This window comes from Equus quagga, chromosome 1, assembly GCF_021613505.1.
Source record: "Equus quagga isolate Etosha38 chromosome 1, UCLA_HA_Equagga_1.0, whole genome shotgun sequence".
Taxonomy (NCBI): domain Eukaryota; kingdom Metazoa; phylum Chordata; class Mammalia; order Perissodactyla; family Equidae; genus Equus; species Equus quagga.
Genome location: NC_060267.1, coordinates 29,532,319 through 29,667,498, shown reverse-complemented (window position 1 = coordinate 29,667,498; position 135,180 = coordinate 29,532,319). Strand labels below are relative to the sequence as shown.

The 135,180-nt window shown below is 39.5% G+C and overlaps 1 long non-coding RNA gene across 2 annotated transcripts; it reads right to left on the bottom strand.

Moving 5' to 3' along the window:
* Positions 1–40,240: 40,240 nt before the first annotated feature.
* On the bottom strand, positions 40,241–115,206 carry LOC124251702 (uncharacterized). Of its 2 annotated transcripts, XR_006891841.1 has the most exons (6): positions 114,897–115,206; positions 97,833–97,885; positions 92,519–92,633; positions 42,507–42,600; positions 40,898–41,004; positions 40,241–40,502 (listed from the first exon to the last, which is right to left on the bottom strand). It is a non-coding gene; the product is annotated as an uncharacterized LOC124251702 (long non-coding RNA). The 2 variants fall into 2 exon arrangements; XR_006891842.1 differs by lacking the exon at positions 40,898–41,004.
* Positions 115,207–135,180: the final 19,974 nt, after the last annotated feature.

Here is a 135,180-nt window from a genome sequence, read left to right as displayed (position 1 = left end):
CCCCCCCCCCCCCCCCCCGCAAAAAAAAAGAAAGAAAAAAGAAGAGAAGTGACAGAGAACTAGTCAAACCAGAGATTAAAGCCTATTTTAAAGCTGTAATTATAACTGTGTGGAGATAGTGCCTAAAGAGACAAACATGTCAATAGGGCAATAGAGCAGGGTGAGTCTGGAAATAGACCCAACTATGTGAATGAATTAGTATATAATAAAGTGATATTTTAAAGCACTAGGGTAAAAATGAACTGTTCAATGAAAGTCTGAGACAGCTGGGTAGCCATCTGAAGAAAAGAAAAAAAAAAAAAAAGACGACGTTGGATCCATATCTCAACCTAACCAAGATGGATCTCAAGTAATCAAAGATTAAAACAGAAAAAAAAAGCAATTATCAAAATAACAGAATAAATCACTAGAGAAATTTAAAAATAATTTCCTAGAAGCTCAAAAGCTGCTTAAAAAAAAGCCTGAGAAATGCAATCCCATATTTTAAAAAGTCCTGCAAGGAAAAACTACCATAAATTGAGTCAAAAGGTCGTGGCAACTTGAGGAAAATCATTTGATACTAGTATCACAAAGGGCTAATTTTCCTAATATAAAGAGCACCTAAAATAACTAAAGAAAAAAACAACCCAATAGAAAAGTGGGCAAATCAGATGACCAGACAATTCATAGAAAAGCTAATGCCAGTTCCTCGAACATGTGGGAAAAATGCTAACTTCACTCACGATAGCATACAAGTTAATGGCCCACTGAGAGATCACTTTTGAACTGATTAGCAAAGAAAACATATTTAACAATGTAATGTGTGGCTGAGCCTATGGGGAATGAGGCACTCTAATTTCCATGAATGGCAATTTTGGCAGTAACTTTAAAAGTTACAAATTCACATGCGTTTTGACCCAGCAATTCTGTTTCTAGGAATTTGTCCTACACAAAGATTCAAATGCGTATGAACTAACATTTGTACAAAGTGATTTATTAAGACCTTCTTTGTAATTTGAAAACTATCTTTGTGTCCGTTCAAGAATTCTCTGCAGCTGTAAAAAAGAATGAGGCTGCTCTTTGTGTCCTGATATGGAAAGTTGTCCTAGACATATTGTTGCGTGTAACCAGTAAGGTGCAGAAGAGTGTATAGCCTAAACTTTCTACTTGTGTAAAAAGAGGGTAAGCGTGTGTGTGTGTGTGTATTTTCTTGTCTTGTAAAATATCTCTGGAAGGATGCATAACAAACTGATCAGTATCGGCTAGGGGAGGTGGTTAGAGGGAGAGCCTTTACTGTTTGACCTTTTTCAATTTTGAGTCCTGTGAAAAATCGTATCTATTTTTAAAATAACAAACCAAGAATATACGAGGGTTTCTGTAAAAGTAGTGATCTTCATTTCACTTTTATAAACTGTGAGTGAGCAAGTCACTTCTTTGCTTTTTCCTCTAAAATGGCCAAAATCTTTGGATTACCTGATAGACAGCCAATTGACAAGTTTTTGAGCAATATTGTCCTAGAACTTTAAACAATCAGATCCCAAAATGCCTACCACGGTTGGACCTAGTATCTGTATCTGTATTCCTTTATGAGGAAGTATTAAATTCTTATACCAGAGATTAAATGGGATCTTATTAGAGAAATTTAGATCTTAATTCCATAAATATTTGTTGAAACCCTATTATGTGACATAACCTGTAATGCAGAGATAAATGCATCATGGCCCCTATTCTCAAGAAGCTCCCAACCATGCTAAAATACTAAACTATATCCAACTATATAAAATGTGTTCCAAAGACTCCAGTAACACTATGGCGATTGGTTAAAAGAGGCTTATTGTAACACCTGTGTAGTCAAGCTTACATCTGAAAAGATACACCTAAAATTGCTATTAGTAATTACCTCTGTTGGGTGGGATTCATAGGAAGGAGATCCAGGAAGACTTTTACTTCTTTAAATGCTTCAAAAATGAAGATGGAGGGACCATGAGTGATTTTATTTATTTTTAGGGTTATTTTAGGGTTTTATTTTGTTTTTCAAATAAAAACCTAGGAACAAATCAAGAGTTTTAAACAAACACATAGTAATTTCTTTACATAATTAAAACAAATTCTCATATACTGCTTTCCCACCTCCCTTGACCTAATAGTTCATATCAAAACCTGGTACTTTGTGTTTTCCTTGACCCTCGTTAAGAACGAATCTCTTTTTTCTTAAGAAGAATGTACAATATAACAAAGGATGAGGACCATGACCCCAAATCTGAAACCTACAAACTGAATTTACTACTTACTTAAGAAAGGGAAACCTATGCTGGTCAGACAAAATCTCGTTGCGCGAAGCAAATATAGGATTTATGGGAAGGGTTTGTCTTTGGAAATATTGGTTACTGAGGCAGGAGGGGTTGAAAATCGGCTGTAGAAGCATGGGTTACAGAAGCTCGTTTCCTGCTACTGAGACATGTTTACTGAAGCAAGTTGTCACTGATCAATTAAACAGGTTTAAAATGAGCAGGGGTGTTTATTTGTTACCATGGCTATAAAGATGTCAGTCTTTTGCTAGGTTTGTGGGGACTTTTTTTTTTTTGAGGAAGATTAGACCTGAGCTAACTACTGCCAATCCTCCTCTTTTTGTTGAGGAAGCCTGGCCCTGAGCTCACATCTATGCCCATCTTCCTCTACTTTATATGTAGGATGCCTACCACAGCATGGCTTTTGCCAAGCAGTGCCAAGTCCGCACCTGGGATCCAAACTGGTGAACCTTGGGCAGCCAAGAATCAGAACGTGCGCACTTAACTGCTGTGCCCCCGGCCAGCCCCTGTGGGGACTTTTTTATTCTTAAAAAGTAAGGTATGTCTCTTTTCGCCTGTCCTTGGTTTAAAAACTAGAGGTGACTTGCACTGAGAAGAAGCAATTTCCTTGGACTTAGAATCTTTTATTAAAATGCCTTAATATAATGTATTAGTTTTCTATTGCTGCTGTAACAGATTACAAGTTTAGTGGCTTAAACAACAAATTATTATCTCATGGTTCGTAGGCTAGAAGTCTGACACAGGGCTTACTAGACTAAAATCAGGGGATTGGAAGGGCTGTGTTCCTCCTAGAGGCTCTGGGGAAGAATCTGTTCCTTTCTTTTTCCAGCTATTAGAGGTTGCCCACATCCCTTGGCTCATGGCCCCCTTCATCCTTCTTCAAAGCCAACAACACAGCATTCCTCTGACCCTGCTTCTGTTGTCACATCTCTTTCTCCAGTCCTCCCTTCTTCCTCCCTCTTTTACTTATAAGGACCTTCGTGATTATACTGGGTCTACCTAGATAATCCAGGATGCTCTCCCCACCTGGAGGTCCTTAACTTAATCCTGTCTGCAAAGTCCCTTTTGCCGTGTGAGGTAAGGTATTCGCAGGGTCCAGGGATTAAGACACGGGTATCTTCAGGGGGCTGTTATTCTGCCTACCACACATGGAAATGGAATTGACAAATATATTAGTTAGGATTACACTTGACTGCTTGAAGAAGTAAAAGATCTCTCTGTCTCGTGTGCCAGAAAGTCTGGGAATTGATGGGAAACCAAACACTGGTATGGTAGCTCAACAATGCCATCAAGGAAACTGACTCCTTCTGTCTTGCTCTCTGCCATACTCAGCAATGACTGCTAAGCCTCAGGCATCGCACATGTCTGAGCCAGAAGAATGATGCGGAAGAGGCAGAGGCAGTACCAGAAAATTCCAGTTTACATTTCATTAACCAGAATTGAGTCATGGGGCCACCCCTAACTGCAAAGAAATCTGAGAGGGTAACTTTTGGTTTTCCTGCTTCTCTAAAAAAGGAAGGAAAATTGAAATAAGCGTTGGAATGAGTGATAGATGCACTAACCTACAGATGACTGCAACAAGTAGGTGAACTTAACAAAGAACTTCAATTATCCGGTTATTGAAGAGCAGGTACCAAGTGCGGGAATTTTAGTGGACTACTTGCTGTGTGTGTTACTCACTATCTGTTGGCCGTAGGTTCAGTATTGATAAAAAGATTCATAAGTCACAGTGTGTTTCCCCACACCAGTTTACTTAGCTTTAAAAGATACACAGTCAACAATGCACACGGCCCAATAGTAAAGACCTGGCAACAGGTTAGGTGCAGCTTCCACTGTCCTCCACTCCTCAAAGCTCAGTTGCAAGGGATGAGGTTGAACCTGGTGCAGACTACTTCACCTTAAGGCAGGTGCCCTTTCTATTCCTTATCTGTGTGTATCCTAGGCTTGTCTCACAGTCTCTCTAGGAGTAAGGGCCAAGTCGCATGCCTCCCAGCACAGCTGCAACCCATCAGTCAGAGATTTCACAATGAAAGCTTCTGTAAACCAGGTGCAATCTGACCTAACTAACATTCCACACTTATCTTACTTTGCTATATTCTGGAGAGCAGAGTGGCAAGAAAGCAAAACTAAGGTCATATCCCTAGGGTCCCTGGGGTAAAAGTTCAGATCAGCTGAAATCCCTTTTCTTTCAGGTACCAGGTACCTAATAAATGTTGTCCCTCTGTCCCTCTTAATTCAGAGTCACTTGAGAGATACAGAAGTCAGACAGATGAAGGTCAAAATATCCCCTTAATAAAGCTGACTGGAAGACGTGGCCAAGTGGGCATGCTCACGCCTTCCCCAGACTTATCCACTAGTCACTGGCACAGTTGAACAGCACAGACTTCCCAGGAGAACACCCGCCCGTGGAGGAGAGCAGACTCACTCGCTGCAAGACACGGGTCTAGAAAGGTCAGGGGAAGGGCTGAGCTGTTTATTCTCCCCAATTCACGTGTCCAACCAGTCACTCCTATTCCCCTGGGGAGGAGTCAGTGAGGGGTGGGGAGAGGCTCAGTGATTCTCAGCCCTCTTGGCAGTTGGAGGTCACCCAGGGAACAAATGTGTAGCGAGGGTAGAGAACCAGGGGTCCAGCTGAAGTTACTGTGTGTGGAAACACAGGGATGGAGACAACTGTTCTTCCCTAGAACTAGAAAAGTTCATAGCATGTGTGCACGCGTGTGTGTGTGTTGTTTTCTTTCTTAATTAAACTTTTTATTTTGAGATAATTATAGATTCACATGGAGTTGTAAGAAATAATACAGAGATAGCTCCTGTAGCCTTTATTTAGTTTTCCCCAGTGCTAACATGTTGCAAAACTCTAGTACAATATCCCAGCTAGGATATTGACATTGATACAGTCAAGATACAGAATATTTCCATCCCCACAAAGATCCTTCATGTTGCCCTTTGATAGCCACTCTCATTTGTCTCCCGCCCCTACCCTTTCTAGGAAAGTTCATTTTAACTTTGCTCTGCTCTTTTCATAAATGGCATATTTCCTCTGATATATTTTCCTTCCTTTTAATGGAAAGCAAATAAAGATGCTCGTTTTCAATTTCTTTTACCGGTAAGACTATCTTTAGGCACCTAAAACCTGTTGCCTCTAGGCTTGTGTTAACACTCTTGTTGTTTGAGATAACTATCTAGAGTCATTAAACAGTTCTTTGGGGAAGAGGATGAATAGAAAAATAAGTTCATTCATAAAATATTCTTCAGATATTCTTCACTTAGTTTGTAAATACCATGATCAATATAGTTTCATTTTTTCTTTGCTCTGGAGCAGCTTTTTTTTAAAGATGGCTGTGGCAATTAACTGTCTCCTTCCTGATTGTTTTCAACAAACCAAATAATTAGTGTGTTTCTGACTGTATCAGAAACTAAAACACAGTTGGAACTTTTTGTCTTTGATGATCCTTCATGACATACTTCAGTGTCTCAGGACCTGCCTCTCACTTGGTTTATATCATAGCATTTCTGGCATCATGTCAGAAGAGTCTCAGAAATGTCCTCATCTCGCGTCTTACCACCTTGTCCCTCCAGTTCTCGTTTTCACGTTCCTTCTGGCCTCACTTTCTTCCCTACCTGGTAGGCTCCATCATCTACCATTATTGCCAGAATTCTCAGCTCTCTCACGTTCTTATTCTTCTGTTTCACATGTGCTACAACCCCCCAAACAACAATCTACCTTCTCCATTCCTCAAGAAGGCAACTTGGTAAAGAACATACCTCATTAGGTTTTACATCTGATAAATATAGATTCAGATCTTGATTCTGCTGTTTTGCCTGCTGTGGACGTTTACTAGTTTGTGCTCACCATCATCCAACCGCTTTTCTGTTGCAATAGCATCCCAATTCTTCTTTGGTGAATCAGCTCTGCAACACTGTACTCAAGTCTTGTAGGCAGCTCCCCTAACTAAGCATATAACTCTTACTAGGGAAAAGAGTTTCCTCTCTCTGGATTTGACTTTGGAGTGGAATGATCCAAAGACATTAAGTGAGTTACACAGGCAGCTATGTCCTAAAGAATCAGTCTGTTGGTTTCTACTAGTGAGACCTGTGAAAATGCTTTGGTTTTGTCCTCTACAAATTGGTTCATTAGCCTCCCCTTTGTTTTGTCAACTTTTACATATCCTTTCAATGAAATTCCTTCTGTCTTATATTAGCCACAAAATATAAGTAATTTTCTGTTGTTTGCAACCACAAAACCCTAAATAACTAACTGTGGGAGCTTATATTAGTGACAAATTGTGTATAATCAAGAAAACTATATTTACGTATGTGGATGTCATAAGGATTAAATGTGGAAACAAAGTTAAGGGGGCTGGCATGCAATAGCCACAGTAAATCTGTGACTCTAAACTCAGGTGAACCTCCAGCAGAAGTTAGCAATATTTTTATTTGTTCTTGGCCATCTGTTTCTCCAAAATTCCCTCAGCAGATTTTACAAACATTTACAATTTTCTTTAGGCTGCTCATTCAACCTCCCCCTCAATGTCAACAGCCTGTCTCAAGCGTAACAGGAGAATGTCAAGGAGACTGAGGTACCAAGTTTGCAGAATCTAGGAAGGTTTTATTGATCTTGTGATTCATGCCTGCACTATGGTGTCTCAAACTCAGCTTGTAAGGGTAAACTTATGAAGAAACATATATAATCAAAGCCATCCCAAATTTGCAACTTTCATCAGAGTCTCCTTACCATTATCTACATCCTATAAGAAGTGTTTGTAATACTTAGAGTGATTCAGTGGTCCCTTTGCACATGTGTACCACTCTGTGATATGCCTGTTAGACTGAGTAGATTGATGGAGTGAGGTTGTAATCTGCTCTGCTGCTAACATTCTTCCTCCTAATTTGATGATGTTGGGCTTAAAGTTCTTATCTTTAAGTAGCTTATCTTCTCACTGTGGGCTTCTGGAATGCTGTGAAAATCAGTAGTATTCCATCTTTGAACAACTGTCAGGATCAGAATGATCTTAGTGTGTTCTGGTCCCAGAGACACTATTTGAAATTTTTTTGTGCCTTCTTCCAAGTTGATCATCAGAACGTCAAGATTATATATGGCTACAAAAAATTTATGTAGTAAAGGATGCAAATTATGTCTTAATTACCAAAGAGTCTATAAAGCATTCTCAACATAACAAAAATACAAACATATTGGTATAAAACACCACCAGCCATAAATTTAAGCAATCCCAATAATAAATAAAAAGCAGCAGTATGAGATGAAGGAACACTGAATAACTTGAAAAGGTAGTGTCAGAGTATCTAGAACAAAGCCTTGTACCTTTCTCATTGATTTCTGGATAAAGAGGCTCCCCTCGTATATTTTTTTTATCTCTCTCCCTCCCTCCCTCTCTCTCTTCCTTCCTTCCTTCCTTCCTTCCTTCTCCCCCTTTTTAAAGCTCCATGCACAACCTAGGACTAGAATTAAGTTTGTCAAACATTGCATTTTCTCAGTACACGCATTTGAAATTTTCTTTCTACTTAAAATTTCATTATATTTTGTAATTTCCCCCTGCACTACTGAAGTTTTTCAATGTTTAGATATTTTTCCTTGGATGGTACATGAATTTCTTCTTGTGGTTCCTGACAAGCTTGAGACCTTAGAAGAGCCGTAGCACTGCTGCCTGGTTCTCGGCAGTCTGTTGACCGGATGGACTTGAAGTACAGCGATGGTTTCATCAGTCTGAGAATGGAGGCTCTGGAGGGTCAAATGCGGAGAAGTTCTGAGTGCTCAGACTCAATGCCAGTGATTTCACTGGCAAAAATAAGGGTCATGGCTCAAATAAGAAGAAACACTTGTCCACCTGACATCTAGTTTTGCTCTTGAGAAAGCGCACATACCAAGATGGCAATGTTAAAATTAAAATGATCTTCTATGTATATGAACAGCAGGCTGCTGCCCGGTAGCCTGTGATTGGGCATTATGATGTTATTGAGCATGATGACCTCTTGCTCACAGCGCATTCATGTGGTAGAAATGTGGGGACAGCAGGAGTAGCTGTAGTAGGAACAGCTGCAGAATGTGGACCCCGTGTCTCTGCTAACAACACATGTCGGACGTGACTCTTAGCACTTGGTCTCATGACAGTGGCTTAGGAGAGGTTTAGGTCTGAAACTCTGAGCATTCCAGAGGGTGAAGTTGGTCTCAGTTGAGCAATTTTGTCGAGGAGGACAGAATGTGACTGTCTGGGAGTTCTGGAAGTCTTAGGAGAACCACCACGAAGTATCTGAAGGAGGTGCTGGCAAATAGAAGTTGATTATATGGCTGGGCGCAGCTCTTACTTTTACCATTCCCTGCATAAACTGATTACTAGGGTGAGCCTTCTGCTCTTCTTTATGTTGAATTAACTATAAAAGCTTGGTGGGCATACTGGCGTCTTCTTCTACAAAGAGAGGGAAACCCTTTGCTGGGCCGACATTCCATCATGCCTTTGCCCCAGGGGTTGGACCAAACAGATGAAACTCTTTTTGGACGTAAGGTTCCCTTTAGAATACTTTCTTTTAAAAAAATTTCCCTTCCCCATCATAAGTTCTCAGAAGTAATTGAGCTCCTCAAATTGAGCCAACACATCTATCAGTTGAGAAACCTGTGGGGCTTTCACACTCTTAAGCAAGGAGTTGGTTATCATGGTGTGGAACTCAAGGAAGAGAACTAATCTGGGGATTTAGATTTGGCAGTTACCAACATACAGATGGTAGCTAAAGCCACTGCTATAGAAGAAGTTATAAAGGGAGAGTGTTTAGGATAACAGGAAGAAAGAGGTGAGGGTTGAATTGTGGAGGATACCAATATTTATAGAGAGGTAAAGGAAGAGGATCAGCAGTGGAGGCTGAGAAATGGTCATGAAAGGATTAGGACAAAGCCAGAGAAGAATGGTGTCACAGCAGCCAAGGGAAAAGAGATTCATGGAAAACAAATGCTACAGAGATTAAGTAAGGACTGAAAAGTGTATTGGAATTTTCAACCAAGAAGTCCTTGCCATGTCCCAGTGTCCGGGAGATGGCAGTTCCTTTGGAGAGGCTGGAGTACAGGTCACATTGCTGTAGACCAAAGAAATGGGAAATTAGGAAGTGGAGGTGTGTATGGACTTCTCTTTCAGGAGCTCAGCCTTGGAGATACAGTGGTAACCAGAGCAGAATCTATAGTCTAGGAAGGGTGTCTTTTTTCTGTTTTCCCCAAGAAGGTAGGAGAAGATAATACAGGATACAAGGGAAGTGTGGTAGCCAGACTCCAAGATGGCCCCCAATGATCCCTGCTTTCTGTTGTGTCATCCTCTCCCATTTGTACCAGGGATGGTCTGCGTGACTGATTGAATATGGCAGAAGTAATGCTAGGTCACTTCTGAAATAAGGCTGTAAAAGACGCTGTAGCTTCCATCTTGGTGGCGCTCTCTCTCTCCCTCATCATTCACTCTGGGAGAAGCCAGCTGCCATTCCATAAGCAGCGCTCTAGAGAGGGACACATGGTGAGGAACTGAGGCTTCTGGCCAACAACCATGTGAATGAACTTGCAATGGATCCTCCAGCTCAGTTCTGTCTGCAGGTGGCTGCAGCACTGGCTGACATTCTCGCTATAACCACATGAGATACTGTGAGCCAGAACCCCTCAGCTGAGCTGCTCCCAGATTCCTCACCATCTGAAAGGGTGTGAGATAATAAATGTTTATTGTTTTAAGCTGCTAAGTCTCAAGGAATTTGTTATGCGGTGTAAGGGAGGAAAAGTTTTCCTTGACCCTCTTAAGGTCCCTGGCTGGGTCTGAAAATTAAACGGACAGAGACAAATTAACAGGAGAAAAGCATACAAATTGATGCAATATGTTTTATGTGACACAGGAAACTTCATAAGGAAATGAAGACCCGGAGCGACATTTAAACCTGAGTATTTTTCTGCTAGATTTGATGAAGAGCGGACTGTTGTGGAGGAAAGTGATAGGTCAAGAAGTGCGCGGTAATTGTAGTAAACTGGGGGACACTTAGCAAGGCCTGTTTGTTAGGATTCCTCTTGGTGTTTCCTTGTCTTTGGAGATAAGGATGTTCATTTTCTCCGGGTAAAGGGAGGGCACGGGAGGGTTTTACGATCTGTTTCAAGGGAGAGCAGGGGGAAGGTCAGAGTGACCTTCTTGCTTCTGCTGTCTTCTCAGGCTCCTCCGGTGTAAAATATTCAATATGCCACGGTGCCATATTTTTGCAGAGTGAGTCCTGAACCCCATCAGCAGTAATAGATAAATAATACAGGAGGGACTGGTTTGGGGCAGGAGGAGGGACCCTGCTTCCTCTGAGAACCTATCAAATCTGGTCGTTTTTACAAATTCTTGTTCTCTAAGCTTACCCTTTATTGCTTAGGCTTTGTATCTTACAATATTTCAAATTCTAACTTAAACGAGACTTCAAACTATTTTCACTGCTCATCAAAAAATATTTGAAACATGAGAATCTCCTACTTTTTGTAACATCCCACTCAAAGTTGGCTATAATACCTCTTTTCTTAGCTGATATTCATTTTAATCATTCGCTTGATACGTATTTATTGTGTGGAATTTTATAGCCTTTAGAGAAAGCAATGTTGCTTTTAAAGTGACTAGTAGAGTGATAGGTGAGCTATTTGCTAGTAGATCCAAATTATTCGGCAATAAGGCTTTACTGAAGAAAGCATTATGGGTATTCGCCTAAAATCATAAACTAATATCCAAATAGTATCCTCGAGAAGTTAATAATCCAGGCAGAAAAAAAGATGCCTACGAAAAACCCATGCATGCCTGAAGAACAATCTGAAAATGTATCAAATCAAAATTGTGTTCAAAGCCAAAATCATGTTTGCATGACGAGCAGTTGAGTATCGGTTAAGACAAATGACTACCCTTGATCACAGAACAATGAGAAATTCTTCCAGCCAGTGGGCGTAACTGCCAAATGGGATCATATAAAAGACGTATGAAGGGAAAACTAATTTTGATGCTATAACCACGTGGAACCGAAGCTGATTCTTGAAGTTCTGCTTCAGGTTACCCAAGAGAATCATGCTCCCCTTTTAACCATTTGTGATAAATATAAGATTCATGCGTAAAAAATCATTCTGCTGGTGGATGTGACATCGCAGTAATAAACTTGTAACTTTTTCAACCATTTCCATTATTTATCTGACTGTCACTCTTGTACTCTTTTTAGGAAGGACTGATGTGCAAAGTTGGAAATGCCAAAGGTGTTTTAAAGAAATTAAAGAAAGTGGGTTTTTTCCTTCATGCAAGAGTTTTTGACCACTTTCTATTCTGCCTTGTATTTTGGGTTTCGCTGCATTGGAACAGGCTGGACCACAGTGAGAGTCTGGAGCTTGACCACATCACGGGGCTAATCAAAGGTGGCCAGATTAACAGACCCCGCTGTCAGTACGGAGAAAGGTCTAACCCCGTGGGCAAAGCGTGATTTTCATGGTCTCCCATCCAGAATCTGTAGGAAAAGTGACAGTACCTGGAGAAGGAAGACCTTGATTTGAATTCTGGTTTTACTATTTAGTAGCTGTGTGATACTGAGCAAGAAATATTACCTCTCTGATTCTCAATGTCTCCTCCACAAAACAGAGTCAAAAAACCCTGCTGTTTTTAACTTCTGGTTTTTTCTTAAAGGTCAAATGGGCCTTGCATCAAATATTTGTGAAGCTATTTTTTTTTAAGTTTAAAGTATTATAAACATATCACTATTTTTATTGTTGATACTATTATTATTCCTTCTTATCTTGAATCTTTATGTTCTTGGCAAAAGCTGAAATAGGCTTTAAGTCTTGAACAAAACTTGAGAAAGGCTAATAGCTAACGCTGAGAAAAAAGCCTGTCTTTTTTTAAAAACATCATAAACACATTTGAAATTAATTTTTGAATCAGAAAATAATGCCTAAAACAAATCTACATGGCCGGAAAACATTAATATTTATCTCCTTGAGATTGCAAGGACTTTGTATCTAGCACCCTAGAAAAGGACCTATTTTCCCAGCACCAAAAAAAAGGCCAACCTATTAGCATTTGCTATTGCAAATGGTTGTCACAAAAACAAACTAATAGAGATATAATCTATGGATGATGTAAAAGGCAAGTCTCAGGATATTTGAAAATATCTTTTCTGATTATAAATATAACACATTCATTGTAGAAATTTTGGAAACTCCATATAAGTATAAAGAAGAGAATTATTATAACTCTTAATCACATTACTCATAGATAGTCACTATTAACATTTTTGCATAGTTTTTCCAATTTCCTTCTCCCTCTAGTCTGCTTTTTTTGTACATATTTTTAATTATAAGCAGTATCATACCGTTACATAAGCTTTCAAAACATGATTTTTACTCACTTATTCTAAAATTGTTTTTTGCGTGTAAAATCTAACTTTTTTTTTTTAATCTAAAAATCCTTTTAAAAAATCTGAATTTGTTTCAAAGGTAAATATTTTCCTCCAAGTATTTTCCTAAGGACCCAAGTTCAAAACCTTGTATCACTCTGGACTCTTCTCTTTTTTTCTTATGGAAAATTGTCGGAATTGACTTGATTGTGAATCAAATCTGAGTTCTATCACTGAGTCCTATTAATTCTTTCCTTTCTCTTCCTATCACCATGGCCCTGGGCCAAGACCCTTTTCCCTCAACTCTAGATTATTGAAGTAGTTTCTGACTGGTCTCCTTCTCTGTAGTCTCTTTTCCCATAATCTATTTTATACTTCTGAATGAAGTATAAAATTCCTTAAATCCTAATTCCAGGCTCTTTGCAATGTGGATCCTATGTCCCCAACGTTTTCTCCTTTGCATAAATATTACACGTGAGACAAACTGACTTATTTATTTCCCTCTTAACATAAATTTCACGATTCTTTGTTGCACTTCTCCCTCCTTTTCCTCTCCTCTCAACCTGCATCGCTTCCATTCTTCAAGGCCCTTTTCAATCCCATCTCTTTCACGAAGCATTCTGTAGCCTCCTTAGTTTTCATCCTTTTTTCTCTGAATTCTTTCTGCCCTTGTTGTCTACCTTATCATTTATTTGACACGATGTAAATCCTGCGTATATATTTTTCTTATTTTTATCTTTTTTTCTTGTTATAAAAGTAAAACTTGTTCAATTTAAAACACAGAAAATACAGAGGAGCAAAATGAAATGTTGAAACACCTGTAATAAAGCAATAAATACAAAAGGAAAAAAACCTAGTTGAATATTTGTATAATCGCGGGGTGGGGAAGGACCATCTATCTAGTCTGATGCCAGAAATATAAACCTTAAATGTAGAAACAATAATTTGACTTTGTAAAAGTGTTACAATTCTGTATGATATTTGTTCCATGGAGTAAAACTTGGAGGATCTTTTTAGCTAGGTGAGTTTTTAACTTTTAAAGATGTGCCCTGAAGTCCTCTTGGTTTCATGACGCTGATTTCCTTGAACGCAGGAAAAAAAGGCCAGCCTTTCCAGACCCTGATTAATTGCAGCACATATTTCCACGAAGCTTTTTGCTGTTGTAAAGATAGTGTTAAAACGTGTAGAACATTGACACTTACAATAGAAACTGTCGGTATTACCAGAGCCTTTGGTTCTAGACAGAATCTGAACAGTTCCAGCAAGAAAATAATGGAAAACTTATGAATGCTAGGAATGAGACTACTAAACAGTAGCTGGGAGTTCATCACTATTCTTTTGGTCTTAGGGCTAAAGAAAAGCTGTTGGACTGGTCATTAATATTTTTGACGTCTAAAGAAATCTACCTTATTTTCAAGAAGCCAAAAAAGGAAGATTTTTGTTTCCGGGGAATATATAATAAAATCTCTGAATAACGCATAATAAACAAAGCACCTTCAAACTACCATGAGTCGCCACTCTGTGTTCCAATCTGCTGAGTGGGTGAGGTCCCAGTACGGCTCCATAATCTCTCTGTACACGCCCTGTCCCTCATCCTAGAGGCCTTTTGGAGTTTTGATCCTTTATTATAAACAACTGATAGTTTCTCAAACTTATATAAAGTGAAAAGCAAAGCTCCTTTAGTAAATTCTGTTGTATTTATTGATCTATAGTATGTAATCTAAGAGGAATGCAAATACAAGAAAGCCTTGAGAAAGGCCCTTCGCTTTCCCTTACAGATCCAGGATGTTGGCGCTTAGGGATGGCATCTTGGTTGGGGTGAGAGAGGTGGCGAATGGTACAGCATGATAGGGATTTGTGTTGGGCTAGCTCTTTGAGAAAAAGTCATCTGCCCACATCAAAGGATGTATGTGGGAGAGTTTTAAAATTATGAAGGTCCTAATGCCAATCCAAGCCCCCCTTGTGACTGTCCCCTTTCCAAACAAATTTAACCCCAAGCCCAATTACATAGAAATTCTGGAGATGGCACTGCCCTAAACCTTTCTGGCAAATAGTGTCTTCACCCTCATTTCCATTTCACCCTCCTTTAGAAGACAGAGGCAAGTGAAGAAAGAACATAATGATAACAGCATTTATTAAGCACTCAATATGTGGCAGAGACTATTAAATCTGCTTTATATTTAAGAACACATTTACTCTTCTCAACAACTTAGGAGGTATGTACTATAATTGGTCTTATTTTACAGATGAGGAAACTGAGGCACAGACAGGCTAATTATCCTGCTCAAGGTCACAAAGCTAATAAATGGTAGAGTCAGGATTCTGACCCAGGAAGCTAGGCTTCAGAATCCACACCCTTAGCTACCACGCTAGCAGCATGGAGGAGGGGTGAGTGGGTGGGGAGAGAGACTCAAAGAAATAATAATTGCTACCATTTATTGAGCACTTATATACTGAGTGCCACTTTCAGGATCTTTAGAACCGCCTTATAAACCATTATCCTCCTCATTTTACAGATGAGGAAATTGAGGCTTGGAGAGGTTATTTAATGCAAGAGACCCTGAAGTTCTAGAATTTTCCGTGTGGCCCCGGTGTGTCTACTTTGCCTGAAGTTGTTCCTCCTGTTCCTTCTTGTGTAAGATCTTCGCCCCTCACTGCTCCTCCCATCCATGTTGATAAATCCAAATAGCCCAAACAATGGCAGCTGATCTGCAATGATTCCTTCCTCTTCCAAGAAGATTTTCTGACCAACTATTCCCAAAACTAGCTGAATTTCGGCTGACAAGCCCCTCTGCTCCCCCAGCTAAAATTCTATAAAATCCTCGTCCTTTCCTTCTCCAAGATAGACAGTTCCTTACCTCCTTCAGGAGCCTTCTCAGGCTGGACATTTTTTAAATAAAGTCTTATGCGAATGGTGCTCTGATTGATTTTTTCCACATTAATTTTCCCAAAGTCACACAACTAGAACGTAGTACAGCTGGGGCGCAGACCCTGATCGCTTAACTCCTATCCCAGACTGGTAATTTTCAATTTTAAAAGTTACTGGTTGAGTTGTTTGTTTGCAAATTGAAATGCCCTTTCTCCTAGAAGTGATTTCATGGTCTGAAGACAGCCCTTTAGGCTGTTATAACCTCCCTGAGCTGCCATAAGTGGAGGAAGCCAACCAATACTGAAATAAAAGATTGGAATTGACTGAATGAAAGAAGTAGGTTTTGGTAGAGTGACCCTAAAATTTAAGGTCCAACTAGGAGATTTTGGAGAGTGGAAGAGGTGCTATTAATAATTACCCCAGGACAATAGGCATAAACTGGGACTATCCTGGACACTCCAGGAGGCATCTTCACTCTAGGTTTAGAGCACAACTGAATGACTTTGAGCCAGTCACTTGAACCTGAGTGAGCCTCAGTTTCTTCATTGTAAAATGGAGGTGTTGACACCTAGCTCATGGGGCGGTTGTGAGAATGAAATAAAAGTCTATAGTGCACTTGAATTTGTAAAATATCATAGAAAGATAACTTTTTAATCATAATTATTACTGATATACTGACCTCAGGTCTTTGGTACATCAGAACACCGTCACACTGTACATATATATGTATATATATTTTAACTGAAGCAAATTGACATATAACATTGTATTAGTTTTAGGGCCAGCCCCATGGCTGAGTGGTTAGAGTTCTGCATGCTTTGCTCTGGCGGCCCAGAGTTCATGGGTTCGGATCCCGGATGAGGACATACTCTACTCATCAGCCATGCTGTGGAGGCATCCCGCATACAAAGGAGAGGAAGATTGGCACAGACGTTTACTCAAGGCTAATCTTCCCCAAACCAAAAAAAAAAAAAAAAAAAAAAGAGGAAGACTGACAATGGATCTTAGCTCAGGGCGAATCTTTCTCACCTAAAAAACCCACAAAAACCAAAACCATTATATTAGTTTCAGATAAACAACATAATGATTCGATATTTGTATATATTGCAAAATGATCACCACAATAAGCCTAGTTAACATCCTCACACTGTATATGAATCCATGATTTGTGTTGCTCTCTGCTTTGACATGCACCCTGTCTAGATAGTTATCTTCTTAACTGCAGGAAGAGGCAGAGAAAGCAAATAAGAGGCCATAGGCATTCCATTCCCTCGCCAGGGCACACCAACTACCTAGAGAGTAAATTCTCTTTCCCTCTAGAAAAAAAATACTTGGTTTTTATTGAAGGATAAAGTGAATCAGTGTTGGTGAATGAAACACCAAATTTATAAACACCAACCCCAATCATCAAGCCTGTTGGAGAAAGGTTCGTGGATATTCAGTCCCCACAAAGTCCCTGAGCCCCAGTCTCAGTTTACTTTTTCTTTACAATCTGAAATCTGTGCTCAGGTTATCTTCTCCTTTGTCTGCTGCTCAGATATCTCCCCCAGATCTTCCTCCAGGCTGGCACTACTTAGACCAACGTGCTTGTCAGCTCTTGTTGACTATTTACCTCATTTCTCATTGTGATATGATCTTGAGGGGGAGCCCATTTCTACAATAGCCAGTACATGCCTGGGGAGTCCCATTCTGTGGAGCCCTTTACTCACTCTCTTAGCCAGCTTCCAATGAGTTCTTGGCCTCCTTGGTAAGTAAGATCTGGAAGTCTCAAGTCTGAAACATACTTTGGCTTCATTCTCTTATCTCATGTCTGAGAGCCAGCTGTTCAGCTTCTTTCTTCTTTATTGCTGACCAGGTAGTTTGCCTGGAGAACTCAAAATCCTCCAAATACCCACATCTACATGACCTTGTTCTCTATTTTGTCCAAGGCTTTTAACCAAATACAACTATTATTTACAATTCTATGTAAATTCTAAGGTGTTTTCTACAAAGCATTATGATTCATTTATTCATACATTTGACAAATGGTATTTTTTTTTTTTAAGGTTGGCACCTGGGCTAACAACTGTTGCCAATCTTTTTTTTTTTTCTGCTTTATCTCCCCAAACCCCCCCTGTACATAGTTGTATATCTTAGTTGCAGGTGGTTCTAGTTGTGAGATGTGGCCTGACGAGTGGTGCCATGTCCGTGCCCAGGATCCGAACCCTGGGCTGCCGCAGCGGAGCACGTGAACTTAACCACTTGGTCACAGAGCCGGCCCCTTGACAAATGTTTATTGAGCATCTAGTATACGGTAGGCATTGGTCTAGGTCTAGGGATAAAATAGTGAAGAAAACTAAGTTTTTGCTCTCAGGGAGTTTATATTTAATTAGGGAACACGAAAAACTACAAGTAAATAGATAATATTTCAAATGGTAATCAGTGCTATGAAGAAAAAATAAGATAGAGCAAGGGGGCATCTGCAGTCCTAGAGGCAGGGGCAAAAATACAAATAGTATAAAGGGTGGTCAGGGAAAGCTTCACCGTGAAGGTGACATCTGAATCGAGATCTGAAGGAAATGAGGAAGGAAGCCATATGGTTATATGATGAAAGAGTGTTCCAAATAGAAGGAAGAGTAAGTGCAAAGGTCCTGAAGTGGAAGCCTGCTTGCATTCTGGAAACAGAAAGGAAGCCAGTGTGGCTGGAGCTGAGGGACCAAGGGGAAGAGTATAAGGAGATGTGGTCAGAGAGGTGGGCTGAGTGTCAGTTATCAAATCATGAGTGAGGTAGAATGTCACTGGAGGTTTTGAGCCAAAGTGTGACATGATCTGGTCTGCATTTTAGCAGCATAAAGAATAGATACAGAGAACTATAGAGATTAATTAGGAAGTTACTGCAATAATCTGGGCAAGAAATGAGGATGGTTTGGAACAGAGAGGTAGCAGTGAAGTGGTCAAAGGTGGTCAGATTACGGATATGTTATACTTTGAATTTAAAGCCAATAACATTTGTTAAAGGATTCATGTAGAGTTTGAGAGAAAGAGATGTCAAAGATGACTCCAAGCTTTTTACCCTAAACATGTAAGAGAAAAGTTTTTCTTCAGTGAGATGGGTAATGCTGGGAAAGAGTAGATTTGAAAGGGAATCAGGAGGTTGTTTTTTGGTAAGTTGAGTTTTTGATGCCTATCTGACATCAAAGGGGAGATACTGAATAGGCGGGAGTTCAGAGGAGAGGCCCAAGCTGGTTATATCAATTGGGGAGTTATCAGCTTGTAGATAATCTTTAAAGCCATACAACTAGTTAAGTCCACCTAAGGAGCAAGAGTAGACAGAAAAAGGAAGAGGTGCAAGAGCGAGTTCTGTGGCACCCCAGAATTTAGAGTTTGGGGAGACAGAGAGGAATTAGCAAAGGATACCGAGAAGGAACAGCCAGGGACATGGGAGGAGAATCAAGAGAGATGTCGTATAAGCCAAGTGAAGAAAATGATCACAATCATCTCTAAAATAACATACTTTTCAATCTTTCTCTGATGAGATCAATTTGCTTGTTTATCTCCTACAGCAGACAGTTGAGTTTTTGAGGCCGGGGCGTCTATCTCGTCCGTGAGTCTATCTCTAGGGCTACAGTTAGCTCAGTGCCTGCCACATATTAGACTTCCTCTTGATGGGAATATCGTTCCTTTTTTTATTTTGAGAAAAACATTTTAGTCAGAGAAAAATTGCCAGAATCGTACCATGAACTCTGTAACCCCTTCACCCACACCACTGATGTACAGCCAACATTTCGCCACATTTGCTTTTTTCGCTCTCTCCCTTTGAAACTAACTTACAGATATCATGACCTGTCACACCAAAATAAGTTAGCATCTATCTTCTAAGAAAAAGATTTTCTCTTACAAAACCATGGTCTAATCACCAAATTCGGGAAGTTTAACAAGGGATACCCTGTTATCAATAGATAGTCCATATGCAAATTTTGCCAGTTGTTCCCCTAACGCACTCTGTAACAATCCTTCCCCCTTCACACCCTTCATTCAGTTCCTCTTGTAGACTTCTTTAATCTGGAACAGTTCCTCAGCCTTTGTCTTCTATGACACTGACATTTGTGATGCACACAGACCAATAGGTTTTTCAATTGTTTGTCAATTTGGATTTTCTCAATGTTTCCTCCTGTTTCAATTTCCTTCATTTTAGGCAGGAAAACACATAAGTGATATTGTATACATATTAGAAACCTAATGTTGGTTGAATCATTATTAAAGAGAGTAATTCACTAATTTCTTAAAGGAAGATTATGCCAAGTCAGAAACTGTGCTGGGTCTGAGATGTTACCTACTTGCATAGAGATAGATAAGTAGGTAGGTAGCTGGATTCATAGATAGATAGATAGATAGATACTAGCAAAAACACAAGGTCTCTGGATGAGAGATCAGAGCTTTATTTACTCACAGCAGGACCACCAGGCGGAGTAACATTGCTGCGGTGTTCCTCAGGCCTGGCACCCCACACAGTGAGAGCTGGGTGGTAAACCTCCGTGTCTGGAGGGATCACGCTGTAGGAAAGGGACTCTGAAATATGGATCTGGACGTTTATATAGGGAGGGATAACCATTCCTCTTTCCCCTCCTCGGAGGGAGAAAAGTCTTTGCTCCTAATGTAAACTAATCTTCCTTAGGAAAAGAAGGGGAAGAACTTTGGATTCTCATCCTTTAGAAGCTAAATTATCTTTGGAATCTAAATTGCCTCTAGGGGAAGATAACGTCAGTTTCTTTGAAATTACCAACAGGGCTTGCTCTTCTTTTGACGAGTAAACACACAGGGTGATAGTTCTCTCAATCCTTCCCGAGGTCTCTCTAGGGAGGAGGAAAAGCAATTCCCTATCCTGGCATGTTAGGCTTTGACTCCAGGTAAGATAAGAGAAGTTTTATTGCCCTTTCAATGGCAGCAAATGGCTTTGCAATCAAGGCTGTAAAGAGCAAATGTTTCTGGGGGTCATATAAGCAAACGTTCCAGTCTTTCAGGGTAGATCGATATCCACGGCGCCAGAGGCTGGGATTTATAGGAACACTGAATTACAGGGAAAATCTATTTTCCTGCAAACTACAGTGCAGAATTTCAGCATGGGTACAATTTGTCTTTGGTAACGCATGGACATCCTTTCTGCACTCCCTCCCTCCCATTTACTGCAGCTTATCTTTGACCTCGGTGCTCCTGTGGGACTCTACCCTGTCCCTTCAACCGGGGGTGTGGGCCCCTCCCCGAAACACTCTATGCTATAGGATTCCTTCCGTCCCATGTCCCCAAATTAAAAAGTCCCCTACTTTTAGGGTAGCAGATCTTGGCTAGTTGTTAGAAGGAAAGCAAACTAACTCAAAATTAGCCATCAATGAATTATGTGCTCTTAATGTTGCAGGAGATTATTTTCTCAAGAGTACCGATGCCTATCACAAGAGGTGGAAGGATTGAAAGAGTTAAGTGAGGTAAATTTTGTGAAAGCCCACTTGTAATTTGTAAAATACCATTTAAATGAATGTCAATTTGTATAATTATTACTAATACTACTACACTGAGGCTTGAGCACGAGAGGGCACTGTATTTTAATTCTTGGCTTGTGTTGACTTCCCCGATTTTAGTGCACAGGTCTTCATTTCCAACTTTCTGTTTCATGGTCACAAGATAGCTGCTGCATCTCATCTACAGTCTCACCTTTACATACATTCCTGGTAGAAAGAAGGATGTGAAGTAAAGGGTGAAAGAGCAAAATAAGTTTTGTCTTTTTATTCAGAAAGTGACCCTATCGAAAAGTTACCAGCATATGGGTTCTTATGGTCCCCAGGATAGAAATCAAGAGAGACAATAAAGGGGAATAGAAAAGTAAAAGTTTATTAGCTTGTGCACAGGAGAGGCACAAGGAAGGTGGTGAGGGAAGGAAAGCGGCAGGTGGCTGGCTCGTTAGGGAGCTGGATTGTGGGGCTTTCCTCAGGCAAAGGCTGGGGAGAAGGGCCTTGTCATGGCATGTGGAGGTGGGGCTGTGCTTGCGCCTGCGCTGTCATGTAGCATGCTACTATATGCCATGCGTGGATTGTTAGCATGCTAGCTCTCCACCCCTGGATGTGATTTTTACTATGATAATAGGGCTAGGGTCACCTTCAGACAACTCCTCTGTGCTAGGGCGCCCGGGTAAACCCAGGAACGTCCCACAGCTGCGGAATGTGGATCTTGGCAGTCTCTATCTGATTCTCCTAGCTTGCTGATTGGTTAGGGGCATTATCTTGTTAGGCCAGGGGCCTTGCAGATGGTCCTGTCTTAGGCTGGTTCCTGTCCCACCCAGAAACTTACCTTCATCTTATTGTGCAAAACTGTGTCACGTGACCAGCCCAGACGCCAAGGAGGATGGGGAAGTGTTTTTTAATTGGGCACACAGGTACCTCAAATAAAATCAGGGCTCTATTAGGAAGGAGGATTGGGCATGGGTGGGGGTGGATATTGTTTGAGTGGGCAACCAGCAATGTTAGCCCCCTTCAGCAATTTTACTTCTGGGAATATATCCTACAGTTATACTCACTGTCACAGAATCTGTTGGTGCTCCACCCAGATCCCTGGGGATCCCTGCTACCATTTTGGTGTGCCCATCCCCCCAGCAGCTGCGGATGCTGCTGGGAATGGCTCCCGCCTACAACCCAAGAGGATTGCTTGGATGATTACAGCCACCTGGACCTGAAGTGCCTGGAGTTGTGTGCTGATCCCCTACCCTGGAGTGGCCCATGGCCAATGACTATCTATGTGAAGGTAGATGTTCTGGTCCCTAGCCCAAGGGCAGACAGATTCTACTTGCAGTCTGTGCTTCAGGGCTCGCTGTAAGAACAGGCTGCATCCAGACTTCTGAAACCACATTCTTGCTTTCCTTCTTCCCCTTCCCTGTCCTGTTTCCCTCACTCGCTTAGGTTTCTCCTGAGAGTTCTAATAAATCACCTGCACAAGAACCTTCACCAGAACCTCTGCTTCTAGAAGACAGACCTAAGGCACTCACACCTATATGAAATGACACATACAAGATCATCCAACGCTTCATTATTTGTAATAGAAAAAGACTGTTAACAAGCTAAATGTCCATTAGTAGCATACTGGTTAAATAAAGTAGGGTAATACATATAATTGAATGCTTGCCATGTAGCTCTTAAGAGGATTGAGGTAGCTAAATTCATAACATTGGTTCCCCTGGGACAGAGACTGGGGGTGGAAGGGTAGGGTGGGAAGTAAACGTTTCACGTACCTTTTGTTTCTTTTGAATTTGGAACCATCTGGATGTATTGCATATTTTAAAAAATTAAATTAACATTAAAAGTTAATGTGATTAATCAAGTAAATTTGATACTTAAGTGAAAATTTCCAAATACCTATAAAATTTATTAAATAACTATAAAATAGTCATAACAAAAACTATAATTCTTTGAGAGATTACTCTGTGGCCTGTCTCCTTTTATATCTACATTTCTCAAAGTCATCTGTACTCCCTGTCATCCTGTACTTATGCCTCTGCCACTGCAATCTGGCTTTGTCTCTCCCCGAAAATGACTCTTACCAAGGTTATCAATGACCTCCTTGGTTTTAAACCTGGTTTTAAATCCTAGTTTTCCTTGTCTGTTAGCAGCATTTTGTGACATTATGCTCTCCCGGTTTTCTTTAAAAAAAATCTGTTTTTCAGGTGTACATCATTATATTTTGGCTTCTGTATAGACTGCATCATGTTTACCACCGATAGTCTAGTTTTTATCCGTCACCATCCGTCACCATACATATGTGCCCCTTTACCCCTTTCATACCCCCATCCCCTCTGGTAACCACCAATCTGTTCTCCTTATCTATGTTTATCTTCCAGATATGAGTGAAATACAGTATTTGTCTTTCTCTCTGATTTATTTTGCTTAGCATAACACCCTCAAGGTCCATCCATGTTATCCCAAATGGCACAATTTTGTCCTTTTTTATGGCTGAGTAGTATTCCAGTGTGTGTTTTTGTGTGTGTGTGTGTGTGTATACCACATCTCTTTATCCATTCATCTGTTGATGGGCACCTGGGTTGCTTCCAAGTCTTGGCTATTGTGAATAATGCTGCAATGAACGTAGGGGTGCATATATCTTTTTGAATTAGTGTTTTCATCTTCTTCAGATAAATGCACAGAATTGGAATAGCTGGATCATATGGTAGTTCTATTTTTAATTTTTTGAGAAATCTTCATACTGTTTTCCACAGTGGCTGCACCAGTTTACATTCCCACTAACAGTGTATGAAGGTTGCCTTTTCTCTACGTCCTCTCCAACACTGGTTATTTCTTGTCTTATTAATAATAGCTATTCTGATGGGCGTGAGGTGGTATCTTGTAGTTTTGATTTGCATTTCCCTAATAATTAGTGATGTTGAACATCTTTTCATGTGCCTGTTGGCCATCTGCGTATCTTCTTTGGAAAAATAGTTCAGATTCTCTACTCATTTTTTGATCAGGTTATTCATTTTGTTGTTGTTGAGCTGTATGACTTCTTTATATATTTTGGATATTAACCTCTTTTCGGATAAATGATTTGCAAATATTTTCATCCAGTTGGTGGATTGTCTTTTCATTTTGTTGATGGTTTCCTTTGCTGTACAGAAGCTTTTTAGTTTGATGTAGTCCCATTTGTTTATTTTTTTCTTTTGTTTCCCTTCCTCGAGGAGACACAGTGTTCAAAAACATACTGCTAAGACTGAAGTCAAAGAGTGTACTGTTAATGTTTTCTTCTAGGAGTTTTATGGTTTCAGGTCTTAATTCAAGTCTCCTGGTTTTCTGCCTGTATCTATACTCATTTCTTCTTAGTCTCCTCGATCAGTTTATGTCCTTCTGCCAGTCTTTAAATGTCTGAGTTTCTCAAGACTCAGACTTAGGCTGGCTTCCCTTCTTGCTTCAAGCTTTCTTCCTGGCCATTATTACCCACATCCACAGCTTCAGCGACCATCTATGGACAAATACATCCCCAGTTTTATGAAATCTCCTCTGAGCTTCTATTTTCAACTGCATATTTATATTTCCACTTGGATATCCCAGTGAGTGGCACCACCATTTGCTCAATTTCTCCTTTTAGGATCCTGGGGATGGTCTTATTCCTTTAATGCTCATATCTAATCAATCACCAACTCCAATCAATTTTGACTTTTAAATGTCTCTCCAATCTGTTCATTCCCTTCTGTCTATACTGTTGCCACCCTCTTTTAGCTGCTTCACAGTCTCTCACCTGAATTAATGCAAAAGACTTTCAAATGTCTTTCTGCTTTCAGTCTTGTTTTCCTCTACTGCATTCATCACACTGTGCCCAGAATAACGTTTTCAACACATAAATGTAATGTCACTGCCTGCAATAAAACTTCATAATGGATTTTCAATGCATTTCAAATAGAATCCAAATTTCCCATCGAGGACTTTAAGGCTACGTGATCGGGCCTTTGCCTCCATCTCCAATCTTGCTTCAAAGGATTCTCCCTCTGGTTCCCTCTAGGTTCCTTCCTCAGTACTGGCTCTGTATTGTCTCAGGGTATCTACTTTTATTATTTCACAGTTTGTAACATTCCTCTTCCTGCTTTCATGTGTTTAGACTTTTCTCAGTGTTCAAGTCCCAGATCAAATGTCACTTCTTCAAAAAGCCTTCTCTGACCACGCCATCTAAAAGGCCCTCATGCTGCTTTATATCACAGAAGAAAATATTTATTTTCTTCTCAGCACTTAGCACAATATGTAAGCATACTCATTTACACATGCGTATATATACATACAATTACCTGTCAAATATGTAACTATTTATCTATGAGTTTGCTTATCATCCATCTCCAACACCCACCTCCACCCCAAAGGTCAGCCCCATCAGGACAGCAGCCTTGTTAGTCTTATTTATCAGTGTATTCCTTTTAGCTAGAATAGTGCCTAGCACATAGTAAGGAATCAATAAATATCTGTTAAAAGACTTTCACGTCACTTTTTATGTTTTTCCCTTCAGTCTCATTGACTTTATTTGAACTCTTAAAAAGTGCTCTTCAAATTTCTCCCTTGATGCCTTACCATATCCTATTTGCCCTGCTTGGAAAGCTCCTTGCCACCACATATTTAGTTAACAGCTACCTATTTGTCAGGTCTTAGTACAAATATTACTTCTTCAGCTTTATTATCCCTGACAGTCTAGACAAGACGAGGTCACTGTTACCTAATCTCCTAATACCTAGGTTTTCCTTCATGGCACTTATGAAAACTTGTGGTTATATTTATTTGTTGGTCCATTTCCTCTAGACTAGGGCTCAGCAAATTATGACCCCTGGGCCAAGTCTATCCCACAATCAATTCTGTAAATAAAGTTCTATTAGAATGCAGCAACACTCACTCATTTATGCATTTCTTCTGTGGCTCCTAAAATATTTACCTTCTGGCCCTTTACAGAACAGTTTGCTGACATCTGCCCTAGACTAGACCATAATCTCTATTAGGACAAGGATACTATCTGGTTTGCTTATGTCTTCCTAGCACACTACTAAAAATTAAAGGATGCCAATAAAAACTAGTTAATTAAATGAATGATAATAACTCTGCTAAAGTACTTTACTTATATTATCTTATTTTAATATTCACAACAACTTTATGAGATAAGGTAGTGTTATCTACAGTTCACAAATAGGGCAACTGAGCCTCAGAATCATCCATGAGTTGCCCTAAGGTCACATAGCTGATAAGTAGCAAACCGATATCTGAACCTAAATTGTAAAAAATTTTTCTTCTACGGGCCAGCCTGGTAGGGTAGTGGTTAAGTTCATGCATTCCACTTTGGCAGCCTGGGGTTCACGGGTTCAGAACCTGGGTGCAGACCTACACACCGCTCATCAAGCCATGCTGTGGCGGCATCCTACACACAAAAAAGTAGAGGAGGATTGACACAGGAGTTAGCTCAGTGACAATCTTCCTCAAGCAAAAAGAGGAAGATTGGCAACAGATGTTAGCTCAGGGCCAATCTTCCTCCTGTAGAAAAATAAGTAAATAAAATAAAAATAAAAATTTCTTCTATAAGAAGATGAGGCTATGAACCGAGAAGCACAAGTGGACAGCCAGCACAAGTGCCAGGTGTGTGAATGAATGAGACAGTCTTGGTAATATTGCTATTACCCTGTGTGTGATTCTAGGCAAGCCTAGCAGAGGAACCACCCATCTGATTCCGGACCAAATTGTGATCCACAGACTTATGAAAAATAAATGGATGCTGTTTGAGGCTACTAATTTTGGGAGTGGTTCGTTATGCAACAAAAGCTAACTGAAACAGGCATATCTGAGATCAATTGGCTGCTTGGGCAAAGGCTCGAAAAATGAAATCATTAACTAGAATCATCAATGTATACAGTCTGGTCCTCAGCCTACAGAGGTAGAAATTTAAAATTGTTAACAAATCCAGAATTGATCAGACTCCATAAATATCATGATAACCAAACTCACAAGAAACTATTTATAAACCAGGACATCTATCAGAAAAATTTATAGTGAGAATTATGTATTTTTTCATGACCCCTGTTTAGGTAACTGGGAAGCATTTATACAATCGGAAGTTTACTTAGGGGAGAATGGAATTAGAGCAATGGAAATATACAGTTTATTCAAACTAAGAAATACTTGATCTAACCTATAACGAGGTAAAGTAAACCATCCTTAACTTACAATAGTATATAAGTATGGCACAACCAGAGTATTTGTGTCTGCCATAGTCAGTTTCTCTGGCTAGGTAATCAGTGCCAAAAATCCTGCTCTCTTGTTGTCCTTTACTTATCTCCTCTGACCTTTGTTTTTATTGAAAAATTTCTTTGGATGGTGTAAAATTGATATTTTAGCAATATTTGACAGCATTATATTATAGTCTTTTCTCACTGATATTACACCCCAATCTCCTTAATGGATCTTGGGTGTTCCCAAATATTCTTATTTCATAGGTGTTTCCTTTGTCTTTTGACTTTATTAATAAGTTCTTGACTTATGCAATGCATAATATTTTTTTTTGAGGAAGATTAGCCCTGAGCTAACATCTGCTGCCAATCCTCCTCTTTTTTGCTGAGGAAGCCTGGCCCTGAGCTCACATCCGTGCCCATCTTCCTCTACTTTATATGTGGGATGCCTACCACAGCATGGCTTGACAAGCGGCGCCATGTCCGCACCCGGGATCTGAACCAGAGAACCCTGGGCTGCCAAGGCAGAATGTGCGCACTTAACCGCTGCGCCACCGGGCCAGCCCCCGAAATACATAATTTTTTTAGTTGTCAAATTCATCATTTAAAAAGATCTCTTCTGGGCTTTGTATCATACTTAGAAGGCCAATGACCTCAGAGATATACCTCTGGCTATTAGAAATAGACTTTCAAAGAGAAACTTTCATCCTGGGATCAACACTGCAGGAGTAGGCTAGTTGTACTGGTAACAAAACACACGACCTCAACATAAATAGGAAGAACCCCTGTCAATTATGTCTCAATAAAGCTGGAAAAGAAACAAATAAATAGGAAGAACTCCTGGAGACAATAAGAGGCAAGAACTTGGAACTGAAGAAAAGCAATCTTCCTCATTCCTGATCTGTGAAACAATTTCCTGGCTCTTAACAGAGGATTGTCTCGCAGGTTTTTGTTTTGTTTTACTTGGCAGAATCAGGGAGTCATTACTCTGTTTTGTGTAATAAGGTTCCAGATACACCCCCAGTATATTTATTAGAGAGATTATTGTCTTCAGAAAGGTTTATTTTTATACATAAAGCAAAAGAAAACAACATAGGAATCTTCTCAGTTTACTTGTCTGCCACTTATTTTAATTTATGAGTGTTTATTTGTGTTTAGCCATGAACAAAGGCCTTTTGTGAATAGCAAATTATTTATATTTTGGACAGGATTGAGATTAACGCTATGCATTCTGGTGAACAACCTCAAATTTTCACCCTGTTGTTATAAATATACATAAATCAACCTAAGTTTATATTCCCTGGCTATGACACAAATCTTTGGCCTCGTGATCGATTATCTCTTGTCACATCAAGGTAAAATGTGTCTGACCTTAGAGAAAAGCATATACAATGTGTATAAAAGAATAAAGCAGGTTTTATCGTATATTTGTGCATATTGCTGTATATTTGTATAGAGTGACAATCTGGTGATATTTCCTTTATTATCATACTTATAAATATGTTATCATACAGTGTGGACAAGAAATGCCATATGCTCCTTGTTTTACTGTTAATACAAGATCTTATTCACTCTTTATTGCCAGTTTATGCCAGTAAAGTTGGTCTCCACAGGTCTGCTTTTTGCTTATCATGCTAACTAGTGAAAATCCAGAGCTTGGCTTTATCAATGCACGCCTTTCTAATTAACAAAAGAAGTCTCAGAAAGAGAAAGGATGTGCCCTTCTCCTCTATAGCACGGAGGAAGACATATCTTTGTGTGACACAAAATTGGTCCAAAATATCTCATTCTGTAAAACGTTAAATGGTGGCTATTCACAAATATATTGATTTTTTTCCTAGGCAATATGGAGATGGTGTGAGTATTCACAATTATTTACAGCATGTTCTGTTTCTTGTTATTATGTCTGTCCTTGGAAGTATAATTTTAAAAAAGAATTTTATAAAATTACTAAGCCTTAGAAATTTAGTTGCTATATCCTTGAAAATAACTTGGGGACATGCTTGTGCTTCGTGGTCCCAAGAATACGTTAGTTTGGAAATTTGTTAGAAGGACTCATTTGACTAATAACAGGTTATAATCATGGCTAAAGTTTATTATAGCAAAGGATTCAGTATCAGATAAGCAGAAAAAAGGCCTTGGTGAAGTCCAGAAAGATTAGGCGCAGACTTCTAGACCCTCCCTCGGTGCGGGTCACATTGAAGCACCTTCAGTCTAATAGTGAATTACAGGAATGTCTACGAGATGTCTCTTCTGCCCAAGTAAGCCTGCTTAGGTCTCAGGGCCTGGAGTTCTCACCGGAATCTGGTCATGGAGGCACATTCCTTCTCTGTGACCACTCATAATGCAGACCTCAAACCAGGAGGCAGATACACATGATAAATCTTGATGTTTGATTAAGCAAGACTGACAATCTGATATATCATGTCTCAATGCCTCAGAAGCACAAGACAACCTCATTAACCAGTGACTATGTTAATTCCCAGGGTTTAGCTCCTAGAGTTTAGCTAAGGGTTGGTACCACGACTCCAGATACATCCGGAAATAGGCAGATGTGCTTTGCGAACTACTATCTTGAAGCTGTGAAACTGAATAAAGGAAATTCATTTTAAAAGGAGTAGGGAGGCCAAAAAGAGGACCTCTCACGTGCTACCACTCTGCATCAATGACAGGAAGAATCTTCAATTACAGGCCCCAACAGAAAGAACCATCAACGAGAAGAATCCTCAATTATAGACCCCAACAGGAAAAGATGTACATTGCATTTAAAATGTGAAATCGACTACCCTAGCAACTCAGCCAATGAGAAATCATCACCACCCTGAGCTCTCATTTTCCACCAATGGACTTTGTACAAAACAACCCCTCCCAACTTCCTCCTTTTTGTCTATGAAATAATGTTCCTCTTCTTTGCTTGCTGGACTTGCCTATGGCTTTTGCTATAGTTTTCTTGTCCTGAATTGGAATTCCTCTGCTATTCCCAAATAAACCCATTTGCCTGGTAAAATAACTGGCCATTTTTTTTTTTTTTTTTTTTAGGACAACAAAGCTTATAATTCTGATTGGTTGCCCTACCCAATAATGTGTTGTGATGTTAGTCATGTAGTAATTGACATCTCTGCATGTGTAAATAATATAAATTCTTCTAAGATTGCCCTGCAAACCAGAAGAAAATAATTTGTTCCTCTTCTTTTTCATGCATGATGGGGGGATAAAAAGCCTGTGACTTTGCTAAATTTCTTATTTTAACAAAAAACCTGTGAGTCTTATTTAGTTAAGATTAACAAGTAGCAAAGGATTCTAGCAGCATATAATTTTAAAATATTTTATTATGAGAGTAATTTATGCTTTTAAGCTATTCATAATATATAGTCCAATATAATAATAACATGCTTTTTGCTAGTCTAGGAGTAATGAATTGAAGGTTCCAGTGATTGCCTTTTTAAAAATAACATCTTTATTGAGTTGTAATTCACATGCCATAGAACTCACACATTTAAAGTGTGAAATTCAGTGGTTTTTAGTATATATTCCAAAATTGTGTCAATATCGCTACAGTCAAGTTTAGAGCATTTTCTTCACCCCAAAGAGATCTATTATACCCATTAGCAGTCACTCCCATTTCCCTCTAAACCCTAAGCCTTAAGCAACCACTAATCTGCTTTCTGTTTCTACGGGTTTACCTATTCTGGATGTTTCATATAAATGGAATCACATAATATATAATCTTTTGTGACTGGCCTTTTTTGCTTAGCATGTTTTCAAGGTTCATCATGTCATAACATGTATCAGTATTTCACTTCTTTTTATTGCCTCATAATATTTCATTGTATAGCTATATTACATTTTATTTATCTATTCATGAGTTGATGGATATTTGGGTTGTTTCTGCTTTTTAGCTATGATGACTAGTGCTGCTATGAACATTCTTGTAGTTTTTTGTTTGGACATATGTTTTCCTTTCTCTTGGGTATATACCTAGGAGTGGAATTGCAGAGTCATATGATAACTCCATGTTTAACATTTTGAGGAACACCAAACTGTTTTCCACAATGACTACACCATTTTACAGTCTTACCAGCACTGTATGAGGGCTCCTGTTTGTCCACATGCTCCTCAACACTTGTTAGTATTTGTCTTTTCATGATTGCCGTTTGAGATGGATTTTTTCTTTCATACTTCCAGATGTAGTTTGTTGAAAAATCATAATTACTGGGACTGGCCTGGTGACATAGTGGTTAAGTTTGTGCATTCCACTTCGGTGGGCTGGAGTTCATTGGTTTGGATCTGAGGTGCAGGCCTACACACTGCTCATCAACCCACACTGTGGCGGTGTCCTATGTACAAAAGAGAGGAAGACTGGCACAGATGTTAGCTCATGGACAATCTTCCTCACAAAAAAAAAATCTTAATTACCAACTTGAGGCTGTTCCAAATTCTAGAAAAGGATAACGCTCTGAGAGAATGTTTTCTTGCTTATCACTGAACTTCTCTGTTCAGTTGTTAGTTGGGAATATTGCGTTGTATAGTTATTTAAGTCAAATGATTTTTAAATTCATGTGCCACCAAGAAGTCGTGATTCACCATTACCTGGATATATTTAAATAAAGATCAAATGGCTAGCTAGCAGAGACACTGCAAAGGCAATATGTATGTGGGTTGGAATAGAGGGTGTTTGGGAGATCCCAAGACAACTCCAAGTTTAGTGATTTGCCAGAAGACTCACAAGACTCAATAGCAGCTTATATTCACAGCTAAAGTTTACTCCAGCATAGGCTACAGAGCAAAAGCAACAAGGAAAAGACATCCATCAGATGGTGTCTAGAGAGGTCCAGCATGTATTCTGAGTCCCACCTCATCTGAAGTCACACGGGATATGCTTTCTCTCTAGAAGAAAACTACAGGGTCATAAGTGGAATGTGATGAGGATTATTTTAGGCTGGTTACTTTTAAAAATTGCAGATGAGAAGGAGGCTCTGAGGAGTGGAATTTGCTTGCCCTTTGATGAGAGACATTTGCATTTGTGAAGGAAGCCTCCATCTGTGGGGGGTGTCTCCCTGTCTGCACCAGGAGGAAGCAGGGATGACCTTATCTCTAGAAACTCTTAATGGGGATGGCAAGGACTTTAAGTCTTGTTTATTGTGCTTGTCTGGTAACCTCATGTAGCTGACTTCCCCCACAACCAACATCCTCCTTTGTCTTTATCTGAAGATAATATTTAAGGTGGTGTCTACTGGCATTTACTTAATCAGGTTTGATTCTTATCTAAAAGTTATAAGACCACCCAATAACCAGACCGCACAGGCACTGATACCATTTTAACAACTCTTTTTACATATTCTTTTCTTTGTCTTGTAAAGAGATAATTCACATACCTATGCCTTAAATCTAGCGCTACCCTCAACCAATGTTTGCAGCAGCAGCTCTGACTGCCCGTGGGTCCTGTCCCCATGCTATTCCACACTATTCTCTAAATAAAAGAGCACTACTGCCAGACCTTGAGAGTCCAAGAAATCTTTCTTTCAACTCCTCGGCTCACCGACCCTGCATCAGAATGCCTCTGCTCAGAGAAGCCCATTCAGGATTCAGAATATAAGGCTTTTCTGGGGCACTGGTCACATACGCGTATCCTGCTATGCTACCAGTGATAGCAAGCAAAAGTCAGGACCTCAACAATGAAACCAGGTGTACATCATCAATCTGGATTTTGTGCAAAGTAAATTGACAAGCTGATATGGCACTGTACATTTCTCCAGGTGTACACAATGAAATCAATCAGTTAGTTCCATAAAGGCTATTCTGAGGACCACATTTTACAGACTGGCCAAGGGTCAGTCATGGTTCCAGGCTGCCTTGGAGATGTGAGGACTGAGCAACTAGACCTGCTGTATTGACTAACCTTACAGATGGCCTCTGAAAGAGAGTTTTCATCATTCTAGAATCTTATTTGTCAACAAGATTTATAGACTAAAATCCAAAATTCCCAAAGAATTGGGAACAAAGTTATTGAGGAGACAACTCAGATTGCAAAGAAAATAATAAGGAAGTGAATGGAATCAGTCAAGGAAAGGACCACATAAATGTTAGAGGTTACAGAGCAGTTTTAACCTATTTGCTTTGGAAAAAGAGTGGTCTGCAGAACTTAGATATTAATACTGTGGCATTTCTTTTTAATTTGGGATAACATAGCAAGTCTATTCTAGCTTTTAGAGCAGGAAATCTGACTACTATCTTGGGATGCCCTGAGAGATGACCTAATAGGAGGCCAGCAGGAATAGGAAACATGAGCATATGATCAGTGTCAAAAGGGGAAACGAAGACTGTAGATATCAGAAAGTTAAGTTTGGACCAGAAGTTAAACAGCTGAGAGTGGAACTACAATCCAGATGGGGAAGTAAAAATGCTTAGTAGAGGAAAAGAGGAGAAGCAGAAAGGGAAATGGAGCCCACAAGGATTGCTTTTTATGTTTCTTCCTCTTTCTTCTTTCCTCTTCTCCCTCAACAAATACAGAATACTTACGTAATAAGACTAAGAGCATTTAACAGATGTCATGAATGAGTGATTTCCAAGTAAGCCTGAGTCACATGTGTCTAGATGTTGTCCTAATGTGTGTAAAACCCCTCAGCTGGTTGAATTTGCACCAAGGGCTCTTAAAGGCAAGGTCATTTATTGGGAATCTGTGGATGGACAATAGGTTGATTTATAGCTTTGGGGAGACCCGGAGGTTTGGGTTTTGACTCTTGGCCAACATAAGGTCAGTGGAATTTATGATGTACTGTTTAAAGTCTGAATCTCCCCTGGCAAACCCCAAGGTCATTTTTTTTACTCTTGGTTTTCAACTAGCCTAACCAGTTGGAACACCTGACTTGATTACGTGACTAGAGGGACAAAAACCCTGCTGGAAACATCTGCTTTAGCCTTTCCTGAAGCCTAGATTCCCTGCACGTATCTCGATGGTTCAATCTGGTCATGAAGCCCCATCCCACCATAAGTGAATAAGGACCCTGGGGAGTTTGTGTTTATTGTTGTTTTAAGCTACAAAGTTTTGGGGTAATTTTCTATGCAGTAATAGATAGTTAATTAGTCAAGGCATGAGTTGCTCATTTGGGTATCTTGTGAGAGAGAAAGCTCCAGTAAAAACATGGAGAGAGACTTGGGGGCCTGCAACAAGGGGACTAGCAATTTCTCCCCTAATTGAACCTTTTGCTTAGAGATGTCAGTGCAAGAATGAGGGACTGCCTTGGAGTGTCACAACCTGCTGTTTGGCATGGCAGAGATACGCATGTTTTCCTGGGCCATAGCTGGCCCCAAAACACTGTTGGTCAGGTGAGAGGACCCCAGCAATAAAAACCTGGAGGACAGGCAGAGTGGGAATTGGTTGGAGTGGAAGAGGTAAATGAAAGCCAGATCTCATCTCAGTGTGGTAGAGGAAAGAATGAAGCTGACTATAGCCCCACCTCCCCCACTGCTGACAATTTTGGTTCCTCAAGCCATAAGTCTAGCAAGAAATGAAGGATAGGGAAATTTTGAATTAGATGTATGATTACAGCTTCAATTGGACTGGACCGTTTTCGTAACTGAAAGTGCGGAATCCAAATGGAAAACCATGGAATTTGTCCATGATGTTGTCTAAGGACAGGAAAAGGGGATTCAACAGAGCATGACTGAAAGCACTGATTTAAAGAAAAAAAGTGTTTTTCATATATGCATCCCACTGAGTTGAGAACTCATATAGGCCGGTTACTGGCTGAGGACTCTAAAATGTACATTTCTAGCTCCAGATCCATGTCTCAATGGCCTCCTGGGCATCCCCACTGGGATGCCATGCCTGATGCTATACAAAGACCCTATGTATAGTCGTTGTGAATAGGGGCCCAGGAGCCAGACAGACTGGGTGCATTCCTGCCTCTACACTTAGCCAGCTCCATAACCTTTGGTAAGTTGTTTACCCTCTCTCTGCCTCAGTTTCTTCATTTGTGAAGTGTGGATCATAATATATGCCTCATAGGGTAGTTGTAAGGACTAAATTATTTATATTGGCTGGCACTTGATAAAACATAGCGAGTGGTATAGCAAGGATTTGAACCCAGTTTTATTAGATTCTAGAGTCCATGCCATCAGTCACTGAGTTACACTCATTTTTTTAAATTGATCATATGTTGAAATTACAATATTTTGGACATATATAATAGTAAAATATATTATTAAAATTAATTTCAATTACTCTCATCACTTTCTTTTTACATTTTTTTTAAACGTGGCCACCAGAAGATTGAAAATTGCATATGGGCTCACATTCTATTTCTGCTGCACTGTGGTGCTCTGGAGCCCGTCATCGCCTGAAATTTCCTCACCTCCAAAATCTCAAATATCTCACTCCCCAAACACAATTTCTTTCCTTGCATTTTGCCTAAAAAGGTCTCAATTAGCTCCTCAACTCAGGCACAAATACATAGTCCGTCATTTTGCTTACTAAACTCCTATTGATCCTTTAGGGGCAAATCAATTGTCACTTCCTCAGAGAAGCCTTCCTTGACTTCTTTGATTGAGTTAGATGATCTATTAGAGCATTCCTTAAATGTCGTATTCTCCATCCTTTCTGTCCTATTCCTTATTACAGTTGCAATTTTCTGTTTATTTCTGTGACTATTTGATTACTCTCTGGCTTCTCCACTGGAATATAAATTCCATAAGGGGGCGAACTGTGTCTGTTTTGACTCAACACCGATTCCCCAGTGTTTACCACAGCACCTAGCCCTTAGTAAGCACTCAAAAAGATAAATATTCAGTACATAAATGTTCTCACTCAATCTTTTTCTAACTCCCTGGCATCTAGACTCTACTGACACCCATACTCGACATTTTGCCCCTGTTCATCAGTCCTCTTCTAATGGTACTGACCCCCATCTGGATTAGGTTCCATGATTAGTCACTCCTAGGGTTTCTTGCAAGTATCAAACTCCTCATGCTTCTGTCCTCTTATTTCATCTTGCTGGTCCAACTCTAGAGGAACCCATTGCTCTGCTTTCTCTTTTCTTATACCTGGGTGGCCCTTTTATCCAAGCCCTGGTGGAGAAAATAAAACCAGCCGTGTTGGTACCATTCTAAAGTCATAAACTCTAAACCTGACTGTTTGTTAAACTCTAAGGATCTTCATACTTCCTGGTGATTCTACTTTATTTTGGTGCAGAACTTCTGTCCCACTGTTGTTTGTTTTAATTTTTTTCTTGTGAAATAGTCATACAAAACAGTGAGAATAACATATGCATGCAGTTTACTAGCAATAAGCACTCACATATTCAGAATTCTGCTTAAGAAATAGAACATTACCGGTCCCTTTAAGGATGACCGAATACTTTTTTTCTCTAAACTGGGACACTTTTGAGAGTGAAAGGGTGTGCTAAATGGACAGGACTTCCCCAGGCAAATCAGGACACATGGCCACCCTTTTTAAGGCCCTCTGTGTCTCTCACTCTTCTACCCTGAATTTTGTGTTTCTTTTTTTTTGTTTCTTTATAGTATGTATGTATTCCTAAATAATATGTTGTTTCATTTTGCCTGTTTTTAACCATAATATAAATCATATATATGATCACATTATATAAATCATATACAATCATATACCAGGCATAATATAAATCATTGAATCATACCACATATATTATTCTGAGATGTTTCTTTCATGCAACAATGTTTTTGAGATTTATCCATTTACCCACGATATGAATACCTGTAGTTCATTCACAAATTTTTCTGCTTTATTCCTTTGATGAATACACCACAATTTAACAATTCTACTGTTGACTGACATAAGGCAATTTTTAGTTGGGGGCTATCACAAACAATGTTGCTAAGAATATTCTTATATTGTCTCCTGACGCTCATGTTCAGAATTTTTGGGTTATGATCTAGGTGTGGAATTACTGGGCTTTAGGTTATGCAGATGTTCAACTTTATTGTAACGTAAAACTATTTTACGAAGTGGTTGTACCGGTTTTCCGCAGCGTGGTATGAAAGTTCTCATTATTCCACATCCTCACCGACGCTTGGTATCATCAGATTAAAAAAATTTTGCAAATCCAGTGCCTAAGAAAGGCTATCTCATTGCGTTTTTAATTCACCTTTCTTTATTTCTAATGAGGTTGAACATTTTTTCGTATGTTCATGGTTTCTATTCTATGAAAGCCTTTCGCCCATTTTCCTGTGTATTTATTTTCTTTTTATGTGTAGAAATTCTTTATATATTCCAGATATTTGTCCTTTCAGTTCTATGATTTGCAGATGTTTTCTTTCTGTTTATGGATTCTTTCACTTACTTTATAGTGTCTTGCAATAAATAGATGTTCTTAATTTTAATGTGGTTCAATTTGTTAGTCTTTTCCTTTGTCAAGTGTTTTTTATGCATGGTTTAAGGAACACTTGCCTACTTTAAAGACAAAATATTTTCATATTTTGCCTTTCAAAAGTTTTATAATTTTGTCTCCCACGTTTAAACCTTTAATTTACTTAGAACTCTTTTTTTTATCTCAGCACCATTTACTTAGGAGCCATCCTTTCCCCACAGATGTGTAGTATTGTTCCATCATATGTCATGTTTCTATATATGCAAGGGACTTTTTTCTGGGCTTTCATTTCTGTTCCATTGATGCATTTTTTAAAAATCTCATAGTTAATAATACATTTTTTAAAACAGTATTTGACTGAGGTTGGCTCTTGGTTCTTCAATAATAATTTTATAATCAGTTTGTCAAGTCATAAATTAATCTTAGGAAATTTTAGAGATATTGATCCTTCTTATCCAAAAACATGGTATGTCTCTACTTATTTAGGCTTTCTTTAATGTATCTCATACGTTTTTATAATTTTCTCCAAAAGGAGTTTGTATACCTTCTGTTAGATTTATTCCTAAGCACTTGAAATTTCTTATAAAATATGTCTTTTTTGGGTGTATTTCTCCCAACTTTTACTATGAAAGACTTTCAAATACACAGGAAAGTTGAAATAATGCAATGAATATCTATGTGCCCTTCACGTAGAATCAATCACTGTTAATTTTGTCGTATTTGTTTTAACGTCTGTGTGTAATTTCTTTTTGTTGTGCCATTTTCACCAACTTTGCATGTTCATCGAACATTGCATGTTTGCATCATCATCGAAAACTAGGAAATCTCACGTTAGGGTCCCATCAAGACATTCTAAGCTAATTTTGTATTTTCTGACCAGGTGTTCACCATTGCCCATTTCTTACCCTCTGCTCTGTCTTGACCACACTTTAGTCAGGCTTTTTCCTACAGACCCCTGAACACTGCCTGCCCCCAAGCCTGAGCAAGCACACCAGGAGAGTGGCATGTGCTGCCCCTCCTCCCCAGCCCTTATCAGTTTCTCCTGGGAATCAACCTTTCCTGTCAGACCCCTCTGGTCTTTCCTCCTTCTTCTCTAGCTTCCCCTTAAGATTCTGCTTATCTCTGCTTCCTTTCCTTTATCCTATCAAAGGAAAACATTTCCTGTTTGATTTTCAAATACTTGCAGATATCTGAGATCACAGCGTTCTCCCTATTGCAATAGTCTTTCCTTCTGATTAAGTCTCCCCCTATGTAAGTCCGGATTTATTTTTATTTGACATTTCCATGCCCCATACTTCCATGGAATCAGCCAATTTTCCAATTAAAAGGAAATTATTCCATTTAATGTATACTTTCTTGTTGTCTGTGTGTGTGTGTGTATGCTTCTTCATCTAACCATTTTAAAGTCAGTTGCAGATATTGTGACACGTCACCTCTAAATGTCTCAGCAAGCATCTCTTAGGAATAAGGAGAGTCCACCTCATAACTGCAATCTGTTATCCCACCCAAGAAAATTAACTATAATTCTATACCATCTAATATCTAGTCGATATTCAGTTTTCCCCAAGTGTTCCCAAAGCCTTTTTTTTGCTGTTTTTCCTTTTTTTCTCTCCTAACTAGAATCCAATCAAGGTTCATAAACTATATTTGGTTCTCCGGTCTTTTAAGTCACTTTTATCTAGAACATTTGCCCCATCGTTTTGTTTGTTCTTTGTGACATTGACTTTTGAAGACTATACATAATTATTTTATTTATATAATAGGGTAAAGCAAATAAGAAAATACATTAATAGTAAAGTTTAAGGGAACTAAGATACAAAAATAAAATGAGAAAACAGTAATGTTAAATTTGAACTGGCAATATTAATATCTACTCACGATTTAAAACTATATCATTTCCTAATTTTGTTCACTAAAGTGGTCTAGCAGCCATGACACTCCAGTGTCATCGAGCATAGCTGGTGCCTAGATCGTAGTTTCTAAACACCATTCCCCACTAAAAGGAGTCATTGCCTTTTAACTGGAAAAATGAGTGATTGCAGCTCTGAGGTGGTAAAATACAATGCAAGCATAGAATATCTTGTTATGACCCTGCAATTATATTTCCTAGTTTTAAATCACGGCTCTACTACTTGCAAATTTTGTGAAAAATGAGCAAAAAACATTAACTTTTCCATGTTTGAATGTCTTTATCTGTAAAGTAGGAGACAATAATAATACCTAGTTTCTAGAGTTTCTGCAGAGAATTAAATGACAATACTTGTAAAGTTCTTAGAATGGTAACTGGAACATAAGTGTTCGGAGGTATTAGGTATGATCGCCATTTTTATTAACACGATTTAGACTTCCTATTGTTCTTAGCATAAAAACCCCAAACCTTTAACAAGGCTGGCAAAACCCTGCCTGATCTTCCCGTTTCTACCTTGCTGTGTTCACGATAAGACCATTCTTCCCTTCCCTTTCAAAATTTGGACCACAATTACGAATGTGCCACATGCTCATCCACCGAGAGCCTTAGCACATAAACTTCTCTCTCCTTGAAACGTTCTTCCTTGTCTTTCTGACTGGCCCTTCAGAGCTCAGCTCAGACACAAGTTCCCCAGGGAATCTTCTCAGACCAGCCCCCTCTTTACATAAACCACACACCCTGTACTTCTTAGCAGCACTTTATTAGTTATGATCCACTAGGTTATGTTACACGGCAAACAATCCCAAAATCTCAGTGGCTTAAAACTGCAAGGGTTTTCCCATTCTAATGACATGTCCCTCAAGGTGAGACTTTGTTCATCTTAGACACTCAATCATTCAGTCACCCAGGCTGATGGAGCACTCACGATCTTGAACGTTCAGTTGCCATGTTAGGGAGGAAAGCTCTTTAATTTCTCGCATTGGGCAACTAAAAGCTTATCCTGGATATGATGCATGTCACTTTTCTAAAAAATTGAGGTAAAATTCACATAAATAAAGTTAACCATTTTAAAGTGAACAATTCAATGGCATTTAGTATAATCACAATATTATCCCACCACAGGCCCTATCTAGTTCCAAAACATTTTCGTCACCTCAAAACAAAACCCTGTACCCATTAAGCAGTTGCTCTGCACTCCCTTCACCTCCCAGTCTTTGGTAACCCCCAATCTGCTTCCTGTGTCTATGGATTTACCTCTTCTGGATGTTTCATAGAAATGGAATCATGCAATACATGACATTTTGTGTGTGGCTTCTTTCACTTAGCATAATGTTTTCAAGGTTCAATCATATTGTAGCATGTAATAGTAGTACTTCATTCCTTTTTATGGCTGAGTAATATTCCATTGTATGTACATACCACAATTTTTTTCTTATTTATTCATCTTATTCTTCATCTTATTATTCATCATAGTGCTTCCATGAACATGAGTTTGCAAGTATTTATTTGAGTCTCTGTCTTCAATTCTGTTGGGTATATATGCGGAAATGAATTTCTGGGTCATATGGTAATTCTATGTTCAATTATTTGAAGAACTGCCAAACTGTTTTCCACAGTGGCTAAACTGTTTTACATTCCCACAAACAATGTATGAGAGAGGCAATTTCTCTACATCCTCACCAACACTTATTTTCTTATATTTTAAATTATAGCCATCCTAGTAGGTATGATGTGGTATCTCTCTGTGGTTTTGATTTGCATTTCCCTAATGACTAATGACGTTGAGCATCTTTCCCTGTGCTTGCTTGCCATTTGTATATTTTCTCAAGAGAAATGTCTGTTCAACTCCTTTGCTATTTTTAAATTGGGTTGTCTTTTTGTACCTGAGCTATAAGAGTTCTTTATATATTTTGGGAATAAGGCCTTTGCCAGATATAGGATTTGCAAATATTTTCTCTAACTCTATAGGTTGTTTTTTCACTGTCTTGATAATGTCTTTTGATGGACAAAAGTTTTTAATTTTGATGAAGTCCAATTTATTTATTTTTTCTTTTGTTGCTTGTACGTTTTGTATCACATCTAAGAATCCACTGCCAAATTTGAGGTCATGAAGCTTTACCCCTGTTTTCTTCTAAATTTTATGGTTTTAGCTCATATTTAGGTTACTAATTCATTTTAAGTTAATTTTGGAATATGGTATGAGGTAGGGGTCCAACTTCATTCTTTTGTAAATGGGTATCCAGTCATCCCAGCACCATTTGTTGAAGAGACTATTTTCCCATTGAATGGCCTTGGCACCCTTGTTGAACATCAATTGGCTATAAATGCATGGTTTGTTTCTGGATTCTCAATTCTATTCCATTGGTCTATATGTCTATCTTTATGCCAGTATCATACTGTTTTGATTACTATGGTTTTGTAGTAAGTTTTGAAATTGGGAAGCATGAGTCCTCAACTTTGTTCTTTCTGGATACTGTAGTAAGTCTTCAGGGCCTCTTGCAATTCTGTACGAATTTTAGGATTGGCTTTTCTGTATCTGCAAAAAAGGGACATGTGTCCCTTTTTTTCATAACTCATTGGCCAGAGTTATTAACTTGGTCCAACCCAACCCCAATTCAACCCTATGTGTCAGGAAGAAGAGGAGAATCATATATTACTGAGCAGCACTAATACTTAACATGAGCATTATTACAACTGTAAATTAACACTTAGTTTTATCATTCATTGTTTAACACCCATCACTCTTACTATAATATTTCCTAAAGGAGAGTAATTATATCTGGCTTCTTTACTACTTTATCTCCAGTATCTTGAACATAGTAGGTACTCAATCAACATTTATTGAATACATTATTCTTTCATTTAAGACATGGCATTGCCTCAAGTCCATGTGAAGATAATTTAGTCTCTGAGAATTGTTTCCTCATAGTCATTTTTGTAGGGATAATTCACAAACAAAACAGAAAATTTCTAGTCAACATTTATATACAAGCATTAACTAACATTTTTGTATAGTAGACATACCTACCAGACATATATATCAGAGCTGGCATGGAAATCAGTCTCTTGGAGTTGGGATGATATGAAGATGATAGGGGATGTTTCCCCATAAAAAAGTTCATCTGTAGTGAGAGAGAACATCACCAAATTACAGAGGAAAGCAAGTTAGAGAAATGGAAGGAAAAAGAAATAGAACGGATGTTTGCAAGAGCAATTGCAAACTGTAATACTGGTTGAGTTCTTAGATTATGAAGTATCTGAAGCTAGATCTACTCATGGAATTTCCAGTTAATAAACCAATACCTGTGCCCTCTTAATTAAACTAGCTTGACTTGTATTTCTGTCATTTTCCTGAAAGAATCCCAATAAATATAGATTCATATCACGTGTGGGAAGTTCTTTGAAATGGGCTTGAATGTATTTTAGCAACATACAAGTTAAATAAGACATTTGCATTCTGAAAAAGGTTTGTAATACTGAGCAAAACATAAGGGTTTATGTTTGTCCACAAATGTGGCTAATTACCAACGGGAACAAGGGAGATAATCTTGTAGAAGAATAAGTGTTTTACTGAGACAGTCTTTTGGAACAAACATCCTCTTATCTTACTTTCCAGATGTTCAAGAAGAAAAATTTAAATTATCTCTGGCATGCAGAAAACTTGGACAGCTTCAGAAGTTGGCCTTATCTCTTTATAAATGTTAGTGAAAATGCCTACAATATTGTTTTAAATTTCACAGTGGTTTTTACAACAATTTGCAGAGCACATAGTATAATCCATAGAGCTTAATCCATGTTAAATTAAGTATTTTAAAATGTTAAAATTCATTTTAAAATATTGAAAATTAATTTTGGGTCCTACTTAAAACCTATCTTTTCATTCCCTGGATCACTGGTTAAGGATTACCCTTTATAATCCAAATTATGTAAAGCATTTAACTTTCTTTTAACAAGTACATTTCTGACTAGCAGGACCTGATTCTTTCTCAGGTGAAAATTATTGAAACACGGTATATTTCTGTCAGAAGAAAATATGATTCTGATATGAAAGCCCCTTTTTTTCTGAAATCATCTTTTGACAATGGCTTACAGTTTTCGGTGTATAGGTCTTTCATTTCCTTGGTTAAATTTATTCCTAGATATTTTATACTTTTTGTTGTGATAATAAATGAGATTATTTTCTTAATTTCTCTTTCTGCTAGTTTGCTGTTAGTTTATTTTCTATAACAGATTTTTGTGTATTGATTTTATACCCTGCAATTCTACTGTATTTGTTTATTATTTCTAACAGTTTTTTGGTAGTCTTTAGGGTTTTCCAGATGTAAAATCATGTTATTCACAAATAGTGACAGTTTTATTTTTTTCCTTTCCAATTTGGATGCCTTTTATTTCTTTTTCTTGCGTAATTGCTCTGGCTAGCACTTCCAGTAATATGTTGAATTAGAGTAGCGAGAGTGGGCATCCTTGTTCCTGTTCCTGTTCCTGTTCTCAGAGGGATGGCTTACAGTTTTTTACCATTGAGTATGATGTTAGCTGTGGGTTTATCATATAAGGCCTTTATTATGTTGAGGTACGTTCCTTCTATACTCATTTTATTGAGAGTTTTTATCATAAATGGATGTTGAATCTTGTCAAATGCTTTTTCTGCATCTATCGAGATGATTGTATGATTTTTATCCCTTATTTTGTTAATGTGGTGTATCACCTTGATTGATTTACAGTTGTTGAATCATCCTTGCATCCTTGGAATAAATCCCACTTGATCATGGTGTATGATTCTTTTAACGTATTATATTTGATTTCCTAATATTTTGTTGAGGATTTTTGCATCTGTGTTCATCAGAAACACTGGACTGTAATTTTCTTTTTTTGTGTTGTCCTTGTCTGGTTTTGGTATCAGGGTAATGTTGGCCTCATAAAATGTGTTAGGATGCATTCCCTCCTCTTCAATTTTTTGGAAGGGTTTGAGAAGGGTAGGATTAAATCTCTTTGAATGTTTGGTAGAATTCACCAGGGAAGCCATCTGGTCCTGGACTTTGGTTTTTGGGGGAGATTTTTGATTACTGTTTCAATCTCCTTATTAGTGATCTGTCTATTCAGATTATCTCTTTTTTCATGGTTCCATCTTAGAAGGTTGTATGATTCTAAAAATTATCCATTTCTTCTAGATTTTCTAATTTGTTGGCAGATAGCTGTTTGCAGTAGTCTTTTGTAATCCTTTGTATTTCTGTGGTATTCATTGTAACTTCTCTTTTGTTACTGAGTTTATTTATTTGAGCCTTCTCTCTTATTTTCGTAGTGAGTCTAGCTAAAAGTTTGTCAATTTTATCTTTTCAAAGAACCAGCTCTTAGTTTCATTGATCTTTTCTATTGTCTTTTTAGTCTCTAATTCATTTATTTCTGCCCTGATTTTTATTATTTCCTTCCTTCTGCTGACTTTGAGCTCCATTTGTTCTTTTTCTGGTTCTTTTATGTGTGATGTCAGATTGTTTATTTGAGATTTTTCTTATTTCTTGAAGTAGCCCTGTATTGCTATAAACTTCCGTCTTAGTACTGTTCTTGCTGCATCCCATAGATTTTGGTATGTTGAATTTTCATTTTCATTTGTCTTCAGGTATTATTTTATTCCTCTTTTGATTTGTTCCTTGACCCAATAGTTGTTAGTAGCATGTTGTTTAGTCTCCACACATTTGTGACTTTTCCAGCTTTTTTACTGTAGTTGATTTCTCCTCTTCACCCTCCTCCTCCTCATGTAAGTTTTCTTTCTCTTGCTAGCACCTCCCCCATGTTTTCTTGCTCTCTTCCACCAGCTCTTGACATCAGATTTAAGATACCCCAATGGTGTATCTAGAGGTCTTCTGAGCACCCAGAAGGAAAGGATTCTATCTTCTCCTGGATATTGCATTGTAGGATATGAAGAGGAGGAGATTAAAATAGTCCACACTGTTAAACCTATGCATATTACCTACAATGCAGATTATGAAAACTCTTGGCTACTCAGCCCTTAGTAGATACCTGGCACATGGCTGATTTCTAACCATCTGAGAATCATGAATCTCTGCCTCCCTTCCCTTAACTCTCTACACTGCTTGTCCCTTAGTTCTTATTACTACCACTGCCATCCCTGAGCAAGCCCCCTGTCTCTACAAACCTCCTAACTCTTCAGATCTCCAGTGAGTCTTTCTCCAATTAACTCATGGAGGTGCTGCCTTTCAAGCTCCCCAGGAGACCCACAATCATTTTCCAAGGGCTGCGTGTGTGCAGGACTCTTTTAGGGTTGCTTGGATGGGACAGACCACATTACGTGATCACGTGGCCTTCAGTCTTCACCCCCTCCTCAACTGCCAACACCCACAGCTGCAAATTCATGTTCCAATTGAAATAAACATTAAGAGCAGCCTTGGAAATGAAAAATTCTGGTTGCAGGAAAGGTTTTGTCCACTGAGGGTATGTGTTCATGCTTCAGTGATTTTTAGTGGCAGCTGACTTCATCTCATTGTTTCCTTCTCCCAGCACCAGAATGGCACTCTAGTCACTACCTCTCTGGATGTTTAAAAAGGCCTATTTTCTTTTTCTTCGATAAGTGTTTACCGTTTGCATTCATGGAATAGTGCACACCCTGTGGGCAAAGACCATACTTTACATTTTTACTTCTTATGTCACCTTATAAGAACACAGCAGGCTATCATTCTCCCACATTTCCACCTTCAATTACATGAATCCTATTATTCTTAAACCAAAAGAGTCACCCTGTCACTTTAGGAGGGGACAGACACCTCAGTTTATTCAAATGATACTCAGATATTTACCCTTTTCTGACTCTTCTTTTTTCTAATCTCTTCTTGTTAAGTCAAAAACTGTGAAAGGTATGAGATTTTAAGCTGCTTGCAAGCTAACGAGTTACCCTGCCACAGGTTTTCATATACACACTGGCAGAAAACTGGAGACCTCTGTGTCAGAGACAAAGATGGTGTACTCACAGCAAAGGGAGCAGCCAAGGCAACATCATAGCTCTGGTTCCGAGTCCCAATCCTTGCAGGGTGACATGGGGGCCCAGATGATACCTACACACACTTTCAGAGTGCAATATAGGAGATGAAGTCCGAGTTTAGGAGACTCTGATCTTATATACTCTGCTGGTAAGTCTGCCCATCCTCCCTTCTAGAGAGAGACGTTATTTTGTTATCCTGGAATGTAAGTCAATGTTTCTGGGGAAAGATATCTGTAAATCTCTTGGAGGGAGTCACCATTTTGATCTTTACTTACCCAGGAATGCAAACACATTTGTTCCAGGGGGAGTCCTTGTCTCTATCTTTCCAGGGCCACCTGCTTGCACAAGGACAGATAGTCCAGAAGCACATGGGCTGAACACGTGGGAGAGAGCACTGCAGATTCATGGAAAATTACCTTTTTATAGTCCTTAAATTGTCTTGCCCTAAAGTTCTGTCTTTGAACATTCCACTGCACTTCCCTTTAAAAAATCTCATCCTTTCCAACGATTTTGATTGTGAAGGCTCCCCAGTCAAGTGCTGCTAATTTCCTCAATATCAAACCACTATGGGCAGCAAACTTAAAGTGTTCATTAGAATATTTTAGCAGAAAGCACAATGATAGATGGTGTTTCGGACGATAATCTCTAGCTAAATGAGGAGGTAGGAAAGTTCCAAATTTCTCACGATTTATTGTAAAGATGGCCTATTATATTGGATATTAAGAATTTGTATTAAATGTTAGCATTTGTGTAAAAACAGGAATAAAGAAAGATTCTATATGTAATTTCGTGTGTATGGATATCAATGTAAGCATAACAAAAACACCAATAACAGTTATCTATGGAAAGGCTATTGAGCAATTGATGGGTTGGTACAATAGTTTGGATTATCATGCAGTTAGTATTCACTCCCTTCTTCTACTGTGGATAGATTATATTTCTTGGGCTTGGCCACATGACTTGCGTTGGCCAATGGAATACTACCAGATGGACCTTAGCAGAGTCCTTAAATATGTTTGGCTTGGCTCTTGTAGTGCTACCATTTGTCTTAAGAAGACAGCCCAAAATGATTCAGGATATAGATAAGGGTAATCTTCATAATGTTAAATGGTTTCTTTGTGTCCATATCTTTCCATTTCCTTGTCTTGGACTCAAGATAACTGTAGTGATGAAACAAGAATGAAAAGGATATTCTTAAAGTGTCCTGGCAAAGTCTTCAAAATTCTGAGGATATTTCTTTTCCAGCATAAAATTCTGTACCCAACTGAATGATCAATCCAGTGTGAAGGTAGAACAAAGTCATTGTCGCTAATTGCCCCAGTTAGTGCTAGAGGATGAGTTTAAGACTATTTTTTTGTATTTAAAATGACGTTCATGACTTCACACTTGCTAGGATGGCTATAATTAAAAGAAAAGTGAAAAATAACAACTGTTGGTGAAAATGCAGAGAAATTGCTATGAGTCGCGGATGGGCATGTAAAATAGTACAGCCAATACAAAAAACAGTTTGGCAGTTCCTCAAAAAGCTAAATATAGAATTACCATATGACTCAGTAATTCCGCTAATAAGCATATACCCAAAGGAACTGAAAGCAGGGACTTAGCTAGATACTTGTAAGCAAGTATTCATTGCAGCATTATTGACATTAACCAAATGATGAAAACAACCCAAATGTCCATCAACAGATAAACGGATAAACAAAATATGGTATATACACATACAATGGAATATTATCAAACCATAAAAAAGAATGAAGTTCTGATACATGCTACAATATGGATGAAACTTGAAAACATTATGCTAAGTGAAATAAGCCAGACACAAAGAGATAAATTTTATATGATTCCACTTACATGAAATATCTAGATGGGCAAATTCCCAGAGAAAAAAGTAGATTAGAAGTTACCAGAAGCTAGAGGGAGAGGGATGGGGAGTTATTGCTTAATGGTTACAGAGTTTCTGTTTGAGGTGATGAAATAGTTACGGAAATAGATAGTGGTAATAGTGGTGCAACATTGTGAATGTAATTAACGCCTCTGAATTGCATACTTAAAAATGGTTAAAATGGCGGCAGGCCTGGTGGCATAGTGATTAAGTTTGTGCACTCCACTTTGGCAGCCCGGGGTTCACAGGTTTGGATACCAGGCGTGGACCTACACACTGCTCATCAAGCCATGCTATGGCAGGAGTTCTGCATACAAAATAGAGGAAGATTGGCACAGATGTTAGCTCAGGGACAAACTTCCTCACACACGCCAAAAAAGGTTAAAATGGCAAATTTTATGTTATAAATATTTTAACTATCATTTTTAAAAATGAATAATGTAATATTCCAAAAACCATTGAACTGTATACTTTAAATAGGTGAATTGTACAGTATATGAATTATATCTCAACAAAGCTGCTTAAAAAACAAAGGACATTCACAAACCAATATGACCTCAATAAAATAATTTTTTTACAAAAGGACATTCACAATTTCAACCTTGCTGACAAAGAGACAACTCTGCATGTGCTAGTAAGAACAGTTAGGATACAGGATAAGATCAAAATAGAATTATTTAGTAAGTACATGTAAGCTAGCCCATTTTGAAATCCAAAAACCAATCAAGAAAAAACAAAAGCAGAAATTGAAGATAGAGGATATTCCTCAGGTCAACCGTCAAGTCTTGCAAAAGACTACTCGAAAAAAACCTGTTAATCAGGCAAAACTTTACTTATTTATTATTATTATTTTTTTTAGGAAGATTGGCCCTGAGCTAACATCCGTGCCCATCTCCCTCTATTTTCTATGTGGGACACCTGCCACAGCATGGCTTGATAAGCAGTGGGTAGGTCTGCACCCGGGATCCAAACTGGCAAACCCTGGGCTGCTGAAGTGGAGTGCGCAAACTTGACTGCCGTGCCACCAGGCCGGCCCCCAAAGCTTTATTTATTAGCTAAAGAATTAGGTAAGGAAGAATACCGCTTTGATAGAGTCTCAGTAATGTTTCAGAAGAGTGAAGTCAAAGAAAGATATTTACAGGGTTGTGGAGTCTTGAGTTCAAGTGTTTCAGATGGGTCTTTAAAGAAGGGAAATTGGCTGGGATCGGACATCATAGTTTAGGTTTGGTGGACACAGTGAGGTGAGGGTCTTGAAACGAGTCATGGTATGTAAATTATTACTTGATAAAATTTTTCCCAGGTGGGCCATCTGTTGTCCTAAGAGAAGAGCTGTTTGCCTTGATGAACAAATTGCCTACCTACATAAAATTAGCTTTGCAAAAATTCCCCAGATGAATGGTGAAGTTATTTACTGATTATCATCATATCTTTCCGGGGAAGAATTTCCTGAGACAAATATTTCAGTTCTCTGTCCCAATAGTTAAGCTATGTTGATGCAGGTGGTCTCAATTATCACTCAAGAAGAGAGGACAATCCTAACAGAGAGAGGCCTCAGCACTCAAGTTACCCTGTTATTTTCTTAGTCTAAATCAGTGATTGGCAAACTATGACCTGTGAACCAAATCTGAACCCCTGCCTGTTTTTGTACAGCCCACAAGTTAACAGTGGTTTTTAAATTTTTAAATAGCTGGAAAAAAACTCAAAGGAGAATAATACTCTGTGACACATGAAAACTATAAGAAAATCAAATTTTGATGTCCATAAATAAAGATTTTTTGGGGTATGGCCACACTCATTCATTTACATATTGTCTATGGCTGCAATCATGCTACAAGGATGGAGCTAAGTAGTTGCAACAGAGACTGTAATGGGCTGCCAAGCCTAAAATATTTACTGTCTGGCTCTTCATAGAAAAAGCTTGCTGACCCCTTCTCCAGATGGGAGAACAGGAAGCATATTACCGAAGAGTGGACAAGCTATTTGAGAACAAAAGGAGGAGAGAAATGTACAGGGTGAAAAGTAGGAAGAAAAAGAGTGAAAGAAATTCTTCTATGTCTGGTTGGGTAACTAAATCAAAGGCAAGTGGACCAAAGATATTCTACTCATATATGAGCACAAAGCTGAAAGTAGACACCTTATAGAAAAAAGTTTTTTCGAATACAAGGGTTAACACAGCAAATTAAAACCAAGTCTTGAATGTCTTTAAATTCAAAACACAAGGCACCTACTTTTCAGTCATTGTCTGCATTGTCAGGCAAAAACATACAAATAGGAACATTTGTTTTAACTGGAGAAGGAGGAGAATCAATGGGATTATTCTCCAATTTACTATTTATTGCACATATGCACATACTTGCACAAACTCACATTCACCAAAAAACATACTCCCTCCCCAAATTAAAACAACAACAACAACAAAATAATCCCTCAAGCCACATGTGCACTTTGTATTTAAGCAAATAAACAAAGCTCCTGGGAGTGAGTGCAAAATGTAAAGTTAATTGAAGGAAAACTGATGACTAAACAGCATTATTAGTATACAAAATATTCCTGCTACATAAGTATTAATAGATGACATTCTCTGCTTCTCTTCAACTTTGGAACCACGGAGCTGATTTGTTAGATCTACTCCATCTGAGCTCCAAGAACCAGAGGAGACTTTACTGTCATTCTTGGATGTCACACATCAAAAATTCCAAGGGCATCTAGACTTTTAGACAGAACATACAAACAGACAACAGCTAGACTACACATAAAAATAGAATTCCGATCCACAGTCTACAGCAACCAGCCCAGGAAATTAACCCATCACCTACAATATAGCTCAGGAAGTCAACCTACTATCTACAAATCAGACTTGTAGGAAGTCAGACCACTATCTCTAGAAAACAGTCCAGGAAGTGAAACAATAACTCCTGTAATAATCAGCCCAAAATGTCTAGGACTTGATCAATATCTGATAGCTTTCCTAGGTTTTCCAACTTAGGACCAAGTAGAGAAAGCCAAATATGCACCCCTAACCAATCACGTAGCATGCTCCACTTCTAGTTAGTCCACCTACAGCTCCCCCATGCCAATATCTCCAGTCAGGACACACCCGAAGCCTTCTTTTTTTCCCACTAGAAAGCTTTCCCACTCCTCTGTCTGCCTTTGAGTTTCTACCAAACACAAGTGATGGTGGCTGAGTTGATATAGCGAGCTCAGATTAAATAGCCTTTGCTTGTTCTCATTCGGGTAGTCTTTGTTTACTTCCACAAGGCCATTATTATCTTCATCACCAGTGTCTTCTATTCAAGTCTTTGCTAGTCAACACTTGCCGTGGGAATGACTGTTTGGCCAGCCTCCTAGAACGTTAACTTTGTCAGCGCCCAGCTGTCTTCATATTCCAGGGAGCATTTCTGAGACCACTTTGGCCTTTGCATGATGAGTCATTACAAAGGCGTCAGAGAGGAAAGCCTGGGTCCTGAGATTCTCCCTTCGCTTTTAATTAGGTTTATCTCCTCCACTCCAGTAATATTACTTATAGCTATTTTTAAAAAGAAAACTCTGGGGCTGATAATGTGGCACAGCAGTTAAATTCATGTGCTCTGCTTCAGTGGCCCAGGGATTCGCCAGTTCAGATCCCGGGTGCAGACATGGCACTGCTCATCAGGCCATGCTCAGACAGCGTCCCACATAGCACAACCTGAGGGACCACAACTAGAATATATAACTGTGTACTGGGGGGCTTTGGGGAGAAGAAGAAGAAGAAAAAATAAAAGGAAGAGATTGGCAACAGATGTTCACTCAGGAGCCAATCTTTAAAAAATAAAAAAAAAAGAAAAAGAAAACCTTGAAGCTTTTTGTCGTGAGTTGTTATTGTTCTACACACCACCTTGTTTCTGCAGGGTAAAGTGTGTCCTGTCTCCATTCCAGATCTGAGCTTGAAATCTGGCTACATTTTCTTTTCTTTCTTTCTTTTCTCTTTTTTTTGAGGAAGATCAGCCCTGAGCTGACATCTGCTGCCAATCCTCCTCTTTTTGCTGGGGAAGATTGGCCCTGAGCTAACATCTTTGCCCATCTTCCTCTACTTTATATGTGGGACGCCTACCACAGCATAGCTTGCCAAGTGTTGCCATGTCTGCACCTGGGATCTGAACTGGCGAACCCTGGGCCACTGAAGCAGAACATGCGCACTTAACCACTACACTACTGCTGGCCCACCTTTTCCTGATTCATGTTGCTGGTCAATCTGAAGCGGAAACCTCTTTCAACACCAGCAGGTGACAACAGCAAAATGGTTACTCTGCTGAAGATAGAAAAAGGAGGCAGCTAGTTTTAAGAAAACAAGCTTCCAGAGCCTCAATTTCTTATTTATTTATTTATTTTTATTGAGGTCACTTTGGTTGAAAGCCTCAACTTCCATATATACTTTTTCTTAAACTAGATCTGCCTGAGAACTTGGCTGGAGTCAAGGCATCATGCTGGTGCTTGGATGTTATTCAGGTCCTACCTTTCAAGCTCCCCTTTGCATCTGCTCTCCTCCCACTTTTATGAAAATACCATTGTGTATTGCTTGGGGGAGAGAAAGGCTCCAGGACCCTGGGAAGGATGCACTTCCAAACACAGTGTCGACTATTGAGGAAGTTGATACCAGCCCTGATATCAGTTTCCCTACATTAAACCCATCACATATGGGGTTAAAATCAAAGCACTCATTCCCTCCTTACTCCCTGGCTTCCTGGCTCCAGAATCCACTATTCTCCATGGAGACAGACATGGCCAAGGACAAGCACCTGGATTCATTATCTCCTCCCCACAAAGAGATATAGGCGGGTGGGAAAGCTATTGACCAGCAAGGTCACGGGCTCTGTCCTCTCTGCAAGTAGTCTCAAGGCCAAAGACAGGCTGGTCAGAAAGCTCTGACCAGCAAGGCCATAAGCTCCCCCTCCCCTACCTAAAACCCCAAATAAAAGCCCTTCCTTTTAGCTTTTCAGGGAGTTTGGGATTTCAGCATTAGCTGCCCTCTCTCCTTGCTCAGTGCTGTGCAGTAATAAAGTCCTACTTTCTTCCACTACCCCCGGTGTCAGACATTGGCTTGCTGCGCAATGGGTGAGCAAACTCACTTCAGGTTCGATATCAAAGTGAATGACTCAGATGATAGAGGAACACATCCTTTGCAAGTCAGATGTATCCAATTTCTTTGCTCTCAACAAAATTGAAGGAAGATCTAAAGAAGTCAACAGCCAAAATTGCATTAAAAATCAACATTTGATGATTGATAACTATGTAATTTGGGGCATGTATCTCAAAAAGAGTTCAAATAATTGAATGATATCACTATAACAAAACCTTTTCCATTCTCATCCATTTATTTATGTTACTAGGTGTCAAATAAAACCAAGTCCAGACTTAGGTAAGCAGAGACTTTTTTCGAAAAGACTCTTGTGATAGGGGAGGAAGATATTGCAAGAGAGACCATGCCACATAGTAAACAAGGTCAGAAGGAACAATGTCGGGGAATGGGATTGGCAGATGTCACACTGAGCAGGGGGCACAGTTGGACAGCCAACTCTGGAAGGGCCATCAAGGAAGTTGTTCCATGTTCCAGTGCTTGTTTAAGCTCAGGTACACCAAAGTTCAGGCCCCTGGGGGAAGGAGGGAAGCTAACTAAAATTTGGTGAAATCAGATTGGTGGCATTTTCTTCAGATTAGTTGTGCAAACAGTTCAGCTAAACATTTATGAAAGGTAGAATGGGGATTGGAGGGTCTGTGTCTGGCTTTGTCATAGGTAAACAAGGGGGTCATCCATAAGTCTTATCTACTTCATTGGGGAAGAGTGGCTTTTGGCAGTAAGCCATTTCCTGGAACACAAAAGAGTGGGGGGATTTTTTTTAACTATGCCGTTTTCTAAGACAGGGCTCAGGTAAAGTTCAACATTACCAAAAGTTCACACAGAATTGACGCTGAACTCAAAGCCATTTTCTTCTTCTTCTTTTTTTTTTTTTGCTGATGAAGATTTGCCCTGAGCTGACACCTGTTGCCAATCTTCCTTTTTGAATGAAGAAGATTCACCCTGAGCTAACATCTGTGCCAACCTTCCTTTATTTTGTATGTGGGTTGCTACTACAGCATGGCTGCTGACAAGTGGTGTATGTCCACGCCCAGGAACTGAACCCAAGCCACCGAAACAGAGCATGCTGAACTTAACCACTAGGCCATGGAGCTGGCCCCAGCCATTTTCCTAATAAGTCATAATTATTCATAGATACCTGAACTAAAAAACCAAAGAGCACCCTTCTCACTAAGATATGTATTTCCTATAAAATTTTACTTCCATTTTGGAGTGACCACCAGCTCATTTATTGGTTAGTGTTAGGTTCAGGACCAATAGAAAGACTCCCTAAATATAATGTATTCCCATGCTATAGATGCAACTGCTCCATTCTGCAGTATCCATAATTAAATTGTTGGCATCTGATGGTTTTAGCTAAGGATCCAAGATGGCAAGGATTCCTTAGGCAGCTGCTGGTATTTTCTCAATAAAACAGCCCAGTTTCTTCATACTGTAATGCTGGACTTCTGTGATAACTTGCAAACTCCCATTGGGACCTTGGATAGTTTGATTAGTGAGGGATCTCAGTGGGGTGGCAACACAAATAACTATAGTGTCCTCCCATGTCCCCAGCTGGGCATTAGGGAAGCTGTGAGGATCAGCCTTTGTTTCAAACACTGGTCTCAGAGTTCTTGGCTCTTCCTTTTCCTTCTCTCTCTGAGTGGTCTCTTCTCCAACAATGCTGTAAGCAGCAACCATGAGATGATATTTTTAGCCTGTCCTCCTCAGCTGCTTCTCTTTGTCAACACTAGGAGGTGTCATTTAATCAGTTCTTAGTGAATCAGATCAATGCTTTTTAAATGCTACTGATCAGATCCATTCTTGGATGGGACTCTAAAATGTTAGCCATATCAAACAACATGATGAGTTGGCAACTTTTCAGTCATCCAATTTCTCTTTTTATCCTTTTATTACCCTTTGACTAAGACTTCCCTGTTTTTCTCTCCCCTTAGCCCTTGGAAACCACTATTCCATTCCGTGTTTCCACGAGTTTGACTATTTAGATTCCTCACATAAGTCCGGTCATGTAGTATTTGTCCTTCTGTGTCTGGCTTATTTTACTTCACATAATGTCCTCCAGGTTCATCCATGTTGTTGCAAATGGCAGAGTTTCCCTCTTTTTTAAGGCTGAATACTATTTCAGTGTATGTATATACCACATTTTCTTTATCCATCAGTCAATGGATATTTAGGTTTCCTCCATGTCTTGACTATTGTGAATAACACTGCAGTGAACATGGAGTGTAGATATTTCTTTGAGATCCTGATTTCAATTCCTTTGGATATATATCCAGAAGTGAGATTGCTGGATCCTATGATAGTTCTATTTTTAGTTTTTGGAGGAAACTCCATGCTGTTTTCCATAATGGCTGTACCAATTTACACTTCCACTGACAGTGTACAAGGGTTCCAATTTCTCTACATCCTCTCCAAAATTTATCTTTTTTCTTTTTTTTTGGGGAAGATTAGCCCTGAGCTAACATCTGCTGCCAATCCTCCTCTTTTTGCTCAGGAAGATTGGCCCTGAGCTAACATCCATGCCCATCTTCCTCTACTTTATATGTGGGACACCTACCACAGCATGGCTTGCCAAGCAGTGCCATGTCTGCACCCGGGATCCGAACTGGCGAACCCGGGGCTGCCAAAGCGGAACAGGCAAACTTAACCGCTGAGCCACCCGGTCGGCCCTGAGTTTTGTTTTGTTTGATAAAGCCATTCTAACAATTATGAGATGATATCTCATTGTGATTTTGATTTGCATTTCCCTAAGGATTAATGATGAGAGCACATTTTTGTATATCTGTTGGCTATTTGTACGTCTCCTTTGGAGAATTGTCTATTCAATTCCTTTGCCTATTTTTAAAAATTAGGTTATCTTTTATTTTAAATTGTAAGAGTTTATTTATATTTTGGACATTCACCCTTTATCAGATATATAGTTTGAAAATATTTTCTCCCATTCTGTAGATTTCCTTTTCATTTTGTTGATTGTTTCCTTTGCTGTGCAGAAGCCTTTTACTTTGACATAATCAAAATTCTTTATTCCCGGGCCTGGCCCCGGGGCCGAGTGGTTAAGTTCGCGTGCTCTGTTTCAGCGGCCCAGGGTTTCACCGGTTCGAATCCTGAGCACGGATATGGCACCCCTTGTCAGGCCACGCTGAGGCGGCGTCCCACATGCCACAACTAGAAGCACGCACATCTAAAAAAACACACAACTATGTTCTGGGGGACTTTGGGGGAAAAAGGAAAAACAAAATCTTTATAAAACAAAATTCTTTATTCCCTTCTGTTTTCTTATTGCATGAGTTTTGCCAAATGGAGTTAGGGATCTTCACATCAATTGCCACTTCCAGTACAAATCTGGATTGATGGAAGGGTTAACAAAATGTAATGTGTTTCCACACCAGTTTACTTATTTTATTCAAAGCATGTAGGACAGGTAAATTCAGCATGCAAGCAAGCATCACTCTTAGCAAAAGTGATGGCCTTGCTATATCCCAGACACAACTTCCAAGACCTCCCATTTCATGGGTCATGCTCAGTTACAAGAGATGAAGGTAAAGCAGGGTGGACCACCTTGGTTTTGGGAAGCTATTCCACTTTCTGCTCCTCAATTTTTCATACCCTACTGGTCATACTGTTCCTCAGGGTGTTTGTAACTTACTAACATTCTTTGGGCCAGCTGAATCATATCAGTGAAAGGTCATAAAAGAAATAATCTGGCCAACCAGATACATCTCATGCAGAAAAAGCACAATCTGCACCCCATTCCACATTTATCTTAACATTCCAGGAATTAATGTTGCAAGAAAGTAAATTCAAGGTCAGTTTCCCAGTGTCCCTTGGCCTGGAACAAGAGTTTCAATTCACTGAAAAATTTTTTCTTGCAATGTTTAATAGTTATTTCTTAAAAAGCATAATCTATTTGCTTTCTTTGATCAATGATTTACTACTCATAACTCTAGTTATAATTTAATTCAGAAGAAAATTTAACACTTAGAACTTTAAGACATAGGAAATAATAAGCTTAAAATAATTTCAATGTATATACATATTTTTGCTCAGAGAAATATGACAGAATGACGAACAAAATACTCTTAAACATATATTACATATATAATATATGTAAATATATCTAACATATATTATTAGAATAAAATTTTGTGGGGAAAAGGAATGGAAATATGTGTTCAAGGAGAAAAGAGAAATTATACAAAATGTATGCCTATTGAAGAAGAGTTTCTTTTTTTTGACTTTTGATCAATATGGTGTTTATCAAAATCATATATTAGATAACATCAGATACATTTTAAAAAGTGATACACATTTTCATTGAGAAAGATCAAGATTTACACTATGTCCCAAATTATGTTTTTTGAAACAGGTTAGAAGTAGATGAGGAAGTATGTACATTTTCAACATTATTTTAGGCACATATAAGAAAAAGTAAGAAGTTTCTCAAGTTAAAATTAATCATCTTGGAGCAGTGGGGAGAAGGGAAAGGATGGGATGGCTGAATTATGCACACACTATTTAACTATCTGAGGGGTTTTTGGTAGTCTTTCAATCTAGCGAGAGCCCTTTTGTCCAATCTTTGACTGTAGGACATGCACATTTTCTCTAATTATTTTACAGGCTAATATTGTGTGTTGAACATCGTGTCACTTTTTTTAAAAAGAAAACATACAGTCAATGAGGTAGATGAGATCGTCATTCTCAGTTCTTTGTACCCTCCCTGTATTTGAATTTTACCTTTACACCCTTTGCTATATGACTTTGCAATTCCTCCAACTAAAGATGGATTGTATTTCCCGCAAGTTACTTTGGCTAATAAAATGTGAGTTGAAGGGACAGTGTGACAGCTTTTGCTCCAAGAGACAATGCTATCCCAATATGTTCCTGTGATCTCTTGCAAGAAGGACATACCCCCAGGTAGCTGCTGGTCCCAAGAGACTGAGGAAACATGTAAAACAGACCTGAACCCAAGTAGAAGGGCAGAGCCAAACCCAGACAAACTCCAGCCTAAAGCAAAGTGGCTCCAGCCCATGCGAAGACCCATGAGCTTGCGATAAGTCTTTGAGTTTTAGGGAGGTGTGTCACGCAGCATTAATGTGGCAATAACTGACTAATACAATGGAGTTTAAATATCTTTTCTTTAACATGTGTCTGTATGTGTGTGTACACACAGATGCATATCTGTGTGTCTAGGTATTTTGATCCAGCACTTCTTGATTGGTGCATTAGAGTGACAGTCAAGCATCTTTTGTAATTTATGAGTTTTTGAGAATAAAAAAAGGGAGACTTGAAAAGGGGATGAATTGATAGATACCACCTTAATCAAGTGATCAAAGTTAACATCACCAGTAATAAGACATACTAATTAATATAGTCCCTTATATAATGCACCAAGAAGAGCATGATATAGCTTTTGTGGTGTTCTTGCCAGAAATGCATAACCTCAATCTAATTATGAGAAGATGTCAGACACACCAAACTGAGTGACTTTCTACAAAATAACTGATCAGTATTCCTCAAAAGTATAACAGTCATGAAAGACAAAGAAAGACTGAGGAAACATCACTGATGAATGACTAAGAAGACATGACAGCTAAACGAAATGCAGGATCCTGGATTGGGTCCTGGATCAAAGAAGACATTAGTGGGAAAACTGGTGATATTCGAATAAGAGCTGTAGAATAGTTCATAGTATTCTATGCAATGGGGAGCAGAGTTTTCTACCCCAAAAGGTATCTCTTTGGCTTCATTATTTTTAAGAACAAAAGACTCCAGAAGAAACTTTGGCCTTCTGCCCAACTGCCTAAAAGGATTTAAGATGGAAGGCCTGTTCCAGGAAGGAGCTATCATCGTAGGTAACTCTAGTATAATATGAACTAGGTGTGGTAGACAGGCAGGAACCTAGCAAGGCTCACGATCAAAGTCCTCTCCATGTTCCATTGTCTCTGCAAGGCCTGGTTTGTTTACCAAACATTGGCTTTTCCATCTGCATGTGAATTGCCTTCCTCCTCTTTGAAGTCCCAAACCACTAACCCCAACATCTTCTTTTGTCTTTAGCCGAAGATGGTGGTGGTTTTGGCCATTTTGGTGAGTTACTCAGGTTTCCTGGGTTTCTCTCATGTATGCATGTTTTTAAACTTGTTTGCTTTTCTCCTGTTATTCTGTCTCACATCTATTTAATTCTAAGATGAGCCAGAAGAACCTAGAAGGGTAGAGGAAAATGTCTTCCTCCTTTACAGTATCAATGTTAATTTCCTGCATTTGATAATTATGCTATAGTTATATAAGATGTTAACATTAGAGGAAGCTGGGTGAAAGATATATGGGAACTTTGTACTATTTTTGCAACTTTAGCATGTCTAAAATTATTTCAAAATAAAAAGTTTGTAAAAAAATCATGAATGAGGCCAACTATGTTTAGAGTGACACATTTTTAGAAAAAAATTAGCATAATCTTTGCCAGATCTCATAACAATTAAATCAGAATTTCTGAGGTGAAATTAGGCATCAGTATTTTTAAAAGCTCCATTGGTGATTCCAGTGTGCAGCTGAGTTTAGGAACCAGTGATATTGAAAATAACAATCAAAGGAACACTAATACCACCCACCACCCAGTTTGAGAAATACTCAGTTTTGAGAAATAGCCAGTGGGCACCTTCTTGAAACCATCCAATCTTGCCTGAAAGTATTTCCATCCTGGTTTTGATCTTCCTCATTCTCTTGATTGTCTTCATAGTTTAACCAAATATGCATGCATCCTTAAAACATATAGTTTTATTTTTACATTTTTAACTTAAGTGGAATCATACTACACATGTTTGCTGACAGCCTGCTTTTTTCGCTCAATATTGTGTCTATGAAATGTATAGATTTTTAGCTGATGTAACTATTGTTTATTTTCTCTACTGTCAGTATTTTATTATATTCTCTCAGACTTTATTTGTCCATTCTACTTGAGGATATATGGACAATTTTCAGCATTTTGCTATTATCAACCATCCAGCTATGAATATTTTTGTATTCCTTCTCATGCCCGATACAAGTGTTTCTCCAGGTACACAGCCAGGAAGTGGAATTGCTGAGTCATAGGGCACATCCATTTCAGCTTTTCCAGATAGTGCCAAATTGGTTTCAAAATTGAACACACCACTTAGACTCCCGTCAGCCGTGTATAAGATTGCCTCTTGCTCTTCATCCTTGGCAGTACTTACTTTCTTTTTTTGGCAATATGGTAGGTATAAAATTATATCTCCTTATGGTTTTAATTTACCTTTCCCAGATTACCAGTGAGTTTGTGCTTATTTTCATTTTTTTATTGTTTGTTCATTTGTGAAATGTCTGTATAAGCCTTTGAAGATGATCAGGATATGGCACCGCAAAATATGCCACTTTGGCATAAGGATTATTTTGAGCTAAAGGCAATAAAAAATCAACAAATTCAGAAACCGTTCTCTGCCTTCCCCTTTACTGCCTAAAAGTATGGCATAAATTTCCCTTGTGAAGGTGTCCCCCTTCTCCTGTACCAGGAAGAGGAGAGTAGCTCATCAGCGGAGATGGAGAGCCAGCACCAAAAAGGTTTTGCATAAACAAACCTTACTGAAATAACCCTTATCTTCCATTAGTTTCCCCCGCGTATTTTCTAATCACTTCCCCACAATTTATTGTCCCTCGAAATCCAAACATCCCCAATACCTTCCCCCCATTTTCCTTATAAGTTGTTCGGTATTTCTTACTTACTTGTAAAAGTTATTTACATTTTCTGGATTCTGATCCTTCTAATCCTTTGTCAGGATTATATATGTGTGCCAAATCTCTTCCCATCTGAAGCTTGTGTCTTCACTTTCATTATGGGGTCTTTTGGTGAACAGAGTTTTTCATTTCAGTGTAATGAAATTTATCAGTCTTTTCCTTTATATTATTTCTGTCTTTTTCTTATTTTAAATGGTGCAATATTAAAATTTGAAGCTAGATAGGGATGCCATCCATAACTATAATTTTTACTATCTTAAATCTTCTGGTAAATTCACTCAGATTAAAAAAAGTGAAATAACTGGCATACATATTAAAAAAGAAAAGATAAATGATCCCTTTTGGCTGATTATTAGATTATGCCTGGAAATCCCAAAGACTTTAGTAAAAAGGAAAAAAGCTACTGGGATCAATCAAAGCAATGATATGGTAGTTGCATTCAAGATAAATATATCAAAGGTATAAAAATCAATATGTTTTCATAATTCCAGAAGTAATCATCCAGAAATTGAAATGGGAAAATAGTCTAGTCACAATAGTTGACAAAGACTGTAAAATACTTAGGAATGCATTTAGTAATAAGTAGCGTTAGTTGAGCATGTGCGTTGTGTCAGGGACTGTTCCAGATGCACAGCAGGTGCCGGAGCCCAGGATTCAAACATAGACAGTCTGGCTCCAGCATCACGCTCGCAGCTCCCTTACTTCCTCCTCATCCCGCTACCACAATCTCATTCTCCCTGCTCATTTCCACCCTTTCCCATTCATTCCCTGTAACAAAGCTGTTTAGGTTCCAGCTTATCTTTCCTGTATTTATTTTGCCCATAGAGCCTGTGTATGTGTGTTTTCTTATATATCCTTCTTTCTTACATTAAGTGAAGCATACTATAGATATTCTTTTGGACTTTTTCCCACTTAACTACATGTTCTGGAAATCACTTCATATTGGTTTGTAGAGATCTTCCTTATTCTTTGGTAAAGTTGCATAGTCCTCCCTTGTGTGGATGTGCCACAGTTGGTTCAACTAATCTCCTATTTATGGACATTTAGATTGCTGCAATATTTCGGGTTTTTTTTTTTTTTGAGTAAGATTAGCCCTGAGCTAACACCTGCCACCAATCCTCTTTTTGCTGAGGAAGACTGGTCCTGAGCTAACATCAGTGCCCATCTTCCTCTACTTTAGATGTGGGACGCCTGCCACAGCATGGCTTGTTAAGCGGTGTGTAGGTCACACCTGGGATCTGAATGGGCAAACCCCGGGCCGCCAAAGTGGAATGTACAAACTTTACCACTGTGCCACTGGGCCTGCCCCAATATTCTGTAATTACAATCAAACCTGCAATAACCTTGTGGATATGTATTTTTATATTGCTGGAGGTGTATCTCCAGGGTAAATTCCTAGAAATGGGATTGCTGGGTTGAAAGATAAGTGCATCTGTAGTTTTGTTAGGTGTTACCAAATTGCCGTCCAGAAGGGTCCTACCAAATTGCATTCCCATCACTAATGTAGGAAACCGTGTACTTCCTATGGCCTCAGCAACAGAATGTATTGTCAGAATGTTTCTAAATTTTTGCAAGTCTAAATTTTGCCAGGTGAGAAATGGTATCTCAGTGTGATTTTAATCTGCATTTCTCCAATAATGAGTGAGTTTGACATTTTTTCCTATGTTTGAGTCCCATTTTTCTATCTTTTTTTTGATTTGTGTGACTTGTCCATGTCTTTTTCCTATTTTCCTATTGAGTTTTTGGTCTTTTTTCCTTTAATTTTTGAGGGTTCTTTGCGTGTTAAGGATATAAGCCCCTTGTCTACAGTATATGTTGTGAACATTTTCCCTCAACTTGTCAATTGTCTTTTGACTTTGTTCATGGTGTTTTTTTGTCATCACATTTAAACATTTTCATGTAGTCAAATTTATCAGTCTTTCTTTTTTTTTTAGTCTACAACATTATATAAATTTCAGGCATACATCATTATACTTTGATTTCTGTGTAGACTACCTCATGTTCACCACCCAAAGACTAATTATAACCCATCACTGCACACATGTGCACTTTAACTCCCGTGTCCCTCTTCCCACCCCACCTTTCCCTCTAGAAATCACTGATATAATCTCTATATCTATGAGTTTGTTTGTTATTGTTGTTTTTTATCTTCCACATATGAGTGAAATCATATGGTATTTGGCTTTCTCCATCTGACTTATTTCGCTTAGCCTGCTACCTTCAAGGTCTATCCATGTTGTCACAAATGGCAAGATTTCATCTTTCTTTATAGCTGAGTAGTATTCCATTATATATGTATGCCACATCACCTTTATCCATCCATCTGTTGGTGGGCATCCTTGGGTTGTTTCCAAGTCTTGGCTATCGTGAATAATGCTGTGATGAACATAGGGGTGGAAAATATCTTTTTCAATTAGTATTTTCATATTCTTTGGAAAAATACCCAGAAGTGGAATAGCTAGATCATATGGTAGTTCTAGTCTTAATTTTTTGAGGAATCTCCACACTGTTTTCCACAGTAGCTATATCAGTTTAAGTTCCCACTAGCAGAGTATGAGAGTTCCTTTTTCTCCATGTCCTCTCCAACACTTGTTACTTCTTGTCTCATTAATTATAGCCATTCTGATGGGCGTGAGGTGATATCTGATTGTAGTTTTGATTTGCATTTCCCTAATAATTAGTGATGTTGAACATCTTTTCATACGCCTGTTGGCCATCTGTTTATCTTCTTTGGAAAAGCGTCTGTTCAGATCCTCGCCCATTTTTTCATTAGGTTTTTTTTGTTGTTGAATAGTATGAGTTCTTTATATATTCTGGATATTAACCTCTTATCAGACATATGATTTGCAAAAATCTTTTCCCAATTGTTAGGCTGTGTTTTCATCTTGTTGATGGTTTCCTTTGCTGTGCAGAAGCTTTTTAGTTTGACGTGGTCCCATTTGCTTATTTTTTCTTTTGTTTCCCTTGCCGAGTAGCCATGATATACGAAAAGAGACTGCTAAGACTGATGTTAAAGAGCATACTGCCTACGTTTTCTTTTCGGAGTTTTATGGTATCAGGTCTTACATTCAAGTCTTTAATCCATTTTGAGTTAATTTTTGTGTATAGCGTAAGATAATGGTCTACTTTCATTCTTTCACATGTGGTTGTCTGGTTTTCCCAACACTATTTATTGAAGAGACTTTCCTTTCTCCATTTTATGTTCTTGGCTCCCTTGTTGAAAATTAGCTGTCCATAGATGTGTGGGTTTATTTCTGGACTCTGGACTCTGTTCCGTTGATCTGTGTGTTTGTTTTTGTGCCAGTACCATGCTGTTTTGATTACTATAGCTTTGTAGTATATTTTGGAATCAGCGAGTGTGGTACCTCCAGGTTTTTCTTTTTTCTCACGATTGCTATTCAGGGTTTTTTGTTGTGCCATATGTATTTTAGGATTCTTTGTTCTATTTCTGTGAAAAATGTTGTTGGAACTTTGATAGGGATTGCATTGAATCTATAGATTGCTTTAGGATGTTTGGACACTTTTAACTATGTTAATTCTTCCAAAACATGAGCATGGAAAATTTTCCCATTCCTTTGTGTCTTCTCAGATTTCTTTCAAAAACATTTTTTAGTTTTCAGTGTACAAATCTTTCACCTCTTTGGTTCAATTTATTCCTAGGTATTTTATTCTTTTTGTTCATTCTGGTAAATGGGATTGTATTTTTGGTTTCTCTTTCTGTTACTACATTGTTAGTGTATAGAAATGCAACTGATTTTTGTATGTGGATTTTGTACCCAGCAACTTTACTGTATTCGTTTATTATTTCTAATAGTTTTTTGGTGGATTCTTTGGGGTTTTCTATGTATAAAAATATGTCATCTGCAAATAGTGACAATTTTACTTCTTCCTTTCCAATTTTTGTCCCTTTTATTTATTTTCTTGACTAATTGCTCTGGCTAGGACTTTCAATACTATGTTAAACAAGAGTGGTGAAAGTGGGCATCCTTGTCTTGTTCCTAATCTTAGAGGGATGGCTTTCAGTTTTTCACAGTTGAGTATGATGTTGGCTGTTGGTTTGTCATAAATGGCCTTTATTGTGTTGAGGTATTTTCCTTCTATACCCATTTTATTCAGAGTTTTTATCATAAAGGGATGCTATATCTTATTGAATGCTTTCTCTGCATCTTTTGAGATGGTCATGTGATTTTAAAATCTTTTCTTTTCTTACCTCTTAATTTTGAGTTAGAGTTAGAAAGCCATTACCTACACTGAAGTTAAAGAGGAATCTACTCACATTTGTTTCTAGTACTTGAATGGTTTCATTTTTTTTACATCTAGATCCCTAATCCATTTGAATTTATTATTTTTCCAAGTGGCTACCCAGTTGTCCCAGAACCATTTATTTAAAAGTCTTCTACTTCATTGATTTGAGATGCCACCTTTGTCAGATACCTATTGATGTTTGATGAAGAGAGTTTCTTACTTTTAATGGCTAAGCTCTTGTAGAATATTACCTTAAAATATTTTTAGAATTTAAAAACATTTCTCTCTCTTTCTTTTTTCCTCAGAGTGAAGAGCCCCAAAGCAGCTTTAGGGAGGGAAAAAGTTCACAGTGGAACCCCAGACTGGTTTTAACTGTAGACATCAAGGGCTGAAGAGCGGCAGTTGCAAAGAGTTGTCTTGGGACTGTGCCAGGATGCTTTTAGTGTTATTTTTATCTCTATGAAAGCAATGCATGGGCTTAATTTTATACATCAAATGTGAAGCATGAACAGTAAAAAATATAAGTCCTTGGTCCTTCCCTTCCCCAGCCTTGATCTCCAACTAGAGTTTAAGCCTTCAGAGGGGAGACTAGAACTAATTAACTAGTTTAGCAAGGTTGCAGGATAACAGATCATCACACAAAAATTAATTGTGTTTCTGTATACTTCCAGTAACAATCCAGAAATGAAATTAAGAAAACAATTCCATTTACAATAGCATCAAAAGAATACAATGTTAGGAATAAAATTAATAAGAGAAATGTAAAACTTATACTCTGAAAACTACAAAAAATTATTGAAAGAAATTGAAGAAAACCTAAAGAAAGGGAAAAACATCCCATGTCCATGGATTGGAAGATATAATATTGTTGAGATGACAATACTCCCCAAGTTGATCTATAAATTTAATCAGACTCCCAGCTGATTTCTTTGAAGAAATTGACAAGCTGATTCTAAAATTGATATGGAATTGCAAAGACCTAGAATAGCTAGAACAATCTTGGAAAGAAGAATAAAGCTGGAAGACTCACATTTTCTGATTTCAAAACTTAATACAAAGCTGTAGTACTGGCTTAAGGATACACATATAGATCAACTGAATAGAATTAAAAGTCCAGAAGTAAGCCTATGTGCCTATGGTAAACCGATTTTAAACAAGAGTGCCAAAATCATTCAATTTGGAAAGAATAGTTTTTTTCAATAAATGATGCTGAAACAACTGGACAGCCACATGGAAGAGAATGAAGTTGGACCATTACCTCACATCATATACAAAGTTAACTCAAAATTTATGAAATACCTAAATGCAAGAGCTAAAACTACAAAAATCTTAGAAGAAAAAGGGGTAAATCTTACATAACCTTGTTTTGACAATGGATTTTTGGAGATTACACCAAAAGCATGAACAACAAAGAAAAAATGGACTTCATCAAAATTAAAAACTTTTGTATATCAAAGGGCACTGTTGTGGAAATGAAAAACAACCCAGGGAATGGGAGAAAATCTTTGCAAATCACATATATGATAAGGGACTTGTGTTTAGAATATAAAGAACTCTTACAGTTCAGTAATAACAAGACAACCCAATTAAAAATGGGTAAAGGATCTGAATAGACACTTCTTCAAAGAAGATATACCAATGGCTAATAAACACATGAAAATACGCTCCATATCATTAGTCATTAGGAACATGCAAATCAAAACCACTGCACACCCACTTGGATGGATAGAATAAAAAAATCAGGTACTAACAAGTTTTGACAATGTGGAGCCATCAGAATACTCATATACTGCTGGAGGGAATGTTAAATGGTTCCATCACTTTGGAAAACAGTGTGGCAGCTCCTCAAAAAGTTAGACATAGAATTACTATACGACCCAGCAATTCCATTGCTAGGAATAAACCCAAGAAAAGTGAAAACATATGTCTACACAAAAATTCGTACATGAATATTTATAGAAGCAATACTATAAGAGCCAAAAGGTAGAAACAACCCAAATGTCCATCAACTAATGAATGGATAACTAAAATGTGGTGTATCCATACAACACCATAGAATATTTATTCAGCTATAAAAAACAATGAATAACTGGTCCATGCTACAACGTGCATGAACCTTGAAAACATTATGCTAAGTGAAGGAAGCCAGACACAAACGACCACATATTGTATGATTCTATTTATATGAAATGTCCAGAATAGGGAAATTTATAGAGACAGAAAGTAGATTAGTTGTTGCTTAAGGCTAGGCAATCTGAGGGGATAAGGGAGTGATAGCTAAAGAGTACAGGCTTTCTTTCTGAGGTGATAAAAATGCTCTAAAATCAATTAAGATGATTGTTCCACAATTCTGTGAATATACTAAAAACCAGTGAATTATACACGTTAAATGAATGAATGGTATGGTATATGGATCATATTTTGCAAAGCTGTTAAAAGAAAAAAGAAGGAAGAAGCTTTATTGTTTCCAATACTACATCCCCATTGCCTTAAGTAGTCCTGGCGTCCGTAGGCACTCAGAAAATAATTGTTGAATAAATGAATGGAGCACTCGACATTTTCTTTCCTTTTCAAATAGAAGTTTTGAGAGTATATTTGTATACTTCATTTAACTGTTACCAAAAAAGAAAGAAAGAAAAGAGCATGGTTTTATGTGCTTTTCATTTGTTCGTGTTATTCTTATGCTTTAACCAAGGAGGGTTTTGTTTCTATATACTTGTAGATGATCTTCCACAGAGCCACCGGAATGATATTTTTTAAAAGCAAATTTGAAAATGTTTGTCCCCTGCTTAATAGCTTTCAATGACCTCCTACTCCCTGCAGTATTCAGTTCAAATCCTTTCACAGAGCACACGTCTCTTAACTTGTAGAGTACCCCACATGCTCTGTGTCTGATTGTATCGCGTTGTCATTTAAAGTTGTTTTTTCAACACATATATCTGTGTGTGCCCCAAAATATATTGTTTAATTTTCATAATTTCTGAATTTCTGTCAAATGGATATCATGTTATATATAATATTATCAGTCTTGGCTTTTTCACTCAATGTAAGATTACATTGAGTGTAACATTTCACTCAAGGTAAGATTACCAGGATTCTTCCATATTGATATACCCAATTTTATTTATTCATTTTCACTGCTATATAATATTTTCGATCTATTCACTCTCCCGTTGAAGGGCATTTAGCTGTTTTGTTTGTTTGTTTTTACTATTATAAACAGTGGTATAGCAAACATTCCTGCATTTGGGTCCTGGTGTACATAAGCTAGAATTTCCCTTAGGTATATAGTTGGGAGTAGGGTTACTTCCCTCAAAAATGCCTAAACCAAATATATATCCTTCCCAGCAATGTTTAAGACATCCTCTTGGTCCACATCCTCCCCAGTACTTGACATTATTAGATCTCTTCATTTTTGCCAATCAAATGGGTAGAAAATAGCATCTCATTATGGTCTTGATTGTGGTCCTGATTTCTGTTGAAGTTGAGTGTCTCTTTATTTTTATTGAGCATAGTGTTTCTTCTTTGGATGTAAAACCTGTTCATGATCTTTGTTCATTTTGTTTTCTGGTGGTTGGTCCTTCTCTTATTGATTTATAGTAGTTATTTTTATAGTTGATACTAATCCTTTGTCAGTTATGTGTGTTGAATATATCTTTTCTGAATTTGTGTCTTGATTTTTTGTTTTCTTTAAGGTGTTTTTGTTGAACACATTTTCTTAATTTTAACATGGGCAGAAGTTTCACATCCTTTAGGATTAGTACTTTCTGTGTCTTAAGAACTCCTTCTCTAGCCCAAAGCCAGAAACGTATTTATATATTTGCTACTCAAAGTTTTAAAATTTTACTTTGACAGTCAAATCCTTAATCTCTCTGTGGTTGGTGTGAGTTAGAGATCCAATTTCATTTTTTTATATGGATAATTATTTTTCCAGCTCAATTTATTGAATAGTCTCTCTTTACCCCACTGATCTGCCATGCTTCATTTTCAAATATCAAAATTCTATCCCCCTACACTATACATTGTTTCAATTACTATACGTTTATAATAAATAACAGTTGAGCAAATTTCGCTTTTTTCTTCTTATCGTTTTCTAAAGATTGGCCCCTGAGCTAACATTTGTTGCCAATCTTTTTTTTACCCTTCTTCTTCTCCCCTAAGCCCCCAGCACATAGTGCTGTATTGTAGCTGTTGGTCCTTCTGGTTGTACTATGTGGGACACCACTCAGTATGGCTTGATGAACGGTGCTTAGGCCCACGCCCAGGATCTGAACCAGCAAAATCCTGGGCTGCTGAAGCAGACTGCATGAATTTAACCACTTGGCCACGGGGCCAGCCCCTTTATTGTTCTTGCACATCCATTAGTAAGAATGCAATGTGGCTGTTAAAAGCAGAAGTGGTTGAGTGTGTAGACCTGAAGCTACTGATCGAAAATGTTCAAACTGCTATGGATAGCAAAAATATTTTACTAAAGGAATCATGAGCATTAGTTACTCCAGTGAGTAGGTTAAAAAGAGGTCATTTAAGGAAGTTTCTGTTGTACTCATCTGTATTATAACACATATCACATCATATATCAAGAGTTTATTTGCATGTCTTTCTTCTTTACTAGATTGAGATTTATGAAAGCCCATAATGTGTTTTATTCTTTTTGTGTTTCCAGAAGTCTGGAACATGCTCAGCAAATAATAAATGCTTAATTCATATTTGTTGAATGAATACATAGACAATAAAGCACTTATTCATTGTAGGCTTGGATCTACCAAAGAGTCCTAAGAAAGGCACTGGGAGTTTGAGAGTTCAGGGCAAGTCAGGAAAGAAGACAGACTTGGATGAAGCCACAAGCTTAAACTAAATCACAGTTTGAGGACACTTGACTGGCCAGATCAAAACATCATATTGTGAGAGCAAGTTGGTGGCCTTCTACTATACGCTCACAAAACAATCGGATTGCCCCAGTACCTCAAACTGGAAAATGTCGTGGCACAGAGATACAGAACAAACTCACAAAATACAGGGGGGCTGGAAAGTATAGCTCTAAACATTAGGGTGAACACAATAGGAGAGGGATGGAATGCTCGACACTCTCACAAAATGGTGGTACTTCTCACATGCCCCCAGGATATCAAGGTGCTCCTTGTTCCCATATTCTAGGGATGACAGGTGACAAGTTTGAAAGGTATTAAATGTTTTGTTCTCTACTGAATTCTCTCCTTCACACTGTAGAATAGGAAATTGAAACTTATGGGAAAAAGTCATTATTACATATGCTCTGCGCTCTTTAAAACAGGAGTCACTGACTGATAGTCAGAGTTCAGCAGCCTTTTTCATAGAAACTTACAGTAAAAAGATCACTATATTTTCATACAACTTATTATTTTCTACAAAATAAGTTTGAATGTGTCATCTGAAATTATATATGCAAAACCCCCCAAATTTATGGAATTTCCCTTCAAGTGCCTTTCTTTCCATTTAGATCAGAACATTGTGGAGACCTACTCAGATCCCTAGACTTGATATGAAGATTATTTTAAACTGAGGATAACAGCCGACGCAGAAAGAAGCCTTTCAAAGCTTCCCTTGTCTGACTAAAAGGCAGAGGCATCTGGGAGAGAAGCTGCCACAAATTCCCTCTGCAGGGGAGCTTCATTCCCAGGGAGAGGACTGACCACTCCCACAGCGATGAGAAATTGCATAAACGAACATCATCAAACTGTCACACCTTCTGTTTGTTTCCCCAAAAGCACATTTGCTCTTCCCATAGAAGCCTTTCTCCCCACTCCCTTTCCGTTATTAAGTTGGTATATAAACCCTTATCTCCAGCAGTCAGGGAGCCTCTTTCTCTAAATGCCCCTGCAAGTGTAGGAAGAAAACCTGTTTTCCTTTCTCCGGTTAATCTGTCTATTTTCAGTTTAATTCGCAGGCCCCTGGCTGCAAGACTTAAGTCAGTGGAGAAAAAGGTTTTTCTCCAAATATGTCCAAGGTTGGATAAGCCAGTTACTGTTTTTATTTCCTGGCTTGATTCTGAAGGAAGGATTCTATTTGTGCGATACATCAAAAGACAGAGAAGTAAATGTTTGCAAAAACATAGTGTCTCTGGTAGAAACTCATTTAACTTTGCTTGATTTTCAATCTGTTCCAGAGAGGCCAAAGGGAAAGCGGAAAAGAGAAAGGAAGAGAGATAGGAAATGGATGATCAGAGTGAAGTGCCGGGTAAGGAAGTTGAGGGGTGTTGGCGAGAAAGCCTTTCTTATCTTTAGAGGAACAGGAAGCTTGGCTCCTCAGCTCCCTTTTCACAATCAGCCATCTTTCCCATTTCTGGGCCCCTGGGATTGCCATGGAATCTGGTCTTCCTAACAGTTATTTCTCCAGGGGAAAAAAAACTCTCCTCTACTCTCTTAACTGCTGTAACTGCAGCCTACAAATTAAACTGACAAAAGACAGGAAATAGGGGGAAAAGCATACAAACTTTTATTGATGTTAATATTTTAATTTTATTTGCATGGGGGCTTCACAGAAAAGAAGCGAAAACTTAAAGAGGGGGTTAAACTTGAGAGCTTATATGCCATTTTAACAAAGGGTGATAAAGTGACTAGCAAAGGAAAGGAAATTTGGGCTTGCAGGTGGTAAATTATGGAAAGATACATATATGAGGTGGGGCTGGCCCAGTGGCCCAGCAGTTAAGTTCGCATGTTCCACTTCGGCAGCCTGGGGTTCCTCAGTTCGGATCCCAGGTGCAGACATGGCACCGTTGTCAAGCCATGCTGTGGCAGGTGTCCCACATACAAGGTAGAGAAGGATGGGCATGTATGTTAGCTCAAGGCCAGTCTTCCTCAGCAAAAAGAGGGTTGGTGGCAGATGTTAGCTCAGGGCTAATCTTCCTCAAAAAAAAAAAAAAATATATATATATATACATATATATGAGGAAACTAATGGAAGATAAGGATTATTTTAGTAAGATTTGTTTGTGTTGACTCATCTCAGTGCCAACTTCACATCTTCCTCACAGACATAAAATTCCCCTAGAAGGAGAATTTGTGGTAGTCCTCATTTTTCAGAAGTTCTCACTTTTAGTCAGATAAGGGAATCTCCAAGAAGACTTCTTTCTGCATCTGTTGATTCTGAATTGCCTTTAGCTCTAAATAATAAATATTTTGGCATATTTTGGGGTAGCACATTCTGATCTCCTTCACTTATAACAGCCCTCCCATTACCATCCTTTACGCTTTACTGTGACATCAAAGCAAGTGACATGTCGATAAAAATTGCCTGCAAAGAAAAAAATTGGGGGCTGGCCCCATGGCCGAGCGGTTAAGTTCGCGCGCTCCACTGCAGGAGGCCCAGTGTTTCGTTGGTTCGAATCCTGGGTGCGGACATGGCACTGCTCATCAAACCACGCTGAGGCAGCGTCCCACATGCCACAACTAGAAGGACCGACAACGAAGAATATACAACTATGTACCAGGGGGCTTTGGGGAGAAAAAGGAAAAAATAAAATCTTTAAAAAAAAAAAAGAAAAGAAAAAAATTGGACTAAGATTACTTCCAACTCTAAAGTTCTAAGATATTATGAACTGGCTAATACAGGTCACTTTCAACTGCTCCAGTTGTGAGGGAGGAAGTGTGGGGACCTGGGTTTGGCCACCCCAAGATATGTCTCTTTGGCATGAGGATTATTTGAGGCTGACTGCTTTTGATAAACTGGGACAGGGAAGGAGGCTCTGAGGGGTGGAGCTTGCTTGCCCTTTGTTAGGAGACATTTACGTTGTAAAGGAAATCTCCATCTGTAAAGGTGCCTCCCTCTCTGTACCAGGAAGAAGAAAGGAGATGACCTTGTCTCTAGAAACTCTTAACCAATGGGGAAGGCAAGGACTTAAATCTGCATTTGTTTGTTGTGCTTGTCTGGTGACCTCCTGTAACTGACTTCCCTCCTCCTCCCAACGTTGGCATTTCTTTAAGGATTAAGCCTCTTTCCTTAGGCTAGGAACTGATTGCTGCACTCACCTGTGACCACCCAGCTCCAGACAATAGACTTGCCTCCCGCTATGCCCTCCAAGGTAGCAGACCCACTACCTGCTGTGTCCATCAAGTGCTGTGCCGAAGGACGGGGCAATCTTGTGACTATTGTGGAAGGGACATTTCAATCATATGTGAAATATCCCGTTTGGGGGTTTATAACCACTCTGTGCACCCCACTTCTTTGGTACCCTTTCTTCCTTCAGGAGGAAAGGCCCCGGGCCATGGTCCTCATAAAACTTTGTTCAATTTTCTCCTGCTATTCTATCTCATGTGAATTTAATTCGTTCTCTGGCCAGACGAACCCACATTAGGTAGAGGAAAAGTCTTCCTCCCTACAGAAGAAAGTTTCATCTACCCTTCTAGGTTCTTCTGGCTGGTCTAAGAATTAAATTGACATAAAACAGGTTAACTAAAGAAAACAAAATTTAATTTTGTATGTATGGGAACCTACATACCCAAGAGAGTCAGAGACCCCACATACACGAGAGCTTCCAAGAAAGAAAGGTAAAATGAGGTACACATGCCATCTTGATCCAAGGAATGGGATACAGGCCCAAGGTTTCAAAGGGGAGAAGGATAATCCACAGGACAATAGGAAGAGCAGATGTTCAGTAATGAGAGGTTTACCCTGCATACAGATAGGTCAGAAGAAGTAATTTTTGGTAATAACCCTAATTATGGGCAAATTCCTCAATTTAAATTCTTTAAGGGAAAGTTAAAAGATTCTCTTGAGCCTGCAGGGTCTTGATTGACTTTAGCTCAAAATATTCTACATGCCAAAGTTGCACATCTTGGGGGAGCCTGTTCTGAACCTCTTCACAGTCATAACTTTTCTTCCTGAGGTACTAACACATATTTGAACTTTGCATTGTCTGCAATCGAGGCCCTCTAAAGACGGTACTCAAGGAATGACTCTCATGATTTTTGGCCTCGCAGTCCCTTCTCCAGGTCTTGCCCTTCTATGTTACTTGAGTTTCATAGAAATTAATAATAATAATGTTAATAAGCAATATTATGAGTGTTTACCATGTGCCATTGTGCTAAGTGCCTTGCATACATTTTCTCATTTAATCTTCACAATAATCCCAGGAAGGATGGTATCAATTTATTCCAGTTTGCAGCCAAAGAAGCTGACTTGGAAGTAACTTGTTCAAGGTCAAACTGCTGTAAGTGGTGAATCTGGGATTCAAACCCAGTCACTGGGTCTGCAGAGCTGTGTGCTTATCCTTTAGATTATATAGCACTCGACTCAAATCAACTTTTAAAAGTTGTTTTCTTTTTTTTGAACAAACTTCACATGAATACGTTCTCACAAAACAGGCCAATTTTACATAACTGAAAGAAAACATGGAGATCTTCCCCATCTTTCTGCAGGGCAAAGATTTTTAACAGCGTTTTGTGTATCCTTCCAGAACTTTAGATTGTAGTGAAAAGTTTGCTTCAGTGACAAACTGTGCATTGTCTAGAGCACACTTTTCCTGGTTATCTGATTTAACTCTAAGAGAGCTATTTGACAACTCTGTAGGTTTGTTAGCAACACAAAATAATTGGTTGACCCACGGAAGAAGTGATAACAATGCAAAATAATTCTTGTCTATGGATATGCAGACAGATTCTGTTCAAGTGGAGGACAACCCATTTGCCTCACCCCAAGCCAGTTTCGCTTTCATTTGCCCATTAATTTCAACATTCCTTTACTCTATGTAAATTTGTTCTTCTTCGACTTCTTTGAATAAGTTGTAACATCTGGCCTGGTTTTTCTCATTTAATTAATGAGGTAAGTAAAATCTTTAGCATTTAACAACATATTCTACATATAGAGATATGATTCAGACTTTATGGCCCTCTTGCGTCACTGCCCATTAGTCCCCTCCAGCCAGTAGACCAGACTGATTATTTGTGGTCTTGTTCTCTTTATTTTTATGATTTTTTTAAGACAGCTATCTCTTAGGAATCCCAGTAGGTTAGATACACACATACATACACACAGGCAAGGTCACAGTCAGACAGGTCCGTGGCACGTTGATTTGGCCATTTGCCCAAGAGCAGCTGGTAGCAGTAATAAATCCTTGTGGTGTTTAGCACTCACATTTCTACTCTCAGATTATGGTCTCTGAATCTACTGTCAGCTTCTTCACGTAAAATTATCAAGCAGCTCCAAAACGCAGGATGTGCTGTATTGACCACGCTGCCACTACCCTGACCTGTCTTCTATACGCCCATCTCTGGGAGCATTTTGCTTGAAGAGTGGTGGGGTAGCAAGTCTGTTGGAGAGAGCCATTAGCGCTAGGTCTTTGTTACATGTCTCATATCACTCCACACACACTGAGGTGCGTTCTACCAGAGAACAAAAACCACTTACCAAGAACCCTCTGTTCTCCACTGTTCACTTTGCTGGGCCTGCTTCTATACATTTACTCTCTAGGGCCAATGGGATGGAGATGGAAGGGATGCCAACAGAGACAAGAAAAAACATTATAGAGGAAGAAAATAAACTTTTTCCTCTACCCTCCTAGGTTCTCTGGCAGATACCCTACAAATTAGACTGATAAAAGACAGATTAACAAGAAAGAAATAACAGAGTATATTAACACATGCAGCATGCATACACACAGGAGAAACTCAGTGATAAGCAACTCAAAGGAGTGCTTAGACCTTGGCTCATATAGCATTTTAACAAAGAATAAGAAATTTGTAGAGAAGTGACAAGGCAAAGGAAAAGGGTTTTAGGCTTCCAAGCATGGCAAACTATGGGAAGGTAAATATACAGTGGAAAATAATGGAAAACAAGGACTGTTTTAGTAAGGTTTGTTATGCAGAATCCTCTTCGCACCATCTCTGGGCTAGTAAGAGTATCTGGTGATTAAGAGTTTAGGGAAGTGGAGGGGCCGGCCGGTGGCGCAGTGGTTAAGTGCGCATGTTCTGCTTTGGTGGCCAGGGGTTTGCCAGTTCGGATCCCGGGTGCGGACATGGCACTGCTTGGCAAAAGCTATGCTGTGGTAGGTGTCCCACATATAAAATAGAGGAAGGTGGGCACAGATGTTAGCTCAGGGATAGCCTTCCTCAGCAAAAAGAGGAGGATTGGCAGCAGATGTTAGCTCAGGGCTAATCTTCCTCAAAAAAAAAAAAAAAAGTTTAGGCAAGTGGAGAAGGGGGCAGAGAGCTTTTTTGGTGTCTGCTTTTTCTCAACTGTCTTCAGCTCAAAGTAATCCTTATGCCAAAGTGGCATATTTGGGGGTGGCATATTTTGATCCCCTACACCACCCAAGGAGATGGAGAAGCATGATTTAAAGTTTATATCTCAGAAATGAGCAGAAGGGGTAGAAGGGTAAGAACCAGGGCTTGGAGTACCAGAGAAGCCAGGAAGAGATAGTGTGTCAAGTAGGGAGTGATCAAGAGTGCCAAAAGACACAAGAGGACAAAGTAGGTAAGAAATGAGAACTAACCTTTGGATTTGTTCGTTAGAATGTCGTTGAGACATTCAACTGATGAATTTCAGCAGGGCAGTGAGTGTGAAGCCTAGACTACAGGGGGTTATGGGGTAAGTGGGTGGGAAGAAAGAGAACAATATTTTATGCTGCTCTTGAAGTGTTTAACAAGGAAAAAAGGAAATAGTAGATGTGCAATGGAAGGGGTAGGCCCCAGAAATAAATCCTCCAAGAGAACGCTCACTGTCCTTTGTTTACACCTAGTGTAGGACTCATAGGGACTCTCTTTTTAAAACCATGGGCCCTTAGCATCTCCTTAGGGTCCCAGGGTACATTAAGAAACAGAGACCAGACTGATTCTCATAATCTTTTAAAAAATTTATTAGCACGCTAGCAGCATGGAAGCAGAAAACGTAACATCTCAATCTAAATTTAGGAAACTTTCTATTGTGTGGGAAACTGTCTGTTGTAATTGCCAAGCATCCTACCAATAAGCTTACTCAGAGGTCATGGGACAGAAAGGCTCACAGACAAATTAAGATACACAAATCACTTGGTTTAGTAAGTAAATCTGAAACAAGCAGCAAGAAGCAAGGGGAAAGAGATGAGATAAGATTAACACAATTAAGACAGGGTGCCAGTGTACAAGGACCATGTCACCTGAATCCTGGGATGTACGATGTTCGTACATTATCCCTCTCTCTCTCAGCTGCAGCAGGCTTCTATGCTAATCGTATGGTTTCAAGGATCAGACTTAAAGATGGAGCAAAGCGGTTCAATTAGATGGAAGGTACCTGGAGCCATTGACTCATCCTTTCCAGATTGGGCAGACCCAGGGGTAAGTAGACCTGGCCACACCTGTAACTTGTCAATTAGCCTGAATAACCATGCCTTTTCTCTGTGTGTGGAGGGCCCATCCATGACTTCATGAATACTGAGCACTTCTATGTCTTGCGTGTATTTAATGCATCGTGACTTTTTGTTGCTTTGCATACCTGTTGATGCAAATAATCCATAACCAATCTACAGATAAGAAAGATATTTAATGAGCTGATGCTGAGGACAAGCCCAGAAATGTTATCTTCCCCAAGAAAGAAAGCACTCCAGAGAAGCATGGTTTACAGCATGGCTATATGCTGTTTCAGAACAAAGAACATATATCAAGCATGACACGAGTATGATTTTTTTTGTGTGTGTGGTGAGGAAGATTGGCCCTGAGCTAATATCTCTTGCCAATCTTCCACTTTTTGCTTGAAGAAGGTTGTCACTGAGCCAACATCTGTGCTAACCTTCCTCTATTTTATGTGGGATGCCACCATAATGTGGCTTGTTGAGTGGTGCCAGGTCCACACCCAGAATCCTAACCTGGCAACCCCAGGCCGCTGAAGCAGAGCACACAAACCTAATCACTATGCTGCCAGGCCGGCCCCAGGAATACAATTGTTTTTCCTAAAGTCACAAGGAAATGTTTTGCCGCAGTTTGGCACGTTCAGAGCAGGTCGACTTGACCTTGGTTCTCTGGGAAGAAAAGCTTATCTTCAAAGAAGTACTGGTATTGGCATCAGAGAAAGGCAGACATTCATCTCTATCTTTAAAGACAACATTCTTTGCTTTGGGAAAGTGTTTGAAGCAGATGTACAATGTGAGTTTGGTGAGCCATGTGTCAGGCTGCTGCGGGAAAAACAAGTTTTAGGCTGAATCAGATTTAAACCGGAATGGCTTCCCCATACCCCTCAATATGTGAAAATTTCTTATTATTCTTATTATTTTCATCGTACGTTATGTATATTCAGTGTTCATGAATACCAGGGGATTATGAATATTCTGTGCTGCTGGTCCTTCTCTTACTATTTCTGTTCAGCATATGTTCAACACGCCTCAGAGGGAGCTCATTTATTATTAAAACATCTTATGGATTCTACCTATGTCTCACAAGCTGCTTGCTTCTAAACAATTCAATTTATCCTCCTTGTTTATTTCTCAAATTTTCTATTGAAAAATATCACTTAAATAATTTAGCAAATACCTAGTACACTTTCAAAAAGATTTTTCAGGTGAATGTCTGCCCATTATTCTCTGGTCCCCGCCGCCCCCACCAGTTCCACTTCATCCTGCCTCCATCACCGTAACAGTCTACATTCAATAATCAACAGTTTGATTCATTAACACGTGCCAGAGGTGAGACATTGATTTGCGTTTTGCCGAGTCTTGGCTTCTTCATGATACATCTGGAGAGGCTGGCGGGGCAATGGTGGGGTGGCACTTGAGGGAAGCGGCCATGTTCCATTCCTGGGGCCTCCCTGTTTCTGTCTAATGTGAAAGACTGTCCTTAGAGCAGCAGTTAGGGAAGCCCAAAACCAGGCTGTCCTTTCAAGTCCTTGAACTTCAGCTACTGTGGCAGATAGTCCTGAAAGATGACCACTGTTAATCCTCTCCTCCCTGTATGCACATGCTTCTCCAGCCACGTAGAGGTGGAGATTATTTCCTGCCCTCGAATCTGGTCTGGTCTGTGACTTGCCTTGATTAATAAATAGAATGAAGTGGAATTTGAAAGGACTCACAATCCACCAAAATGGTATAAAGATTATTTTAAAGTGTAGATATTTGAGATACAGCAGATGCAGAAAGAAACCTTTGCTGAGCGTCCGTCATCTGCAGAACATTCCAGGATGAGAAATTGCATAAAGAAACATTATGCAAACTATCATACATTCCATCTGTTCTCCCTAGAGCCCACTTCCCATAGAAGACCCATATCCCCTCCCCATTTTCCTGTTAAGTTGATATATAAATTCTTACCCCTAACTGTTCAGAGAGTCTCTTCTTTTGGATGTTCCTGCATGAATGTGCATAAAACGAGGCTTTTTTCTCCCTCCTGTTAATCTATCATCTGTTAATTTGCAGGCCCCCACGACTAGACCTAAGCTGGTAGAGGAAAATTTTCTTCCCAACAAAGCTGTGACAGTTCTAGGTTTAGCTTGTCAGGGGCCTGGAAGCTTTCATTTTTGTTTCAAGAAGCTAGATGCCACGGTGTGAAGAAACTCAGGCGAGACTATGGAATACAGAGAGATCACGTGGAGAAAGGAAGGCCACGTGGAGGAGCACTGAGGCACTAGAAATGTGAGTGACATCTTCTTGGACCTTCTAGCCTAGCTGGCCTCTAGCTGAAGTCAGCTTAAGTGAGTGACCGTGGCTGTTGCCATACGGAGCAGAAGAATCACGTAGCCAAACCCTGCCTGGAGTCCGGATGTCGGAACCATGAGTAGTTTGAAGTGGTTTATTATCTAGCAATTGACAACTGAAATAGATAGCTACAGAGAAAATGCTAGCACGATTTCCAGGCAAGGCTCTCTCCCCATAATTTGTAGAATTCTTCCAAAGAGCATCTATAGAGCTGTGAGTATCTCACCCAAACAAATGGGGGAAAAGAGAGAGCCCTTGATGACCTGCTGCGGAAAACCGCTGAGTCATGTCATCTGCGCCTTCCCGTGAACTTACAAACGAACCAGCCCTCGAATGTGGCTCTGGATGTGACAAACCACCCCAAGGCGCCTCTATCTGACCCCAATAGCTTTGGATCTTTCAAAACTACTTACACTTTAAGAGTCTACACTTCAGTGTTTATCACATGCTGAAGCCCAGAGACTCCAACAGTCCTCCTTATCTTGCTGTAGAAGAACATTGACTATAAATTCTATAACCCTGAAACTATCTGATGGGCAGGTTACGATTCAGACACATCACTCTCATTCAGCTCTCATCTTCCTGTGAGGCAGTTAGCGGCATCATGCCCATGATACAGCTGAGCTGTCATTTAACTCAGGGGCTGGCTACCTTTTTCTGTAAAGACCAGATTGTGAGTGTTTTAGGCTTTGTGGACCATTTGATCTCTCTTGCGAGTAGTCAACTCTGTTGCTGTAGAATGAAAGCAGTTAGAGAAGATGTGTCAGCTAATGAGTGTGACTGTGTCCCAATGGAACCTTATTTATAAAAACGGGCAACAGCCAGGTTTGGCCCGTAGGCTATCGTTTTCCAACTCCAGCGTTAACTCGTTTAATACTCACAGAAGCCGGATGAGGATTATCATCCCTGTTTTATAGGTAAGGAAAGAGAAAGCTCAAGTAAATTGCCCAGGGTCACGCAGTTATCAAGTTGTGAAACTGAGATACAATCCCAGGCAGCCTGTCTTTGGAGCCTGTCCTTCAGCCACCATACTAAGAAGCATGTATATATGCATATGTGTATTTTTCTTTATCTTGTACTATTAATACATACTGTTCTGCATCCTGTTGTTATCACTTAATAATATCTTGGCTATCTTTCCCATCAATACTTATACAAATCTACCTCATACCTTGAGGTACCCATGCGGTATTCCATTGTATGAATTACCCATCAGTAAATATCCAGCTTACTTCTGTGCGTTTGCCCTTAAAAACAGTGCTTCACTGAGTATTCTTGTACTGAGGTATTTGCACACGGGTGCCCACGTATCTAGGAATGTAGAGAAAACTACTACAACGTGTTGGGGGGGAGAACATCCTCTACGCCCTGGTCCTTCTGGCTGGGCTACGAATTCAATTGACATGAGACAGAATAACAGGAGAAAATTTTTAAAAACTTTATAACATGTATACATGGGAGACGCTCAGGAAAACTGAGCAACTCACCAAAATGGCAGAGCTGCCAGCTTAAATACCATCTTCAGGTAAAGACAAAGGAGGTTGTTGGGGGGGTGGTTTGGGACTTCATAGAGGAGGAAGGCAATTCACAGGGAAATGGAAAAGCAAATGTTTGGTAAGTAGAACTTTGATAAGAGTGGGCTTAGCAGGGACCCTTACAGTCCACCGATACCCAGAGTTATCTATGGTGATGGCCTGTCCTAGGGATAGGACTTTTATCTTAAATTCTTTTAGACAGGTAGTCGGGGAGGTCAAAGTTTCTTTCAGAGTCTTTTGTTCTATCTAGGCAAAAAGACACATTTTGGGGAGGAAAATTTTGATCCCCCGCAAAGGTCAAAGAGTATATCAGTTAGAGTCTAGTTTAAAAACAAAGAACAACAATCAAAAAACCCCCACCCCAGGCTATTTTCTTTGGGTTTTTTTGTGAGGAAGATTGGCTCTGGGCTAACATCTGTTGCCAATCTTCCTCTGTTTGCCTGAGGAAGATTGTCACTGAGCTAACATCTGTGCCAATCTTCCTCTACTTTGTGTGGGATGCCGCCATAGCACGGCTTGACAAGCAGCTCTAAGTCCACACCTGGGATCCAAACCTGTGAACTCTGGGCCCCTAAAGTGGAGCTTTGAACTTAATCACTAGCCACTGGGCAGCCTCCACCCCAGGCTGTTTTCAATAGAGGGAATTCAATATGGAGAGCCAGTTTCAAAAGTAGTAGAATAAAGCCTGAAAGGGCAAAATAAGCCACTCAAAGATCAGCATCAGCATAAAGCCACTAGCGGCTAGAGGGACAGAGAAGTGATGGTGTGACCAGAGGCTGTAGCTGGGGACGCTTTGTGGTCCCTGGGACCATAGAGGGAAGGATTGTCCTGCCTGGTGGGAGCTGGGTCATTTAACAGACAGATGCAGCCACTGCTGGGAATGCCCCTGGAAGCAAGAGGGAAAAGAAATATCCCAGCTTATTCTGCTCTTTTACTTTTCAATCTCCTGCCAGTACTTCCCATTGGCTGAATCTACCTGAAAGCTAGTGGGCAAAGGAGGCTGGGAACTGTAGTTTGCAGGGATCAGCCCCGGTGAGACGAAGCAGAGTCGAAGGGTGGGGAATTAGGCAGAGAGCAAACAGGTAACGGCTGATGCAAAGGGCATTGTGTTTTCAATTTTGATATATATTGCCAGATTGCCCACCGAAGAAGCTACAAAGATTTACAGTTCCAACAAGTATGTCTATTTTCCAACAAATTCTCCAGGCCATGAGTTTGTCCATCTGAGTTAAAATGCTATTCTGCTGTTTTATTTGCATTTCCTTAATTACAAATGCAGTTAAGCATCTTCTCATTTGTTTATATGCCACTAATATTTATTTTTCTGTTAACAGTATGTTCACATCCTTTGCCAATTCTTCTATTAAGTTGTTGGACTTCCTCTTATTACTTGTAAGAACTCTTTATATATATATATATGTGCATATGTATACACTGGTCAATCGTAAGTGTTGCAAATATTTTTCCCCAGTATGCTATTTGCTTTTTAACATTTTAATCATGTTTTACTGTGCTGTTTTCAGTTTTTATGTAGTCAAACATAAATCTTTTTTTTCTTCTATGTCCTCTGGATTAGAGATTTTGTCTCTTGCATAAAATGGCTTTTTCCTGCAAGATTATCAAAATATTAGGATGGAAGAATATTTAAAATTTTTCTTCCTCCTATTTTTTTCTGCTCTAGCCAGAGACCATCATGATGACTAAGACTCTGCATCTTTTCTAGGTTACTCTTCCAGGTTAAGAGCTGTTAAAATTGAGAATATCCTCTTGTACATCCTACCTTCCCTCCTCACTAATCTCCAAAGGAATTTTTTAATTAATGGAGAAGCCCTTTTCCTCCCATCTGAGATAGAAAATCTGAGTAACTTGGAATCTCTGACGAGCCTCCCCTTGTGTCTCGAGGCCTGTGATGTGCCTTGTCTACTCCTGAGTCTAAGTCTTGATTCTGGAATGTGGGGGGTAATGAAGAAAGCCTTGAATTACAAGGCAGTTGCAGACGGAATTGCAATAGGAGTAGAGAGTCAGCTCTACCATACGTGCAAAAGTTTTCTTCTCTGCAGAAGGCTAGAGACGGTGCCCACGCTGATCCCACGACTCTAACTGGTCCCATGAAGTTCATAAAAATATGCTCCACAAAAGCAAGAACTGTGTGAATTTTGTGTTTAACCAGTATATCCTCATACTTAGCATGGTCCATGCCAAGGAGCCCCAGTAAATATTTGCTTATTTGAAAATTCTTTAAGTCAGAAGAGTCTCCTGCTTCTCCAACACACCTGGACCCTGAGGAGTGATGGGGAAGGTGTTTCTGTTCGTATCATGGGGCACGGTTAGGTCTCATAGCATTAATTTCTTCATTTTCAGTGTATACCATCCCACCCTGCTCTCTTAATGATACCGTAAGAGCTACTTTTACCGCTTTTTCAGGCCACAATGTCACAGGAAAAAAAGGAGTCCAAAAAATTGCTAATTTAAGTCAGAGTTGAAAGGATTACGGTTAAGATGCGTGCTTATCTTGTAGAAATATAGCCCCAATCCCTGCTTTCATGTTGACGTGGTGTTCTTACTGTATGTCCCTTTTTTATAAGGACACCAGTCATATTGGACTAGAGCCTACCCTAATGACCTCATTTTGACCTGATTACCTCTATAAAGACGCTATCTCCAAATTAGGTCACATTCTGAGGCAGTGGTTAGGACGTCAATATACGAAATTTGGGAGAGACACAGTTCAGCCTGTAATGATAACCCAGACTGGGAAATGCAAGACCTTGCCCAGTTGGAGATAGCCAATACATGAAAAAAACTGCAGGGTCTCAGCAATTTGTATTGGAAGGAATCTGGGGGAACCTGTATGGGATAGATTCCAAAGGCATTAGATCAGTGATGATAAATACAAGATTTGATTAGGTTGAAGTACCAGTTGGATACACTCCCCTGGGAATCAGAATTTAATGTGTTGACTCAAGCACCTAGAAGAAGCATGAATGTACTCCTAAGTTGGCTAAGTGAATCTTGGGCCCAATTCATCGTCCATCAACTTGAGATGCCTGAACTTCCCCGGCATAGTGTAGAGGAAGGAGCCTAAGGACTCAGCGAAATATGAATGATGGCATAAATCTATTTTGATCAACTTACTCCGCCACTTTAAACCACACACCTCCCTGGGAGAGCCTGGAGGACAATCTCTACACAAATACATTACATAATGCATTAGTAAGGCAGACATCAGCATCCTTATAAAGCTAGGGGTGGCTGTTGTTTGTCAGTTGGAGATGACAGTGAAGGATGTTGCCAAGAATTGAATCCCCTCATCTCAAATGGGATACTGAGATTTAGGAGCAGAAGAGGCAAGGCAATGCTTAGGCCTCAGTGACAAGATGAGGACAAATTACCGGCATAACCCACAGGGTTGAAGTAGTAATCAGAATGTGTGACCTATAAAATATGTGATAATGTACAATTGGTCACAAGACTTAGGAATTAAATACCAGGGCACCCTACCAAGGTGCTTCTTGACATATTCAGACAATGATTTTGGGTCTAGTGGGCAGAAACCTAACATAAGTCAGTGTAGTGGAGATTCACAGCCTCTTATCTAGTTTCTAGAACTAAACTAGATCACATACGTGTAGCCCCAAAGGACCCTGCAATGTGACCACAGGTGGGTTTTGTGTATCTTCAATACAACTTTTCCTAGAGACAAGTGAGTCCACTTACCAGAGTGACTGTAAACTAGAAAGAGGTAAATATCTTTTGGGCTTATTTGATATTGGCTTTGCACTGAAGCTAAACTCAGAGACATGAAATAAAATAAGATAAAGCAAAACAAACAAAAGCAACAAACAAAGAAAAAATCCACCATAGTCCACCAGTCAGAGTTAAACCGACAGAGGTCATGCGATACACAGAATCTTGTCCAGAGTCAGCTCCACCGTGGGTCCAATGGCATGATGGAGCCATTCTTTGATTACTCTCCTCATCTCAGAAGGTATGGCAGGAAAAGGAATATTTAGTAACTGTCCTTTGATTGATGGAGTGAGCCTTATTATAGTAAGAAGTCTCAAGTGGAAGCTACTGGACCTCTTTCTCCAGTCCACCAACATAGTGTTCCAAAAGTAATTCTGCATCCCAATCAAATTCAAAAGGTTTGTGCTACCATAATAGACATGAAAGATGCAGAGAGGTGATTCCTACCACGAACCTGCTTAATTCTCTGCCTGGTGCAAAAGCCACATGTGTTTCAGAGAATGGCTCTAGATTACCAAAAACTTAGAGATGCCAATCACAGCTGTGATTCTGGATGTGGTATATTTATGCAACAGGTCAGTATAGCCTCTGGCACTTGGTATGAACTGATGACCTAGAAAATAATGCCCCCCTCTCTCTCCAATTCCTTTTAGCAAAGATAATAAAAAGCAGTTTGCCTTCATGTGTTAGTAATAAAAATAAACCATCAACATCTTACTTCTGGGCTATCTGTCTCTCTTTTTTCCCCTCCGTATGCATTCTTTATTCTTCTCCATCTTGCTCTGTCCCTGGATGGTTGACCTTTATGAACACAATCTTGCTAGAGAATGGTAGATAAACCCCATGCAATTCAAGACCTGCCTCTTTGGTGGAATTCTAGGGATCCAGTGGTCTGAGGACATGTGCGTCCAGTGGTCATGAGGACATTTTAGAGGGGGATAACCCCTCTAAAATGAGAGAGGTTGCTTCATGTTGCAACGCCCCCCAGGAAGAAAGAGGCATCATGCTTGGAGGACCTCTTTGAATTGACAACCTACACTGTCTGATGTGTTGCTCCTTCTCACTTATCAGGTAACCCATAAAGCTTCTAGTTTTGAGTAAAGCCCAGAGTTAGAAGTTTCTGTAGCAAGTCTAAGGTATAGTGCAATCTACCCTGTCGCTGGTGCAGGTGATAGCAATCCCAATGGTATTGGAAATGTCTGTGGGAGACAGAGATGCTGAATTCAGCCTCTAGGAAACCTCAGTAGAAGAGTCATATCAGTGACTCAGAGTTTTGGAAGAAGGCCATATCCTCTTCTTCTGACAACTATGCTCCATTTGAAAAGTAGCTCCTCACTCGCTACTGGGATCTGGTAGAGACTGAGCCCTTGACTGCAGAACATGCAATTATTTAGTTCACCCAAACCAATCATGAACTAAGTGCCACATGATGATCAAATTAGAACATTACATGAGTACAACAGCATTTTATTACTGAATGGCAGTATTATATATAAGACTGGGCCCAAGTCTATTCAAGAGGCACAACTAAACCGCCCAAGTGAGTGAGTTCCAGCTTCTTGGTAACTGCGTGTTTTGCTACCTTCTCTTCATCTCAACATTCAAGGTTTTACATGGAGTTTTTATGCCCAGAAAGCAGAGTAGAAAAAAATGCTGGCCTGACACTAGCCAGAAATGGAAGGCTACCGTACTATAGCCCCACTTGGGAGTAATTCTGAGAGTGGTTGAGGGAAACCTCCCAGGGGCAGAAATCTGGAAGATATATTTGGTTGTACACTTCATGTGGAAAGAAAGGTACCCTGAGATATGTACCTAAACTGATTGATGGATAGTGGCTAATGGTTCAGTAATTATGCAGAGACTTGATAAGAGGAAGATCAGAAGATTGATAACAAGAGGACAAGGAGTAGAGGTGTAGGGGTGGACTTCTCAGAATGGGTACAGAGTGTGATGATATTATTGTCCCATGTAAGTGCACCCACTCCAGAGGAAGAGCTCAGTAATCAGGTAGACAAGATGGCCCAATCTCTGGTTATGGGTAAGCTTCTTTCCCCAGTCATACCACTGTTTGCTTAATGGTCCCATGTACAAGTGTCCATGGTGGCAGGTATGCATGGTGTTATGGATTGAATTGTGCCCCTCCCCCACAAACTCAAATGGTGAAGCCCTAAGCCTCATACCTCAGAGTGTGGCTGTACTTAGAGATAGAGCCTTGGGGGCAAGGCTAGTGCCCAGGCTACAAGAGCAATGCTACCTTCCAGGGCTCCAAGGTGATGCAGCTGCCCCAGTGGACCCAGAAGGCAGGGCCACCACCCTGGCAGGACCAGAGGACAGGGCAAGGAGGATTATTCTTGAACCTTAAAATCAAATTGAATTTGCCCTGGTAGGTTGAGAACTTGCTTGGGACCTGTGACCCCTTTCTTCTTTCAGATTTTTCCCTTTTAGAGCAGGAATGTCTATCCTTTGTCTGTCCCAACATAGTATTTAGTGAGTAGATAACTTACGTGATTTCCTAGGTTCACAGCTGGAGAGGAATTTTTGCCTCAAGATGACTCATACCTTGAATGTCACCCGTACTTTAGATGAAATCTGGGACATATGGGTGATGCTAGAATGGGTTAAGACTTTCGAGTTGTTGGGATAATGGTGAGGGTATTTTGCATATGAGGAACACATGAATCTTGGAGGTCCAGAGGGCACAGTGTTATGGACTGAATTATGTTCCACTAAAATTGATGTGTTCACGTCCTAACCCCCATAACCTCAGAATGTGACTGTATTTGGAGAAAGGGCCTTTAAAGAGGTAATTAAGTTAAAATGAAGCCATTTGGGTGGGCCCTAATCCAACCTGACTGGTGTCCTTATAAGAAGAGATTAGGACATACAAAGAGACACTAGGGATGAGTGCACACAGAGAAAAGGCCTTGTGAGGATACAGTGAGAGTGCAGCCATACGCAAGCCAAGGAGAGGGACTTCAGGAGAAACCAAACTTGCCCACACTTTGATCTTGGACTTCTAAACTCCAGAACTGTGAGAAAGTAAATTTCTGTTGTTTAAGTCACCCAGTCATGATATTTTGTTATGGCAGTTCTAGCAAACTAATACACATGGGTTCAACAACATCATCTTCCTCTCACCAGGTTGAAGCTGTGGCTACTACCACAGACAACCGTAGAAGCCAGTGATGAGCCCGAATATGGCACCATTCCCTGGGAAATCAGCCAACCCTGTGGCAAATTGATTACATCGAATCTCTTCCATCACAGAGATGGAATGACTAGTTCTCTTAGGGACAGACATATATTTCTGGTATAGTTTTACCTGCCCTGCCAAAACTACTTCTGCCCGTTTGTATGTATGGTATCCACACACAGACTTCAACTAGAGGATTCACTTTACAGCAAAAGATTTGTGACAGTGTGCTCATATCCATAATATTCATCCGTCTGAATATATGTCCCATCATCCAGAAGGTGCTTGCTGGGAGAGGACACCCTGTGAGGTTGAGACACCATCCTATGAGTACATACCTTAAACCAGTAACTAGTAAATGTTTCTGTGAAGGGAAGAGTTAACAGCAGACCTGTGATGCATTTCCTCCCTACCAGGGACGTTAACCATCTTGCCTTGTAACCATGCTAATATCATTATCAAGTGAAAATATAGAGGGAATTCACTATCTAAAAATGGCTTTCTAGCAGAATATACCTTGTCTGTCTAGATGTCTTACTGTAAGTAAATCCGGAATTGATGTGTTGGTGGACATGACTGGTTGGGTAATGAGATTCAGTCATGCAGACCTTTCTATCTACCAAATGGCTTTCTCTGAGAACACACTGTTAGGTGCTCAGCTGTTACTCCAAAACCAAAATGCATCTCAGTGTGAGAGAAAGGGAAAATTAGGAATATGTGTCTGACAGATTTAGCTCCTCTAGAAACAAATGTTATATTTGTGTCTATATCCTGCACCTATCAATTGAATCATTGGTAAAGTTTGGTGTTGATAAGATCTGTGATTCATGCGAGTCTGTTTTGACAATCCAACTATTTATGGTAATTCAAGTCCATCTATTCTACAACTACGATGAGTAAATCTGGGAGCGAAAGGGTTAAAGTGGAGTGACCCTCTCACTATTGCACCTAAGGACCCAGTGAAGAAGTTTTTGCTTCCTACCTGAAATTCTTGGGCTCAGTGGATTTGGATGTCCTAGCACCCAGGAGATGAAAGTGTCTCCCAGGGAACAGAGTCAAGGTTCTGGCAAACTGGAAGCTGAGACTTCCCCCTGACCACCTTGAGTTCCTCATGCCACTGAACCACCAGGTAGAGAAGTTGCTCACTCTACTGGCCAGATCGATTGATTCTGATTACTAGGGGAAAATCAGAAGTGGAAGCAAGGAAGACTATGTCTAGAACCCAGGAGACTCAGGGATGCCTTTCAGTACTGCCATGCCCAATAATAATGGTCAATAGGAAATGTGTCAACTTGATAAAGATAGAACCACTAAAGGTTGGGTCACTCCACCAGGTAAAGGACTTAGTCTAAAACGAGGTGCTGGCAGAGGCAAAGGGATTATGGAACAGGTAGTAGAAGAAAGAAGATAGGATTATCAACTTAGCTTTGTAACTAAATAGGCACTGGAGAAATTAGTAAATATGTTTTATGTTAATGATTTCCCTCCCTTCTTTGTTTTCTCCGGACAGTTTATACAAAAAGCTCTGGGAATGGCTCATGTTTTTTGTTTCAGTTTGGGAGTGTGACTGAATTGACATCATCCCACGATGAAATGGTGGTTGATGGGACTGTGTATGTCTCTGGTGTTGAGAAACAAATTTCTCATTTTATCCAAGGACAGAACGTATGGTAAGGAGTAAAAAGGATAGAATGTGCTGTGTAGTTTCTCTTTGCCCCATGGGTCAGCTCCCTGTCCTTTTCCACCCTATTCCGTGTCCATGAGATTTGATCATTACGGACTACACCAACAGGCTTCCTTGCCCTTAGTTTGTGTATTAGTTTTATATTGCTGCCATAACAAACTACGAAAAGTTTAGTGGCTTAAAACAACAAAAAATTGTTATCTTATAGTCCTGAAGTTCCGAAGTCTGAAATGAGTTTCACTGGGCTAAAATCAAGGTGTTGGTTCACTTGTAAGAACTTTAAAGATTACATTGGGCCCACCCTGGTATTCCCCATCTCAAGACTCCTCGTCATACCTGCAAAGTCCCTTGCTATGTAAAGTAACATCTTCACAGGTTCCAGGGACTAGAACATGGACAAGCTAGAGTGTCAATATTCTGCCTATCATAGTTTCCAATTGGATTCGGCCAATGGGGGGCAGTGATGAGATTAGAAAGCATGAAGAGAGTAAATGTGAAGTGTTTCCTCTGGCTCCCTCCCTTCTGGTTGCTGCCTCCCTTTCTGAAGGCCATGGCTCCTGTAAGGCAGCCTCTCTTCCAGCTCGAGCTGCTTATTCTCTCTGAGTTCTAGTAACTACTCCCTCTCCTTGACCTTTCAGGCCCAAGGGTGGTGACATCTCCAGGCTCTTGCTAGCCCTGAGAAGTTTCTCCATCCTTTCTTGGTTTCTCTTCACCCTGCCCACACCATTATGAATAGTGCCTTTTTGCTCCTCAATTACCCTGTTGTTTTAGAAGGAACTTGACAGAGAACAGAGAACATTGCCAGCATGTTGAAATGGTGAAAGAATTGTGTGAACATTATGGTGATGATGCTAGTGTTGATTATCTCCTTCTAGATAAAAAACTGTTTTCTCTTCATGTGCATAATCCTTAGTCTAGGTTCTGTATATCTCCCTATAAAATATCTAATTTGGCTTCCCTGTTTTCAGCACCACTTTCTATAGTCAACTCTACTAACTGTTCAAAAGTCATCCTGTATTTAAATATTTCAATCATTCCACTGTCTCTTTAAAAAACTGGGCATGCCACTTTCTTCTTCACCAGTATGAAATGATTTTCTATCATTTGTAAAACTACCTGTCATTATTCCCTACATCCTTCCTACTGCCCGTTGGTTGAAAGCGTTTATAATGAGTAGGTTTCTTTCCCAATGCCTTATCTGCCATGAGCAGTCCTCTTCCCTCCCATCTAACTCCACCCTCTGAGTCTTCTTTCACACTAAGACCTAAAGGCTGATAATTATCATTTCTCTACAGGGAGCTTATTTTAACAGGAGATTAATGCTTCAACTGAAACTGGGGTTTTGGGGAAGAATTTCAGGCATAAAACATCTATGAAGAAGGACATCTTTAATGCAGCTTCACTTTGTGTTTCAACCTATGGCCAAACTACCAATCCAGGTCCCACACCTAAATGAAATATTAGATGTTTAAAAAGATGTATTGATTTGGTGCTTAACTGTACCCATAAGAGAAAAGCAAATCAAACTTAAAATGATATAAAAATTTTCACCTGTTGGTTTGAAAAATGTGATGTGAGTGTATAGAGAAACAGGCACCTTCCCACATAGGTGATGGGAATATACGTTTATAACTTCTATAGGGAAAAAATTAGCAATAGGAGCCGGCCCTGTGGCCGAGTGGTTAAGTTCGCGCCCTCTGCTTAGGCGGCCCAGGGTTTCGCTGGTTCGAATCCTGGGCGGGGACATGGCACCGTTCATCAAGCCATGCTGAAGCAGCATCCCACATGCCACAACTAGAAGAACTCACAACTAAAAATACACAACTATGTACCAGGGGGCTTTGGGAGAAAAAGGAAAAATAAAATCTTAAAAAAAAAAATTGGCAATAGCTCCTAAAATTGAAAATGCACATATTCTTTGCCCCAGAAATTCCACTTCTCAGAATTTACCCTAAAGATGTGCTCCCAATTGTGCTAGCTGATCTGTTAATAAGGATCTTTATTGCAGCATTATTTGTTATAGCAAAAAGAATGGAAACAGTCTAAATAGTCTTCAATAGGAGAATGGGTAAGTAAATTATGATACCTACACACAATGGAATACAATGCAGCTGTTAAAAAGAGTGAAGGACCATTATATGTATTAAGTTGGATATATCTTACATATGATGTGGCTGTGAATGAGGAAACTTTGGGTGACATCCAAAATTCACGTAACGGGATAACACAAAGAATTAGATTGTCAAATCAAACTCACCAAACAGACACTTACCTAGTATCAAGCTTTACTATAATTTCAAGGTTCAAGTAATCATGAGGCACAGGTGAAGCAGGGAGAGATTTAGGACCATCAACACAGCTCTGGTCAAGATTCACATGTCAGGTTTCTAAGCAAGATGTGCAGGTCACATGAAAAAGAGCCATTTTAGTCGTGGAACATCCATTTATACTCAGATAGTTGTACAGCTTACATGACATTTTCCAGGAAGCCTTTCCCTATCAATTCATAGATTCCAGGTTTGGTTAGCATAAGCAACCCTAAACCACCAGATACATTCTGCTAAAAGCATTCCATAGGTGAGGATTCTTCAGCTAGCAAGTGCCATTAGCTCCTTTGTCAGGAGTTCTATTTATTAGAACGGTCACAAGAAAATTGGACCAGAGTACCTCCATTCTTTCTTTCCCAGAAGTGTTTCCCAGTAACACAAGAGAGTTAATGGCAGATTGACCGCGCAATAATCCTTTCTTTCCCGTATATCATTTTAAACATGAATAAAAATTGGTTGATTCTGAAACTATGAAAATGAGGTAGGCTTAAGTTAAAAAGTCTTTAAAATTCAACAAGAAAGACAGTAATATGTCTTAGGATACAATCAAATTTAGAGGTCTTTAAAATAAGAAGGAAATACATTGAATATATTTTAAAATATACATGGTAGTGTTATAATGCAATCCAAATTTAAAGGAAACTATAAACTAGTCTGCACATCCAGGAAGTCTTCTGTTCCTTCACCCTCCACAGTCTACCAAACAACTTTTCTTTCAGTATATTTGTAGATCTCTTCTGAAATTTTGCTTTTCCCCCCCAATACATCCTTGATAAAAGGAGCATATTTCAATACTAAGTTGAACCATACAAAATTCCTGGTTCTTGATTTGTTGGCCTACAAAAACAACAATTTCGTGTAGTTAAACCTAGTACCACAGGGACACTACCTGATTTCATTTTCTAAATGTAAGTCAGACAAAATACGTAAAGAGCCACGTAGATAGGAAATATCAGAATGAAACAATAAGGCAAGATTGTGGAGAAGAAAAAGCCCTGGTTCAAGTTAGGAGACCTCAGACTCTAGTTTCTCCTTCACTTCTTACTAACAATAGGTATTTGAGTAAGTCTATTTATCTCTCTTAATTTCAATTCCCTTGCCTCTCAAATGAGAGTTTGAATGTAGACAATTAAACCACAGTGAACTATCACTTCACATCCACTAGGATAGCTTTTACCATAGGAAAGAAAACAGAAAATAACCAGCGTTTACAAGGTTGGGGAGAAACTGGGACCCTGCGCATTGCTGGTGGGAATGTAAAGTGATGCAGTGCTGAGGGAACAGTGGAGAGGTTCCTCAGAAAGCTAAACAAAATTACCACACGATCCGGCACTTCCGCTCCTGGGTATACACTCAAGAGAATTGAAAGCAGGGACTCAAACAGGTATTTATACACCAGTGTTCATAGAAGCATCATCGACATTGGCCAAAAGGTGAAAACAACACACATACCTATCAATAGATGAATAGATACAGAAAAGGTGGTATATATCCAATGAAATCTTATTTGGCCTTAAAAAGGAATGAAATTCTGATCCATGCTACAACATGGATGAACCTGAAAACATTGTGCTAAGTGAAATAAGCCAGACACAGAAGGATGGATACTGTCTGATTCCACTTACATGAGGTACCCAGAACAGGCAAGTTCATAGAGACAGAAGGTAGAATAGAGATTACCAGGTGCTGGAGGAGAGGGCAATAGGGAGCCCTTGTTTAATGGATAAAGAGTTTCAATTTGAAATGCTGAAAAAGTTCTGGAAAGGGACAGTGACGCTGGTTGTGCAACATTGTGAGTATACTTTGTGACACTGAATTTTATACTCAAAAAATAGTTAAAACAGTAAATTTTATGTTATGTATATTTTGCCACAATAAAAAAAGGAGATGATTAATATTATTAACCTTATTATTTTAACATGCATATTGTTACGTTATATTATAAGTTTTTCTTTCATTTTTATGGTAGAAATAGTAGATAATTAAGATCAAAAGATAATTTCAAATATTCCTTACTGTCATTAAATTCAAGAAGGAGACACCAAAAAAGAAAATCCTCACAAACTTTGAAAAATGAGGAATAAAATGTACTGTGTAATATGTATTCAGGTTTTTTTCTTCTTATACTCATGAACATATATATGCAGTAAAAAATGTTTAAATATATGTGTAGGTAATTGTGGAAAATTACATCTACTGTGAATAAAAGGAAAAATTTATGACAAGAAGAAACAACAAAAAGTAGCTTTTGGTGGAGATTACAAATTATCTTAAGCAATTTAGAGAATTCAGTTTCTTGAGCTTTAACAGCATTTACAGGGAACATTAAGAAGAAGGATGTGGTTTGAGGGTGTCTATTGGTTTGTCAGAAAAACATGTAACACCAAAACACTGATGTTAAAAGACAGGTAGCAGCTATCATATAATTCTTCACATTGTTGCTTCATAGATGAGTTGAAATAGTCCAAAAGGAAGATAATTGCAAATTTCTGAGCATCTTCAACAAGTGTTGAAGGATTTATGTAAAGTGATAATAAAGAGTGTTATGTGAATGCATGGCTCAGTGGCAATAAACTTCATTTTGGCCATGAATTACCAAAAGGGGGAATTCTTTGTTCAACAAACCTCCTCTGAGTGCTCACATAGCATAGTCTCTGGGCTCTGACAAACACAGATTCTTCTCTAGGGGCTCCCATTTTAAGCCGTGTAACTTCAGGAAAGTTATGTCATTTTTTGGTGCCTCAATTTCCTTGTTAGCAAAATGAGAGTTAATAATAGTATTATTGAGATAATTAAATAAGATAATGCATGTAACTTTCTTAGAACTATGCCTAACACATGATCAGCCTTCCATAAATGCTATCTACTACTATTACAAGCAATGCACTGCATAGTGCGCTAAAAATCACATATGCGGCGTGAGTTGCAATTTGAGCCTATACTCCACTCACTCTAGGATTCAGGCAAATGTCGCCTGTCAGTTGGGCTAGTGACCAGGTGTTAGAGGAAGATAAGAATCTCCTGCAGACTCCTCTCCTCCCAGAGGAAGAGAGAGTTAAGAAGGACAGGTTTAGTTCAAGGAAAAGGGGCCAGAGAAAGAAAAGAGGGTAAAAATGCCTAGTACTCAGAAAGCTCTGCTGGCCACAATCTCTGACTGTAATGCAAGTAAATTAAAAGTTAATAAAAAGATAACTTAAATTTTATTTGGTAACTTAAAAATGCACCATTTAGTAACCCATGGGACCAAGCAGAAATCATGATAGAAATGAAGAAATCTTAAACTGAGCGATTGTGAAAATACCAAATATCAGAACTTCTGGAATGCATCTAAAACAGCATGTGGACAAAATTTCTTAGTTCTAAATGTTTATATTAGGAAATAAGGAAGGCTAGAAATTAATCGGCTTAAGGAGTTAAAAAAAGAACTGAATAAATGAACAAAAGTAGAAAAAGTAAATAAGAGCAAAAAATAACAAACTAGAAAGCAAAGACAAAATAAAAAGCATCTCCAGAGCCAAAAGCTGGTTATTTGAAAAGATGAAGAAAATAGACAAATCTCTGGTAGAATGAAATAAGAAAATAGGAAAGTCACACATAATTAATATTAGGATCAGAAAAAGGGGGAATGTAATAGCAGATTTGGCAAACATTTAAACAATGCTTAAATAGTAATTATACAAATAACTTTAAAATTTCAACCAAAAGTTCAAATTTGGGGGAAAAATATAACTTACCCAAACTTAAGAAGAAATAAAAAGCCTAAATACTTCTATCGTCAGTAAAATTTTTCAATCATGAATTTAAAATATTCCCATTAGGGGCCAGCCCCGTGGCTGAGTGGTTAAGTTCACGTGCAGGTTTTTGCTGGTTCAGATCATGGGTGCGGACATTAGCTCAGGGTCAATCTCCCTCACCAAAATGAAAAAAAAAAAAAAAAAAAGAAAGGAAAGGATAAGCCATAAATTGAGAGAAGATATTTGCTAGACATACCCATAAAAGATTAGTGTTCAAAACATATTAAAAAATCTAGCAAATTCTTAAGAAAAAGACAGGTTTTTAAAATGAGCATAAGCTAAAAACTGACACTGAAATTGGTAGAGTTCATGGAGCCGGTCCCATGCCTGAGTGGTTAGGTTCGCACACTCCACTGCAGCGGCCCAGGGTTTCACCAGTTCAGATCCTGGGTGTGGACATGGCGCCGCTCATCAGGCCATGCTGAGGCAGCATCCCACATGCCACAACTAGAAGGACCAGCAACTAAAATATACAGCTATGTACTGGGAGGCTTTGGGGAGAAAAAGGGAAAAAAAAAAAAAAGAAATTGGAGTTCAGGACACACTACTCCAAAATATGGTAACTTGGCATATTGAATATTTTAAGGTGGAGGAGTTTGAGGAAGCAGCAGAATCAGGAATGTCACCCTGGCCTCCTCCCTCCCTTGCCCTTCTCCCCTGAAAGAGGTCATAAAACCCTCATGTGGGAGGGACCCTCCCTATACAGGAGGAAATGAGCATCTTTATCTCTAAAGACAAAGGGATGCCAAGAAGAATCCTGAAAAACAGGCCTTGCTCAGCGTCCCCCAGTTTACTGCAATTACCTTGTACTCCTTACCTATCGTATTTCTCCTCGACTATCCACTCTTCACTCAAACCTATCACAAAATACTCAGGTCTAACTGTTTCTTTGCGTCTTCATTTTCTTATGAAGGCTCCTGTGTCACATAAAACTTACACTAAATAAGCTTGTGTGTTTTTCTCCTTTTAATCTATTTTTGTCAGTTTAACTGTCAGATCCAGCCAGGGACCCTAGACGGTTCAAGGAAAACTTTTTCTTCTTCTACAATATTCAGCCAATTTATATATACTTGTTAACAAATATTCAACAAAATATATATTGAATACGTAGAATGTATTAGGCATTACTCATGGTGCTGGGAATACAAATTTCTCGTGCTCATGGAACTTACATTCTTGTAGATATGCAACTCACAAAAGTGGAGAACACAAATAGCCAATAAAGTACGAAAAGATCTCATTGATTATCAGGGAGATATAAATCAAAGCAGCAATCAGATTCAATTTTAAACTCATCATTGTAGAAAAAATTTTAATGTTGGACAATACCATATTTGGGGGATATTTTAAAGAAACGGGGAACTCTTATATACTATGAGACAGAGGGGTGATGGGGATTGCAAATTGCTAAAGCAATATTGAAGGACATATTGATAACATACAGTAAATTTGAAGATGTGCTTACCTTATGTCTGCATTTTCGTCTTTAGGTATATACTGTTCATCCGACAGAAAGAGCTGCAATGGAATGAGTATAGTATGACACCACCATATGAAGTAAAAACCACACAAAACAATTTCCTATTTTGCTTAAGGAGGCATTTGCATATTGTGAAATTCTATAAATATCTGATGGAATGATAGAACATCAACTTCAAGGTAGGGAATTCTCTGTTCCAGAGTTAAAGGTGGGGAGGCACAGAAACCAGGGCTTTAAATGCATAGGCAATCATTTATCTCTGTAGATAAATAGTGGGTATTCCTGTGCCGGCTGAGCTATTCTTTACATATGTTTGCATGTCTTAAATACTGAAAAAAAAAAAAGAGATTGGGAATACCCCAACTCCTATCAAGATCAGCACTAGGTAATCTCAGAAAGGCATGATTGGAATGTCATTGTAACTAGAAAGCAGAGATCTGATGAATAGTATTTCACTCTCTCTACAGAAGGAATGTTTTTAACTTCTTGAGCTGATCTGTAGGGCATCTATAAAAGGGAAGCTGAAGAACAAGAAATTCTCATTAAATCTGGAAAGCATGCAGGGGAGAGATTCAATACCTGTTTGACTTGATGGAGAACCAGATGATGTGCTTTCAGATTCACATCTGGCATGCTTGTTAATAGCAATATTTATCACTGTAAAGTAAGAAATATAAAAGCAGAAATCTCTGCATATAGATCATGTGCATCATAAGGGCTAGGATCATGTCTGCTTTTTCACCTTTGTATCCTCAGCACACAGCACCAAGATTGACATATGAGAACACTAACTCTTTAATGAAAGAATAGAAAAATGAACCTCTTGAGTTTGTGGTTCCATCACCTTTGGATATATTTACCATTTTAGTTTCCAAACTAGGGACCAGACCTTGGAATGGATGAGCCTGCCAAGATAGCGTGAGGAGCCTGCGGACAGGCCAGCTTGCCCTTGGAGGGTGGCAGAATATGCCACCCTAATATATGCCTGTGGCATAAGTGTTATTTTGCGCTGAAGGTACTCGAAAAACAGCAAATGCAGGAAAAGGCTTTCTTTGAACTTGCCTTATCTGCCTAAAGACAGAGCTTCCAAAAAGAACTCCATCGTCATAGATCCCCTCCGCCTAGTTTCATCAACCCGAGAAGATTGACTATCGCAGGAGTGGAGACAGAAGTCAGTACCACATCCAGACAAACTTTGTTACAGACTATCATATTTCCCATCTATTCTTCTAATGGTCTGTTCATCTTCCCTAAAAATCATTTACTCTCCTCTAAGAGGCCCAATCCTCCCTCCCTTTCCCCTGTTAGTAGGAGACCGTATATAAGCTCTCAAATCTCACTCTTTATTTCCTGTGATGTCCTGGTGCATGTAATAGTAAAAATGAATAAATCGGTATGCCTTTTCTCCTGTTAAGCTGCCTGTTGGTAGTTCATTTCATAGACCCAGCTATGGAACCTAGAAGGGTAGAGGGAAAGGCTTTCCCCTACACCATCTACAGGTTCAATGTCGTTCTTCTCCCTCCTTCTTTTCCTCTCTTCCTCTCCCCTCTTTTCTCTTTTCTTTTTCCCCCACCTCGTACTCAGTGCATTCTTGAAACTACAACACTTTTGACTTGTGATTCTGAAAATGCAAGGAGGACAATTTTGAAAGAGAAAGCTGCTGCATCTATTTCCTAAACCTTTCATTGATCTAATTTTGCATATGAAACAGACTTCAGCATTCAGTAGTCAAACCATTTGACTACTTAATCATAAGACCTGCCTAAATGTCCCCAAAATAGTTTGGCTATTAGTGAACCAGCCCTTACAAAACTATCGACTCTGCACATGTGTTTCTGGTGGAATGCCTATGGGAGGCCACATGGCTAATGAAAAAAGCGTTAGAGACATTCTGGGTTAAGATGGTGGATAGAACACAGCAATCTAATTTTGTTCCCTCCTTAAAACTACAATAGTGGTATTTTCTAAAAACCATGAAAGCACAAAGATGAAGAGGACAACAGCAACAACAAACGTTGGGAAGCTGGAAAGCAAACTGATTGCAAACTAACAGAAGAACCGAGAAAGCTGAATTCTATGGCAACAGTGGAGAAAATTGAAAACAGATCCGATTATATTACAGAATCACCCACAGATCTGAATCCTCTCCCCACCTTCTTCCTAACTCCGTGGTACTGGCTGACTGTTTCTCCCTGACTCCAGTAGAAATTGGAATCTCTGGGGAGGATAAAAATGAACGTCTCTGAACTGGGGGAAAGCAGGCACAGTTGAGGACATTGGTACCATGCAAAAATGGAGGTTTACATACGCATCCTGCTCCACCTCCTGCTCTATTGTGCTCATCAGTTCAGTCCCCAAAGCATGGAAGCCCTGTCTTTACTCTCTAGGCAGGAGATTGGTACACTTTTCTCTGGGAGAGTCTGTGCTGCCCAAGACAGAAGTAGAGAAACTGACATTTGGGATTACCCAACAAATAAATGGCCCTACAGTAAACTCAAAATATGCAAGAGCTCTCCATGTACTCAGAACTTCCAATGAGCTCTTTAGTCCTTCACTCTTTTTCTTTTTTTTTTGAGGGAGATTAGCCCTGAGCTAACATCTGCCACCAATCCTCTTCTTTTTGCTGAGGAAGGCTGGCCCTGAGCTAACATCCATGCCCATCTTCCTCTATTTTATATGTGGGGCACCTACCACAGCATGGCTTGCTGAGCAGTGCCATGTCTGCACCCGGGATCCAAACCAGTGAACCCCGGGTCCTCGAAGCAGAATGTGTGAACTTAACCTCTGAGCCACTGAGCCAGCCCCATAGTCCTTCACTCTTAATCATGAGCAGAAAGCCAAAGATTACCAGAACTCTAAGGAGAATATTTATCATGAGAGATAAAGACCAAACAAGCAGAAAAAGCAGTTTGAAGAAAACGGAATATACAAATTAAAGAAAACTTTACATAATTTCTGCTCAGTCAAAGCTTCCTGGAAGAGACTACCAAAAACATCTGTTAGGATTAAGATAAACACCAAGCTTGGTTTATTAGAAATGTGCCTGGCAAGGGAGATGCTGGCCAAATGAAATCGGTCAAATGGACTCTCAAGAAGCTTTGGCACTTGAGCTTTATAAAGTTTTGTTGGGGAGGAGTTTGTCAAAGGATGGTTTCAGGGCGGAAGTTAGCAAGAGTAGGGGGAGGGTCAGGCAGGAAGCTAGGGCTAGGACAGGAAAGAATTGGTCAGAATATGCAAGTGAGCTGAGTCTTTGACTACTTGATAGGCTAGGTGAGGCTGTTTGTGAAAAGGTCTGTGGTTTTATCTTTCCCGAACACATGGGCCCAAGATGAGCTGTTGCTGAAATAGTTGATCTGTTTTGCAAACTGTGGTTTCTGTGCAGTTTTTCTTTTTTTTGAGTTGTTGTTTCTGTAGTTTTCCATTTCTCCATCCTGAGAGAGGTGAGAGAAGATATTGCATCCTTAAAACAAGAATAGGACATTATTTTTAAAAAGCAAAACTTTCATAAAACAAAAAGGAACTTTTGGAAGTTAAAAATATGATAAGAAATGAAAACTTAAGGAAGAATTGAAAGATAAAATGGAGGAAATCGTGCAGAAAGAACAACAAAAAGGCAAGGAAATATGAAATAGGAGAAAAAAGATAAGAAAATTAAACCAGTCTATGATGTTCCCCAGCCAAATAATGGGATTTCCTGGAGGGAAAAAACAGAGAGGAAGAAATCAACAATGAAATAATTCAAGGAAAATTCCCAGAACTGAAGGACACAAATTTCTGAATTGAAAGATCCCTCCTAACAGATTAAATTTGTTCTACCCCGAAGCATATGATTGTGAAATTTGAAACATTTAGGACAAAAGAGGAGATTCTTGGGCTTCCCAAGAAGGGGATGGGGAGGAATGGGGGACAAAAAGGAGAAATAGGAATTGGAATTGCGTTGGACTTCTCAACAGCAACGTGGTGGAAGGGAGGAAAAAGTTTTCCTCCACCCTCTTAGGGTCTCTGGCTGGGTCTGAAAATTAAACTGACAAACATAGGTTAACAGGAGAAAAACGAATAGAACTTTTACATGTCAGTGGGAGCCTTCATAACAGAATGAAGACCCAAAGAAGCCACCAGAGCAGGAAGCCTTTATGCCTTTTAGACAAAGAAACAAATTGGTAAAGAATTGACAAGACAAAGCGGTTTGGGCTATGGGTAGTAAAAGGTAAAGAAGTAGCAGGATTGTTTATACAGTTTTCGAGGCCCTGAATTCTCAGTCGCTGGTGATACGAATGTCTCTCCTCTTCCTGGTACAGAGAGGATCCCTTCGTGGGGGAGATTTATCTCCTGCTTTTGGGGAAGAAGGACAAGGCGGAGAATGTCGGACGGACCTTCTTGCTTCTGCTGTTTTCTCAAACTCCTTCAGCTTAAGATAGTCAATATGCCAAGGCACCCTATTTTGGGGTAGTGCATCCTGAACCCCATCATTGGGAAGCTAGAAGACAGTTCAGCAACGCTTTAAAAATTCTGAAGAAAATCTATTCCAACAGAGAACTCTGTTCAACCAAATTATCAGACAAGCGCTGGTGGATACAAAGACTTGCAAAGAGTAAAAAAATAGTTTCCATTTACTCTTCTTAAAGAAACTGCTGGAGGATATGTGTCACCAAAATAAGAAAACGAAGAAAGAAGAAGGTAACAAATCTAAGAAACGAGAGAGAGGCAAAGGGAATGCCCGAGATGAAAGTGAAAGAAAATCACAGGAGAAAACCAGGTGTCAAGTGTAAAAGGCAACTGGTCCAGATTGGGAGCGATGTAACTCTAGAAACAGACATGTGAGAACGTCATCTCCAGGATACCCACTGCCATGTTTAATCAGAATCTTCTCTGCGCTTGACTTATTTGTGTCACTTGCCCCTTCTCCCTCGCTGCCTGGATCATCTGAGAACCTTCATTTCCCCTCACAGAGGTGTTCTGATTTGATCTACTGCTGAGTCCTAGCTGTAGGCCACTGTTAACTAGAAATAGAAAATACAGAACATTCCACACTCTCTGACCGTATTCCTGCTGGATGTCCATTCCTGGACCTACACTGCAAGCCTGTGCATGTTCTTCAAGACTCATGACCCTGTCTTCAAACTGCCTCGGATGAAAGTTCTTATAAACTCTTAGAAGACACTCAGTTCTGCCTTAGGAGCTTTTACCAAGCAGTGGCAATATTGCATTTTTCTTATCCAGATAGTTCTGTTCTTGCTGTACTCAGTGTTTCACAATAAAAACGTAACAGTAAATTCTTCCTTAATGCATGACAAATCATTCCCCAAAATTGAACTGCATAAGAGTTGGCGTCTTGTTATTGCCAGAACAATGAAATGACCAGGTTCGTCTATATAGTTAGCTTGCTGGGAGTTCTGGGGTGCAGGGAACCAACTGCCAATTACTTTATATCATAATTCTCATTAAAAGGTTTTTTCCCTCTCTATTTTACAACTTACAAACGTAAATTGTAAAAATTATAAAGAAAGGCAAGGGAGTGACTAACATGAAAATCAGGAGGATGGGACCAGGAGAGTGTTTCCTTTGGGAGGGAAGGAGCAAGATGCAGGCAAATTACCTGTGTAAAATCAGGACTTTCCTCCTTAATTTGTAATCTACTTCCTAAAAGACCACCAAAAGCCCCAACGATCCAGCAAAGCTAAGTCTATTAGGTTTACTGCAATAAGGAAAGACACCGCTTTGACAGAGACTTAGTAATGTCTCAAAAGGAAAAAGTCAGGAGACCATATTTATAGAATTTTAGGCCATCACAGGGTGATTCTATGATGGGTCTCAGAAAGCAGAGAGTGAATGGGATTAGACAAAGTGTACCCATAGTAGTTATAAATTGTTTAGAAGAACCAGATAAGGGTCTTGAGCTAAGTATTGCCCAGTAAGCTTGATGAATAAGCCATTTTAGTTGGTTCAGAGTTTTATTTTCTATGAGTAAGTATTTCTTGGAGAGAGTAGCTTAGTTCTTTTTGCTTGATCCTAGTATTGTTTAGCACAAAAGCAGGAAAGAATGATTCATTCCATAATTATTTAACACAAAGACAGGGAAAGATGTTGGTTTCAGTTTCATAATTATTATCTAAGATCTAAATAAGGTAGAGACTGAAGAGTGTTGGGATATCTTTACTGAATTTCTTTTTTTTTTTAAGATTTTATTTTTCCTTTTTCTCCCAAAGCCCCCCAGTATATAGTTGTGTATTTTTAGTTGTGGGTCCTACTAGTTGTGGCATGTGGGATGCCACCTCAGCATGGCTTGATGAGCAGTGCCATGTCCAGACCCACGATTCGAACTGGCAACACCCTGGGCTGCCGAAGCGGAGCACGAGAACTTAACCACTCGGCCATGGGGCCAGCCCCTTTACTGAATTTCTAATTCCCATTGGCATTATGGGAGGAAACTGTACCCAATCTCAAGTCTGACTCAGAGTTGGAAATATTTACAAATATTTTTCAAATGAGTCCCTGAATACATTAAGATATCTTCTACAACGGCATTGTAGGACTGGAAAAAATTTCCCTCTACTCTTCTAGGTTCTTTAGCTGGTCTAATAATTAAATTGACATAAGACAAATTAACGTGAGAAAAACAAATTTAATTTCTTATGTATGGGACCCCCATAAAAATATGAGACCCAAGGGTAAGTTGGGCAATTGAGGCTTATATGCTATCCTGAGCTGAGGAATGGGAGTAGGGGTCTGGAGTTTCAAAGGGTAAGGAAGACAATTCACAGGAAGATGGGAAGAGAAAATGTTTCATAGACAAATATTTGTCATGCCATGCAGAGACACTGGGACGCAAACAGGACTTTGATCAAACAGGCTTTGCTGAGCTCCCCCCAGTTTACCATACCTAGCCCATACTCTTTGTAGTTATCTCTGGTGATAGCTCTCTTCCTGGACCAGGCTCTCTGTCTAAATTCTTTTAGGCAGGGCCTGCCCAGTGGCACAGTGGTTAAGTTCACACGTTCTGCTTAGGCGGCCCAGGGTTCACCGGTTCAGATCCCGGGTGCGGACATGGCACTGCTTGGCAAGCCATGCTGTGGCAGGCATCCCACATATAAAGTGAAAGAAGATGGGCATGGATGTTAGCTCAGGGCCAATCTTCCTCACACACACAAAAAAGATCCTATTGGATCTAAAGAATAAATAAATAAATAAATAATTTCTTTTAGGTAGTTAAGGGGAAGGTGAAAAGCTCTTCCTGAGTCTTTTGGGCCTTGGTTGTCTTCAGCTCAAAATAATCCACATGCCAAAGTGGCACATTCTGGGATGGCCTGCCCTGGACACCACCAGCATCAATTCCAATTCAAGCAAGCCTCTCCTTGATCTTAATAGTAACCTACAGGGGCCAGCTCAGTGGCACAGCAGTTAAGTTCGCATGTTCCACTTCGGTGGTCCAGGGTTGGCTGGTTCGGATCCCAGGTGTGGACACGGCATTGCTTGGCAAGCCATGCTGTGGTAGGTGTCCCACCTATAAAGTAGAGGAAGATGGACATGGATGTTAGCTCAGGGCCAGTCTTCCTCATTTCTCAAAAAGAGGAGGATTGGCAGCAGATGTTAGTTCAGGGCTAATCTTCCTCAAATAAATAAATAAATAAATTACCAAAAAAAGGTAACATATAATGATAAATACTTTTTTTTTTGAGGAGGAGGATTAGCCCTGAGATAACTGCTGCCAATCCTCCTCTTTTTGCTGAGGAAGACTGGCCCTGAGCTAACATCCACGCCCATCCTCCTCTACTTTATGTACAGGACACCTACCACAGCATGGCGTGACAAGCGGTGCCATGTCCACACCCGGGATCCGAGCCAGTGAACCCAGGGCCGAATTGGAATGTGCGAACTTTAATTGCTGTTTCACCGGGTCAGCCCTAACAGTGCATTTCTAATGACTTTTGTCAAACCAGGAATGTAAATCTAAAAGTTTCAAGTGTCTACTGTACTTTACATAAATACTTTCACAGACAGAATCCTAAAAGAGGAATTTATGGACTAGTAAAGGGAGTTACCCAGTCCTTTTAGATGAAAATTGATCCCGTTAAGCCACTTAAGACACTATCGTTCCCTTTCCTATCTAATTTGAAGTCTTCAAACCTTGGCTGTATTTAAGAGTAGAAGCCTTTTGGGTGGAGCTTGATGAAGAAGTAAGTGAAAGGCAAAAGATAAATGGGACATTTCCCATCTTTGAGGTTATCTTCAATCAGTGGCAGGATGGAAACAAACTTTGTGAAACATAAATTTGCCCAAACTTGGCAATTGTGTGATTCCCGTCAAGAAGATTCACATCATATGAAAAGGGCTTTTGTGCTGTTGTCAAGGCCAGGAGGGTAGAGAATAATTCTTCAAAGTCTAGCCTGGAAATCAAGGCAGAAAGAATGGGTGGCAATTGTTTGCATGAGTTTCTTTTAAAGTATATGGGCTTGCCGTTATTTCACAGGGCTTCTATTGAACAAGGCCTCTGGAGTTAGAATTCAGTTTAAATCCTTGTTCTGCCATGTAATCGCTGCCTGGTCGGGGAACAATTATTTAATCACTCTAAGCCTTAGTTTTTGCATTATATGGGCATAATAAAACTATCTATGCACTGCATCACCGAAAACATTAAATGACCTAAAGAACGTAAGACAGTTAGTGCTGTGCTCAATAAATGTTAGTTAGTGGTAGTTTCAATGGCTCTCCAGCACTATCCTAAAAATGTCAAAGGTAAAACTCTTTAGAATGGCATCCAAAGACTTTCTTGATCTGGCCCATGCTCGTCTCCACAGTTTCATTAAACTGCATATAGTTTCTTCCACAAACTATAATGTTCTCTGGGTCTCTGCCTTGTTCATGCCTTCACCTCCTCCACTCCCAGTAGCGTCCTTCTTTTCCAGATTCCCTATCCATTCCTGAAGGCTCAGCCCAGGCGTTACTTCCTCTCCGAAGTCTCCATTAACTGAGTTAAGATGTTCCAGGTACTGTCGTGAGTTTGCCAAGAGTGAGTCCATCTCTTAAAAATGGATCTATCTTAAGTAGGCTATTGGTTTATCTTAAAAAGCTAGAAAGTCAACGTATTAATTTACAATTACATTGAGCTCAGAAGGCTCAGTTCTGTAAGAGGAGCACATTCTTTCCCAGCACTCAAGTTATACAGGAAGCCAATCACAATCAGAGGCTCCATCATTCATTTACAAGGTAAAAGCACAGTGAGAGGAAGGGGAAATACTACACTCAGAGACCTTATGATATGAAGGTTGTCTTTGCAGACTGACCTACCTACAAAGCAAAGCACAGTTAGCATAAAGACAGCTAGGTGATCAAATATTTAATGGTCTCAGGCTGAAATAGAAAAGGTTTGTTAAAGGGAACTGGGTACTTGAAGTCTGTTTAAAGCATCCTTCTTATTGCAAAAGCACCAAAGAAAACTTGCAAACTTTGTCTGGCTGACCTAGTACCTTCTCACTGACCTATTTATGGGTGGGTTAATCTGGTCAGCAAACTTTTTCTTAAAGGGCCAGATAATATTTTCAGCTTTGTGGGCCATACAGTGTCCATTGGAAGTACTCAACTGTAGCCCTAAAGCTACAATTTATACATAGCTGATAATAGGTAATACGTAAGTGAATGAGCATGACTATATTCAAATAAAACCATTTGTGGACACTGAAATTTGAGTTTCATATAATTTTCATAGATCATTAAATATTATTGTTCTTTAGATTTTTTTTTTCAGCCATTTAAAAAGGTAAAGCCAGGTTAAGGTAAAAAACTAAAAATAGACTGGATAGTTTACTGACCCCGGATCTAGTCAATAAAAAAGAAACAGACCAGGAGATGTGGCCTAGTATTGTTAAGGAAACAAGGGAGTTGCTGAAGGCAGTTCCCTTAATTATACCTTAAGGAAAATTCCTGGCTAGTCCAGTAAAATGACAGGTTAATTCCACTATAGGGCTGGGTAATCTCATTATAGAGCTAATATATAAATCTAGGGTGCTAATTATCCTGTAGTCTTCCAGGGCAGATTGCTAAAGCTCTCACTGCTTTGGACTTCCCTCATTTTTGTCCCTCTCCTCAGGGTTTCTACAGTGACTGACTCATGCTCCAAGCTTTGACTCTAGCATCCTTCAGAATGCAATATTGATCATTTTCCACTACCTCAACACTGTGCTACTATAATGCTACTCCCCAAATAAGAGTTAGCTCACGTCAATATTTATTGAATATCTGCTGGGGAAACAAAGAAGAGTAAGACAAAGCCATCCCTGTCATTAAAGAATTCCCAGTCTCAGTGTTACCGTGCAAAAGGCAAAATATATTTGCTGCAAGACAAAAGCCAATCCATCAAGAGGCAAGATGGTGGTAGAGAAAGGACTTTTATTAAGTGATGAGCTAGCTAATCAGAAAATGGTGGACTAGGGTCCTAAAGAACCATCTTAAGGGGGATACAGAATCTTGAAGCAGTTATATAGGGCTAGTGGGCTGTAGAGGAAGGGGTTGGGAATGTTGACCATCTGGTGCTGTAGACTGGGGACGCCACACCAGACCTTTCAGCTGTCATCCATGACGGATGCCAGGACAGAATCTCTTTCCCAGGGTCATCGCATTCCTAAGGAACTCAAAAGAACAAAGTTATCGTCTCACTCCAGCTGGGCGGTATAAAGCTAAGCAGGGGTCCTAAATCAAAATGCACACAGTTTCCTGTATATTTCAGTTATTTATTTTCTAGCCTGCGTGCAAGCCAGAATATGTCCAGCTGAGTTAATTATTTAGGGGTTGTATGTAGTTACAATATGGCTCACTTTCTACAAAATGGCTTCCCTTATATCAAGCTCGTGTTGAGCCGGTATCATCAGCAGAAGGCAGATTTTCTTCATATAAAAGTAAATGATTGCAAATTATCTTCATAAAGAAGCAATTTGGCAGAGCCCTAATCTCCACTAGCCTCTCCAAAATCCACCTCAAGTAAAATAGTCTTTAACATAGACAATCAATGTTAAATGTCAATAGAAACTTCCTTAGAAGATATCTTTATTGATGTACACTGTCTTGTTTATTTTTCTTTATATTATTGCCATTGCATTATATGACCTTTCAAGACAGAAATCAATTAGGTGATTAGCAGAATATTTCACATTAATGCAGAGGGGTTTTAGAATACTAACCTGACACTCATTTCACACTTTCATATTTATAGCTTAGGTCATCACTTGTACCTTATATGAACAATTATTTCACTGGTTCTATCGATAGTCTCTGTTTCATGGTGGATTTCTTTGTATTTTAGCTGTCTTAATTGAAGATCCTAAAGTAGAGTAACCAGGGTCAATTCTATTTTCTTTTTAAGCAACTATTCTTGAATTACTATTTTGGAGTGAACTTTTACTAAATTGATTTTGAAATTAGGAGGGTGAAGAAATGTGTTGTGTGGGGTTGTGGGTGAGGGGAGATGGGTCTGTATCAGAGTGGTGCCTTCAGCTGAATGGTGCAGCTGGAGTGTGGGTGAAGCAGGAGGACCATGGATGCCTGGTGATGGGTTTCAGCTTTATGCTGGATAAACACATCAACATCCTATGATTTCATTTTACATCTATTTTATTTCATTCTACATTCAGAAACAGTATCAAATGGAAAGTGACACTTGGATGTCTCCTGTTTTCTTACAGAATTTAAATTTATTCCCCAATATCAAGATTGCTCCCATTTCAGAAACCTCACACTTACCATTCCTTCTTTTTGGAAAGTATACTATTTCTTTTAAGAAAAAAACAGTGTCCATCTTTTGCAAATGACATTTCAAAATAAATCCCGTAGGCAATCCGACTGGCCCAAACAGATTTCCACCCTAAAGCTCCCCTAGTGGAGTTTCAGTCACCTCTGCCCTTGAGGGTTTGAGGAAGGCTTCCAAGAGATGATAAGCGAGAATGAGTCTTGACGGATAAGAAAAAGTGGGAAGAGTGCTCTGGAAGACTATCAGCTATCTGAGAGGTTGGAGAGCTTATGAAGAATCTTCCTTGTATATGGTGCTATGGAGCTTCAAATCTCTTTTCCCTATTAGTGATGGAAAAGGTTTAAAGTGAAGTCTGACTGTAAAGGAAAACTCTATTTTCATTTATTTTACACACAATAATTTTTGAGTACTCAGAGCATTCTAGTACTCAGAACACCCCACTTCACAACACTTCTGACACCAGATGTGTGGGTTTTCCACACACCAAGCAATTCTGCGACGCCAGCTGGGTGTCCTACAATTTAACTCAATTCTGACACTATCTATCTGGAGACAGCGTCAGATCCCACAGGTTAAGGGCTCAGTCCCACGAGACTGTCCCCTCACCCCCTCTTCAAACTTCAACAGCAAGTCCAGGTTGTCACCTGTGCTTCTGACCAACTAGCTGTAAACTGGAGTTCCCACCATCCCTTCTGCGGATTTGATCAATTTGCTAGAGCAGTTCACAGAACTCAGGCAAACAGTTGATTTACTGCATTACCAGTTTATTACAAAGAATAGGAAAGGACACCGATGAACAGCCAGAAGAAGAGATACAGAGGGGATGGTATATGGGGAAGGTAGAAAAGTGTGCAGAGCTTCCAGGCCCTCTCTAGAATGCCACTAACCTAGCACCTCCACATGTCTGACCTAGAAGCTCTCCAACCGTGTAGTTCGGGCTTCATTATATAGGCACAACTGATTAATTGGTGTTTGATTGAACCTTCAGCCCCTCTCCCCTCCTCAGAGATGCGGGGTGGGGTGGCACTGAAAATTCCAAGCCTCTAATCATGTGGTTGGTTCCTCTGGCAACCTCTTAGGGGCTTTCCAAAAGGTGCCTCATTAACATGAACTCAGGTGCGATTGAAAGGAGCTTGTTGTATGAATAACAAAAGACACCCATTTAACCTTCATTGCCCTGGAGCTATTTCAGGAACTGGGAAGACAACCAGGTATAATAAAAGATGCCCCTATGGCTTTTATATTGGAAATTACAAGGATTTTGCCAGAAACAGTGGACAAAGGCAAAATGTATATTTCTTATTATAAATCACAATATCACACACACAATCAGATTTGTTGTTTTGAATCTAAACTAGAAGAATCACCCTGATTATAAGAAGGAGGCTAGATTTAGTGGAGTCAGACAAAGTCAGGGAGGGCTATGGTGATGAAGGGCAAATACTCAGAAAGCCCTTAACTCACTGGTGATGATGAAATATCGTAGTTGGATGATCAGTTTTAACACTTGTTCATTCTTCATAGTTAAAAGTAACAGCTAACTGATGAATATACATCTTAAAGTACATCTTTGATTGCCTGGCACAATCCCTGTTGTCTTGACTCCTGCTTTCATTCTCAGCGGTGAGAGTTGGTTTGCATGATCTTTTGTAAAGTCTCCCTATTGTTTAGGCAACTCTTGCATAGGACACCAATAATTGCTAATGATTTTGCAGTTTAATGTTTCATCCTGACTTTCCCTCTCACTGTCTCCATGACCTTTGTTGACGCAAAACAACCGATGACCATTCTATAGACAAGAGAAATAAGATGAGTTTACTTGAGCCAGAGTGAGAATTATAACCTGGGAAGGATTTAGAAAGCATTCCAGAGAAGCGTGGTTTTCACAGTCTTATATCTTTTTAGAACAAAGAATATACATTAAACACACCCAGGATACATTTTCATCACAGTTTCAAAGAGGTATTTAATTGCAAATTAGCAGGTCAACAGGACCCTGATGTCTGGAAAGAGACTAATCCAGGCGGGTACTACCAATAGGGCGTAGGAGGGGAAGCATGCATTCTTATTTTAAGAGAGTGCATTCCTTACTTTAATGGTTATAGCAGATGTATATGTATGTTTCACAGGCCATAAGTCAGGCTTTTTAGTTCAAGCCAAATCAGTTTTGAACCTGAATGGTCACCCCATATACCTCAGTATGTGAAAATCTCTTGTCACCTTACCTCCAGTTATAGTTTCACTTGTGAAATATACATGTGGGTCATATCCTCAGTAGAATCTTGTTCTTTTTAGGCTCTATATTGTCAAGAACCCTTCCTCCATTAACCCCTAAGTTGATGTGGGTTTATTTAGGGAGCTTTTTTAAGTTAATATTTTATAACTTTGATTGAAACCCATAGCTAAATTTCAATTTTATATCACCACCCAGTGGAGACTATTAACTTGGAAGAGAACACTAACAGTCAGAGGTTCAAGGAAAGTTGAAGTTTATCTCATCCAGTTACAGCCTGCAGGTTGGGGAAGCACCGATCCAAGGTCTTGAGCGGGTATTTCAAGGGGGAAGGACAGGGAAAAGATTATATAGGCAGAAACCACAGGATGTTGGCCTCAGTCCAAATTCCATAGTGACCGTTGACAAAAAACAGGGTCTGCAGACATGGTCTGGTGGTCTGACCACTGGCGTCAGTTTATCTTTGCCTTTATCTTAATCAGCATAACAGGAACATTGGTAAAAGGTCAGTTGCAAAACAAAATGTCACAAGTTAGGGATTAATGGTTACATATACCTTGCTCAAACTTCCATTTCTCCTGAGAAACTGACCTAGGGTCAACAGAAAAGAATTTAGGTCTCAGTTAGCAAGAGAGAGTCCATTTTCTTTTATAATATTTAATATTCTCCCCCTTTTGATCGATGCCTGCCTATAGGCAGATCAATTGATCAATTATGGGGCTTAATTAGATTAATTGTCCCATTTTGAGGCCAGAGTGGCAGCTAGCCCGCTCCCGTTCCATGATGTCCCACGGTGGGACTTACTCTCTGCCTATGTCAGAGGCATCAGAGCCAATTATGGCAAATCCTCTATACGGTTTCTCAAGGAGGAAGGGATCTCATTATGCATCAGTATATATAACATTAGACACAGCAAATCGTTGCATTAGCATAACTCTAGCAGATGTGGTACATAAGCAATGTGAGATGCACATCATTATTACTTCAATAATAATCCATAATCCCATGCATATAATTATTATTACTATGACAAGCTGACCTCCTGAGGGCAGTAGTGAACCCAAACCAGCAGGTAACCAACTGAACAGCTCAGAAAAATGGAAGTTAAACCAATTAAGGGATCAAGGAATGGACTGACCTTGTAAGAATTTGGCTAATTTTAAAATTTTAGAAATTTCTAGTTCTATCTGAGTGGAGGTATCAATCCAAGTACAACAGCAGGTGTTAACCACAATACATACTCCTCCTTGAGCAGCTAGCAAATAACCTAAAGCTATTCTATTATCCATAATGACCTGTGCCTAAGAATCTAAAGATTTTTGTTGGGCATAGGTGGCTCAGGCTATACACTGGGCTATCCTACTCACAGTCCGGGAGAGGTCTCTTGTCATGTATTCATTCCAGGTTGTACTGATCTCCAGCCAGGATCACAATAGTCCTCCTAACCCAGCCCCTTCAATAGGGTTCACTCCTCCCGGGAAATTACACCGTTGAAAGTGACCACAGCTCTTTACAAGGGTACTTGACATGAAGTTGCAACAAACCAGCAGCTGTAGTTGTTGCAGTTCTGACTTCAGCTTTAAGATGTTTTCCCTGGCCAAAAACGCACTAAGTTGTCTCCTAGTTTGAAGCATTCAGGAAACAGTGGCAAGGCAGAGCCACCAGAAGCAGACGCCTGATTTCTATGACAAACATGGTAACGCTGTATTAGCTAGTGGAGCCACTTTTTGTGTTGCTGTATGGGCATACGTAGTAACACAAACTGGAATAGAATGGAGCCTGTCCCCCGTTGGCAGAGTCACCCCAAAGGAATGGAGAGATCAGTAATCATCCCAGCTGGTGTAATATTGAATTGCTTCAAAAATCAACTCATAATTGATGCCAAGTGAAAACACTGTGTACCCATTAAAATACGACATGATTGAAGAACTAAGTGCCTCTTAAACCTTCAAAAAAAAGAAAGAAAGAAAGAAAGTGACCACACCTGTTGTCTTCATAGTTGGCAGGATTGTTGTCAGAAAAATCATCTACAATAGACAGAACCTGTCTTTTCCCCCAAGAACTAGAGGCAAAATAAGGGTCAGATTGTAAAATTACAAATGGTGTGGTTAAATGGACAAAGAAACAGGTGTCTTCTATATGCCAGGAATGTAGGCAGTGGAAACCCCATGCCTGTCCTCTCTGTCCACAACGATACATCCAGAGGGAGCACATAAAATTCCAGTATCTTCTTTAAGCTTTATAGACGCATTTACCGGTAATGAGGCCATAAGATTTTGAAACTAGGCATCAGAAAGAGGCAAAGTGAGTGTCCCTTCAGGGTAATTACAAATAGAGGTGTGGCTGACCCTTGAGAATATATTTTTTTCTTTGTCTTATCTTTGTACATACTGGAGTGTCGTGATCTTTATTAATTTGGTTGAAACACTTAGATATTAAATATGGGAGGGATATAGGCTAGGAAAAGTAGGTATGGTTTTTACAATATCCTGACCAAGTGGCACCATAACTGAAGCCTTCACAGAGGTAGATGCCAGGCTCATTTTGCTGAGGATGTCAGAAAAGGATCAAATTTAGGGTTAGTCAAGAAAAAACAGGGAGCTGCAGAAGTGAAAGGAACCAACTGAACTAGATAACTGAAAGCTGGTTTGGAACATAACCTTATACCTCGATATAGAGGAAAATTAGTAATGGGAATAACCAAGGGATCATTACACCCAGAAAACAACCCAGAGGGAAGGAAGTAGCAAATGCAACACTCAGTTAAATTTCCAGCCGAATTCAAAGACTGTGAGTATTGTAATATAGCATTGTTTTTCCATGCAAGGTGACAACTGTATAAAGAAAAGAAGATATTTTCATTGTTCCATTTGTGTGCACAAGTAAACCAATTTAGGAATGTCAAAAGAACCCCAATGAGGCCATTGTAATTTTAAATCATCCCAGGTTATCTTTGTCCAAAGATCTAGCCATTTACAGCTAACATTTCCATATTTTTTCTATGTGTATCCAGATGGAGTACCTGAAGGAGGCATTTCTGCCAAAGAAGACCAGAGTAAGGGTTCCCCACGGCACTCACCTAAGAAAGCATCGCTTCATGGTTCTGAAAATTTGTAGGCATCCTTATGACCAAAAACAAAAAGGCACTTTCTCTGGATGAAACAATCTTGAAACTTGACAAAGGCGAGAGGTTCAGGACTGTGGACTCTATCTGAAATCTCTCAGAGCCACCTAGAAGACAACTGAGCACAGCAGTCTTGTGCATGTGCCTTATGTTGGTGTTACGCAGCGACAGGAAAAGAGCAAAAGGGTCACAGATCCCACTTCTGACACCAAATATGTTAACTCGGAAGAGAACGCTAACAGTCAGAGGTTCAAGGAAAGTTGAAGTTTATCTGATCCAGTTCCTGTCTGCAGGTTGAGGAAGCACCAATCCAAGAAGGTCTCGAATGGGTGTTCCAAGGGGGAAGGGCAGGGAAAAGATTACACAAGTTGAAACCACAGGATGTTGGCCTCAGTCCAAATTCCATAGTGACTGGTGATGAAAAACAGAGTCTGCAGACATGGTCTGGTGGTTTGACCACTGGCGTCAGTCTGTCTTTGTCTTTATCTTAATCAGCATAACAGGTAAAAATGTCAGTTGCAAAACAAACTGTCACAAGTTAGGGATTAAGGATTACATATACATTGCTCAAGTTTCCATTTCTCCTGAGAAATTGACCTGGGGTCAACACAAAAGAATTTAGGTCTCAGTTAGCAAGAGAGAGTCCATTTTCTTTTATAATATGTGACAAAACAAAAATTTCACAAGATAATTGCAGGATAATCTTGCAATACACTCTGAGATTTCATATTTTATTCTTTTCTCTTATATTCTAGTCCATTCTATTGCACTTCATTGCACTTATGTTAAACACATTTGTATGCTTTTCTCCTGTTAATCTGTCTTCGTCAGTTTAATTTGCAAACCCTCCAGGGACCCTAGAGGGTCAAGGGAAACTTCTTCCTCCACTACACTGATTTATTGTAGATGTTTACTTGTAGATTTTTTGTTTTTTTCCCTAATATAAACTTTTAAGTTTAAGCATTTCTTTCTTTTTTTGTTTTTTTTGGGGGAAGATTAGCCCTGAGTTAACATCTGCTGCCAATCCTCCTCTTTTTGCTGAGGAAGACTGGCCCTGAGCTGACATCTGTGCCCATCTTCCTCTACTTTATATGTGGGACACCTGCCACAGCATGGCTTGCCAAGCAGTGCCATGTCCACACCCGGGATCCAAACCAGAGAACCCCAGGCCACCAAAGTGGAACGTGTGAACTTAACTGCTGCACCACCAGGCCAGCCCTGCATTTCTCTCTACTACTTAGCTGCATCACACATTTGCCATTTGTAATATTTTTATAATCATTTGGTTTGATACATTAAAATTTTCATTCTGAATTCTTAATTTATGTCTTTCTTAATCTCTTCTAATGGAGGAGATTTTCTAGTTATCACTTTATGGTCTATTTATAACTTAATAGTATTATAGTCAGAGAATGTCATATGTGTGATTTCAATTCTGTGAACCTTGTTGAGATTTGCCTTGTTGAGATTGCCTTATACATCTTCACTTAATAAAAGTTTCAGGTATGCTTAAACAGAATGTGTTTTTGCAGTTGTAGATAGGGTTCTAGTTTCCATTATGTCAAATTTTGTAAATCATATAGGAAAAAACCCTCTATGCTCTTGCTGAATATTTTCTGTCAATTACTAAAGAGATATGTTAAACTCCTCCACTGTGATTATAGATTTACCTGTTTCTTCTGGTGATTTGGTCAGTCCTTGCTTTGTATATGTTTTTTTCAGGCTATGATTTTATGTACATATAAAAGATTTTCATACTTAGGCCCAAAATAGTGAAATTGCAGATCAATGGGAAAGAGTCTATCATAAAATTGCAGGAGGGAGAAGAGATGTTCTTCAAAGGAGCAGAGTTAGTGGCTCCTGGTTTAGGGACACTGCAATCCACAAGACAATGAAATGTTATCGTCAATGTGCTGAGAGTATGTAACTGACAAGTTGAAATTCTAAGCTAAGTGAAAATATCTTTCAAGAATAAAGGCAAAATAAAATAATTTTCAGACAAATAAAACTGAGTCTCCAAGATAGAAAAATCTTAGCCAGAAGGAAAGTGATCCTAGCTGAAAGGTCTAAGGTAGAAGAAGAAAGAAAGAGTAAAAAAGGTCGTAAATGTTTGGACAAATCTAAACAAATATCAACCATAAAACAATGATCATATTTAATGAAATTTAAAAGAAAAACATCCAAAATAATATTAAAATATATGACAGGTCCATCTTCTGGAGGAGATAAAGATATTGATTAACTTTAGACGTTGTAATTTAAGTAATCACATCACAATTTATAGGGTAACCACCACCCAAAAACAAAAAACAAAAACCACATCCCAAAACCAAGTAGACTGTGTAACCTCCAAACTAGTAGAAAAATAATAAAATTAATCCAAAAGAAGGAAAAAAAGAAGAGGAAGTAAAAGATAGCATAAACCAGGATGGTAGATTTTTATGTAACTAATTTCATTAAATGTAAATGAATTTGATGCCTTAGTAGTTAAAAGAAAAAGATTGGATTTTAAAAATCTTTCCAGGCTGCCTGCAAGACTTTGCTAAGTTTGAAAGTAAATAGTAATGGAAAAGAATGGAACAGAAAGTAAATAGGTGGAAAAGAGATGCTAGGCAAAAAGAAAGCCAGTATAGCTATAGAAAACAATAGAGTTCAATACAAACAGCATTATTAGAAATGTAAGGGTCACTGGTGCTAGCTATAATCGAGGTAAGAACATAAGACTGTTCTTGGCTCACTCATCCTTGTCATTTTATAATGTGATCATCAAAACATGGTGGTATTTCTTATATCTTGCATTATCACAGCAAAGATTTGTTCATCAGCTTCTTCCTCCCTTCTTCTCCTTCAAATTTCTTCTTTTCCCTCTCCTCCCCTCCTCCTCCTTCCTTCACTTCCCGCCATCCACTTCCTCTCTTCCTCTCCTTCCCCTTCTCTCTGGGGAGGTGGGGGAGGGATAAAAAGAAAACTCCTGAGACAGATATTTCAAGGCTTTAAGTTTGTTTATTTCAGTTAACCCTTAACCAGAATTAATCTTTTTTGGGGGAAAAAACCATCTCAATGTTTTAATTTGAATTTCTGTGATTGTTTGTAAGGTTGAACATTTCTTCTTTTTTTTGGCATTTGGATTTCCTTCTTTATGAATTACTGTCTCACATCCTTTGCACATTCATTTAATGGCATCTTTGCATATTTATACCTGGTTCGGTCAAAGGAGGGGACTGCCGCTTAATATCCGTAACTAAAAAGATGAATTTATGACTGATTAAGTAAGGGAGAATATACTGATCAGGCACAGTATCCTTGAGGAAATCAAACTGCTGGTCTTATGGGATGCTTGGGAAGTCTAGTGGTTGTACTGTTCATAGAGACCAAAGTGTGTTACATCAACCTTAGAAATGTGGCTTGTGTTAATTTCAGAGATGAGAGTGGCGAGACTTGCTGACTAGCTGATTTTCAGGAACCTTGGGCTGTCTCTGATTAGCCGGCTCTCAAAGCCATTTTCACAAAAGCAAATTGGTTTAAGAGGGTTATTTGTCACCACGGCTATAGAACTGTCAATCTTTCTTCTAGAAGCATAAAGACTTTTCAATACTCAGCTCTTTATTAAAGATATCAGACTTTCATCATGTTAAAATTTTTGTTTTCAGTTTGTCTTTTAATTTGGAGACTCTTCATATGTAAAAATCTTCAGTTTGTTGAATTTTCGTGTCTTCTTTATCCTTTCTATCTTTTCAGTTTAAAATCTTTCAGTACTCAGGGCATACGATCAGAAACTTCCTACTTTTTTTTTTTGGAAAGATTTTATTCTTTTCCTTTTTCTCCCCAAAGCCCCCCAGTACATAGTTGTATATTCTTCGTTGTGGGTCCTTCTAGTTGCGGCATGTGGGACGCTGCCTCAGCGTCGTTTGATGAGCAGTGCCGTGTCCGTGCCCAGGATTCAAACCAACGAAGCACTGGGCCACCTGCAGCAGAGCGTGCAAACTTAACCACTCGGCCACAGGGCCAGCCCCAGAAACTTGCTACTTTTTATCATTAACTGTCATTTTTCAAAGCAACTCTTTATATTGATTTGTAATAGCTTCATGTCTGTATATCTTACTTCCTCTAAAATTCCAAGCTCTGTGAGGTCACGGTTTACTTCAGTTTTTTCCTCCTGCAGCACATGCTATGGTGTTAGGTGAGGTATGTGAGGCTGCAGTGTGAAGCCCAGACTGGAACAGGAACAATTAAGACTGAGAGATAATAGACTACCTGGCGGGGTAAGAGTTAGCAAGTGTTGATGTAAACCCAGGACAAGTTGGATGTGGGAAAAGATTCAAGAAGAGGTAACTGATGATCCAAATTTGATAGAACTTACCTTGTTGACAAAACTAATTCTCTTGGGCAAATTAGTATCAAATTTCTATCAAATTTTAAAAAATAAATCTGCCTTTATTTGGCGTTAGTTCAGTGGAGTCCTCTTGTGGGATCTTGGTAAGGTGAGAAGGTTAAGCATAAAGACTGATCTTGTAAAAAGAGTCCCTAACAACTGAACTTAATAAATCCCCAGGGAGGATTAGAAGACTGAGGACTCAGGTGGCAGCTTTATTTAAATGGCTACTTGTGAACTTAGCGAACCAAAGTAACCATAATTAGCACGCTTACTCTAGGGTGGTCCCTAAAGGTGCAGAAATCCCCAAGCCAAACCTAGGACATCCTAAGGGTAATCAAAATCACAAGGTGTTTTCCCTTCCCCAAAAGATTCTCAAAAAATTTTGTGCATGTTATATTAAGTTAAAAGGGAGAATAGGCTCCATCTGGACTTCTCATTGTGTGAGATAATGAACTTCCCCATGATGATGAAAGAAAGGAAAGGAAAGGAGTAGAAAGGGAAGGAAGGGAGGGAGGGAGAGAGGGAGAAAGGAGGGAAGGTAAAAAGGAGGGAAAGAAGGGAAGAAAAGAGATGAAAAAAGGAAAAAGCAAGTAGCCTAGAAATGAAATCATCTTCAGTAACCTGACATACGTCCAGGAAGGAGGTCTAGATTCTGAGTTTCCTTGAGAAAAGTCCTCTGCTGGTTCTGGGGGGCTGGTCCCATGGCATAGTGCTTAAGTTCTGTGTGCTCCACTTTGGTGGCCCGAGTTTGTGGGTTTGGATCCTGGGCATGGACCTACATCACTCATCAGCCATGTTGTGGTGGCCACCCACATAAAAAATAGAGGAAGATTGGCACAGATGTTAGCTCATGGCGAATCTTCCTTACCAAGAAAAGAAAAAAAAAAAGGCTAATTGTACAATGCTATAGTTTAAGAATGCAAAGATATTTAGAAGCCACCTAGTTAAACTCCTTGACCTTTTAAAGGAACATAAACCAAAGAAGCAAAGGTTAAATTATTTGCTGAAGTTAGCTGGAACTATAATTCAGATTTTCTGATTCACAAACCAAAGGTAGGTACTCTACAATATGCCTCATTACACACCCCAACCTCTGCATCTTAGTTCAACAGCCAATGGGCTAGAGAGCACAAACTTGGAGAGAGAAAAAAAGATGTTTAGCTACATCTTAATGATTCTGGATAAGACAATTTCTCTGGATGGATTCTTGAGGATATAATTAATATTTCCCAGGAGTGCTGTAGTCAATTTTCCAATTCGTTCTGTACCTAAGAGGATCGAGGTTTGCTAGGCCATAGGAAGAAGATAAATCGTTTATGGGTGACTCTGATAAATGTATCCTTTGCTTCCTAAATCTTGCAAAATAATGAATGGATATGGCAAATAAACTTTTTGTCTTGGTTAAGCACGACTTTTCCTATTAGGACATATAACTCATTTGCAGTGGTCAAAAGCCAGACAAGGAATATTGATTTTATTCAGATCAGAGTATCTTGGCAGGGTGGTCTTGCCTTAGAGTTTCATAGGTGGGGTAAAAAAGCTATAGTTGGGGTGACTTACAGTTGAGGTTGTTTTGCAAACAGGGGAAGTCTCAGCCAGTTGACGGAACAAATGTTTTTTTCTCTCATTTGCTAGTTTCAGGGGGACAAATAGTTCTAATCTCAGGTGAAAATCAGGAGACAAAGAATGGGAAATTGGCTAGGTACAAAACAAATTCAGGCAAAGGAGAAGTCTGTGTCCAGCTTTGTCACAGGCATTTCCCAACCCACAATAGTTGAATCATTCGTTATTTCTTGATTAAACTAGATTCCCCAAGTAACCAAAGCCTCCATTGCCTTGCCCTAGGCTTGATGAAATGTCTCAGTTACAAAATTAATGTATAGGAAATAGAACAGTTTGTTGTGAATGTTTTCAAACTTTTAGTTATCAATGTTTTTGCAATTGACGTCTATCACGAGCTCTCAGAATGGATAGACTTGAGTAATATAGCCAGGAATACGATAAATATAGGAATAAATCAGAAGATAGTGGTAATGGTTGTACAACATTGTGAATGTACTTAATGCCACTTAAATTGTACACTTAAAAATGGCAAATTTTATGCTATATATATTTTACCACAATTTTTAAAAGTATACAGAAAAAAAGAAGAAATCAGAAAATATACTGGAAAAATCTTTATAACAGCAAGAGAAACTAGACTATCTAGGAAGAAAATTATAAGATTTTATAAAAAGGCAAAAAAGAACACCTGGATAAATGCAGAGGCATAATATGCTCCTGGATTGGAGGACTCAACATAAAAAAACCAAGGAAGTTCTCCTCCAATTTATCTACGCATTCTATGTAATACAAAGAAATTCTTAATAGAATTTATATACACATAGTCTATAGATAGATAGATAGATAGATAGACAGACACACATACACAAAAATTGATTCTACACATCAATTATCTGCAATGGATTATTCAATAAGTAGTATTGTGATAAGAGACTAGCCATCTGGAAGGTGATAGTTGAACTCCTACAACTTACCTTACACCAAAATTAGTTCTAAGTGCATCAAAAATGTAAAGTTAAAACCATAATAAGAAAGAAAAGATAGACCTCCCCTCCCTGAATGTGCTAAAGTCTTTTTTTCTTTTTTCTTTTGAGGAAAACTGGCCCTGAGCTCACATCCGTGCCCATCTTCCTCCACTTTATATGTGGGACGCCTACCACAGCATGGCTTGACAAGTGGTGCCATGTCCACACCTGGGATCTGAACCGGTGAACCCCAGGCGGCCGAAGTGGAACATGCAAACTTAACTGCTGCACCACCAGGCTGGCCGTGTGCTAAAGTCTTAAACAGACAATTCGTCAAACAGGAATTCCAAATGATAAGTAGGTAAAAGTGCTAATCCCCATAACAATCAGTAAAAGCACAATAAAGTTTGTCTATATACCCACCAGAATGACTGAGTTTAAAAAGGCTGATAGGGGCGCTGGCATGGCACCACTCGTCTGGCTATGCTGAGGCGGTGTCCCACATGCCACAACTAGAAGGACCCGCAACTAAAATATACAACTATGTACTGGGGGGATTTGGGGAGAAAAAGCAGAAAGAAAGAAAAAGAAAGAAGATTGGCAACAGTTGTTAGTTCAGGTGCCAATCTTTTAAAAAAAAAAAAAAAAAAGGCTGATGAAGGCGCTGGCCCGATGGCGTCGTGGTTAAGTTCCCGTGCTCTGCTTCAGCAGCCTGGGGTTCACAGGTCTGGATCCCGGGTGCTCGTGGACCTAGCACTGCTCGTTGAGCCACACTGCGGCAGCATCCCACATAAAACAGAGGAAGATTGGCACAGACGTTAGCTCAGGGCCAATCTTCCTCACCAAAATAAAGTAATAAATAAATAAATAAATAAAAAGACTGATTAAATTACATATTGCTGAGACGGTGGGCAACAGGAGCCTTCGTGGCCTGCTGCTGGGAGTGTTAATTGGTACAACTTCTTTGAAAAACAGTTTGGCATTGAACACATCCATTGACTCCAAAATTTTCCTTCTGTCAATTCAAAAGAATAGAATTTATTAATAAAAGAGAACATCTGGAAGAGTAGATTCACATAAATAACATCTTTTGAATAGAAGAAGAAACCTAGGAGGCAGGTTCTCCCAGGTATCAAAATCGCCACCTTAAAGCAGTTATAAACAACATGGCCGCTGAAAGAGAAGAAAGTTCAGAAATACACCCAAGACCGTATATATAGATATATCTCTATCTATCTATCTATCTATATCTATATATAGATAGATAGATAGATAGATATTAACCTGAAGTTTTATTTTAAGTCAGTGGGAAAAGATGAACTATTCAGTAGGTGGTGTTTTGTCTGTTTTGAGGGAAAAAAAAAGAGCCTTACATTACATCGAATAATAAATATTTTGGGAGGGAGAGATTTAAAATCTAAAGATCAACAAATATATAAGGTTACCAAAAAAATTTTTAAGGAAATATCTTTATAATTTTGAAGTGACAAGATATTTATGTGTTTAAGGAAATACCTCTCTAATTTTGAAGTGACAAGCTGTGTGTGTGTGTGTATAAAAATATATGCTTTAAGGGGCTGGCCCGGTAGAGTGGCGGTTAAGTCTGGTGCACTCCGCTTCGGCGGCCTGGGTTTGCAGATTTGGATCCCAGCACGGACCTACACACCATTCATCAAGCCATGCTGTGGCAGCAACCCACATACGAAATAGAGGAAGATGGGAAAAGATGTTAGCTCAGGGCTACTCTTCCTTAAGCAAAAAGAGGAAGATTGGCAATGGGTGTTAGCTCACGGCCAATCTTCCTCACCAAAAAAAAAATATATATATATATATATATATATGTAATATATATATACCTTAAATAAATATATTATATGTATATATATATTTAAAGAAAATTTATCCCAAGCTTGGAAAGAGACTAAATGATAATTGCTTGCTTTTTCATACATGTCAGAATATTTTGTAAGTCCGTTTGCCCTAATGTGACACTCTTGGGAAGTGATACTACATATTTGACAATAATTAACATCTGATGAAGGTGCAGAAAGACTACTGCTCTATAAGTGTAGAAGTTTACTTGTAAACTTGAAAAGTTAGGATGCTTACCACATGGTAGAGATGCTAACTCCAAATATGATATGCCTTTATTGCTCTGAAAAAGTTAAGTACTCTTTATAATTAATTTAGCAATCTTATTTGGCATTTCTTTCCCCTCTGACCATGTAAGTAAGACTCTGTTCTTCAAATGCGTCTCAAATCAACTCTTTTGGGGCCAGCCCAGTGGCGTAGGGGTTAAGTTTGTGCGCTCCACTTTGGCGGCCTGGGGTTCACTGGTTCGGATCCTGGGTGTGGACCTACACACCACTCATCAAGCCATGCTGTGGCGGCGTCCCACATAGAAGAACTAGAAGGACTTACAACTAGGATATACAATTATGTACCGGGGCTTTAGGGAGAAAAAAAAAGAAGAGGAAGATTGGCAACAGTTGTTAGCTTAGGGTCAATCTTCCTCACCAGAAAAAGTATATCTTTAAAATAAAATTTAAAAAAATAGAATCTGCTTGAATTGTTTAAAAAAAAATCAACTCTTTTCTCACCTGCTCGTTCCTCCATAATTCAATAAACCTTTTTTTACACATACTAACAAATTTATCTAAGAATTTTGCCTTTCAATATAATTGTATATTCACAGACAAGATTCTGGAAGGATATGCGCAAAAGAAATTGGACAGTGGCTATTTCTGGGGAGGGAAGTTGGAAATTGAATTTTTATATTTCTGCATTACTTGTGGATTTTAAAAAGTCCTGATTAAAAAAAATGTGACAGTGTCTAAGTAAAGGCAAAGAAAACAGAATGATCCCTGCACTCTGTTCACCACGAGAGAAATGATTTAGGAAACGATCATGCCTCTTTTCCTTGGAAAAATCTTCAATCATTAAAATTATGTTTGTGAAGATTATATTATAACATGTAAAACTATGTTTTTAAAGGAAAACAAAAACTATGCATAGAAAAAGAAATCATAGGAGGAAAAACTAACATATTCATGATAGTTATCTTTGGGTAATAGGCTATTTGATCATATTTTTCAGTGTTTTTCTTATTGCCTAATGAGCATATATGATTTTTATAACAAGGAAAATGTTGGTACAAACAAAACGCAGCATGCTTCAGCATGCCCTGACTCTTCTTGGAGGATGGGTGGTGTAATAGATTGGCCTCTTGTGGCTTTTACAAAAACTTGTAGTTTGCGTTCCCTCCCACACTGAAGCCTTTCACCCCACACAATGAGTATTTGATAGCTGGCGTTTTTTAAAGGAGGGCAAGTTAACACTTTAAATTGTGATTGAATTAGATAGAGAGTAGTTCTCTTGCAAGTTTTGACTAAGAAAACATTTCTGTACTGAATTGTTAATCAAAGGGACTTCTTCAGATGGTTTCTCTGTTTGGGAAATATTCCTTTTTAACTGAGACTTGTAGGGAGGAAAAAACTCTACCCGCTCAGGTTTATTGCCTGGGGGGCTGCGAATTAAACTAACAAAAGACAGATTAACAGGAGAAAAGGCAGTCAATTTTTTTATGCCCAAGAGTTCACTGAAAAGAAGTGAAACTCAAAGAAGTGTAGTTTATATACCCTTTTAAGAAAAGAAAGAGGGTTTGGGCTTCAGGGGGCAATAAATTGGGGGGAAGTGAAACTAATGGGAGAGAAGGGCTATTTTAGTAAAGTCTTGTTTATGCAACTCACCTTGTTATTGGTTCCCTGTCTGATAATAAGAGTCACTTTTCTCTCCCTGTTGGTTAGGGGTGGGGTGGGGTTGAGTCTTAATGCCTTCAGCTTGAAATAAACCTTATGCCAAAGTGACATATTTTGGGGCAGCATATTCTGATCCCTTTCAAAGAAAAATGAATAAAGTCAGAACACCTATGGGGTAAAAAAAAATCACCATTCTGTGCAGAAAATTCATTGCTGTGCAGAGTTTATGCTCTTTGGGGAGGGAGGATGACACAATGGTTATGAGCAGAAACTCTTGCTTGAGGCCAGCCCCAGTGGCCCAGTGGTTAAGTTTGGCATGCTCCACTTTGGTGGCCTGGGTTTGGTTCCCAGGTGTGGACCTACACCACTCATCTGATAGTGGCCATGCTGTGGTGCTGGCTCACATACCAAAAAAAGAGGGAGATTGGCAGCAGTTGTTAGCTCAGGACAAATCTTCCTCAGGAAAAAAGAAAAGAAAAGAAAAGAGACTTTTAATTGCCCAGCTTTTCATATTCTAGCAGCGTGAACTTTGGGCAAATTTAGTCATCTTTTTGTGCTCAATTTCTTCACCTGTAAAATGGTGTTGTGGTAAAGATCATATGAAATAAAGCACACAGTGAAATGTCTGGCACGTAGCAAACAATCAATGCTAGAAATATAATTTTATGTTTCCCTTTAGAAGATGATTATTTCCTAAGTGTACTGACCCTTGTATCAGGCAGACTTTGATTAGAGATGCAGAAACACTATGAATAATAGAATAAGGTGTTTATTACAGGCATTAGAACTTAGACAATCATGGTAGCTGGTTGAGAAGTCTATCCAAGGTTGTTGCCTCTGCGTTGTGAAGGGCCTGAAGTCATCCTGACTGGCAATCAGGAAAGCCGGAGGTGAAGTAGGGAAGAGCAAGAACTGGAATCTGATGTGGGGTTGGTGAGCCGAGGAGTCGAAAGAAAGATTTCTTGGACTCTCAAGATCTGGCAGTAGTGCTCTTTTATTTAGAGAATAGTGTGGAATAGCATGGGGACAGGACCCATGGGCAGTCAGGCTGCTGCGTGGGGACAGCGCCCACAGGCAGGAGGAGGTGCTGCTGCCGCCCCTGCTACTGTTGCTGGCATGGGGAGCTGCTGCTGCTGCTGGCATGGGGACAGGACCCATGGGCAGTCAGGCTGCTGTGTGGGGACAGCGCCCACAGGCAGGAGGAGGTGCTGCTGCCGCCGCTTCTGCTGCCCCAGCTCCTGCTGCCCACATGGCTGGAGAGTAAGGCTAAATTTAAGGCATAGGTATGCGAGCCATGTCTTTACAAGACAAAGGAAAGAACATGGAAAAAGTTAAAATGGTATCAGTGCAGGTGGGGTCTGGCCATTGGGTGGTCCCACAACTTTTAGATAAGAATCAAATCGGATTAAGTAAAGGCCAGAAGCCACCACCCTAAATCAGTTACATGAGGTTGCCAGACAGTAACCAACTTAAGTTCTTGCCTTCCCCATTAAGAGTTTCCAGAGACAAGGCCATCCCCCTTCCCGCTGGCACAGAGAGGGAGGCATCTCCACAGATGCAGGTTCCCCCCACAAATGCAAATGCCTCCCAACAAAGGGCAAGCAATTCCACTCCTCGGAGCCTGCTTCTCATCTGCAGTTTTAAAATTAACCAGCCTAAAATCCTCATCAGAATCCATATGGAGAATCTAGAAACCACAAGGACAAACCATTATGTTGGGTGACCTGCAGGAGAAACTGGTGCCCTTCACCATGGAACTACCCATGTACCTGGCGCAGGACTAGGAAAAGCTGAAGGAGAAGATATGGTGTGTGCTTGAGGCACTGTGCACTCCGTACCACTGTTCCCCCACAAGGTGAGCCAGCAGATCAGCGACAACATGTGCTTACTGCGGCAATGTGAGGCGCCCTATACTGACTTTCAGTGTGAAAAAAATGACAGCTGCTTCACTAAGACCTTCCAAAACTCATAATTCTCCTGCGGCTAACTGGAACTCAGAATCACGCAAGGAAAGAAATTCTGGGAAAGTGAGTTTGAGCTTAGCTAAGTTGACACAGCACAAAGCCATCATCCTCCTTGCATTGCTTCCATCCTGCCTACCTTAGTCTGAAACTGAAAACCTGGAGGAAAACACATGCCATAGCATTCAGATTTTTAAAGCCTAGCTCTTGTAGTTTGAAATTTGGAGCCATTAAATAGCAAAAATAATTACCTTCTCTGTTCTATTTGATGAATTTGTCATTAAGAGAATAAATATCATTTACTTCGAAACATGTAATTTTGAATGAATTGTGTGTCACACCATATAGAAATTTGTTTAGTAAAGGACTGTCAAACATCCTTGTGAAGATTTGGCCTCTAGGAGAGGGAGGGGTCGGAGCAAATCTGAGTGGGTGGTGACAGCATGTCCAGCTTGATAGCCTCCTTGTTTGGTCTTCAACCAGCACCCAACCACAGATGGCTTTAAATATGGACATTTAAAGGAATTTCAAAGAAAAGTCCAAGTGAGACAGGTGAAATTCCCAAATAAGCCCATAACACTTATGAGGTTTGCCTTCCCTTCAAGGACAAAGAACAGTGGTGGGGTGCAGAGAGTTCCTGCAATGGGTAAAATATGTACAGGGGGAGAGGAGATGATTTTTTAGGAAATCAATCTAGAGGCAGAAAAATGCTAGGTATTTTCATTCAAGAATAAGGTCTGGGGCTGGCCCGGTGGCACAGCAGTTAAGTTTGCACATTCCGCTTCAGCGGCCCCGGGGTTTGCCATTTCAGATCTCGGGTCTGGACATGGCACCACTTGGCAAGCCATGCTGTGGTAGGAGTCACACATATAAAGTAGAGGAAGATGGGCATGGATGTTAGCTCAGGACCAGTCTTCCTCAACAAAAAGAGGAGGATTGGCAGCAGTTAGCTCAGGGCTAATCTTCCTCAAAAGAAGAAAAGAATAAGGTCTGAACAGCATCAGGGACTGTGTGGTTAAGTGCAGCTACTGAGGCTAAGTCATCAGACTGTGGCAGCTCTGCCACTGCACCCAAACAAGGTGGGTGGGCTTTTGCTATGGGGTCAAATGAGGGGATATAATCAATGGGTCTCTGATGTCCATTATGCTGTTGATAAGACCCCTACTGTTTGTCCTGATTTTCTATATACAAATAGAAAGAAAAGTTTACAGCAATTAGGGAGTCCAAGGGCAGTGAGTCCATTCAGGGCAAGAACTCAGGCATGTCAACTAGTTAAGATCATATAAAGGAGCAGTCAGTACAGAAAGTTAGGAATCCAATGTCTACAATATCCTGCAAGTCCAAGAATTCTTCTGAACTGTTTTGGTAATTAGCCAGGTAAGTCATGAAGAGCTTCCATTCTCTGAAAGGAAAGAGAATTTCCATTTTGTGTGATGAGGTCATGACCAACATAATGCACTTTGGTATGACAAAATTGGATTTTATTGGGGCCAGCCCGGTGGTGCAGTGGTTAAGTTCGCACATTCTGCTTTGGTGACCAGGGGTTCGCTGGTTTGGATCCTGGGTGCAGACCTATGCACCACTTGTCAAGCCATGCTGTGGCAGGCGTCCCACATATAAAGTTGAGGAAGATGGGCATGGATGTTAGCTCAGGGCCAGTCTTCCTCAGCAAAAAAAAGAGAAGGATGGGTGGCAGATGTTAACTCAGGGCTAATTTTCCTCAAAAAAAAAAATTGAGGGGCCTGACCGGTGGTGCAGAAGTTAAGTTCACACACTCTACTTCTCGATGGCCCGGGGTTTGCTGGTTCAGATCCCGGGTGTGGACATGGCACTGCTTGGCAAAAGCCATGCTATGGTAGGTGTCCCATGTATAAAATAGAGGAAGATGGGCATGGATGTTAGCTCAGGGCCAGCCTTCCTCAGCAAAAAGAGGAAGATTGGCAGTAGTTAGCTCAGGGCTCATCTTCCTCAAAAAAAAAATTGGAGTTTATCAGTTTATCCTTTGAGAAGTTATGTCTCTCATTTGCTAATGCTGTCAGCAAGTGGAGGGAATAAATTCTTCAAGATTTTCTATTTGGAGAGCATAACAGAAGCTCCACACATTATATGAGTTTCCCCATCTCTGGGTTCCATAAGGAGAAGAACTAATTGATAGAGATCAGAGAGTCCATACTACAAATTTCTAAGATGATTGCAAATTCATCAATGAATTTTGCTCTTTCCCCAGGAGCATTTACAAAGTTCTTAACTAGATTATGCAAACCCGATCTTGACCAACGTTTAAAGCTATGAGGCCAGCAAGCTTGGTCATCATCTTTATCTACATTGTAAGACATTACAAAAGGATTGTGTCCAGTGAGAGAGGTGAGTTTAAGGAGGAGCAACGGAGGAAAGGGAAGAGGACCTACGGAAGGTACAGGAGGAAGAGGATGAGCAGAACAAGGGGGAGGAGGAAGCTGAGATACAGGGGTCCAGGAAGAAAATCAATCCAGGATTGGATCAGGAGAGGGAGGAGAAACTTTAATGTTAGATTTTAGATGCTCCCTATTTTTATTAGCCTTTCCTAAGGAGTCCTTAATGGAAGCAATTTTAGAATTTTCCATCTAGAAGTCTCTTTATGCCCATTTAAAAATGCTGACCATTGAACATTTGGAATCTTTCAACCATTTGAGTCGAAGATGTCAAGCAAATGGATTATCTTATTCAAATTACAAGTTCCCCAGAATGGCCACTGAAGTTCTAAAGTGTCCTTGGTAAGATCCTGCCAGAGCTTCCAATGTTTAGTGCTCTTTGCCCCCACAACTTTGAGCCCATATTCAAATGACAAGAACAAACAAGAAATAATTGGCCAGGAAAGCTGTCTTGAGACTATGAGCCCAGCTCATCTGTGAGAACCCTGAGTAGTGAAAACAAATCAAGAGGGTTACACAATGGACAACAAAAAGAACAAAGGTTCAGGTGGCACTTCAACACAGACACGTTGACAAAAATAATCCATAACCAATCAATAAGTCAAAATTGGGGAGAATTTATTATGAGCCAGATCTGAGGACTAGCCCAGGGCCTTCCTTCCCCAAGGAAGGGAGGGCACCAAAGAGGTGGGATGTACAGAGTGGCTATATACCATCTTGGAACAAAGAGCATACATCACATATGATAGGAATGGCCCTTTTACAAGAGTCACGAGATTGCCTAGCCGTCACAGCACAGCTGTTCACACAGCAGGTAGTAGGTCCACTGTCTTGGTGGACACAGCAGTAGCCCATCTGTTGTCTCGAGCTGGGTGGTCACAGGGTGGGCCCAGAAATCAGTTCCTAGCCTAGGGAGAGATGCTTACCCTTAAGGAAATGTCAATGTGGGGGAAGTTGCATCTTTATCTTAGGGCCATTTGTTCTTATCTTTGGGACATAGCAAATGCTTAAGCAGACACACAATGCATGCTCAACAGCCATGTTAGGCCCTTTTGGAAAAACAAAGTCAGGTCAAATGAGTTGTACACTAAATGGCTTCCTCATCTACTCTAATACATCCTATTGCTCACCATTTGTTTATCAGAGAGCAGGTCAGGAGCAGGGCTCACTCAGCCAGCCAGTCACTGCAACTTCAGCGGACATGAGAAGGAGTCCTGCGCATCTTCTGTTCTCCTTGATGCTGGGGGCTGAGCAGCACAGGGTCCAGTCCTGATTTGAATTGAGGCACCACAATTTTAGAAAATAGACCAGAACATTGTTACTAGAAACCTTTATTGAGGAATGCTGGGTATGAGAAGGCTCCAAATGAGCATCTAACTTGTGAAAGGAAGGCATCTTAGCAGGAGGGGTCAGTTGAAGTTTGGCTAATTTGGGGACTAGTTGGTCAAAGGTGGGTCCTTGGAAAAGAGGAATGATTCTTGCACATTGGTAGCCATTGTTTGGTGAAGGCAGGTGGAGGGTGATAGGTAGGGGCTACGGTCGTGTGTAAGAAGGGGTGAGGAGGAACAGCTGTGGAGACAAGGACATGAGAGAACCACTGCAGAAAATTCTCAGTCCTTCAGTGTCTCTCACAACATTTAATATCATCTGGCATATCACCATTGAGAATGAACAGATGTGACACAACTGGGCTAAGGTACAGTCTTTAAAAACCAGTTCCTTATAGTGGCAGAATTTGTCCCCCTTGACTGTGAAACTGAACAGAATAGTAGTTTCAACAAAGAATGCATTGATTGGTTAGCAGCATCTTATATTCAGTCTGCAAAACTCAAAGCTCTTAGCACCTGAATGGCTGGGCTATTTTCCTTTTTGATTGCTGAGCCCCGGGGCCACCTTCTACACTTTTTGTTCTTTGTTTTCCAACTTGGCCTGGAATTTTGTTTTCCAGTTGGTAATTCAACTTACCAGATTTTTTTGACTGTTCAAATAAACACAACAATGAGATCCCTTTACATCAATAGAGAAGTTCATACACATTGTCAATGATGGTGAAAGGATAACTTTCCCGGTGTTACTGAAAATTGCTTGAGCCTTAAAAGGAAGTAATCTGGCAGCATCTGTTATGTTGAAATTACAGTTCAACCCAGCAAGCCTCCTCCTGGGAGTCCTTCCAGTACTGAAGGATTGTTCATAAGTGGCAAAATTTGGAAACCAAGTGAGTTTCATAGGATAACAACGAATTTTAAGTAATTATTAAAAATGACGCAGAGCTACTACTGTGATCTGGAGGGCTTGCTGTGGCTTGTTGGATAAAGAAAGAATCAGAGACGTGCGTGCCATGTGTTACTTAATAAAACGGTGATTAAAATCTCTGTATATTTAATATATGGTCAAATGAGCACGCAAAGTACTGAAGTACACAAGGATCAGGAGGAATTGGTGGTTTATCTTACACCAACATCACACTCGATTATTATATAGTAAGTCTGGAAAGCAGGTTGTGAAAGTCCCTCAATGGTGCTCCTTCAGGATTGCTTTGGCTCTTCTCGGTCCTTTGCAATTCCAGGCTCAGCTCTCCGATTATCCTCTTCTTGTCAAACCCAAAGGGTATTTTCCAGTTTATCCTTACTTGATCTTCAACAAGATTGAACATTTTTTACTCACGTGAATCTTTCTTTGCTTCTATGATACCATTCTCCTCGTTTTTCTTGTCTTTCTGGCTATGCTTGTCTCTTTAAGGCACATCCTCCTCCCTTGCCATCAAACAGGGGAGTTTTTCAAGACTCGGTCCTGGATCTCTTTTCTCATTTTACACTTCACATAAGCTAACACTCCTTTATCTCCAGAAGTTAACCGACTCGTAAAAGAGAGAAACTCACTCCTCTGTCAGTAACAGTCTAGCCGATCCAGGCTGGTGGAGAGTTCTTCTCCATAGATCTTCTAGTATCTACTTTCCTTCCATTTTCTTCCTTAAACATTCCCTGGGGCAGGGGTTATAACCTGGAGTCCATTATATTAGTTTTCTTTTTTAAGATTTTATTTTTCCTTTTTCTCCCCAAAGCCCCCTGGTACATAGTTGTGTATTTTTTTTAGTTGTTTTAGTTAAAACCCTGGGCTGCCAGAGCAGAGCCTGCAAACTTAACCACTTGGCCACGGGGCTGGCCCCTATATTAGTTTTCTTTTGGTGACATAACAGATTACCACATACCAAGCTTCTTAAACAACACCGACTTATCTCAGAGTTCCATTTCCAAGCTCATTCAGGTTGTTGTCAGAATTTATCTCCTTCTCATGCTTTCCATGTGGCCCCGTCCATATATAAGCTGGCAACAGTGAGCTCAGCCCTTCTCGTGCTTTCAATCTCAGACTTCTATCTCTCTGGCCTCCTCTTCTATCTTCTCCTTCTGCTTTTAAAGCTCATATGATTACACTGGGCTGGGTCCATGCAGACAATCCAAGCTAATTGCCTATTTTTAGGTCAACTGATTAGTAATCTTAGTTATATTTCAAAGTCCCTTCTGCAGGTAAGTAACATAACCATGGAGTTACACCAGGAGATGAAGGTCACAGGGGCCAAAATTCTGCCCACCACATCTATACATAGAATTCGGAATACCATGAATGTGGATGGCCAAACAATTCTATTTTCACTAACGTTTTACCAAAATGTACCATATCCTTCAATAATGAAAGTTGGCAAAAAAAAAAAAAAGCCACAGTAACATAGCAGTATTAATAGTAAATTTGTCACTACAAAAATCATAGGTATTTTCATATTATTAGAGTTAATACAGATAGTCTTGAAATACAGTCATGTTGTTTAATGACAGGGATCTATTATGAGAAATACATTGTCAGGTGATGTCATCACTGTGCAAACATCACAGAGTGTACTTCAGCAAACCTAGATGGTATAGCCTACTACACACCTAGGCTGCATGGTACTAAACTTATGGGATCAGCACTGTATATGTAGTCCATTGTTGAGCAAAACATCATTATGCTGTGCATGACTGTATCATTTATGTTCATCACTTTCAAAATCACAGTTGTTCTTGGATCTGCTAATAGGTCTTATTTATAGTGTTCACAAAGACATACATATTACCATATCACACTTTTTTTTGGAAATATGTTGATAACTTTAACATTGAATTAATTTCCTGTGTAATCTTATACAATTTATTTTAAGCATTCCAAAACATTACCCTAAGAACGGGTCTACGAGCACTACCGAAGTGCCAAAGAAGAATACATTCCAACCCAAGCAAATGGAGAAAGATAGAGGAACTCCAGGGCAAGGAATCCCCTTAGGCAGAAGTTGCATCCAACATTGCTGCTCATATGTCACTGTGAGAACTGAACCATGGGAATCCTTAGCTGCAAGGGAGGCTTGGGGAATGTAGTCTCAGCTATGTGACCTTGCACTCAGCTAAATATTACTAACAGGAAGGGGCAACAGAATATAGGGGACAACCAAGAAAAGAAAAAGCAAACCAATGACCTCATTTACAACTGAAATGAGTAATAGGCATCTTTTGTACAGCCTCATAATTTCTTACTATAGGCATGCTAATGACGTCATGCACTTTTCTAAAACATGTTTTATAAGTTTAGGAGTTAGTGAGCCTTGAGGCTAAGTAGTATGCTCTTGAGAGATCAAGATTGCATCTATAGTCAGAGTCATTTGACCTACCTAGGAGAGACTTTATTTTTGAATGCTGGGAAACACAGGGAGAGGATCTGTAATCTTTGATACGGGACACAGCAGAGAGCAATCTAATCTTTCAGGGGAATCTTTCCTCAGCCTGACAAGTCGGACAACAAGGTTCTTTGTTTGTAACTGGGCTGTAAATATCTCAAAGAGAAGACAGTGTAAAGCCCAGCCCTTGATTAAACATACTTTCAGGTCCTGGAGATCGTGTCCTCTCTTTGCAAGTCTCCTTGCTGGTGACCCTTCAGAACTGCTGTATTGATGAATGTCAGTTGTACTTCAGGATTGGTGGAAAGACCAAACATTTTTAGAAAATCAGACAAGCTTTACTTTTCTAAGGGAGGCAGGAGAAAATCAGCACAAGCGCAGACAAGGATACACAGCAAAGAGATCAGCAACTTCATCCCAAATAGAGTTCTAGCTTCCTGGGCATTAAATCTTGCTGGGCATTAAGGCTTCCTCAGGCTGTACAGGAGTGGGGTCCGTATAAGA